General features: G+C 40.3%; 1 protein-coding gene and 2 pseudogenes across 3 annotated transcripts; 1 reads left to right on the top strand and 2 right to left on the bottom strand.

The window, feature by feature from the left end:
- Positions 1–1,042: 1,042 nt before the first annotated feature.
- On the bottom strand, positions 1,043–82,935 carry rspo2 (R-spondin 2). Of its 3 annotated transcripts, XM_086039055.1 has the most exons (6): positions 82,494–82,935; positions 81,912–82,244; positions 48,915–49,103; positions 38,526–38,669; positions 38,103–38,291; positions 1,043–2,695 (listed from the first exon to the last, which is right to left on the bottom strand). In XM_086039055.1, exons 2-6 carry the CDS (start codon positions 82,009–82,011, stop codon positions 2,580–2,582), a joined length of 738 nt encoding a protein of 245 aa, XP_085895181.1. In that variant the 5' UTR covers positions 82,012–82,244; positions 82,494–82,935; the 3' UTR covers positions 1,043–2,579. The 3 variants fall into 3 exon arrangements, with proteins under 3 accessions (XP_085895181.1, XP_085895184.1, XP_085895182.1); XM_086039058.1 differs by lacking the exons at positions 81,912–82,244; positions 82,494–82,935 and adding an exon at positions 70,483–70,614; XM_086039056.1 differs by lacking the exons at positions 81,912–82,244; positions 82,494–82,935 and adding an exon at positions 70,308–70,471.
- Positions 61,605–62,311, top strand: LOC147144091 (general transcription factor II-I repeat domain-containing protein 2A-like; annotated as a pseudogene).
- LOC147144089 (uncharacterized) lies at positions 82,146–102,758 on the bottom strand (annotated as a pseudogene).
- Positions 102,759–104,409: the final 1,651 nt, after the last annotated feature.

The following is a 104,409-nucleotide window of genomic DNA, read 5'->3' as shown; positions in this document are numbered from 1 at the left end:
TACTTTGCTAATGGTGAAAAAGAGCCATTTACAGTTAGGCACACAAGTTTAAAGTGGAGACAAAAATGTCATTTTCCATTTCGGATTTCACATTTATTATTCCTTACAAAGTATACCTCTATTTCCAGACACTGGATTTATTTTGAACAATTGACATAATTAAAATCATAATAATAATAATAATAATAACAATCGTTTTTGGACATTACCAGTATTGATTTTCCTCCCAGTAGACACTTCGGCAGTCCTTCACTGCAGACATTTTCACTCGGGTCTTGTGTGTGGGTCTCACTGCCTTCAGTTTTGCATTCGGAATGTGAAAAGGGTGCTCTATTGGATTGAGATCAGACCACTGATTGGCCATTGAAGAATACTATTTCCTAGTTCAAATATTTTGCCTTAAAAAGACTTAAGTTGCTTTCAGAGAATATGTAGGGCCATTAACTGGCAGCACTGCGATGCACCATCCTATCAATACTGCAGAATTTGACTGAATGCAAACACTATGGCCCTTGAAATTCATTAGTGGTTTGCACCTTGCTTCTGTATTAAATTCATGAAAGTGTCTCTTGGTTCAAGGGAAATTCTAACAATCATACACATTCTCCAGAGTATTCTTGGCTTCTGTTAATGTTGGGAATTTCTCAATGGTAAATACTGCACTATTAAACAGTGTAAATTTAAAGGTTTCATATGAAACATTCCGTTTTTTATTAGTTGGGTCTCGCCATCAAAATAAACAACAAAGTAAATATTTTGTTATATCCGTATACTGTATATGAAAAAGTCTGCGAGCAAGCTATTCTGCATTTATGCGGAACGGTTACTCAGATTAAAATTTGCTGTTGACCAGTGTAAACCTTTATTCAGTGCAATATGTAGCCCATGAAGATGTGATAAATGATTCTACTTGAAAATGTAAAACACGATTGTGTAATACTGAGTGTTAACAATACCGTTACACTATTTCGACCAAATTGTCCATATCCAATTCTTTGGCTTTACTGCTGCACTGGTGTTTACGATATGATGTGATGGATTCCATAAATGTTTTTGAAATCATATGATAGTGAAAGTGAAGAGTGAAAGAGTTTCAGAGTGTAGGCACATATATTAGCGCTACAGACATTAACAATTTTCATACAGTCACATGAAATGTTGTTTAATAAAACACAATGTACACATATGCAGTCCTATGACCATACATTTGCTGGCGTCTAATTAATAAACTCAGAATATATCAAAGCAGAGTTGTATACGTCCTTTTTGCTTACTCTTTGAAACAGTGAAATCAGTAGATGTAGTTGAATGGATGGAATACAACACTAAGCAATGCATGACATTACAAAACAAGTTCTTGCAGATATGCGCATGATGTCAAACTCCCCAAAATATGAAAGCATATAAGAGTAACAGTATGAGGCAAAAAGAAATTGTCATTGAACAAAAAAAAGTACAAAACCGAATCAATAAATAAATCAAATATATACCTACCATATAAATGAAATAGCTATGTGATGGCTATGTTATTGTTTTTTAATCATTTTAATCTGCAGCGTGTTATTACAGCCTTTTATCCCTACATTTAGAATGGTGAACAAGTCAAGACTGAAAATACAGCAATAAGCCTTCATAATTCGATAAACTATGTACACGTGTGTCTCTGCCATGCGCGTCAAACAACTAAAGTTCTTAGTTTTCTTTCTTTCTTATGCACACTATACAGTTAGAGCATACAGCTGACTGAACGTAAACAGTTTGTGCTGAGAATAAAATACTTTGCAACTATGCATGGTAATTTAATATTACTCTCAAAAATGTACAGAACATAAAGGCCACACATGGGAACAGTCCATATCCATTCAGACAGAAAGGTGAGGGTAGCTTTGACATAAATATAGAAACAAACCAAAAAAAAAAACAGTCTCTTTCAGCTCAAGGTGCCATCTTCTTGGCCGTCAACCTCACTTTCCTCGGCCCAGTCTCGTACCTCTTTATCATCCTCCATCTTTTCCCGTGCTTCCTACTTTCCGCTCCTCTTTCAGGGCTGTTTAATGAACCCCCTTACCTCCGCCCCCCACTGAATAATACATCTTGGCAAATCTCTCCCTACCTTTCTCTTACACCTCCCCCTATTTGGCTTGCTCGCCTTTCCAGTCTCTGGTTGCCCCCTCCGTCTTCAATCACCCTAGACAGTTAATGACATTGTTATTGAGGGGAAATGTGTTTCAGTAATGTCAACTGTAAATGTCCACAAGGCAAGGCATGGGGTGGAACTGTGTCAAGTGAGTCGACTACTGAACAGTGCAGCCGAGAGGAAGTAGCAAGAGGCAGGTGTGTCAAGTATGTTTTTAGTGTGTTGGTACTCAAATTGTATAGTAGACAAACATTTTGCAGTGACGGATTTAGGAATCATGGCGATGTTCTGGTAGGTGAGGGGGTGGGAGGGATGTTATTGGAGGTCTGAGACGCAGGCGAGGTTGACGGTGTTTTTGTGATGTTTTGTCAGTCAGAGCATGGTTGCAGCTAGCAGCGTTGCGTAGGTTCTTTGTTTAACGGTGAGTCCATCTTCTCAGTCCTCACTGGCTGGCGCGTGCAGAGGCCAAGTGGTCGCTGTGCTGGTTCTGGGCCCAAAATCGCAGCCTCTGCTTGCCCTTCTTCTTTGCTTCTTTGGATCGATGCTTCCCTGAGCCTCCTGAGAAAAAACAAAAAGAGGAGAAAGTGTTATCCCATCAATCAGCTCTAATCTCTATTTTTGATGGTCATAAACTGCCATGAAGGTTGTGGGGCTTCAATGTGAAAGGTGAAGTTGCACACCCTGTTGACTGCACGGGCTGCAGGTAGCATGTTTTTTTCAGATATAGTCAGTTTTATCGTGATCAGACATATCGTACAATCAATGAGTTGAAGCAATTAGCTGCAAAACCTTGTTCATTGCATTACCTTTGTGTTGCCTTCTGGCAAAAGAGAGAAAAAAAAAAAGAAGAAAAAAAAACTCCAAGCAACATTTTCACGACTTGTTCTTATCAAGCAGGCAGTACGTCCAGCAGGACAAGCCAATTTATGGACGTGACTTTGTCCGATCATCTGCCAAGGTTCACAGCGCCTGCCTTTTCAAAGAGTTTCCATGGACTCTTTTGTCAAGTTTTCTCTTCACTGCGACCTGATACCACATACACTTGAAACATGAAACATGAAACGAGTCAGTCGTATATGTTGGAAGCTCCAATATTCGGGTCTGAACATGAGGTTTGAACTATGCGTTCACCCCAACACTTTCCAGTGCCAATGGAACAGAGAGGGGAGAGAAGTGCAGAAAGTCAAATCTTCCCAACTTCGTCCCTCAGCCCGAGGTTAATCTGTCCCAGGTTTCCCCGCTGGGACAAGCCATGCTGGAAACTGACACGCTGCTTTCATGGAAGCATGTGTGGTGAAGGTTTTGCACCCTCAACTCTCTGTGACAGGGAAAACGCTGGCTACTAAACCGCAAGGCAACAATCCGGCTGCCAAGGCCACAAATAAGATAACGAGGTGTATGTGTGTGTGCGCGAGAGATTTATGGAAGACAGAGTGAGTGTGAGGGAATTTAAGGTAAAAGAAAATCTAATGGGGGGGGGGACTTGGATGATGAGACCAAAACTGGTTCTGATGTCGAAAACAGTACACTCCACGCTTATGGTTCATGTGGGAGTCGGGTGGGGTGCGGGAGAGATGCTTTTGAAAAATAAATACGTTTTTGGAATGCTTTCAATAGCTTCTGGCTCTCATTATTGCACTTGTTCAACTCTTTCTCACGAAAAAATAGGTAAGTGTGTGTAAAATGGCATTATCTCTAATTGCCTTCTCATATGTGCTTACATTTGGCCTTTAAAGCACCCCAAGAACACACCCTGTGCCCATTCCTGGAGTAAAATTTGCACTTGTTTAAGCTGACACGCATGAGAAGGCGAGATATTGCTCTGCTAATAGGCTCTCTCGATGAATAATACAGATGCATGCAAACATCAAACCATCTCAGAGCTATTTCCTGCAATTAATCTCAATTGGTTATTTTGAACCGCATTGCCAATTTAAGCCATGGCCATAAAGCTTCTCACACACAGCTTAGCCTGTGAGAACAACTTTCACATCACTTCCATCGAAATTGTACGCCCTGACACGGAAGAATGTGAGCGGAAAACTTTGTACACTTGCTTAACTGATGCCACTTTAGATTTTTAGCATGGCTTACAGCACCAGAATGTTTGTTAAAGCAAACCTGGACCTGAAAGACATTTGGCTTAGGGCAGAGTTTTCCTAGCCTTTTAAACAGGCAATTTTCATTCAAAACAGCGTTGCTAGGTGCCTGATAAACACTTTCAGCGAATCAACCCAACGTAAATTATATTTGACAGCTATAAAGAAAGTGGTGTACCATTAAACTCCTGTAACACGGAAAGCTCGATTCCTTGGACACAAGGTTATATTGAAGCATTTACAGCAACTGTTTGAAATGTAAATAAAGATGAAAGCTAAAAAATACTTCTCGTGTTCGGGTTGGGAACTTTGACAATGAAGCGTTACATGTTTATACTGTTTAATATCCACATCAAGCTTCTGCCTTCCAGACATGTGCAAATCATTTCATGCATTTTCATGCTCGTTTTGTAAACACTATTGCTTCTACAGTTTGCTCTTGTGTTTTAAATTCTTTATATTTCTCATCCATGAGAGTGTCTTCCTTCTTAGCAAACTGGCAGTGCAGAACTTTTACGAGGAATTTAAAAAATCGGATTCCTATATGAGGACGTTGTGGAAGCGAATGTACTCTATGTGCTCATCTCTGATGTTTCCCAGTCATCACGTTTAACCTTACCACCATTCAGTTCATCAGGTCAGACTATATCATCATTATAATTGTGCTATATTTATTGATCCAAACTCTGCAAAGTGACTGACTCGTTACACCAGCATTGCCATTTTAGGCTGCATGTTAAACTCAAACTTCTCAGTGTTGGCAGCTAGAGGGCAACCAATCCCCACACACGACTCATCCTCCAGATTCTGAGACAATCAGAGATGACCCATCATACATCTCCAAGAACCTTGTTTACTTTTTCCTCAAGGCACCATGCATCCTGTACCATTCCATCATCTTATGTTTAAGTAACTACTTAAGATGATTACCAAGGTTCACAGAAGAGGCTCTTTCATTTTCCTGGAAACAAAATTATTAACTGAAGTCGATCATTCCGTTCAAAACTTGGAACATAATCATAAATCTTGTGGAATTTAAAGAAGATTTTATCTTGGGAGGCACAGAAAGTTTAAAACCATTTGCCATCTTCATTTTTACATTGTCGGTGGAACATAAAGGATTGAATGAAAGGAGAATGGCTTTTATCAGAATATGATGATCCCTCACATGTTATTTATTTCCGTTCTGGCTGCATTTACACACCACAGCAGAAGCATAACTCACCAATGTTTAGTTTCCCTTTACAGATACAATCTTTTTCTGCCAGCTTGACATTTGTATTTGAGCTGGAAATGAATGTAAATCAAACAAATAAACAAAAAAAAAAAAAAACTCAAGTACAAATCAAAATGTTTTGTATTCAAAATCAGAAGCAGAGCTTGCGGTGGGACGGTTGTTTATTGCTGTCAGAAACGACCTTTCGTGGAATTCTTTTATGTTCATGTGCCTTGGTCTGTGCGTGTTTGAAACAAACACATGCCTGTAATTCCTTTTATCCCACTGAGTGTAAGCTCCTATGTCAACTACATGAACTTCAGAAATACTTTGGCAAAATATACAGCTTTTTACTGCCCCTTCCGAGAATCTCGGCAATAATCAAGATAAATGTATGGGGGAGAAAAAATCCAAGAACAAGTTATCATCTATCACACACATCATAATGTTGGTCAATGGCGCTGTTTATTAATATACAACAAGGATAGAAAAGAAACAAAAATTAAATGTAGCTATTGTTTCCCACCTAAGAAAAAAAAACTATGGAGGAGGATCTGTAAACAAGTGCTTAGCAAGGACAAAACCTCTCACTGACATTTGCATTGCATTTGCACATTTGTACAGACGTTAGTAGGAAATGAGGACAGTTGCAATTTTGCTGAGAAAATGTCCAGATTTATGTTTATTGACATTGAACCGATTTAGTTTAAGGCACAGAATTAGCTGAACTTATTCTCTTGCGCTGTGGGTTTTGGAGTTGCAGAATTTAGCTTGAATATTGATTAAAGCTACAGTGTGTAGCTTTTGTCGCCTCCTAGATTGGAAATCTGCATTACGACAAAAGAGTCGATGCTTTGCTATGATGTGATTCTATACCATTATTAGTCTGTGTCAAAGGACAGCCGAAGGGGGAAAAAAGATGAATTCTTTGATTACTGCCTGATTATTTTCCAGAAACACTAAATAATATGTTTAATTAGCTTTTTTCAAATGGGAAATATAGAAGCGGCGCTCTGCCATTGCTAGATAAAAAGCATCTTATCATGTGCGTCATTTCCGGCACTAAGGCAGAGGGCGGCTATCTTGCATTTGTCTCTGTTACTGACAACTGTTATTTTTTCGCTGAAAAACTGTGTATTACAGTGCATTTTTTATGAGAGGATCCCTGCATGGAGTAATGAGAGCCTGGAAGAGAGTGAACTTCACTGGCTGCATCAAAAGTTATATTATCCCAGAATCGTAAATCGTGAATTACTGAAGTTTACATTCCACAGTGATTTTTTTTTTTTTCTTGATAAACTTTGCTTTCATTACATTGTTCATAGTTGTGATAATATGATACAGATTAGTCTTTGAGAAGCAATCAGAGATATACCTTACGAGAAAATTTATACTTTCATTCTTACAGATGTAATGTGCAAAAGAGCTTCTCCCAGACTTATTGGTACAACCGTATGCCACACATTGTGGCCGCAGAGACAAAAAAAATAACATGAAAACGCCACAGAGAAAATCAATGTATTGCATGATGTGCGGTGGGGTAGACATCTATAAGCTACTGCTTCTCCCTACTCCTTGTTGGCTCTCATTACCACGTACTGAATATTGTATGCAAATGTATTGTCTAGAATGTACTATGTCCAAATAAACTAATTGAGACTAATGTATCAATCAATCAATCACATTTTATTTATATAGCACTTTTCATACATAAATGCAACTCAAAGTGCTTTAAAACATTCAAAGCAAAACATAGAATTATCTTCAATCAAAAGAAAAGATAAATTATTTAAAAGTTGTTGAAAGCCAAACTAAAAAGGTGTGTCTTGAGCTTCCTCTTAAAAATATCAACAGTCTCTGCAGACCTGACATCCTCTGGCAGGCTATTCCAAAGGTGAGGACCAAAATGGCTGAATGCAGCCTCGCCATGCATTTTGGTCCTCACCCTTGGAATAAATAAAAGGCCGGCGCCAGAGGACCTCAGGATCCGCGAGGGCTGGTATGATAAAAGCAAATCAGATAAATAAGATGGCCCAAGACCATTAACACATTTATAAACTAATAAAAGTACTTTAAAATCGATCCTGAAACACACAGGGAGCCAATGCAGCAATTTCAAAACTGGCGTAATGTGCTCCCGCCCTCTGGTTCTCGTCAGCACCCGAGCGGCTGAATTCTGCAGTAGTTGCAGTGGTGAAATGCTCTTTTTCGGGAGGCCAGAGAGCAGGGCATTACAGTAATCTAAACGACAGGAAATAAAGGCATGCATCAGCACTTCCGTGTTAGCCTGAGAGAGAAACGGGCGGACTCTGGCGATATTCTTAAGGTGATAAAAACCAATCTTGGTTACATTTTTAATATGAGGAATAAAACTGAGCTCAGAGTCAAATGTATTCAAGTTAGGCAAGCTTAAAAAATTGCAACGCAAGATGGCCGCCAGTGGCTTCACTTCCCGCTCCGGCGAGTAAGGCTTCATTAGCAATCCAGGTTACTAAATACCTCCGTGGCACTAGTGCAGGAATGTCATCGGTCCAAAAGAAATGTAAAAGATAAAATGCAGCAAGATGTATGAGGAGCCATACAAAGCCACACACACACACACACACACACACTCCCACGCACCCCGCCACACACCCACGCATATACATATATATATTAGGGCTGACAAACGATTAACATTTTTAATCGAGTTAATCACAGCTTAAAAAATATTTGATCGTAATTAATCGCAATATCTCCAAAATATGCCATATTTTTCTGTAAATTGTTGTTGGAATGGAAACATAACAGACACAAGACGGATATATACATTCAAAATACTGTTCATATGTAATGTATTTTTGAAACAACAAATCATCATGAAGGCGGCACGGTGGTCGACTGGTTAGCACGTCCGCCTCACAGTTCAGAGGTCGTGGGTTCGATCCCGGCTCCGGCCTCCCTGTGTGGAGTTTGCATGTTCTCCCCGTGCCTGCGTGGGTTTTCTCCGGGCACTCCGGTTTCCTCCCACATTCCAAAAACATGCATGGTAAGTTGATTGGATACTCTAAATTGTCCCTAGGTGTGATTGTGAGTGCGGATGTTTGTCTCTGTGTGCCCTGCGATTGGCTGGCAACCAGTTCAGGGTGTCCCCCGCCTACTGCCCAAAGACAGCTGGGATAGGCTCCAGCACGCCCCGCGACCCTTGTGAGGAGAAGCGGTACAGATAATGGATGGATGGATGAAATCATCATGAAATGAAAATTAAAATTTTTAAATTAAAATTATTAACATTCTTTCTGTAGTAGGCAGTATTTTTATTCTCTACAAAAACAAAAACGCAAAAGTGCCTCAGAACAGTGACAGAAATATTTCAAATGTCTGCAAACAAATCGTGTGTGTAAGTGTGTGTAATGTACACATTTATATGTGGCCCTTGTAATATTCTTAGAGTGTATGTTTTCCGAGTGGTCCCTGAAGTGCACAGGAACGTTATTGCCTCATATGTTATGCTGTGCTATGCTGTAGGTGGTATCAGCAATTCATGTGTTCTTCCTTTAAAATGACTTTATTAATACAAAACAAGACAGCCCTCTTCTCTACTCATCCCCAGTCGCTGATGCAAACAAATGTATTCACATTTCTGAGATTTAAAAGCTGTTCTCTTTTTTCCAAATGCTTCTTTATATTCTTAGAGTATATATTTTCCGAGTGGGCACTGAAGTGCACACGAATGTGACTGGCTCATGAGTCTTATGCTGTGTTCTACTATGAGAGTGAGACGCAGTACAGTTGTCAGCACGTTGTGTGTTCCTCCTTTAAACTGACTTTATAAACACAAAAAAAAGACAGCCCTCTTCTCTTCTCATCCTCAGTCGCTGAGGCAAACCAATTTATTCACATATCTGAGATTTGAAGATGCCCTCTTCTTTCGAAATGCGTCTTCATATTCCCGCGGGCGAGACGCGCCCGCTCTGCTGCTCACTGCATTTCAAAGTGGGATTATGCATCGGCGGTCGTTATGCGCATGCGTTAAATCAATTACAAAATGTAATTACCGCCCGTTAACGCGGTAAATTTGACAGCACTAATATAAACAAAAAAAAAAGTTATACTCTGCAGATTTAACATGGGGATGTTTCAAGTCTTGTCAGATGTCGCATGTTGTGTTGTGTACACGAAAGAAAAAAAAACGTCTGGAATACGTTTACAGTATTGTGATTTCCAGTTCTTAAATTTTCCAATGAATTGTCATGAGAAGATGTTGCTGGAAGTTACCCTGCAACTGATATGTGAGCAAATAGAAAAGCACTGGCACAGGCCAAATGATTTCATCCACTAACAGCGCTGGCAGTGCCGCATGAATCAAAGGCCTAATCTTACCTCCATTGCTTGTGGTTTGAGAGAAATCGATGACCTAACTCAAGAAGGCATTAAGACATACGGTAAATGGGATCCTATTCTGGTCGGGGGGGGCGAGGGAAACAAAAAACATCCCCTCTGTTACCCTAGTGCACCTCTCGGTGCAGGCTGCTAATTAATATCCTTCACAGCACAAAGGGAGGGGTTGATATGCTGTTAATCAACAAATTTGAAGTAGTGGACTGAGGGAAGGTAAATTCATATTCAGCGGCTCATCTCTCCCTCATAAGCAGGCCGTAGAGCAGGCCATCATTTGTGAGGGGAAAAAGAGAACTACTGGCGCCAGTGAGATTTGATTTCAGTGGCAGGAATTGGATTATCAACCATTAAGGGCCTCCTCACACATACATTTATAACGCTGTGAAGGGAAAAGGAGACTTAGCCAGGCAGTGTTTTCTTGACTTACACTTCTTGTGGCTGTCTGGAAAAAGGTAACATATTCTATACACTGATGCATCTACAAACTGCTGCTAACATTTCAACTGATTTATAGCTGGTACTCGGCCCGATGACATCAGGTGAGCAAAAGTTCAATAGGATGCAATCCAAAGCTTGGCGCAATGGCTAAAATAAGGTTCAAAGTTTTGCTTCATTTCAGAGTTGGATATTATTTCCAGATAAAAACATGCCAAAAATGCAGAAAAGTGCAATATTTTAGAAATGCTCAGGCAAACAAACGCTGGGAAAAAGAAATGAGCCTCACGACAGGGAGAACAATCATTTACAAGAACGCTCATCTTGCCAACCAACTGACAAGTGGTTCTCTGCACAGTGTCACTAAGCTCTAACAAGGTTACTGCGTGTCGCACTCTTTCATTCACTCTTACACTTTGTGCTTCTCTCCCCCCTCCCATGATCTGCTTCCTATCACAGTGCTGCTGGGATAAAATGATTTAAAACATACACATTCCAATTCAAAAAGCTAATGTTGGGATTAGTTTGGTCATTATTTCCTCATCTAAAACCTGGTGCAGGATATGCAGAGGGATTAATGCGTGTTAGTTCACCCATTCACTCTTTGATGCTCTTTCTTACTGACAATAAGTTAAAGTGAAAACCGACTTGGAGATTAACATCTCTAAGCGGAAAAGTCCCAGCTAAACATGCATGAACGACAAGGTGATTAATATGGCCAATAGTCAGTACAGACAGCATGTTTTTTCCTCTCTGAGAGGGTCTATCATAGCAGCAAGAATCAGCCGCAAATGGTCCACTAGGGCCAAAGAACAGAGGATGACCCTGCACATTAAAGTATCCATCAGTCTGCTCAAAGTTTAATGTGACACTTCACTGTATTTCAAAAACTCTTAATTGATCCCTTGTTCTGTTTAGGTTACCACTTCTGGCTCCAGTATTTAAAGGTGGATTCATAAGTCTGATTTTGTTCTGAGACTCTGAAGGTTCTCTTCTATGCCTTCACTTGCATACTTCTACTGTCCTTAACAGACTCACTGGAAACATTGCTTCCAACTGGACAAGGAAAGCTGTAATTCAGTGATTTGTTTGAGCGGATCATTTATCTTGGGAAACACTGGGACATGCTTCCTCATCCTCCCCAGTTGCACTTTGGAATAGGGCTAAACAATTATGGAAAATAATGTAATTGCGATTTCTTTTTGGGAAATTGTGATTGTGGTTTGATTTGCGATTTTTTTTCAAGGTCCTGTTCTAATGTATTTTTCAAGAATTAAAGCAGCACTGGGCTAGAAATCGACCTTAATAAAAAAAAATTCACAACTCTTTTGATGAAACGTTGACTAATAGTACAGTAGTTGAATGGGACTTCATGCCCTGAGGAGGTCTGTATCATTTTTACTGGCACAAAGCAACTTTGAGGAGGATGGGATCAACCCTGGCACACAAAAAAATACAAATGTCCTGAATTGCTTTATGGCATACTCACTTCCTCCTTTCGCTATAAGGACTGCTCAGGATTTCACGAGACTACGCGCTGGCACGTATGGGAAATGTGGTTGATTTTTGTCAAAACGCTACGGCTTTTGTCCACATGGCGCCGCCACAAAAACTGACATATGACACATCCATCCATCCATTATCGATACCGCTTATCCTCACAAGGGTTGCGGGGGCGTGCTGGAGCCTATCCCAGCTGTCTTGGGGCAGTAGGCGGGGGACACCCTGAATTGGTTACCAGCCAATTGCAGGGCACACAGAGACAAGCACACACACACGCAATCACACCTAGGGGCAATTTTAGAGAGTCCAATCAACTTACCATGCATGTTTTTGGAATGTGGTGGGAAACCGGAGTACCCGGAGAAAACCTACGCAGGCACGGGGAGAACATGCAAACTCCACACAGGGAGGCCGGAGCCAGGATCGAAACCATGACCTCTGAACTGTGAGGCTAAATTCAGTTGGGATAATATAAACAGTTCTGTAGGTATACTGAATATTTTTCTGGACATTCACAGTATGCAAGTAAATTTAATTTAATCACATTATTTATGGTACAGAGCATTTTGACTATATTTCCTTGGCCTTGTTTCAAAGTGATACAGTTTGCTTCAGTTTGGTAAAGAGGTTTATTGTGTTTACATTGCAAAGGGTCACAAATTAAATAATATGAACCGTCCAACCTTGCAGTATCTCATTTTGGTGGTGAAAGTGGCAGTGGTACACGGAAGCCCACACTTGTTAAGTAACTAGGGATTCAGTATCATCACTATGGATATTTAAGTCTGTGAGGAGCCTAAAGTCGAACCAGTGACGCTGCCCCTAAATCCAATACAATCAGTTCACATTACTGACAATAAATGGCTAGCTCAACACTGTTCACTAGATGTCACCCACAATGGAAATGAAATTCTTACTGCTTTGAATGTTCTCTGTACGTAACTTCTGGTGCAAACATTTGTCTTGTCATGTAATTCCTCTCCTGAGATCACTTGTTGAAGCCGGTCCCACTCTGGGAATATGTGCCACAAAATGACAAAACTTGATGGTTCAAGTTTTGTATGACATTTAGTGGCATATTCTCTTATCATAAGACATCAGGAGGATTTGACTGAAGCACTCCCTCTGTATCACACTATTGCAGGCTAAATAATAATCATTTACTCATCAATTGGTGGACTTGGCCTCACCAAGAACTGTCACCTTATAGTGGTGGAGGGGTTTGTGGCTCCCAAAGATTCAAAGAGCTAAGATTTCTGGGGCTGTATGCTTTTATAGTAGGGTCACTAATGGTAAAAAGGTCCTAGGTGAGGGACCAGGCAAACCACAGCTCAAAACCCCTTGTGAAGAAATACAATTAATGTATATCATTTTTCCTCGCACGGCCCCTCTGGAGCCAGGCCCGAATGTGGGACTCGATGGCGAGTGCCTAGTGGCCGGACCTGAACCCATGGGGCCCGGCCAGGCACAGCCCGAAGAGGCAAGGTGGGTCCCCCACCTGTGGGAGGGTCCAAGAGAGTTGGGTGCAAAGAGAGCTGGTGGTGGCCGGAAGCAGGGACCTTGTTGGTCAGAATCCAGGCTACAGAAGTTGGCTCTGGGGACGTGGAACGTCACCTCTCTGGCAGAGAATTAGCTTGAGCTGGTGTGTGAGGTTGAGTAGCTCCGACTAGACGGTCAGACTCGCCTCCACACATAACCTGGGCGCTGGTACCAGTCCTCTTGGGAGGGGTTGGACATGCTTCCACTCTGGAGTTGCCCACGAAGAGAGGCGCCGAGCAGGCGTGGGCATAATTATTGCCCCCCGCCTTGGTTCGTGTACATTGGGATTCACCCTGATGGATGGATCCTAACTTTTGTTCTGCAGATCAGAGTACCCACCCTTCTTGGAATTTATTTGAGGGGGTGCTGGCGAGCGCTCCCACTGGGGACTCTATCGTTTTGCTGGGGGACTTCAGTGCTCATGTGGGCAAAGACAGTGAGACCTGGAAGCGTGTATAGAAGGGGGGGGGGGGCATTTTGGCATGGTTTGGTATGCTTTTATTGTCACAGTTGTCTTAAACATTTTTTAAGTAATCTGCAGGAAGCAAATTATAATGACACTAGGCTCATCAATTGGCCTGCCCTTTGATATCCAATACATTGACCTCAAACTCAAAACACAATTCACAGACCATATTAAAAGAATTTCAGTGTCGATTGTGTGTGTGTGTGTGTGTGTGTGTGTGTGTGTGTGCGTGTGTGTGTGTGTGTGGAGAGGGCGGGCCCTTCGGGAGGGTTATGGATGAAGGCCCAGAATTTGGTGCTCCGCCCCTGGTCATGGGACGCATTTTTAACATCCTGCATTAAAAACGTTGTCTGTTTTACTCACATGGTCTCAACAACAACAAACAAATGACAGAGCTGGTTGATTAATATGATGAATGTCTATGTCTTTCATCAAATCAGTTGAAAGTTGAAAAAGAAAAGTATATTGACTTCAGCTGCACCATGTGCTGTCACCCATCATAATTCTTAGTGAGTTGGGGGAAGTTAACAAGGGCCCCAGGACCAGATGGTTTCTTTCCAACCGATGCATGGTTTATTGGTTTAAAACTACTCTCTGCAAGATTTACACTACATTAAAAAATACACCTGTTTTGACATAAAATAATAATACAAATAATTATGAAAAAATTAATTCCACAGCAGCGTAGCAGTACTACTACACAGTAACTTTCCATCCATCTAATACTAAGGGCAAAAAGTGGGGTACTACATCCAGGACTGGTCACTAGTCAGTCACACATATTGAGCATTTAGAGCAGTGGTTCCCAACCGGCGGAGCCCCACAGATGAAAGAAAAAAAAAGTACAGTACTTCTGGTTTATTTATTATCCAAGGCTGAAAAATATTTTATTTTGAAAAGTGACTGGATTCTCTCCGTTACATCCATCTATGACTGACTCTTAACGCATGTCAAGTCATATATACACATACACACGCGCACACATACACACCCACGCACACTCACACCAACGCCCAGAACCCTGCTCCGGATGGTAACTAGTTACAGGGCCGGTAACAGTTACAGGGTACAGACTTGTATGAACCTGTCCGTGGCAGAAAAAAGGTTTGGGACCACTTATTTAGAGTCTTCAATTCACCGAGCAGGAATGTGTGGAAGGAAACCAGAGTAGCTGGAGATGGCTACTGAGGATTGGAAGAACATACACAGACCAACTGCCACCTTAGGAAGTCCAAACTGGACTGGACTGAACTCCATGAAGCACAATTTTCTGTACGAGTAACCTTTTTGCCTATATTAAAATTAACTAGTTTCAGAAAGTATTTACAAAATGTAGAATGATTCAAATGTAAGTCAAATCAAACTGTTTCTAATGCAAGAAGTAGAAAATGTAGAAGAGTTCCATCCCTTGACAATAATATATTGAGGCGCTAATCAGAGCTGGGCATTTTACAAAAAATTGAGCGGCCGCTGTCCGTCACACGCCTTTTTTTATGTGCGGGGGGTGGCGGGGGGGACTGCAAACCTCAATAGTATCCCTCCACCACCACCCCCGACCCCAGTTGGCTGATAATTGAACAGAAAGAGTGACACACAGTGACTCTATGCGCCATGGATGCCTGTTCACAGCCTGGTGCCTAACTCAAATCTGTCCCCCAAGCAATAACAACTCACTATTGTTCCTCGCAGCACTCACCGCGAAAAAAAAAAAGACTATAGACGGACGACAGATGAAAGACATTAAAAACATGGGCTTCCGACTATGCTTAGTCCGTCTATTTTGAGATATTTCCCGTCATTCGTCAACCGTCAGCAAAACGGGCGTCCGTCATGTGCGGATAGACGGACCGGTCCGTCACAAAGACGGTATGCCCAGCTCTGGTGCTAATTCAAGGCAGAAATAATGACCTTCAATATTTGCTCTTTTTCTCTCTCCCCTGCGTACATTGACTGGTAAGTGCATGAAGCACCTTTCCGATTTTGCGCTTTGAAGTAATAATTTTTTATAAGCTAACGAGCAGTGATTTCACACAGCCAATTGTGCCATGAGGGTAAGCAGCCAGGCAGTGAAGAGCCATTAACGACAGGCCCGCTCAGCCTGATGCGACTGGAAACCACAGGACTCCCGAGACGAGCGGAGCCCCCTCTGTGGTTTACTATCTCCCGACTGACTCATCGACACATCTGGACTTAAGTACATGTGGCTCTCATGCTGCACGGGCACTTGGGTAAATGAGGGATAATTAGGCTTAGTTGGCTTTAATGAATGGCTTAATGTTGTGTTTCATTTCAGATGAGAAAAAATATAAAGCTCGGCATTTATCAAAGGGAGGGCCATGGTGATGCTACTGAAGGAGCGTTGCTCTTGTGGGCGGAACATTTTGTAATTGTTGTATGGATGAGGTCAAGGCAAAGTGAGCTGAAGATAGCAGCAGCACACGAGGGAGTGGTTACAATGTGACCACACATTTAAAGATTGGGAACACACTGGGACACACGGTAGCAAATTGATCATTCGTTCTGTAAAGTTACTACAGATGTGAACTCTGTCACCACTCAAGGACACAGTGAAAGCTGTAGCACTCACTTTGCAATCAAATAAACATACTGAGCAACCCACACTTTTATTTCCATACATACACTGACTCCTCCGACTTAATGATGTAATTATATTTGTACTTAGAAAAAGGATAGCAATTAATCCTTGTTTCCAATTACATTAATCATATTCAACGGGTAGAAGTTCACAATGAATTGCGTTAACCAGGGGTAGTTTGTCAATAGAGGGTGCTGGAGGATCGCACTCCTGCCCAGCTGAGTCACCTTGAAAGGGAAAGAAAACTTGAATGATGAAAAATGTTTGCAGTTTTCCCTCGCTACTTCGCAGTTCGGTAATTGAGGTTTCACTCGATTGCGGGTTTCGTTTGTAAACTAAACGTCATCTAATGCAGATTTACCTCACTATTTTGTGTGTTTTCTTGCTTTGTCTTCCGTCTAACTAGTCAAGAAAAGCCTTTTTTTTGGGCGGGGGGATTTGTTTTAACACCAAGACCATAAACATTAGAGGCACATTCGGAAATCCACTCTAACGCCCGTGCACTACTCTGAGAGTGTGTGTGTTCAGAGAGGCAGAACACTCCCCTCTCATTAATTTCCAAACACAGCCTATGTTCTAAACCAATCAGCAGCTTGTGCTCGAACTGTTTCCATCTGGATTGCCTGACACACTGGCGCACCGTGTCGGCAATTGGAGCGCCTAGCGTACAGCGTGCACCGCCGTTCCATTTTTGGTGCACTTAATAACTGAACGGCACAATTTGAACAATGTTCTGATTTTCCGAATGGTTCTCAGGAGCTCGTCGCTCCCAAAATACCTGTTCCCTCATCATGGGTGCATTTGGAAGTATCAACGTATCGTTTACTCTAGGGCTGTCAATTTAGCGCGTTATTCTCGGCGTTAATCCAACCCCCTTTTGACGCCGTCAATTTTTTGAATCGTGTGATTAAGGTTACCATAGCAACCAGCGGCTGCATTGATAAAGGCTGCTGGTCACCATGATCTATATATGTATATTTTAAAAAAAAGCTTTAGAGTAGAGGAGGCGTTACGTCTGCTTCAAAATATTGACGATGAGGATGAATTTCTCATCTTACACATGCACGGCTGAGGCCCCCTACCCCGCGGTGATAGTCGCGACGTACGCATTGGTAATGTAATGCTTAAAAGTTGTTCTTCCTTATCTTTGGAGGCTGTGGTATGGCGGGTTACAATAGGTTTGACTTTATGTATTTTTGCTGGCGTCTTCCTTGCTAAAGAGAACCGACACGGCAGGACAGGGTTTTGTTGAGTCTTGTGAGTCAGACGTCTCACCCTAATTCACCTCTCTCTCTCGTTTCTTTTTAGCGCCGTGCCAAACCAAATCTAAAAGGAAAAAATACTTAAGCACAATATATATAAAGAAATACATACACACAAAACAATATTGCAGCATTTTAGAAAAATAATAAATACAAAATAATATGCCGTTTGCTCCGAAGCAGCTGTATTTTTTAACAGCAGGAACCATGCAGCGTGATCGAGAGCCGCACGGGACACTCTCAGTGGTACACCATCTGTTTCCCGTTCATTTATCTGACACAATTTACGTTAAAATATACCCACAACCGAATTTTAATAAACAAAATACCTTTATAAGACACTCGAGCAGCAAGTAATAATCTTTTTCGTCGATGAAGTCATTGCCAGAGTGCAATAAAAAGTGACGTGAGTATGAATGACTGCTCTAGTATAGTTCTAAATCCAAGCTGCGCTTGAACAAGTCACTCTCAAGATAAAATAAACATATCTGTCAGAACAACACTAATGTAAATGATTGTGTGTGTGTGGGTATGTGCATGGGCGGACGCGTGTGCGTATGGTACGTGCGTGTGTGTGCGCATGTAGGTGTGTGTGCTTGAAAGGGCTGAGGGGTTGTTTGTGTGAGTTGAATCCAATGCTTGTTTTTTCAATTGAAGAGAGAGGTCAACCCAAACATTTTTTTTTAAGAATATGTTCTATGCAGGCCCCCTAGTTGAAACAAGGTATTCTGATTGATATTGTGTTTGTGGAATAAGAGTCAAGCAGCAAAATCTAGCTATCTCAGCTATCTAGCCATTTTATCGCTTTTGTCAACTGAAAATGACATCACAGATGCTCTGAGGGCTCAAATAACGACCAATCATAGCTCAGTTTAAGAAAACAGGTGAGCTGTGATTCGTTGTTACCTGAACAACTGTGATGTTATTTTCAGTCGACAGACGTGACAAAATGGCCTGCCCCAGTGATGGCTAAAAACAGGTGCATTAACTATTTTTCCACAAATGCAATAATTATCAGAATGCCTTGTTTCAACTAGTGGGCCTGCATAAAACATATTCATGAAAAAAATATGTTTGGGTTGACTTCAATACTTTAAAGTGAAGTGACTTTAATAAAGTGTTTGCGTAAGAAAATCAATCCTCTTATTCATGTTAAGGGTATTATAATTCAAGAAAATAGTCGGACAGAAAAATCAAGGGATTTTTTTTAATGATAAATAAAATATGCGATTAACTATGAAAAAATGCGATTAACTACGATTAAATATTTTAATCGCTTGACAGCACTAGTTTACTCATAACTATACGATCCGAGTGTGCTGCTTCACTGAGACTGTTCGGAAACTCATAACATTGTTCAAATGTATATGTATTCTTTTGTATTATGAGAAAACGATATGTTGAATGAACCAATGAAATCCTCCACACAAACCGAGGCCTCGTTTGTCATCGGTCGCGTGATTTTTCTGGGACCTGATACACACTGCGAATCCGGGCTTCATTTCATTTCATTTGGCACGCCCACTTTTGCTCAAGACATGCTCCGAAGCCCCACTTAATTTAGCCCATCACTTGTTCACATGCCAAACCAGTAGACCACTTTCTGAATTAGTCATGTGGTACGTTGTTTCGGAAAGATTCTAACGTCATCGATTACGTCATCAAACCATGCTTTAAACCACACTTAACCTTGATTTTTGCTAATTACTCGGCATACACTTCAAAGTCTCGACACAGACCCTAGCATCACTTCTCTCGCCTCGTTTTTGCCTTGTAATGTATGTATCATGTAAGTAGTGTTTTTGATCGCCAGTGATATTTTCGGTTAGTGTTATACGCGTTTTGGGTTTCCTTGTTCTTGGCAACAATACATTTCTGTTTATATCCTTCCTTGTCTTTTGCAAGCACTTTTTGTTTATCTCGTTTATTCTGGTTTATTGTGACCAGCGTTCTGAGTTGTACTTTATCGGTATTTGCACTTTTTGTAAAAATAAACTCTTTGTCAATTCTTATCCGAGCCTGTGATTATAGAATCCAATTCTTCCTGGAGTACTCCAGATCTCTGACAACAGTAACAGCACCGACTTATCGCCACGAAAATGATGAAGCCTTCCTAATCACCACTGAAGTGAATAATACCTTCAGCTGCTTAATATAACAGTCCTTGTAACAGTAAATCAATTTACTTTACAGCAAAAGTGACACAGACATGAAACAGTGGTCATAGATGTTAACACTATACAAAGAATTTTTCCTTCATGCCAAAGTGTTGCTCATTCATGAGCGCGCACACATTGGTTCTCTAATTCCACCTGGACTGCATCCCCCTGGTTTCCATGGGCCTTGTAACAGAATAAAGCACAATATCAGAGGAAATTGTCTAGCAGGATTCATGCTAATTTCTGCACAAGGCCTTTCATCCCTCCTTTTCTTTTTCAGGAGGAAATCCCTCACATGTTTGGACATGGAGCGCAACTGTCCCAAAACAGGACCAGACCCTAACGAGAGGGGAGCCAAACTAAGTCAGGCAGGCTTAGGGACTAAAACAGAGACGTGGGCCATCAGGATCACACAGAGACCCCTCAGCAATAGCTGGTGATGAGAGAATACATGCAGTCTGATTCTTTTTGTTTATTCTGATTGTTGTCCTAACTCTTGGAGGCTCTGTTCAGTCTCCTTTGGTGATCCTACACATATTGTTTGATAAAAATAGCTCAATAGTTCCCAGAGTTTTGGGAAGAAAGGGGAGCGTGTGTTTGATGTATTAGCGGAGCTGCTGCTGCAAAGGGTAAAAGGAAAAGCCCATCCAGGAAGGATCTGATCCTCTTTAAGGCCTGCGCTGCATCAAACACTTGTCAAGCACCAGGCAGATGGACAGCTGAGTGGCTACGACAGATCGGATCACAGGAACCGGCCAACAAGAATCACTGCTGCTCAGCTCATCTATCCAGACACGGCTCTCAAAACTCTTGTCAATAATCCCCCTTGCGTCGCACTCAAACACAACCAGAGGGCTTTGGGCCATATGGCAGACATTTTCTTGTTGGTTTTAGATGTGTATGATTACAGTGCAATTTCAACGGTCATTTCAAGGTCTCACCTCACTGAGGTTTGCGTATGCCAGAGTTACAGCACAGGAAGGCGAAAGGAATCAAATCAAAGAGAGACCCAAGCTCGCACTAATCCAAGAGAGATGTCCAAGGTCTATTGGGATCACGGACCTGAACCTTGCCACCCAGCAAGAAATTATATTTATGTTTTAAAGAGAACTGATGTGGTACCCTGGCAGAGTGTGGCTGCTTGACAATAACCACGCAATTATGTCTTGGATTGTGCTTATCATTCAGTTCTGCAGTCCTCCCACCTTTATGGACCACCAGTGTTAATGATAATAATGCCCAAACATTTCTTCTAAGCTTCATCGAAAACAAATGGCAGTATGCAAGGGCCACTGGTATTTTTCACCTTGAATCTATTTAACAAGCCAAAACCAATCCATCACCTTAGGTAGGCGGCCATTATACTGTATATTGTTTTGACATACAGTACAGCGCATGATTGTGGTTGTTTATCTAGTTCAGTGTATACCCCACCTACTGTCCGATGACAGCTGGGATAGACTCCAGCATGACCGCGACCCTCCCTTTACATTTGTAGGGAAACACCACTATGGTTTCTAGTTCTACAATACATTTGTTTAAGTCCCTATACAGCTGAATGTAAAATGCTTAAGCACTAACATTTTAGTTTACCATATTAATTTACTGTCTCATCGTTGTTTTGCATGTAAGAGTTGTACAGTACACTGTGACTAAATGGCACTTCAAAAATATGGGCCCCTTGGCATTATTTTGTTAGGGCCCCCAAATAACCTGGTCTGGGGAGAAAATAATAGTACAGTCAACAGCGACACAGAAAGCACACACCCCGAAAATCTGCAAATGAATCACGTCAGCCAGGATGAGGCGCTTATAAGGTCAAAAGTATATTATTGTATAGGCTATTAGGCTATATTAAAAATTTTGATTTAATTTACTACACATTTTATATTTACAGCTTTGTATATCTGTGTTCTATTTTGTGTGCTCTACATATTGATAGCTCTCAAAACATTTTTTAATTACGGTAAATCAATTTAGCTTTGCCATAGGGATTATATTTATGGTGTTTGTTAAAATCACTTACGGTATTTTCCGGACTATAAATCACATTTTTTCATAGTTTGGTCGGGAGTGCGACTTATATGTGAAATTATTAACACATTATATTGTATCTCTTTTCTTTTCAACGTCAGCAAACAATACACCAAAAACAACCACACAAGGGCGTTTTAAGGCTGCATATAAACCTGCATTACATATTGACTTTACAATAGGCAGAATAACATGTATAGTGTAAATCATTTCACAACTTATTGTAACCCACATAAAGAAACATAAAGATACATCCTAAAAGCTATTAAAATGCATGAATAGTTTCAACGGTTAAAATCTAACATTTTGATAAATAAGTAATTAAAATAGTATGATGAAGACAATTTGACTGTCTACCAATAGACATCAACACAAAATAGTGTACTGTTGCTTTAAGACACTGGCTGGGGTCTTGCATCACGTACGGAGCTGAGAGCGGGGAAGAGAACAAAGAGATCATTACGACTAGGGCTGTTCGATTTTGCCTAACAAGAAAATCCCGATTATTTCCTCTCAAACCCAATTTTACGATTACGATTACGATGTCTTTGTAAAATAGGAAGAATGAAAAATGAAGTATTTAGAATGTCTTTTCTTTCATCTTAATTTTACTTTCTTTGAACTCAAAATGCCAGTCAATTTAACTTAATACACAGAGCAATTGGGATTAACAGCATTTTACTTACACAATAGATTTCACATCTGTTCTTAATCAAACCAATAATGAAAGTGCATATACCATCTGAAACGAAATCATCAACATGAAAGAAGGTAGACAGTCAATTCTGTAAACCAAACAGTCTGTCAGCAAGTCATTTTGCCAACCAGCTAGTGACTAGCCTTTCACCTTTCTCCCTGGTCTTACTTTAACATAAATCAATGATTAGTTTAAAACTGTCACTCAATAATACAATGCACTGTCAAGCTTAAGTACAGATGCATAGTCATGACCAGAGGTCCGTTGTAGAGGAGAAAAAAAGTGACAACTTTCAGACGTTGAGTTACTTGCTCACGGGTTGTATTGTACATGCGGGGCACACACTACACTACAGATCTATATTTGCCCGATTTATTAACTAAACGCTCACTTGCCTGAGCAAATAGCAGAATCGCCGGTAGCACTGGTGTTGTTGTAGTTTTTCCGGACTGCTCGCTCGTGGGAGGCAGTGGAAATGCAGAGGAAACTACGGTGGCTTAGATAAACCAAAAATAAAAAAATCGAACGTGCCGATTTGAACATTTTTAACATCGTTTTATCCCGAAAATTCGGTTTCGATTCAAAATCGCTTAATCAAGCAGCCCAAATTACCGCCGAATACATGAATACTTTTGGAGACTTGGAAACATTCTACATGGTCGGGGATAAATAAAAGACTTATTTAATCGATCTACAACCGTTTTGGTGAGTTTAAAGTTATCTTACCGTAACTTTCTTGTATGCAACATGTGTTGAATGTTGGCTAAATGTTACCATCGTAGCTCGGTGGAAATGATGTGTATTTAGAGCACAATTAAATTCCTCCAAAAATACGACTTATACTCCAGTGCGGCTTATATATGTTTTTTTTTCTTCTTTATTATGCAGTTTATGGCTGGTGCAACTTGTACTCCGGAGCGACTTATAGTCCGGAAAATACGGTACATAGAATAAAAAGCAGACATCCATCCCATCCATCATCTATACCACTTGTCCTCACAAGGGTCGCTAGCGTGCTGGAGCCTATTCCAGCTGTCATCAGGCAGCAGGCAGGGGACACCCCGAACTGGTTGCCAGCCAATCGCAGGGCACACAGAGACAAACACACACACACGCAATCACACCTAGGGACGATTTAGAGTGTCCAATCAACTTACCATGCATGTTTTTGGAATGTGGGAGGAAACCGGAGTACCCGGAGAAAACCCAAGCAGGCACGGGGAGAACATGTAAACTCCACACAGGAAGGCCAGGGCCGGATCGAACCCACGACCTCTGAACTGTGAGGCGGACGTGCTAACCAGTCGACCACCGTGCCACCAAAAAGCAAACATTTACTTGAAAATGCAAAATTTGAATTAAAAGAAGCAGAGAGAAAATAAATCAGATTCTGTCTGCCTCTTTTAACAGGAAATATTTACTTGCCACATTAAAATAACTTTATACTTCCATTATAATTCTTACATATAAAAGTTTTTACCATGAACCGTTACCGCAAAGGGATTCAAATTATACCATGATATGGATTTCAGGCCATATCGCTCAGCCCAACAGTCTCCATTTGAACCAAAAAATATGAAAAACTATTTACATACGATCTTACATTTATGTGCAGTGAACATGCAATTAGTGTCAAAGTCAAAACATTTTGGATTTAAAAATACATATTTTTACAAACAGTAGGCCTATTACACATAATTATACATTTATATATTTATGACAGCAAGCAGTAGTTCTTTCTTTATTGAACCAGTTTAAAAAAAAACTTGAAAAACGGCTGTGTCTCTCACGCCGCCTCTTTGGTGTCTTTACATTATTAAAGTTAGCTTTTAATGTTTTGATAGTGTAATGTAATTTTCGGTCATATTTGTAAATGTTACTGTACATAGTGACTATTGCGCCGAAGCTGTTATGTCATGCCATGTTGTCATTGTCATGTATCAATATTTGAAGGTAGCAATAGAGCTTTATTTAAAGCAGTTGCTCTCAAATAACCAAAATCTATGACTGCAACTTGTATATGTGGAGAGGTTGACCATAGGCCAAGCAAGAGGCTAGATGATTTGTCTAATCCTTTTAGCAAATAAATAAATAAATAAATAAATAAATATCCTCTCATTTTTGTTTTATTTTTACATTGGCCTTGGCAGTCTTTGGACCCTCTGAGTTCATCTCTGATTCTTAGTGTAAAAGTCACCCTTTTGTGGTCACTTGCACCAAAAAAGGCAAGATTCCTCCAAGTCTAGTTTATCAACTCCAACAACCTCGTGGATGCAGGTTGGCCCCCTTATGTTTTGTCATCAGAAAACCAGCAAAAGTCACTCTTTTAAGCTTAAATTGCTAATGTGTGACATAAGGTGATGTCACTAAAGTGAGTGTTCAGCTTTACTGTGATGATGGGAGTGCAGGGCTCTGTTGCATGCTCTCTACTTACCACCATAAAGGGTCTACTTTTAGTTGCCTCCTGTATTTGTTACTTTGTAGTTGACCCAACATGCGCACCCTCACAAAGAGAGAAAATCACAAAGATGTGACAACCAAAGAGAGCAGGTCTGTACTTGTCACTTTATTGTATCTCAAAGTCTCCATCCTGGCTCATTGCTCACGGACAAGATTGGGTCGGAAGCCAAAGTCTCGCTCTGAATCACTAGATGTAATTAAAAGCTGTAATGTCTCTATAAAACTGATGGCCAGATATAGAGATAGACAGGGAAGGAGGGTGGAAAGAGGAGAACTGCGAATGAGCTTCTGGTGGCGGAGTCTGAGTTGCTGCAACTGTGCACCAGATGTTTTCGGGCACCCTTGTTCAGATTTCCTTCTTTTCTCCTCAAGTCAGATCACTGGAAGCAGACAGCATGCAGAGCTGCTCTCAACTATGTGCGCCACATCCTCCTCTATGACATGCATGTTTGTTCCCCCAGCAGCCTCGCTGAGTGAAATCTAACAAGCAAGCCAGTGTAATTCCTGGCTGAGACAGGAAAGGAGTGGAAACAAGACCAAGAAAAAGGGCTGCTAATGTGGTGACTTACTCTGCCTGTGAGGTCGATTTTATTGTTTCTTAGTGACTTTTACTTGTTTCTCACAGTCTGTTTGAGAATGTATGCATATGGTTCCTCATCTACACGGTGTGGGATATGATGAAAGCTTTGTGGCAGACTGGAGAATTGTCAGCAGCACCGCAGTGGAGGTCTGGCAGCCTGGCGAGCTTGGGTTATCTAAATATGAGGTGAAAAACCCTGACACTGGGCCTACTTAAAACAAGGGTTAGATCGATATACAGTCGGGTGACAAATTAGAGCAAGCAGCCAGAACATATTTGGCATTGATTCTACAAGTTTCTGGAACTCCACGGGAGCAATACAAAACCATTGTTCCGAAGATATTTCCTTATTTGGTGGTGGAGAGTACTGTCTCCAAAGTTGATCCAAAGTGTCCCAATTAAATTGAGTTCAAATGGTTTCAATTGGCCATTAAACCATTAAGTGGTCCATGTTCTATTTCAAACCACCTACGTTTGTTTCTGCACTCATTTATTCACATTTTATCCTTTGTTACCCGTCAGTTTCAGTTTTTGGATGTGACTTTCAATTTTTTGGAAGTCTCTTGTAACTGCAATATTTTACTATCAAGCCATTATATAAATCGGTCTGCATTATGTTGTATGAGCAACAGCTGCAACTACACACATACTGTATTAACCAAACATGTTTCATAATAAAATCATTTATGTGTGCATCATCATCTTCAATTTGTACATTAAGAAATATTTCAACATTTTCAGCATTATTTTATATGACAAGTAAACATTTTTATAACACTACTTATCACTCTCACTTTTTCTTTTTTTGGTCATCATTAAAGCAATGAGGACAACGGTCAAAAAAATGTTCAAACGAGCACCCTGGTAAATAGTAAATAACTTATTGTGGCATTTTGTTTGTCTTATCTTGGTGTCTATAGAAATGATTAACATAAGCATTTGCTGGCCCGCTCTGTCATTAAATCCCATCAACTTGTTGATGGATGCTTTCAAACTTTTTTTTTTTTGCCAAAGCTACTCTAAATAATAACAGATGGCTGAACTCCTCTAGTAACTTCACAACATTAAATTCGAATTAAGAATCTTCATTGTTATTGTAATTCATCTTTATTGCAGAGTACAACAGATATTGAGCTGCATTGTGGATTGTAGAATATGTTCACTGTAAAAAGTGGCAGATAACTGTATTTCAAAATAATAATTTTAGCTTCCAGGTCTCCTAGAACATATGATGAGGAGGGCGGGATACGCCGGGCAGGCTTGAGTTTGACGTTACGTTGACGTGTAACGGGTGTATAAAGAGTTTAAACTGCCCATCAAGTGCAATACTCTCCAAGGTCCGCTTCACAGCCTTAAACATGTCATGGGTAATATCAGCCCATATACTGCTCAGCAGGGGGAAATAGCTCCCATTTGCAATGCATGGGATTATGGGAAACATTTTACTTGTTCAGTGTATTTCTTGATGTCTTCTTCTCTCAGGTTTGCTGCTACTTTGTTTGCATAGTACACAGGGGTGTTGAAGGCACCTGTCCCATATACGCTCACTGACTGCTAAGCGGCTGTATGTGTCCCTACTACATTACTCGGCCGAATATTGACATTATCTCATATTAATTGGTGGGAAAAAAGGATTAGTGCCAGCTGAGTTTGTTTCTTCATGTGTGAGGAGTATTTCCACATGCTGATGGGACTTGTTGCAGTTAGAGCGCTGATCACAAATAATACAGTCTTCGTAGTAATGGGCCATAAGTTGTAGATTTTCAGGGGTACTTGATGCTCCACACGTGCAGTGTGTTGTTTGGGAACCTGGTCAACTCAATTTTCACAGTCTCCTAAGCATTCCGTTATGAGCACGTATTATGATTAAATTGCCTGTATTGAATTTATTAAAAAGTAAATGCAAAAACACACACTCCTTCAAAGTAGGCTGTAGATGAGCAGGCACACGTCACTGGCAATAATATCTGGATTCACGACGCAAGATAATTTCGCAATAAGTGTGCCGTATTTTCAATTTGGATTTCTCGGGAAATCTCATGGCTCATGGAAACTCCATGATCCGCCCACCTTCTATCCCTCCTCCACCAGATATTTGAAAGACCTCCACATTTATGGCTCACGCCTATGGTATGAAGATGGGTGCTCCAGACAGTAAAAAGCCACCAAGATCATGGGGTGTTTACAGTTTATATTACATTTCTGGTGACAGTTGATGCCAAAATGAGAGCAGCCTAGTATTTGTATACTGTGGGTATGACAGCAGGGGCACTTAGTAGAAAGTTAATAAGAGATGCTACATGACAACAAAGGGGCTCACCTCTACCAACTTAAAAATAGGAACAGGACGGTCACAGTTTTGAGTCGTGCTGTGGGAAAAATAGTTTGTAACTAGTTGGATGGATTCATCCTAATTACTGCTGAGGTACCTGAGAGCAAGGCACTAAAATTACATTATTTGTATGAAGTATAAGGACGTGTTTGTTGATTCTCTTTTGACCTGAGGTCTTCATCTCTACAACCAGTTTTAATATAGATTTAATCCAACTGACCGATCTTGTAAGCTTGCAAGGTGTGATAGTGATAAAAACGGCAATGAGTCACATTGGGATGGCCTGTAACCAGATCCAAACTGACCTGACAAGACAGGATACTTTTGAGGCCTTTTAACTAGCTCCTGTCTGCTAATATGGAGCGGTCTTATTAAAAGAAGATTAAACCATGGCTCCCCCAGTCACAACAGGCCACAATGTGAGCCACACATAATCACTGTGACAGAGAAAAAGCCAATTAGTGCTCCCTTGCTGTCTTGGGAAAGCACTTCTCCTTTGGCTCCCGCTGGCAGGGAGAACTGATCCAGATTGTCCGTGATATTAGCCTGGCTAGAGATAACCCTTAATCACCACCCATCATTCCATTGTCACAGAAATCAGAGCAGGACTCGTTATTCATGTACTAACCCTCGCATGTCTCAACATTCTGTAAGGTAGATCAAAGGATCATTGATTTGAACAAGGTAAGTACAGACAGTGGTGTTAATCTTTGAACAGTGGCCACAGTGCTTGCTCTAATCCAGACATATTTCTGATTTATGGACTAACTGCGCCATCACCTCTTTTACTGAGATAAGACAAACAGGCTCAATTTGACTCTCAAGACTAGTGTAGACGAGGATGAGCTAGTGCATACCATCGGTTGTAGAGACTTGCTGACAAGTTGTCTTCTCAACTTTACAATTCCAAAATGTTGTTTAAAGCGCGATGTTGACTAGTTGCTAATGTGTTTTTGTGGTGCAGCTCTGTTAATATAGTGCCATGCTTTTATTTTGAAAGATTGTCTTATGGGCAAGTTGCTAGGATCGTCGTCTGTTATAATGGGAGTCCGTTTCAAGAACATCCACCTCCAACATCCCCAGACACACGGCTGTGGTGTCCTTGAACAAGACATCGATAACCTGAACTGCTCCTAGCCTTTAAGTAACCCCATGTGTTTCACTGTGTGCCACTAACAGTTTGTGTGAAATATTATTGCTAGTGTTGTTCCGATGCCATTTTTTGGCCCCGATAATTCTAAATAACTGCATACTCACTTGGATGTAAAACCATTGCTATCATGGCTTGGTCGGACTTAAAAACCTTTGTGAAACAGGAAAAAAGACTAATACAGAGTTAATCCAGTAGAACCATATTGCCTACCTGGTATGGGTGACAATAAGTGGATAAACTCTTCTGAAACCTGAGCGTTTTGGCTCCCAAAGGCCAAAATAGTGCAATAATCATGTAATTTACATGTATAACAGTAGTGCAACAGGAAGTAAAATTTAATTAAAATAAGAAATAATATATATGAGGTATCTTTGAGAGAGATTGTGTCATTAAGGCATATCCGACGTAAGAACATCATACAAAAGCTATAGGACATTATTTCAACATGTAAAGCTCTGTCAAGGCTGATGTTACCTCCTCTGTTGCCAGAATTTGTTGAAATAAAAGTTTGTTTGGAGTATTAGTGACCCATCGCAACAACTTCCGCTTCCAAATCCACTTTCAAAACCAAAAACCAGCAGTAGAAAAATCCAACAAGTTGAACTCCAAAATCCAAAATTGAGCAGGGTTTGTTGTTGAGTTCCATTTCCCTTGTTCATGCTTGCTGCCGCCGCCGCAAACTCTTGTTTTATCAGGTTTGACGTATTGAACCTGGCCACTTTAGTTCCACCTCTTGCAACCTTTGCACCGCAAATTTTGCACTTAGCTGTTGTACTCGCTGGAGTTTCTCTGTTGAAGTAGTTCCATATCGCCGACATTATCTCCTGTACCCCCAAGTTTTTTTTTCTCTCAACATGAAAAAGCAGCCCCGCCATTGGTTAAGAGCGTCCGCTCTGGGCCAATAGCGACGGCTAATACTGAACAGTCACCACACACCAGTGCCGTGATTGAGCAAGATACAAGGCATTGCATTCAATGTAAATTGAGCAGGGTTTGTTGTTGCGGTCAATTCCCCTTGTTCCCCTGCCCCCGCTCAACATTAAAAAGCAGCCCCACCATTGGTTAATCGCGTCTGCTCTGGACCAATAGCGACGGCTAGTAGTGAACAGTCACCACACACCAGTGTCGTGAGGGAGCAAGATACAAGGCGCTGCATTCAACGTTCTTTACTAGTACAGCGTCGGGAAATGGTAGCGCTTGACAGTTAATAAGAATTATTGCAGAGCATACTGTACTCCTGTGATTTTGTTTTCCAATTATAATATTGCACTACTTTTTTTTTTATTTTTTATGACGTCATTAGTGGATGTCAACTTTCAACTTTCATCACATTAGTGTTGGCCTCAAAAATCTGAATGCATGCAACCCCTAGTTCATACACATAGCTTGCCGGATACTAAAACGGTTTTATGTTTTCAGCAGAGTGGATTTGGGCCAACCTCTGTAAAATGAAAAAAATCAGGAGCAGATATTTTGAAGCAGATGGTTCACAGACAATAATGACCCGGGGGGGGGGCACCACACTGTATATTAGCCGCAGACCCAGACTAGCTTCAGACAGACCCGGGCATGGATCCCTCCAGTCAAACAAATGCTCACAGGGTCTGGATCTGGATTTACATTAACCTTTGTGCCAGACTAGCACCAAGACAAAAGTAAATAAACAACTGCCCCTTTTCTGACATATCCAATGGGCTTCAACATGGTCAAATATGTTTTTCTATGTTGCCCTCTGGAGGAGTGATGAGGTAGTAAACAAAATCTTGCAGCCTATACAGTCTTCTAAATGGCAACAGTAGGATACATGGGAAAAGTGTGGCCAAAAGAATGAGATGATCCTGATGACAATAGAAGTAGTGATCATGTTTGTTAACACATGCATGGTATGACAGAGAGCATTTGCGGTGACAGCATCTTGGAGCTCAAATGACAGACGGTTGGATATGGGGCCTCCTTTGAGGCTCACAGCAAGAAGACTGTCTTTGGTTGCACATATGAGAACTCAAATCCCTCTCAAGAGCCTGATGCTCAAGTACAGGTATCAAATCCATTGGCCAAATCGAATCATATCGTCCATCTTTTGCATCCACCTTTTTTATATGACTCTGTTAGAGCACTGTGAGGTACATCCTGCCTCAACTGGAATCGGCTTCAGGGTGTCTGTGCTTAAGTACATTTATGTTTCTTGTTAAGAATAAGCACTTGCGATTTCTTTCTATAGGGGCGGTGTCATATCATACCACCCATAACTATACTGGTATAATTGTTCACATGATACAAAAATGCTGCAATACCTAAAAAATACCTAAATACCTAAAAAAAGGACCTCTGGATTTGTGTAGATTTTTGGCTACAAAAGGAGGGACTTACAACAAGCTATATTATTTGATTTAACACATGCGAGAAAATAATAAATCGAAAGGGTGTAACTACAAAGATGTTTCATCACTTAAAATGTACAGGTATTCAAAATTACCCCATGAACTATACGTAAAAGGATACGACAGCATATTTAGCTTCTGCTGACAAGCAGCCAGAGACCATTCAAATAAATACTACAGCTGTACAGCATGTAAACTGTAATTACTGCTAAATGCCTTGTGATAAAATTTTGAGCCTCATTCCTAGTTTCAAAACTGTTCAAAGGCAAAATCTAATGCTGATCACACGAAACACATGAACAAAATCAGAACATAAGAGATTATTTCAAACAGATTTTTTTTTCCCCACAGCTTCCTAAAAGGTCCCTTGCATCATAATCCATTGTTACAGTCTTATGCATAACATACAGTATATTCAAATGAGCCTCTGAAACAATTTAAGGCGACATCTATGCAGTTTGTCATTTCCATGCGATAGCTTTTGAAAGGCAAAAGCGTTAGAAATGAGTGGACTTGTATTTGGCGCCGGTGTGACGTGGAATAGTTGCTCATTATTCCAGTATGTGCCAAATTCGTGATTATTACACACACACTCAACTCGGGAAAAACTGACGGCAACAACGCACAGCATCTAAAACTTTCCAGTAGTTGCCAATCAGATGAATTGAGGAATATTCTGCTTCAATTTATTTTCGGAGTAACTCCTAAGCATTTCGGAAGCAATTTGACACATTTCCTGGAGGATGGCCTCGTCAACGCAATCATTAACACGCTACACATACACTTCTGGGTTTTAAGCAACATATATATACGCATTCACACACACACATTGATTAATCCCCTCTGGCGGCCGCGAGGTGTACCAGTATTAAAAAAAAGAAAGAAAAAAAAGTCAGAGTAAAATGTACTTTGTAAATTGAGAACCAGCCAGGGAACAAGGCTTCTTTCACGCTGCTCAGTCCCCCTCTGAGTGCACACCGGGTGGCTGCAAGGTCGCCGCATGTCAGAATGGAGATGGAAAAACCAAAATCAAACAAAAAAATCTTTGAAAAGATAGGCTGCAAAATGCCTGCGATGCCGCGGCCATTGTGACGATTAGCGGTCTGATAAAGGATGGATGGATGGATGGATGGAAGAAGCAAATCCTCGGGTGCAGAAGCACGAGTATGCTGCGATGCACTGTACTTTACAAAGTGTATTTGTAGCATGTGTGAAAGCTTACGTTGACATCTTCCACGAAATTGCATGAAATGTGCCAACCACAGCACAATTCTGATTGGCTGAAGTCTAACGGAGTCAGGAAAATGAAGAGACGGTGGCCACAAGACACCCACATATCAGAACTAACCAATCTGAGGAAAGCTATTTTACATGTCAATTTAAGGAGAACATAGACCCAATCGGAGCAAATCTTATTTAGCAGTTATTTCTGACCAATGAAAATAGCTTGGGAAAAGGGCATCCTCATTCCTAACCCAAATTATCTTTATACCTGATAAAAGGATATCAAGGATTATTTTTAAAATAAAATAAAGAGAGGGAGAGAAAGAGAGAGAGACCTGTAATACGTTCTTAGCAACAGGTGCTTTCAGCAATGTAGGAATGATCTGTTTTTTATTAACACTGTCAGAGAAGTACTCATTTTAACAATGTTTTTATGGTTGTGGTCGAGGGTTGTGCAAATAGGAAAAGGATTTGCAATTCATTGCGTTGTGTTTTTATTTACGTTTTACTCAGCGTCCCAACTTCAGTGGATTTGGGGTTACTAGTTGTGTAGGCTACGTCACACTAACAGTGAATGAGTCAGAATGTTATTTTCTAATAGTTGTCACTCACTTTTTGCTGGTGAGACTTTAAACGACCCCCCACGATAGGTGAATTTTGACTTTTGAATTTGACTTTATATTATTATCATTATTATTATTATTATTGATTTACCGCTCTATTCAACTATTACAAACCCCTTCACATGGTTCCCACCCTTCTAAACACTTTTATCACGTAATATATTTAACTTTTAGTATGCCAAAGAAGACAAAGAAGAACAACGATAGTCATGGGAACTACCACAAGTGGAATATGCTACCACAACAAGGATTTACTATTATAAATTAACCCACCGTGATTGTACCTTTTGGCTACAATGCAATGCGGGATTCTGATTAAAGTAAGCAATTTTAAATGGAATGTAAAAAATTAAATGCAGTTATTAAGCGGATGTTTCGTCGCCCTCGTGCTACGGCAGGCAGAATGTGCTCTGCTCACATTAATTTCTAAGCACAGCCTATAATCAGCAGGTCGGGCTTCAACTTTTTACTTTCCTTGTACTGTCTGACGCACTGGGCTCCAGTACTGTGTTTTTTTGGGGGACTCTGAATGACCGAATGGCACATTTGAACAACGTTTTAAGTTTCCGAACGGACTCCGTGAAGCAGTATTTACGAATGCACAGACGTTGAGGGAACTGGGATTTTGGGAGCGATGAGCTCTAATGTTCATGGTCTTGGTTTTTGTAAAACAAATTTCCCTTCAAAAAAGACAAAAAATAGATATAGTTTGACTGGTCCGATTAGAAGGAAGAAAAGTAGCCAGAAAAGTCACACAAAAAGTGAGGTGACGTTATGGCCACAATTTGAAAACCATGTGATAGAATGAAGTCACATTAATCGAAAAGTGAAGTAGTGAGGGAATACTGTATACCGATTGCCTTATTTAGCCACTGTAGCATCTTATTAGCGTAAAATAAGATTCTACATGGCCTGTAATAAGGCACAATACATATACTGCTAAACACAAATATCAGATGTTAACTTCATTTTGGAGTCAGGATCATGTTACATATGCTCTGTTTGAATTTAACTTTACAGTATATGCTAAGGAATGGTTGAAAAATATATTTCTTAACTGTTAACGCCTATTGTAATGTAATAAAATGACAATTTGAACTTCACGTGTTCAATCGGATGACAGTGGTTGCTACGAAATTTCTGCAGGCAATTCCTTCATGGCATTAATATGCAAGAGGGTCATGATAACTGTTCACACCTTTACCTTCCCACAGTGCAAAACACATACTACTGGAGCAGCTATTAACGAAGCCTGTAGACATTTCACAATACCTCACAAGCTATATCAAGAGTAGAATGCCAGCCGAAATTTAGGATTCTTAATTTTTCAAGAGATGGTCTCAAAAAATGTGTTACTTGTGAGCTTGAAAAATAGGAATTTAATCAGGAAAACAAATCTCTTTTGTTTTAATTATCGTAAATCACTGACAACAATCATTTAAAAATAAGTGATTAAACACAATTGTGAACTAGTAATTGCAAGGAAATTTACTCATTCTGAATTATTTCACTTTGACTCAAGCGGAACAAAAATTGGTGTGGTGAGATTCGATTGAAAAACATATGTAATTAATTAGAGGCTTGATAATGAATCAAATTTAATCTAACACAATAATTTGGTAAAATAGGCAATATTTTTCAATTCAGATACGCTTTGGAGGATATATAGATATTCATGAACAAAACTGAGTCAAAACGTTTTGTTTTCCATCAATCTTCAAAACAAAGTGCAATTATAGGAAAGGCATTGTATCTTGAGCTGGCAATGTTTACAAAGCTCTTAATTTAAACTGGCAGGATTCAAGATTTTAAATGATTTTTGTAAACACTTAGCCTCCCCCCCTAAAAAAAAATCAGTGTTGTAATATAGGCCATAAAAGTGAGATAAACATTTTATTGTGATTTAATAACAACGAACCCATCGGCCTCACAATACCTCCAAGTTTATTTGGTCTCCTTTTTCAGTCCTTCGCTGAGACTAATTGGCCTTTCTCCTATTAAAACTTGCACTAATGCTATCTGTGGTTGCTTATTAACGTGCATAGCATAAGTGCTTCAGTGATAATGTTTTTTGTTACACTATTTGCCCACAGCCATTCTCTTTTCTGTTATTTTATTTATTATTATTATTTATACATTATTTGTCTGTAGTTAATAAAAAAAATACCGTATATGTGCCAGCCCTATCATACAATTTTATTTATTCTTTGTTTAACCAGGTGAGGCAATTAATACACATTTCTCACTTGCAATGCTGACCTTAAGGCAACTTGGTGTTCACTGGCTTGCCCAAGAAGACTTCTACAGCGGACAGTCAGAGCCATTATTTGAACCAGTGACGCTTTGCTCACTGGGCAACCCGTTCTACCACCTAAGCCACATAAATGTTATGTGACATGACTCAAAGGTTATGGCAAGCAGATCAAACTTACACTGTACATATTTTGAGTTTTTTTCCAACTAAAGCCTCAATAGCTGGTCTATATTGTCGTACAGGTAAAAGGTTACAATCATTGATACTATATATTCCTTAAATAAGTATAAGCCAGTTGGTGGGAGCACAATACATTGCCAGACTTCAAAAGATTACTTAAATGCAGCTTGACAGTTGTATGAAAACAACATATGGTTGATACCATCACATATTTTATACATCCTCCACACAAAGGATGAACCCCCTTCTTTAGGGCAGAGTGAAGAATCAAGACACTGTTATTGTGGCAACACCAGCTGAGAACAGCTAATGAATCCCAGCAGTGTTAGCGATGTATGCTGTTTACACTGACCTGCAATTTACATGGAACACATCAGACACGGTTTACACCGCTCTTAACATTTGCTGTAAAAACAAGTTGCCTCTTGACATTATCTGCACTTCAGTTTCCATGCTTGTGTCTAGTTTCTCAGAGGGATTAGGTCATTCCAGACATAAGGAAAAGAATATGATCGGCCGCATCGTTCCTGTATGCCGCGACTAAGCTTGAAAACAGAGATCCATCAATAATGTTGAGTGTAATTCAGCTGCTTAGAAATGCATGCTCGGGTGATCAGATAAGCATTCCCATAAGTGATATACACTTACCTCTGCTGCTTTGTTTTAATTCCTCTCTCTGTTTAATCCACAAAATCCATATGGGGTTATATAATCCTGCGCTTAACAAACACAGTTGTGTATAGCGTCTAGAGAATTACGCTGATAAAAATGTTCATTTTTAGATTATTTTCCACATTTGACTGCTATAAATCCCTCTTATAGATTCCAAAGCTTATATTTCAAGTAGGTCTGGAGATGACTGGAGAGTTGTTGTTTTTTTTAATCTGCTCAAACTGGCTGCAACATGTCACCCATCACCTGCTTTTCAGGCCTCTCATGCGATGTGACAAAAGCAGTATGTCTCATGCAAAGCGATTATTTTTGATGACCAAGTCAATGTCTTTTGGTCTTTTTTAACTATTCTTCCCATTCAGCTTCAGCAGCCTACATTTTCTACATTGTATTTGTTTAAAGGAAAGAGTGTTAAGTTTCATTGGTTTTTGTCAAGTGGGGATTTTCACAGGCAGTTAAGCAGTAGGGAATTAATAACACATGCCAGGGTCTGAAATGTACAATACCTCTACTAAAGCATGTCACAAGATTAGGAACTGCTGTGATGTACATACAGTGACACTTTTACACACAGCTTTAAACCCAGACAACAGAGATGTTCCTCAGTCAGGAGAGATTTACAGTAAGCACGTTAGTGGGGAAAAAGTAGTTGTGTGAGGGATGACCACAGCGAGCTTGCAGCTTGTTTCTAGGAACTGATTGAATATAGTTCTGCAATTCAGACTTTACACTAATATTTCATCAGCACCTTTAAGTCAGAGATAATTCACCACAGTAACCATGCATACAAAAGAAGATTCTAATCTAAGATAGTAGTAAAGTCTCTTGAAAAGGTCAAGTAGGCAAGGCAAAAGGCATTGGGAGGCATGTGGGGGTTGGGGGAGAATTTCCCTGACAAACAGGACAGGCTCTAAGAAATGTGCGGTGGAATCACAGTTTCCAGCAGCAAGAGCAGAAGCAGCTCCTGTATCATTGAAATATGAGAAACCAACAGATTTTATTGAGGTTTATTAACTCTTTCAACACTTCACTTCATCATGCTTACATTCAATGTGCAGGAGTACTGCCCTCTATCTGTTAGGCATTTTGGTTTCGTTACTTGACAGCCTAAATGATATCTGCCACTGTAATTGCCTGTTTATTTGGTGAAATAAAGATTTTGTATTTGGTTATCCTAATGCAACGTTTACAAGGGTGTACATTAGGGTTTAGTACATGTATTTTTAAAAGCACTGTAAACTGAAGCCATCACACCAAATAGTGTGTTGAGCCATTAAAAAGGACTACCACAGATTTGACTTCTCATTTCATGACTTGACACGCATACTGTGTGCACCACAAATATCTCTCAAACTGACGGGAGGAAACAGAGGTCACCATTGAGGTAACCTGCAGATCGTCCTTAGGAAAGGAGGTGGGGGGAAAATATACCTCAGAGAGAAAACTGCCTTGAAGCCCACAATGGAAAATAACTGATATTTCATGCATGGAAACACCACAGAAAGCCCCAATAGCACAGGCGTAGAAAAAACAATGTGGTGTGTCTAGGTTACATGAGACAGGTGGAACTGTGAGCGGGTGGACAAGGTCTGTGTCTGGGATTGGAAGTCATGTTTTTTTTAATGTTTGTTTTTTAATATATTTGCAGTGTAAACTTTTAATCATTCAACTGATTTAGGAGGCTATGCAACTCACTTCAACATTGTTGTCTAATCCCTACCTTTTCTGCAGTGTCTCATGGCCATTTTGCACCTCCGGGACTCGGCAATGGTGGGACACGGTATTGTGTCCTTGGGTGGTTTCTTTACAATGTGCCGCGTCCGGGTCTCCAGACCCCACCTATAGCCGCAGGTTTTGTTTCTTCTGGTGCAAGCTCCCCATTCGCTCCACTGCCCGACCTCGCAGCCATCTGTAGACATACACAGTGATGTGCACAGAAACCACAGCAGAATGTCACTTAGAAGCAATACACAGACCCCAGATCAAGCTTTAGCACTGGGTGAGGGAGTGTTACTTTGGATGACAAACGCTTCTTGTTTGCAGTCTCCTTTTTTTTTAGTGTTTAGGGAGAAAAATTAAATAACCTACAGTATTTAAAACTTCTATGTGAACATGTGCATGTTTTTCATACTTGTGTTGTTACCTCCACACTCCATGGTGTCCTCCAGTGGGGCAAAGCCCTCGGGGCATTTGTCAAAGCATCGCCCTTTGTGTAGGTAAAAACCTGACTTGCATTTGGTGCAGAAATCTTTACTGAAGCAAGACTCACAGTTGTCTATCCTGCACCCTGGAGAGAGAAGGAGAGACATCAGGGTCCAGCTGATCGGTCCTCTCATCTGGAGTTGATTGAGAGCTTTGGGGTTTGAGGAGTGGAGTTCATGAAAGGATTACACAGTCTATGCCTCAGAAAAAGCTGCCAGTGCCCTGTGAATCATTTCCCACAAACGCACAGTGAATCTTGAGCTATTTTTCTTCTTTTGAAAGAGCAACCAAATGGTTTAGAGATAAGCAGAAACCCCGATGATGTCCTGCATGTCCTAATGACCTGCAGTTCATCAGCAGATTGCAACAGCATCTAACTGACATAAAGATCATGTATCCACTAAGTAGTTCGGTACAGATTAGAACAGTATAGTTCAGATCGCCACAGTACAATTCAGAACTGTAAACGTTCATCTGTTTTACATATCCCCATAGGTAAAGTGAACCAGATTGTGATAGATTATTCTAAATAGTGCAACATCAAACCAACAAAATTGTGTAAACTACCAATTAATTTAGTAAAGAAAGTGGTACATAGCACTGCAAACAAAGGCCAACAGTCAGCTTTGTCTAGATAAACACAAATTTGAATTCTTCTCTTTCAATTCCTGGTGTTGGATGTACAGTAAGTGTGTGTGTATATATATATATATATATATATATAAGAGCATGTCTCTCTCATATATATATATATATATATATATATATATATATATATATATATATATATATATATATATATGAGAGAGAGAGTTTGCTTTTTTTTTGTGAGTGTGGTGTGCAGGTCATGTGGCAAAGAAGATGATTGCACGACAGTGCTTGGTGCTTTCAATATCTGGAAACAAAAAACACAAGCAGCTTTGAGTTGCTGTCCTGTCATAACTCACTACAAGCTTTAATGGTGTGTAGTGTTCTTGGTATTTCATTCATGTCACAGAAATTATGTCAACCAGTCAGTGAGCTGCAATTGTTTAACGCCACCCTTAAGGCATTTCAAACAAACAATTTATTTCCATCTTTTGACACTGGTAAGCAAAAATTTTGTGCACCATACCAAATTGATTCTACAGTACCTGTAATGCTTGTAGAATCAAGGCTTATAGTTTGATACAGCCATCATTCGACTTCCATTTCGTCTAGAGATTTCTCAGGTACATTACCAGGTCTGGTCCTTGTGTCTTGTACTTTCTAAGTCAGTGCAACTGGGCATTAACTTTTAAACATTGTTACTGAGATTTTCCATATACTGTATGAAAGCGGAAGATGCAGACATTTGCACATGTATGTGTGACCCTTACAGGGCCCAGGAAAAGGAAGGCTCTCACAATCACACCCCTTAATTACACCATCTCCAGCTAACCATCAGGCCTCCTCCTCGACATTCCTCTAAAACGAGGGGGTCCCTCCCGCATTACTTTGAACCCTAAAGTATGGTCTCAGCCCACTCACTCTGGTCTCACGCTTTCCAGAGCAGTCTAAACAAACCATGGACACACACATGCGGAAACACACAAAGCAATCAAACATGGTTTGACAATTGATTTGTGTGACAAAGTTTCATAACATACTGAAAAAGTATTTGGTTATTTCATGTTTCCATAATGTTTTGTTGTTATTAAAATTATTTCAAAGAATTCCACATATACAGTGACTTTTTTTAATCCAATGCTATCCAATTGCTAAAACAGATCCAGATTTGAGTAGAAATGTGTGAATGTAAAAGGAGGTAGGAATACCTCTCTCCTTTTCTGCTACTCATCACTCCCACCTAAATAAAGCTACGCCGGGCAGGTTTAATACAAACAGAGCAACATTCAGGGACTATATGGGACGCAAATAAATCACAAAGCAATTAGAAAGCACAACACTGTCTTTTACCCTTCACACTTCCCAGGCCTGTCATCACCAGGGAGACTTTCAGCTCCCTAAAACAAAAAAAGAGGAATAATAATAAGGGAGAGAACATCTGGCAGTACTCTCCAGCACTCACAGCTTGTTGTGCAATCCTCAGGTATCGACAGTCAATAAAAGCTGGAGGCTTTACTGAACAAGATTAAACAAAAACAACAACTGCATTTTAGCAATGTAAAACAAAAATGCTTGGACAGTTTGTTTTCTAAATAAAAGATAAATGAGATAGATGAGGTGGACGGCATATCCATGAGCCTCCCTGGGAGTTACAATGCAAAGAAGGAAGAGCATGAGGGTCACAGGTCATCAGAGAATGGAATGAGTAGGGAAGAGATCATTATGACAGACAACTATCCCTCCGTCCAGTTATCAGGAAAAAGGCTATCGAGGACAGAGTAGGCTATCTATGGCACTGGAAAATCTCCCACATTGACCACCGGCGAGTCTGCCGGTCGTGTCAGTGGATTGTTCAGCAGCTCCACAAACAGATACAGGGGAGCGGGTTCATTCTCCCAGTGGGATTAACCTCTGGACCACCTTTAAAGGCTTCATCTAGGTGCCTCTGGGAAACTAATGAGAAATAATGAGGTCATCAGATCTCACTGATGGTCCGGTGTTCCTAGGACTTAAACATATTATCATCATTATCTTCCAGCCGGGCTCTGCCTGTGAATTACAACATTAAGGCAGGAAGATGTTGGCACTGTGAGAGGAAATTCAAAAGCTGCCCAGGCAATTTGATTATTGCGATGTCGTTGGTGCTACATGACTTTTGAATTCAGATGCATTTTAACTTGAGACATGAGTCATCAAGAGTCCCCTGTCACACAGCGGTACATGCTTGGCAGAAGCTTGAGTCTGAGGAGGAAGTGTACCAAGTGTACCAAGGACACGCAAAACCTCATGTCAGCTTCAGTCAAACTTTGTTCCTCTGCAGGTCAACAGCGTCAAGTGTAATCATGCCGTTTATTATAAGAGTATGCACTGCTTAGAGAAAGGGTGCTAAAATATCCTGGAAAAGACTGATTACTCTTCTGAGTTCCAGACCGGGTCTTTTATATACAGTATCTGAGCAGGATATGGTTTGTCACACCACTCATCTCAGACTCCTCCTGAAAGCCAACCAGACTTGATATTGCATAGCAGGAGTGTCCATTTCCTAAAAGATCTGGCAATGTGAAAAGGAAAACAAGCCCTATTTTTTCCATTCTTTGTATCCAAGCTGAGGAGAACAGCTCTGACCTACTCTCTAGGCCTGGGGTTTGGCTGACATGGAAGCTTTGGCTTGCTCACTGCCACTCAGCCATGACATGCAGAGCTCTGGATGGCAAGAGTTCACGGCAAAGGCCAGAGCTGCCATGTTCCTTCCAACTCTTCCCATGCTGTTTTTTTCCACATGGGTGCACCTCTGCATGCCAATGTCAAACTAGGTGAAGCAAAGACGGTGTTCTTGTCAATCACAATGTCCTAGAGAAGGAATGACGACAGCAGACGTTTTAGTGGCTCTACTTGTGCACGCAAACAAATCGTCCAATATATACCACGATCTCCTTCATTATCTTCACAGACTGCTGCAGCGCACGCACACACGAGCATGTCTGAGGTTCAGACAGTGGTCAAACACGGCATTTGTATGGTCACACAACAGCATGCATTTTCAATGTTTTAAAATGTCTGGCTATTGGCTATTATGTCCTGGGAGCAGGGCTTGGTTTGTTGGGATCATTATATTATCTGCCAAATCTGAAAATGTGGTTAGTAAAGCTGTGATGGTTAAATGTCCCTTGGTAAAGTAAAGAAGCCAAAAGCAACTGGTCGCTTTGATGGTCAGGCAATGCAATGTAAATAGCCGCAAACGTCTGAATTCGACTGCAAAAGAGAGGAATGATAATGGTTCAGAAGCATAGAGAGAAAATGCCATTGCTACCAATGTCAAAAATCCATCTTTTACACCTGAATTCATTTCACTCATGCCCCATGGCTGACAGCTAAGACCTGGGAGGGACAGTAACCTAAAATTAACATTTTTCAAATCTAAAATGCACTGATAAATACCCCCAAAAGAAACACCTATTCCTGTGTTGGAATCACATATGTTCACAAAAAGACCTGTTTTATTTAAACTGTCTCCAAGATGTTGGTGACACTATGTTCTGACAGGTTGGATGCTCGATGGCTGGATCTCAAGAAAGACAGTGAGAGGTATGGCGTGGCACAGTTCATTTTCACAGAAAACACAATTTTACTTCAACAATGCTTCCAAGATGTTGACAATCCTATGCCCTGATCAGGCTGGATACTGGTTGGCTGTGAATATCTGAGGTTTTTGTGTGGTTACTGAACACTACAGAGGGGTACGAGCAACTATGTTTGAGGCCAGCCTATATGTGCATGTGAATAGCAGCAGGGGGAGGGGGCTTTCTGGAAATTGCACTCATTATAAGCCTCTCAACGCATTGTCAAATGTAAAAAAAAAAAAAATAAAATAAATAAGGTTTTGGATATTGTTGACTTTCCATCAGCAGAAGAGCTTGTTTGCAATGGCAAAATATACTTTGGCTTGGGAATATACACTATATAAAACTGAGGTATTATGAAATGTGACACAAATTTGGATGCACCATATGACTATTGCTACAAATTTACACATTTCCTGTGGATTGTGGATTGACACCCACAAACATTGGTGTGTGGCTGCCACTGAGTGGATAATACTAGTATCACCGATAAATTTATCCCCACACTGCTAAAAGACACTTGTGCAAAGCAAGGACCCATAATAAATAGAGTAGACGCAGAGCTGTATATGAGGAATCAAAATTAATTTACTAGGAGCATGTATTGGGCCTCTTGGAATGCAAACCAAACTGGTTTGGGTTCAGCTTTTTCAAATAAGTGTTTTACAAATAGTCATGCGCTTTTCATCTATCCTACTAAGTCTTGGAAAGCTCAATACAAACACATACATGACATTTGGGCAACTGGTAGAATACAGTCACTGTTGACATTATTGTTATTTCTCCTCATCGTAACCAGGGCACCAAACAGCTTAACAAAAAAAGTATCTTACCATCTACTGTGTTTGTGATTGTGACCCGAGTCCACAGTAGCAGACAAGACTAGATTCAGACGGCCAGAATAAGTTTAGCAGCAGAACAATATGTCAGCACCCTCAATGTTGTCATAAATTACAGTTTAACAACCATGGCATTAACTTGACTTTGTTCAGCATTGTGAAATGTAAGATAAGATAAGATAAGAATGCCTTTATTGATCCCACAGTGGGGAAATTTTTCAATTGAGATGTGTTTTTTAAGTCAAAAACATTTCAATACATTTAACACAAGAAGCAGTTCCATCATGTCATTGAACAACATGTGTTATTTGCACACTGTCCCTTGGAAGTCTTGCCTACCTGCTGTAATATTCACTGAGCCAACAGCAAAATATACAAAATCTATTTACTGTATGAAGTACAGATGATAAGCATGGGGAACTAAGAAATTAGATCAGATCGACCTAAAGCCATGATCACATTAAACTTGGTCTCACTCAATCCACGCTGGGGACCGATTAAAAAGGTTATCGTTTTCAGGCTCCTAAACGCCACCTCCGTGTGGACCTAATGCCCAAACTGTAAATAACTTGGGCGGATTCAATGAAATGCGGTTTTGTGTGGATGGAGCCTAAATACAACCAAAGTGACAAAGACAACGAGGAACACCTGGACAAGACACAAGTGGCTGGGGGAGCTGACTGGAGGTCAACAGGGAACAAAACTAATTAGCAGCACAAGATGTGAACCACAAGAACTCAAATAAGTTTGAAGTTTCTTCTTTTCCAGACAATTTTTACCTGCTCCAACACACCTGGGACACCATCCTTCAACAGTGGCAGGTGGTGGAGCGCAGTTTTGATCTGGTCCGGAAGCCTTACTGTGAAGGTTTTCCCAACCCGATTATCTGTTTTTAGACCCGTCACATGGTATGAAAGCTCTGACAAAGGCTGAAGTGACAGCTGAAACTGTCAGCAAGATAAGAGAATTCTCTTCACTGGAAACATTTTTGCCTGGCTAAAAAAGAAACTTCAAGCCGGTTTTAAAGAAGACAAGAAGAACGTCATAGCGCTATCACCAAAAAAAAAAAAAGACATACTATAAGACAAAAGTAAATACAAGCAACAAAAATACAGATCATGTAAGGGGTAAGAACATTAGTGTGTTTAATTATATACAGTAAGCATTGGAACCGTAAGGCCAAATACTTTTTTTTCCCCCCAGTAGACTGAAAACATTTAGGTTTGACATAAAAAAATAGATATATGAGAATGACATTTCAGGTACATGCTTACACCTTGATTTCATACACAACTTGGAAGCTGGCATGCTTTTCTAGCAAAACTCTTACAACATCAAGTCTATGACTCATTCATCTTTTGCGAGGCTTTTCCAGGCTTGTCACCGCATCCTCATTCAGACTTGTGGTTTATTTTCTGAGTTCAGTCTTCTCTTTTGCAGGTAAAATGTCTGTTCTATAAGGTTGAAGTCCGGAGGTTTACTTGGAAGACTGAAATATTCCACTTCTTTCTCCTTCTGAACTTTTTTGTTGTTTTGGAAGTGTGTTTTGGGTCACATCATGCCGAATGATGAGTGACCTTCTGAGTTCACTTTACGGCAGCCATTATGTGATCTACTGTATCATCAATGATGATTACTGAGCATGTCTCAGGAGAAGCATTTCCATATACTATTACAGCCACTGTTTTAGAGATGAACTTGTATATTTGGGATCAGAAGCAAATCCTTTTTTTCCCCTCTCCAAAAGCCTTTGGGAAAGTTTGATCTTTGTCTTACCCCTCCATAAAATGCTCTAACAGATTTTTGAAGCTTGTATGACAGCGTTTGACGAATTCTAGCTTGACTTTCGTATTCTCCTTGTTAATTAGTGGTGTGCATTTTCTGGTATTGCCTCGGTAGTTTTATTTATATACTGAGTGACATGTTTTGGGGACTGAGAGAGCTGTTGGACAGGAGTTTAAAAATGTCTGCAATTTCATACCTTCACATGCACATGTTCTGACTCCTTGCCCTTTAAGGTGAACAAATAAAAACTAAGCATCATTGTACTTACAATGTATTTTGTTTGTCCAACAGGCACAAACCTAGAGGGAGGTCCTACTGCAACATGAACTGGTGGTTATGCTGCTAATATTCTGTGAACATATGTGTGATTTACTGCAATTTGCTGTATGTTGCCGGAAAAATCCAAATTGCAATCATTTTACGTTAGTTCAAGAAGTCTTCTCCAAAGACTTGATTGTGACATTCTCTCCTGCCCTTTGAAGATTATTGTTTATGTAATGACACTGACTTGTTTTTTTTTTTTAAGTCAGCATAGTTTGGTGAAAACATTGACGCAGCTTCCAATGGTTCCTACATGTTCATATTATTGTGCCTAAAGATTTTGGCACCATCCACTTGAGCTTCATTTTAGTATGTCTGCCAGGAGTTTGGCTCAGAGAAACATGACTTCAAGTTCCTCTCTGTTTTCATAAGAAACACTCAGCCAACACCTCCTGCCCCATGTAAACCCATAAAGGATCTCTCTCATTCTCTTGCTCAATCTCTCTCTCCCTCCCATTTTCTCTTTCTAACGTTAAAATAGTTATTAGAACAGGGTGCTATATGAGGAGGTGAGGGAGACATTCCATTAATTGACTTTGGAATCTGTGATTGGCTGGTGACCAGTCCATAGTGTACGCTGCCTCTTGCCCAATGTCAACTGGAACAAGCTCGAGCACACTCGCAACGCAAAGTGAGAATAAAGCGCCCAGATGGATGGATTCACTTTCGAGTTCAAGTTTAACAGGAATTATTAACATTTCCAATGCCATCTGTTATTGTTACGGTTTTACAGAAATAAAATACAACATGTGGAAGGGTTTGAAATTTTGCATGAAGTATAGCTTTCAAGAAACACAGAAATGATTACATTAACCATATTTACAGTATAGTTAATGTTCAAGTAAAATAACGGTTATATTATACAGTACTCATACATGTATCATATGTTGCTTTGTAACTGGAAAAAAAAACAGAAGGAGTTTAACTTTGTTAAATTAATAGTCACACAGATTACTCATATTTAAACTATTATTAATCTTGAACGTTATTGCTTTATCAAACTGTAGTCAAAATACACTTGATGGTGTGGAATCTGGAAAATTCATCTGTAACTGGCTTGATGTTCAAAGTCCAAAATTACTATGACTGCCAATAAATAAGACAGTCTGGTGAAAGTTTAGAATCCGCAAGCTTGCAAAAAAATTGCCAAGAGACATTAGTGTCATGCCTTAATGGTAATATGCGCATCATCTTTGTAGCTCAAACTGAATTTAATAACATGGTTAAAACTGCTTCTTCTCACTCTTTATGGATCAATATGAGAAAATATTGTGCAATTATGAAAGTCATTGTACACTAAACACACACACACACATATATATATATATATATATGTATATATATATATATATATATATATATATATATATATATATATATATATATATATATATATATATATATATATATATATATATATATATATATATATATAAATAAATCCTTACAAGTAGAGGTGGGAGATATATATCGTTATCGATATCATCGTCAATCTTGCTTTCACAATGTGTAATTTTACATTGTCATGTATTAATACTGCCTCGAAAAGCGAGTCAGCCAACGGCCGCAAAGTATGAGGAGATGCAGAAAAATCTGTGTGCATTGATGGCACAGGAGGAGGAAGTGATAATCATTCGCCGAATCAGCGGGCCGGACCCGGTCACGTGACTCTGTCCGCACTGCAGCCGAGCTGTTTCCTCCTCATTTCATGGAGGAGTGTCGAGCGGGGATTCAGAGCGAGGCGCGAGTCCACGTCGTCCGTAGTCTGTAAATGGTTTGGAGTTGACAAGACTGACGTCGGTTGAAATAACGTTTTTGGATGTGCCAAAACGGAACCGTGAAGAGCAATTCTGTTGCACCACGAGCCATATGGATTACGAGGAAAACTTGGCGACCGCGCAAGCACGCTAAACAAAAGCTTAAACACGCACACGCACTCAGAAAACAGTCGCCGAGTTGAACCAACAAATATAAACGCATGCACGCACTCACGCACACACACACACACACAGTCAAACATGACAGCCTGGATGTTCGGTTAACATTCAGTTTGCATGCTTTTATCACGCATCATTCATAACTAGCCTGTACTCCCGAGACATGTTGCACAAACTACGACGGTTTATTAGTGTGACGCCAGCATGCACCCAAACATGAATAAAGTCACAAGTCTACATTTCACAGCGATGAATGAGTGGGAAAATGCACTTTTCTGTAAATTTTTGTTTTCTTATTCAACTTTATTCTGAATATATTGGCCAATGTATGAGAATGGTTTTTGTCATGATGTCTTTTTTTCTCTCGCTGGGTGACACTTCGTCACACATCAAATAAATTTGTTCTCATTCTGATTGCTGCAGTTAACACCTTTTTCTCACTCTGATTGCTCTAGTAGTTGGCAGTGGTACACCAGAACTTACTGGAGCTCAACATGTCATATCATTATGGAATAACAGCAGAGACATTTAAATGACATACATATTCCCAAAAATCAATGTAAATCTATACATAATTTGTTGTTTTTTGTTGTTAAATATTGTCGTAGAATATCATTATGTTTTGCAGAAGCTGTACTTAGCAATTTAAATTAGATGTTGTTCACAAACGCTGCCTATCCACAATTGGTCTGTGAATCAAGTGCAGATTTAAAATATTTTTTGTAGAATATCGTCAAATTATCGTTATCGAGTTTTTAAAAAAAATATCCCATATCGACCACCCCTACTTATAAGGGTCGCGGGCGTGCTTGGGCCCATCCCAGCTGACTTCGGGCAGTAGGAGGGTGACACCCTGAACTGGTTGCCAGCCAATCACAGGGCACACAGAGACAAACAGTCACAGTCACAATCACACCTAGGAGCAATTTAGAGTGTCCAATTAACCTACCATGCATGTTTTTTGGAGTGTGGGAGGAAACCGGAGTACCCGGAGAAAACCCACACAGGCACGGGGACAATATGCAAACTCCACACAGGATGGTTGCAGCAGGATTCGAACCCACAACCTCTGCACTGGACGTTCTAACCAGTCGGCCACTGTGCCGCCTATATACAGTGTGTGTGTGTATATACACACTTTTTCTGGGAGTGTATGAGGAAACTGGGGTGGTGTGGGGAAAAGAGGTGTTAAACTGCAGAGTAGACATGCAGGACAAAAAAAATGGACAGTATCACTTACTGGAACACATATTGAGTTCGGGGCTGCGCATGCCGTAGTAACCAGTTGGACAGTCATGAAGACATTCGCCATACTGTCTCATCCTTTCTCTCCGGAGAAACAGGAAAAGTTTGGGCTGGCAGTTTACACAGCCGTTGTCTCTGGAGCACACTGAGCAGCCTTTACAGATGGGGTACGCTCCATAGCTAGCTGCAGGACATAAAGGAGAGGCAATTCAGCAAAGGAGGGGAAACAAATTTAGGACCTTAAATCCAACAAACTCAGATGTGTTCAGATGCTTCCGTAGCTATAATTGAAAAACAGTAATGTTCTCTGGTCCAACTCTTTAGATAGGTTTCATTTGCTTCCTGTTTTTCTTTTTTTACTTAGTAAAAATAACTAAACAAACCAAACCTTCGCAAGAAACTCAGAGTGCTTGCTTTTCTTCCCATCTTTGTTCTTACTGTGTACTTATGTGATGACTGCATTCACATCTAGGGTTGCCAACTCCCGTAAAAATAAATAAGGGACACCTCATCGGCAGGGACGGCCGACCTATCTGCCTTCAACTAGGGATGGGCAGATCGATACCAAAATATTGATATTCCGATCCAGAATGCTCAATTTTACTCAAACTAAAGTATTGATATCTGCAATTAATTCACATATACTGTTTAATATATTTATTAATCCATAATTTAGAATGTTGTATTGTCATCCATTCAGCATTTTTGCTATGTGTTGCCAAGGGCAAAGAGCTTTCTGCATTGGCAGAAATGGACTGCTGGCTCTGGTCCCACCCACCAGAATTTTGTAAACGTATTTGATTGGATGAAGAACGATCATGGTTAAGGCCCACAACTCATAGGCACTGCATGGAGTCCACGCCACTGTTGACAAGATGACATGGAAGTGATAACAAAATAGTTTGGAGTAGTTTGGTTCAACTGATGATGTGTACGCTCCCACTGGTGTGAGCGCAGCGGCAGCACATGTGGTTTTGTTTGCAGCTTTGTATAAAAAAAATTAAAAGTCACTTCCGGTATCAATATCAGATAGGTATCGCGATATTTGGTCCAGTATTACTTGGTATTGGATTGAATCCAGAATCACTGGTATTGCCCATACCTACCTTCAACCTTCATGGCGTGATTTATTTTTTTGTTGTTTTTTGTGGGTGAAACAATTTTTAACTATTCAAACCCGAGTTGAATAAGATGCGCATTTTTGAACGATATGAATACATTAGAAAGTTATTATCCAGAAATGTACTTCTACAATCCAACAAAATTCCATCCATCCATTATCTGTACCGCTTCTCCTCACAAGGGTCGCGGGGCGTGCTGGAGCCTATCCCAGCTGTCTTTGGGCAGTAGGCGGGGGACACCCTGAACTGGTTGCCAGCCAATCGCAGGGCACACAGAGACAAACATCCGCACTCACAATCACACCTAGGGGCAATTTAGAGTATCCAATCAACTTACCATGCATGTTTTTGGAATGTGGGAGGAAACCGGAGTGCCCGGAGAAAACCCACGCAGGCACGGGGAGAACATGCAAACTCCACACAGGGAGGCCGGAGCCGGGATCGAACCCACGACCTCTGAACTGTGAGGCGGACGTGCTAACCAGTCGACCACCGTGCCGCCTCCAACAAAATTAATTTCTCAAAATAAATATATCTCAAACAGAAGCCTTTCCTGCTTAACTCAAGACCATTCATCCTGTAACTTATGAACAGCTCAATGCCACATTATGTGGAGCCTATTTTTCCATTTATATTTCCTCTGAGATCTTGCTGCAGTGAGCAGCGGTTTGTCTTTGACAACTGCAGAGTAAAACGCTGAGCAAGACATGTCATAGTTGAGGCTCACAATGAGCTCACCTTTAATCAGTTCAGCAGAACATTTCTAAAAGAGAAAAATAATAAACCTTTTTTACTGTTTTTCTACTATATTTATAATTAAACTGTAGTATATCAACTTTATAATTAAAGTGTAGTATATCGGCTGCCTGTACAGTAAAAATTATGCATATAAGTTTGAACTTGTAATTTATGTAAGGTTGTGTGTGTGCGCGTGTGGGTGTGTGTGCATGTGTGTGTATTCTTTAGCTAATATTCATCAATGTCAATCAGTCAATCAATTACCTGTCTGTTTAATATACTCAATAATTTTTACTTGTTTATTCCACCTCAAAATTATTGTTTGTTTGCACAATGCTGACATTCATTGCACATTCCCATATTGACCTTGATCAGAGGGTTAAAAAAATATATTTGTTACATGCCGTATCGAGCTCTGGCGTTACCTGGTGGATAACAAATTTGTCTAGGGTTCCCCTAGTTTTGTTGAACCTTCCGTATGTCTCCACCACTGAAAGCATGTTTGTTTGAGGTCAGTCAATCCACCATGGACTATGGATAAAGTACGCAAGCAAACAGTGTAGTGCACTTGATAGATATGTTCTCACACTTTTTCGACCCATGTGTTTTCTGCTTTCGAGTCCTTTGTATTTTTGCAATCAATTCTGCGGAGGAGTAGTGCTTCTGTCGGTCGTATTGCTGCTCGAAGGTGTGTCACTTTGTCATTCACGCTGCTTTGTTTGTCTTCCGCCATCTAGTTTGGCAAGCGACATTACCTCAACACCAATAAGATAAGCGGATTCGGTATCGTCATACTCGTGTTTGAATATGCTGTCACCTCATCGGTCATAGAGCAGAGAAGGTCCTATGAACTTTACCGTAAGTTGTCATATAAAGGCAACTGTTGTTCATTAATTCCATTGACATTTTGCGGACTATATTTGGCTCTCATGATATTACGGGACAATGTGCGTCCTTTTACAACTCAATACGGGACGCGTACTTATATTTCTAAATACGGGACGATTTCGTTTTTTTTCAAGGGGCGGTTGGCAACCCTATTCACATCTGGCTAAACAAACCTCCAATCCATTTTCTATGCCACTTGTCCTCTTTGGACTCACGAGTGAGATGGCGCCTATCCTAGCAAAATTTGGATGACATCAGTGGTACATTCTGAACTAGTTGCCAGACAATCACAGGTCACTCGGAACAATCAAACAACCACTCAGACATAAGACACTGAACATGCACAACTATTAGCCTTCAGTAAACCAAACATGCATAACAATATGGGAGAAATCACACAAGCCCAAGATTCTAACCCAGAACCCCTTGAGTGTGAGGCAGACGTGCTAACCAGTATATGCTGCCAAAGCAAACAAACCGCAACTATAAAAAGAAAAATAACTAGAGTCTGATCAAAACTGAAGCATGCTAGTGTGAAACCATTTTGTGTTTTCCCAATAACCTTTACCATTTGCAAAGACCTAAGTATTGTATTTTTCTTTAAATTGCTTATATTTCAGTGCTACATAAACCTAAAGTGACCAATGAGTGATGAAAGGGATGGGAAGTGTCTGATACAATAACATCATCTTGTATATTCAAATGTGGTTGGCCAGAGTACAAGAATTGAAGAAAAAAAACATGCAGAAGCTGGATTCAAAGCAAGCGTCCAATTCAGGAATTTGTCACTCGTGCAAACCTTGTTTCCCCTTCTAAATGTTGATTAGTTCTGAATGTGATGTGAATGTGATAATTGTGGTCAGAGCTGGCGTCCACAACGATTCAGTTAAGAAAGTAGTCGAAAACCCAAAAAGCCACAGTGACTTTTCTCAGCTCAAGTTGCTGGTGGAAGACAACGAATCCAATATTAAGGAAGCCGTTTTCCACAATATGTGACTTTCTGTGTAATGTCCTTACATTGCATTCACCGGAAAAAGTCCTTGGGCAAATCCAGTCTCTTCAAATATGGGAAATGTCAGTTGATCCTCGCCAAGTCTTAAATATCCCAAGCAGTGACCACACAACAGTGCCGATCCAACTCGGAGCCCTACCACAATGCTTAATAAAACACTACACACACAAAAAAGTGAACAAACCTTAAAAGACAGAGCAGAGCATTCCTGCTTTATTGGTCACGGGTCATCATATTAGATTTCGCTAGACAGATTGAACCCGATGAACATGAGCGCTAATATGGCCCAGTTCAATCTTTGGTTTATAATCATGTGAAAGCCAGTCAATTGATGCTGCAATGGTCTCAATATCTAAAAAAATATTTACTTTTTTTTTTGTGTATGCAAGGAGAGTCTTTTATGGGGTATGTTTATTGCATATACCCTACACAGAATTTCCTTCATCTAAAGTTGATAAAACTAATATTAAGTGTCGCTAAAGTGCTCATCAGAAATGAGACCTAGGAAATCAGCGTAATTCAAAGTTCAATGTTAAATTTGCCAACCTGATTTTGAACTGCACAAATCAATCAGAGCCAATTCACCAGAAAAAAAGACTGTAGTTAGTCATCTGTTCAAAACGTTAAACATCATTGTCCGATGTTGTCTACTTTTTTCAAAAGTAGTGACAGTGTGCATGTGCTCATATGCGATATAACGCTAATGAAGGAGGTGTGGTCTAATGTGGTACATGATTCGAAGGAGAGTTCAGGTACCAAATGGAGATACTTGCTAAACTGTGTTTTAAAATATGTTCATGTTCATTGGTCGTTTAGCTACAACACTTTCAACATCTGTAATTTAATGAGGATATCAAAGTCATGATGTGGAAACTTCTTGGAATACCAAGAATGAGAACTGATCTATTTTATGGCTCCATTATGGCTCCATTATTGGATTTCATCATGTTGCGCAGGTGTATTGTAATGTTGTGGCTAGTGAGTCTTTTCAGCTGTTTTATTACATTTTCTGCTGCTGTCTTACACTTTGACACATTTCGTCATTCTCAATCTGCAGCAATAACATTGAATTTATATGACTGCATGTTAAAAAATAGTGCGCTGACTGAAAAGGAAAGACATCTTGGCAAAAGTAATGAACTGTGTGGCTGGAAAGTGAATTATCTGGCTTCTTTTGGGCTGGCTCAAACCTATAAATATTGCCTGTGTGCTATCAATAGAATCATTAAAATAATAGAAAAAAAATTCTCTGATGCTGTGGTCATTTTAGATCACTGGATGGTCAAACACAAAGGACATTAATCTCAGCAGAATATAACTTTTTCAGATGGCCCAGTTTCAGCCTTTATTTTGAGAAAACAGCAGCAGGTCACATAGCCTTGTACTGCTGTGAGAATTTGAATTGTACAATATAATATGTTTGATACTGTGCAGCAGATCCCGCATCCTGGATTGAGGGTGTAACTGGGGCAAAAAAGGAAAAGAATGGTTGGATAGAGTGGAGACAACCTTTAATACTGATCTTGGAGATTAGCTTGTATTTTTCTGTGGAAAGGTTTTGAGGTTCAGGCCACAGGTATGTCAGAAAGCAGGCCATATTTCACTGTGTCTGGAGCTGCACTGTCCCTGCGTACAATACCAGCTAGTGCACACAAATCCACCGGCAGGTTTCAGCAATTGTTCAATACAAACCACTTGTGGATCTAATGTCTGAGATGGAAATACCAAACTGAAACTTAAATTGAGCGGTAATCTAATAACTGTAGAAAAGACCTCTTTAGAAGAATTTCTGAACATTTGTGAGTGTCAACAAAGACGAGATGGGAGATGAGAAACTCAAACAAGCAGCTGATGGATGCATCGAGCATGACTGACCTAAATTGGCAGGAATATATCCTTAAACGTGTAGTGCACCGGGTCCTAACCGTGTTCTAACAAGTGGATGTGGTCTTTTATTGTTTCTTTTGGTACAGTACATACATTGAAGTGCATCTTTTCAAATGTCTTTGGCATTTTGACGCATCTCTGTGTCTTGCCTACATCATTTTATGCCATAGATCTTTTTTGTTTGTTTTATTTTTGTTTTCCTCTGTCATTCATGTTGAAACATAAGTGACTTAGATCTACAGAAGATGTAAGAAAAGTGTTTTTGGGGAGATTATGTAGTTGAGGTCTGCCATATTGAATATGTTCATGTTCTGGATATAGGCCCACACGCCATTTGAAGAGCCACTCCCTGTTCGATCAAGTGGATCGTTTTTGGTTTCAGCCACAGAATACATATGATGTGAAGCAAAACAAGTCCACATTTCCCACTTCTAACATTCAAAGTGAAAATTCCACTGAGCCTTAAGCGTTGTATTTATGAAAGACAGGGTCCATGCAATCATGGCAAACACACATCAGGGCAAACATCAGTGAAGAACCCCCTAGTGAAGATTTCTTAGTGTGACAGGCCTGCAAGGCAAAATAACTTGTATGTAAGGCCACTGGTCTTCAGGGACCACATTAAAAAGTTTTCAAATATCCTCGGTCTCATTCGTCAACAATCTGTTGTGACAGCTAGATTATGAATTAATGTGGTGTTCTTCACAGAGATTGTATTTGACGTTGGATTTACAAAGGAAAATCTATTGAATGTGCACAATAATTTTGAAAAGAACAGGTCAGCATGTTTAGTCTTATTTGCCTTCTTTTGACAAATTGACAAAACACACACACACACAAATGAAAGCCAGTAGCCAAACTAGCTGTTATTGAAGCTGATTTCAATGAAATACAGTCCCCTCCAAAAGAATTATAAAAGAAATTATTTTATTTGTGTGATACTATTCAGGTTTAACACCGACAGATGAATATGCAAGTAGAGATCAACATTTCTGCTTTATTTCCAGGTATTTCCATCTGGATCTGATATAACACTTAGAATAGAAGCATTATTTGGAACAAAACACCACATTTTTAGGTGGGCAATGGTGAATAATAAAAGCCTTTTACCACATGACATCATCAAACTATTCCATTCTTCTTTTGTCTTTCTTATTCCAGGCTTTCAGTTGTTGGTTGTTTGGGGTATGGTCATGTTTACTTCTGCCTCTAGAGGTTGTTGCTGATGTCATATAAACCTGTTGTTTGTTAAATGGTGTCAGTTAATAACTGTCGTTTTTATTGGATTTCCCATTTGATGTCAGGTTATTTAGTACACCAGTGGTTTGTTTCTTCTTCAGGCAGTTCCAAATGGTTGTACTGGCTATGGCCATTTTTTGTGCAGTGGCTTTGATTTTCCAGCTTTTCTCAGTTTCACAATTGCTTGTTTTTCCACCCTTAGACAACTTTGATTTTTATGTCAGGTACATCTAGTTACCAGAGGTGGGCATTCTGTCTGACCGACGGACCAGTCCGTTTGTGGTAGATGCCTGTTTTGCTGACGTTAGATGGTACAGTAGACGGGAAACTTAAAAAAAAAAAAAAAATGATTAACTAACCATAGACGGAAGTGGATTTTGTCCGTCTGTGTAATCATAACTAACCTACTCAAGTCCAAACGGACCTCACTATCCATTATTGACAGATGGTAGTTTTGCTGAAGAGAGACGGAAACAGACGGACCCTGACTGCAGTGACGGTATATGGACAGCAGGTGGCGGTATGCACCAAAGAGAGTATCATCAGTTTCTCAGGATGACAAAGTACAGAAGTAAGTTGATTTGAATACGAATACAGTTTTACAGAGAAGTTCTTGTGAGTTAAGTTTTACATTTATATTCTTATTTTTGGAAAGAGTGGGGTTAGGAGGTTGTGAAACGGTATTTTGCCGCCCACCACACTCCATTTCAGAAGGTGGAGTAATGCACCAACAGTTGTTTGCGAACCGCTAAAAGACGTAGAAGAAGTAGAAGAAGATAAAGACAACCAGTATTGTACCTTTGGCAACAATGTGACATGGGATTCTGGTTAAGGTAAGCAAAACTTTCAAGTAAGTGTAGAGCTGTTTGAGCAGCAAGCGAACACATTATGATGTATGGAGTGCACTTCATTGACCATTTTAATCAAATCGGTTCAGGTAATGGATGGATGTAGGGATGGATGGATTTTTCATCTGTGGGACGTTTTTTTTTTTCTGGATTGAAGATAGACGGACTGGCAGGCCTTTGATGTTTACTGACGAATGCGCAGTTAAAATAACATGACGGACTGACCGATAGGCGGTTACTGTTTTTTTTGGCTTGAAAAATGGATGGATGGATGGATGACGGACGGGTACCGAGGCAGCTGACGGATGACGAACAACGGCAAACTTTAGGAAAATGCCCACCTCTGCTGGTTACACTATGACAATAAAAGTTATCTTAAAAGGGAAAACCTAAATCTGTTTCTGAGTGTCAACATTCAGTGCTAATTATTGTTGGATGATCAATGTCCTTTGTAATAAGACAAAATAACAGCTAAAATGAAATCCGTCTCATTTTAGGACCCTGGAAACTCACTGCAGCCGGACTCAATACATCCCCTTTTAGGACCCCTTAGCCGTCGCCCTCCGCTGCCGCTGAACCCGCACCCCAACCCCTTGCTGAGTCATGTTAGAGGCAATACATAGACGGAGAAAAATACTGCCACCTCTGCTAAGTCTGCCTTTTTTTTTTTTTTTGCGTTTCCCGTCTACTGTTTATCGCCTCCAAAATGGGCGTCCTTCATAGGCGGACAGGCGGACCGGTCCGTCGGTTAGACGGAATGCCCAGCTCCGAATATTACCATACATTGGGAGTGAGCCGGGGAATGTGGCTTCGTTCACACTGATCAGTCCCACTCTGAGTGCTCGGTGGGTGGCTGTGATTTCTTCGGGCATCACTATCCAGGTGGCAAAGTTTTTCTCCAGGGGAACTGACTTCTGCGGACGGCCCGGTACAACCCGGAGGAACATTTTCCCACCTTTATAGTGCTCAGTTGTACTAATTTTCTTTGGAATTTCATCTCCCTGGTGATTCTGTGCGACCTTGCAGAGGGCACTGACCAATGTGTGTGTATGTTTGACTTGATGTGTCACTTAAAACCTGGAAATGTATTTGTCGTTTGTGTGAAAGCTAACCTTGACGAAGCCATCTTCCAGGAAATGTGCCAAACACAGCACAATTCTGGCCCACTGAACTCTAACGGAGCCAACAAAATGAAGAGATGGTGGCCACAAGACGCCCACATATCGGGAACTAATCAATCAGAGAAAAGCTGTTTTCCATATCAAATTAAGGCGAAAACAGACCCAATTGGACGCTGGACTTTTAACTCTTCGTATGAGCATGGATTACATTAGACTTAATGTATCAGTGGTTCTCTCCAATTCCTAAATTCACTTGAGCGGTGGCACATCTGAAAGGTTGCATTTACTTCAAACGAGAGTTGAAAAAAAATATATTGGAGCACTTGTAAGTCAAAGTATCACTGTACTTACCTGCACTTATTAACAGAAAACCTGTTTTGGTTTTTGAATGTTAATTTTTGACTTCTAGAGTGTGCAGGAAAATGAGTGGGTGTCAACCAGGTAAATTTGGTTTGAAAATCCTCATTCCTTTTCAAAGTGGTGAAACCTGAAGCCGTCAGTGAAAATGATTCAATAAGTACATTAATGCACTTCATGATTCAGTTTATTTTTTCTCATTTTATGACAGGTGTGTTTACATTATGGTCAACTACATACACGCATTTCAGCCAGCTTTAAAATAGTTATTTTTTAGGTGTCCTTCTGTTAGTCAATTGAGGTTAGGATTAAGATGTTAGTTTGAAAATCTGGTAATTCATTTATGTGTCATTGTTGGGCCCACAAATGTAACATAATGGCATGCTTGAACCACTGCACTCTACAAGCAATAAATGGCTTCCAGGTTTGCTCTGAATGCTACTAAAGGGCAATTAAGTATGCAGTGAAAACCTGACGAAACCCCAACTCCTTACCAGGTGCATTTTATTCAGTGCTGTGAAGCAGGATTTAACTGGGTTAAGGACTGCCGAGGCGGCACGGTGGTCGACTGGTTAGCACGTCCGCCTCACAGTTCAGAGGTCGTGGGTTCGATCCTGGCTCCGGGCTCCCTGTGTGGAGTTTTCATGTTCTCCGGTTTCATCCCACATTCCAAAAACATGCATGGTAAGTTGATTGGACTCTCTAAATTGTGAGGATAAGCGGTATCGATAATGGATGGATGGAAGGACTGCCGAACTTCAATACAATTCAATACGAATATCTTTCTTCAAGTTACCTACTTTTACCCATGAATGATCAAGTCACAGACTGAGCAATGCAATCAAATGCAACTTAACTGTTCAGTCGCATCGTGCAATTTGCGTGGTAATACTTACTATTAATTATCGACCGTCCTCAAATAGTTTGACTGTGATTCTACATGTCAAATCATAAGTGATCACTGTCAGGTTCTACGATGCCTCATACAGCACAGCTGTTTACGGAAAAAAAATGCAAAGTTCAATCAAACAATATTTTACAAATTGGCACACTAGGTGGATGAAAGAAAGGGAGAGTTCATCAAATTATGATTTCCATATGTTCTCAAGTTTTACATGCTGGCAAAATGCGATGTAAGTGAAACCAGTAAGTACTTGCATCTTCTTTTTCTCATTTCTCACCTCCATCCATCCATCCATTATCTGTACCGCTTCTCCTCACAAGGGTCGCGGGGCGTGCTGGAGCCTATCCCAGCTGTCTTTGGGCAGTAGGCGGGGGACACCCTGAACTGGTTGCCAGCCAATCGCAGGGCACACAGAGACAAACAGCCGCACTCACAATCACACCTAGGGGCAATTTAGAGTATCCAATCAACTTACCATGCATGTTTTTGGAATGTGGGAGAAAACCCACGCAGGCACGGGGAGAACATGCAAACTCCACACAGGGAGGCTGGAGCCGGGATCGAACCCTCGACCTCTGAACTGTGAGGCGGACGTGCTAACCAGTCGACCACCGTGCCGCCTCATTTCTCACCTGCTGACTTCAATTTTTCAGTGTTTTTATGTGGAAGGGGATAGTTGCTTTAAAATACTACACTGTTACATTATAACGTCCTTTTATTACCTTTACCTCAGTTGAAGCTTCAAAAGAGTGTGCTCACTTTGATATTTTTGTCCACAGTGCTTTTTTGCCGCTCATCCTCGCTCGGATTGCGGCTGTCTTTGGGTGACAATAGTAGCAGGTCAAAGATTGATGTTCTCTGTAGAAGGCATTATATACACGACAGACATAGAAGCTTTCTTGAAGTCAATTTTTGTTAGTCCAACTCCCTTGTTAGCCATAAATGGTGGTATAAATTCATTGGTGCTCCAGTTAAGTGCATAATGAGAGAGTTTGACCAAGACATCACCCCACCCAGCCACCACTGAAGATGGACTGAACCCATCTTCAAAGCAGACCAACATCACGCCAAGTTGTGAAAAGATGCAGAAAAAGTAATTGAACTGACAACTGCCACTAAAAAAATTACACTTGGCTAAAAAAAACAACAAAAAAAACAGTTATAGGAGTGAGGCATGTCTGATGAAGGCACATTGTTTTTTCAATATAGCAGAAATATGTTGTAATCTTTTCCAGCTGGAAATAGTCAGGTTCTATGCTCTAAGGCTTTTTTCCCTGTTTACTTTTAACTGATCATATTGTAAGCACATGTTTATAATTTCGGACTGCTATGCTGCTCACAGCAATTTAGCAGGAAAAAACTGAGAAAACACATTTGGTGTGAGAATTATTAGCCAGGCCAATAGAGTCCTGTTATCCACTGAGTGAGGTTTGAGAAAGAACAGACAGTCAGGGTCAAAACAGGCACTCAACTGCAAACCGTGGGCTGAATTAAAATTTCGAGAGCATGTTATAACACAGGGGTGGGCAAACTACGGCCCGTTTGCCTTTTTCATCCGGCGCGCCAACGATTGGTAAAGATTGCTCAAATCGAATATCATAATTGTGACAACATTCATTTGACCTGTAATGCCCGGTGGCGCACCACCAGGTGGCACATTAGGCGCAGTCATACGTTGACTTGGGCTGATCCCTGTTATTAATGTGCTTCTGTTCGGCACCCATCAGCAGCAATGAGTGGGAAAAAGAAAAGAAAAATCGACAGTGAGTGCCGATTGTTTAATAAGGAATGGACAGCTAAATACTTGTTTACTGAAGTCCGGTCAAAGGCTGTCTTATTTGTCAAGAAACCGTTGCGTTTTTTAAGGAATACAACATCAGCCGCCACTTTTCTACCAAGCATGCTAATTATGCTAACAACCAGTCAATGCCAGAAAAAAACGCTACTGCACAGAGACTGGCTGCTAAATTGCAGGCTCAGCAAAACACCTTTGTGCGACAAGCTGCCATCCAGGAATCAAACACGAAGTTATTTACTGGCATTGAAATTAGCAAAGACCAGTAAGCCTTTCTCCGAAGGAGACTTTCTCAGCATGGTGGAGACAGCAGCTACTTTGTGTCCTGAGAGCAAGAACAAATTTGAAAAAGTAATCTGATGTAGATGTAGGTTGGTGTGTATACACATGTGTATATACACATGTTACTGCGTATATCTACATAGGTTTGATTCTAAATGTTTGCCGTCAATGTTATACATTAATGGCCACATTACGCCGCCGCCCCTGTGTGACCTATATCTTTGCTACTGTAACAATGAAAATTTCCCCACTGTGGGATCAATAAAGGCATTCTTATTCTTATTCTTATTCTTATTGATCGCACAGGACAGTGACTCGCCGCATTGAGCTAATTAACGAAGATTTAGCACGCAAGCTAAACAAATGAGCGGAGTCATTTACATTCTATTCTTTGGCACTGGACAAAAGTAATGACATAAAGGACACTGATCAGCTTTTAATTTTTATCAGAGGGATTGATGACAAGTTTGAGATAACGGAGGAGTTTTTGGCCATGGAATCCCTGAGGGGGACAACGAGGGGAGAGGATTTGTATAACAGCGTGTCGGCGGCTATGGAAAGGCACAAGCTACCTTGGAGAATGCTCATCAATGTTACCACAGATGGATCGCCAAATCTGACTGGAAAAAACGTTGGATTGCTCAAAAGAATCCAGGACCGGGTGAAAGAGGACAACCCTGAGCAGGAAGTAATTTTCTTACAGTGCAAAATCCACCAGGAAGCCCTGTGTAAATCTGTACTGCAGTTTGACCACATAGTGAAGCCAGTTGTAAAACTCGTAAATTTTATTCGAGGGGACTTCAGCATCGTCCGTTTATTAAGTTCCTTGAAGAAACTGACGCCGATCACCAGGACTTGCTTTACCACTCTAATGTCCGCTGGTTAAGTTTGGGGAAAGTGTGTCAACGAGTGTGGGAGCTCAAACAAGAGATTTTCTCATTTTTGGAGCTACTTGAGAAAGCTGACGATTTTCCTGAGCTGAGTGACACAGATTGGCTTTGTGATTTTGCCTTTGCTGTGGACATACTGACATACATGAACGAGCTGAACATGAAGCTACAAGGGAAAGACCAGTTTGTGCATGATATGTACACAAACATCAGAGCCTACAAAACCAAGCTCGCCTTATTCTCAAAGCAAATGGCGAACAAGTCATTCACTCATTTACCCACACTGGCGACACTGAAAGAGGCCCCTTGACACACGAAAAAGCACAGGAAATTACCGGATGACCTGCATGAAGAATTCTGCCGTCGGTTCCTTGATTTGGGAAAAATTGGCAAGTCACTTCAGCTGGTTTCATGTCCTTTCACACAAGAGCCTGAAACCGTGCCAGCAGAGTTGCAGTTGGAAGTGATTGATCTCCAATGTGACACTGTCATGAAGGAGAAGTTCAACTCAGTTAAACTAGATGAGTTTGATGCTTCATTAAGTGTAGCTAAATTCTCAAACACCCAGAAGATGGCACAGAGGATGCTGGTGTTGTCTGGCTCTACGTATGTGTGTGAACAGACTTTTAGTGTGACGAACACCAACAAAGCACCCCACAGATCCCAGTTGAGTGATGAACACCTTGGATCTGTTCTGAGAATTGCCACAACAAAACTGACACCGGACTTTGATGCACTGGCAAAAAGAGGTGATCAACAACATGGTTCCCACTAAAAGTTAATGTAAGTAATAACACTGCAATGCCTTTTTTTATGTTTATGTTTCATATGTATCCATCTGGTGCTGACCCGGCCCGCGTGTCAAATTTTTCAAATCAATGTGGCAAAAAGTTTGCCCACCCCTGTTATGACAGAAGCTCAAGGGAAATTGGTTGGTTTTATTCATCAGATTGTTAGATGCAGGTGTTCAAATTTGGCTGGATGCAGAAGACCCATGGGGAGTGTAGTGATTCACTCAGCTCACTTTAGTGGAAGGGAGCTAAAATGTAAATTCCACCAAAAATGTTTTAAAAGGTGAATCACATTTCAATATTTGAGACAATGCTCTGATAACAAAAGTATAATCATGATGAAAATCCTCACATCAAGCAAAGTGTACTTCCAAAATGTCACATTGGAGGGTCCATTCTTTTTTTGTTGTTTGCGTTTTATCACTGGCAACTCATGCAATTTGTTCCTTCAATTGAAAAGCAAACTACCTGTAAATGCCATTAGCCCAAAATGCCTTCTTTTGCATTCATCTTTTGTTTTACGACATCTTCCTGTCAAGAGGCACATGCCATCAGACGGCATGTGCTTTTCATCCTTGCAATCGTGATATCCACAACATATATTGTGTTTGGACAGAGCAGGTGTAGGAGCACTTTATGAGACTAAAGAATTAAAGCACAGTAGGAGTTATCTGATGACTTACGATGGCAGACTGTCTCTCTCTGGGTAGAAGCAAACATGTGGTTTGCTTCTTGCCAACTCTTCCATTCTTTTGCCCATACATCTTTATTCAATCTTTCTTATAGAAAAGAAAACAGATGTTACAGTGATTTGCCCCAGTTGAAACCTCACAAGACATATAAATCAGCTATTGAGTCAATACAAAAAACACATTTTCGTCAATAAAGATGATACATTTCAAACATAAGCTATTGCTGTATGAAATTTTAGATTATGACTCAATGTGGAGATGTGTCCAAAACACCTTCAGGCCAGTCCAGAGCCCATGAAAGTTACATTTGCAAGTTATTAGTTCAGCTGTGCAGTAGGTGTTTGCAAAATAAACTCAATTTGTCAGGAAATTACATTTGATAAGGAACTTCATTTATCTGACACAGCAAAGATTAAGGGGCTGATTTACTAATACAGTATCCCACATAGGGGTTGTTAAATTGCATGTTCACACACTCGAACATATTTAAAACTTTAACTTTAACATTTCAAAACTGCTCTGGTAAAGGTCAGCATCAATTGCCACAATGACCTAAATGCAAAGAGGCTTTGTCATCCTGTAGGTGATATGGCATACTTCCTTCTTGGGACTGACTCCAAGACGGGTCTAATATCATTCAAAAGCTCCAAAATTCCATTGTTGAATACAGCAAATGCAAATTTTTGTTTCTGGCATTTCATAAATGCTTACACAAGCATAAAATATCGGTTCATCCCATCGTCTCTCATTTTGCCTATGCCTGATGGTTACGCACAGCAGTGCCATTTGCATCTGCCTTTCAGGAGTGGTATAGTAAGATGCAAAATTCATCAGTGCAATTCGTCTTAGGTTTGATGTACCACATTGTGCATACTAAAACTAGTATATTTGCATTTACTCCTCGCAGAATGCGCAAAATGCACTACATGGGAAATTTGCACATTTGGCAGACGTAATCTTGGGTGTGCCCGGTTAGTAGATCAGCTTCCATTTGTTCTCATGAGAAATCAAGTTTACATCCATTTTTGCATGTTTAAACTTTAAGTAAATCAGGCCATTCGTTTTTATATGTAGGTGATGGTGCTTTAGGATATGGACAAAAAAACAGCAACCTATATTTTGGACTAACGAATTGGGAATGAGCTTTCCACAAGATTTTGGACCTGGAAACTTCTAACCCATTCGCACCAATTTAACTTTTGTGATATATGATGACACAGGTATTGGATTAGGAGGCCTCTCTTTCAATATGTTCCAAAGTTGTTTAATTATTTTTACAAGCTTGTAATCCTTAAAAAGCGTGAAGAAACTGCATCCCAGGAAATACAGGTGAGTGATCTGCCTTGGCTTTAACAAATAAAACTCTAGTCTTGTTCGGAACACAATATCGGTGGCTAATGAAAGGAAGCAGGGGAAGTTGGAGTTTTAAATATTACATCCAGAATGCTCATTGAAATCTGCTCAAGCTGTGAGAGAAACGTGTTTCCCTTCACAGGAGAGAGAAGAAATAGGTGGGTAGAGTGGCTCTGATTAGGCCACATGTTGGTAATTCACAACACATAAAACTCACACCTAATTTTCACACCTGTAGCTCAACTTGCTCTAATAATAAGAGTCTAGTAATAGTCTAATAGTCTAGTAATTCACTCACTCACTCACTCACTCACTCACTCACTCACTCACTCACTCACACAGTTGAATGTGTCTTTTCTGTGGCTTTGCTTCAATGTCGGACAACAATAAGTAAATCTCAGGAGAGGATCAGTAAATTGATTAGCATGCTCTGAATATTTGCACTCCATGTAGCCTTGCTGTCTTTCTCACCCGAAGTGCTGATCGCACTGTCTGTACCATTTGTCATAACGTTGACAAAACTTAGCACCACTTCCAACTCTCGCATCTGAGAACCAAAAGGTGTTGGATGTGAATCTTCCCTACATGCCAAAAAGTGTAGGCTCCAGATGGGAGATATATGTCTTTTGACCAGGTGACTCTCAAAATAAGATTGTGAATCATAAAAAAAGAAAAGGGTGGGGTGGGGGTTTTGTACGGGGCGAATTCTATCGGAGTATCTTAAGTGTGCTATTGTTTCTTCCTTATTGTCAGTGCCAGGAGAAGTAGCCAAATCCATTGAACAATAAATCGTTTCATGGATCATTGTATCATTGGATGGGAAGAAAAGTGTTTTAAACAAATATCTCTATACAAAAGTAACTGGATAGTTGAAGCAGCAACAACAACTGTAAAGGCTGGTGTTCACCAAAACATGACATGATACAGTCAAGTTTGCTATTGATCGTAATCTAATTATGTTATGTCACTGTTTTTTAAGATGTTTCCATGGTAACAACTAAACTAAAACAATAAATTATTTCATGGTGTAAACTCATTATAAGCCGTTTACTGGTTTTTTTTTGTGTGTGTGACTGTTTGCGTACTTTAATTATTTTGACTGGTTTATGTTCAATTGTTATGTCTTATTCTTATGTTGTTGTTTTTTTCCTGATCTGTTCTAACTGTGTTGTTTTTTGAGTGTAAAGTGTTGAATGCAAATAAAAACAAAACAACACCCTAAACATAACATTCATCACACATTCTTGTTGGCCACAACCATCTTCTTTCACACAGCTGGCAACAAGGCCCAACATGATGACTTCTACAAACTTCTACCTCATTGACCTTTTAACAAGATACACCCAAACACCCCTCCTCTCCCACCAAGGCCAGGAGGGAGATCTGAGGTGATCACCAAGGGTCAAAAGTGGAGCGCACCACAGGGGGACAGATGGCAAAGTCTTGGTCTCTGTTTCACACATGGTGCTTGCAACAAAAAGAAACTAACATCAAAACCTTAGTTATCCCACCCAAAAGCAGGGATGACTCTAATATCTAATATACAAGGTCCTTCATTTAAGTGTACCACCCACCCCACCAATTCGCCCCCAAGATTAAGGACAGAAGTCCAAACTCTTTGATGTGTCCAGGGTGAAATAATTCACTAAGAGGTGGCCATTAAAAAAAAAAAATCCTGATTATTTTGATATAGATTGAATCACGATTATTCAAACGATTATTCATTGGTAGATAGATCAATAATTATTCAACAACTAAAATTCAACTACTCAAAATAAACTTACCATGATACCCTCATGCCTATTCATCCCTGCATATATATATATATATATATATATATATATATATATATGTATGTATGTATGCATATATAAGACAAAAAGAATAGAGAGCTCGAGAATAAAGTGTTCAACATGCAGGGATGAGTAGGCATGAGGGTATGATGGTAGGTTTATTTATGTGTGTGAGTGTATGTGTGTGTGTGTGTGTGTGTGGGGGGGGGGGGGGGGCTGCACGAATAGCCGGTAATTCGGACGTTCATATTAAAAATGCGGCAAATCAAAAAGCTAATCATTATTTGCGGACTCAAAAATCAGATGTGATGTCACTGAAAACGTCAGTTACAGACTTAAACGATGTGGGAACGCCAGTTGACACATCTTAAAAGTAAAAGTGTATGGAGTCTGTACACATGAAATCATAGCTGATGTTGTTTTGACAATGCTATGAATCTTTCATGGCAGCCCGCAAATGTTCTCCAGTTATTTGACATGAAGCAAACCCAAATGCGCGTGTTGATCTCTGGGGCTTTTTTTTTCCCGGTTGTTAGTCGCCAAACTACGCAAGACTTTTTTAAATGATACAGGGGTAGGAAACGTACATTTCACACAGGCGTCTGTTGGCGTAGATATCTATACATAGAGCCTTCACTTAGAGTGGCTGCCGTGTTGAACAAGGAATCCTGCAATGGTCTCTATGTTCAAGCCACATTTATAAAATGACACATGTGGCTTGTAACATAGCTACATGTCTTCATGTTTGTGACGACACAATCCCTGTCAAAATTGCTAAAGAATTCAATGAGTTGAATGAACTTGGAGCCAAACACACCCAAGGTGGCAGCTTTTTGTACATCATCAACCAGCTAAGGCTAATGTCTATAGTCTCCGCAGCTAGCAACCTTTAGCATGCAGGTTAGTCATCCAGCATTCAGGATGTTTGCCACGAGGACTACGCCAAAGCCTCTAAGATCAGGGGATTGGGGACCTTAAGTACTTTTACTCAAGTATCACTTCTAAGTATTTCTTTCAAGACTGGCCATACAAAGTTGCAATGGAAACGGATGACTTAAACTACACATGAACATCTCCCTTAAGACTTGTGATAAACAGATGAATTGTATCCACACATCAAGCAAGTGCCTGGTGCTTAGTCATCTGGCTTCACTGTTATTTCATTACCGCAAAACTGCTCCTTAATGGCTGGCACTACCCGGGCATTGTACCAGCAAATGAATTGGGTTGGAACTCCAAGCACAGGCCTTAGGACCATGTGTGTGTGTATATTTCATCTGTGCCATGTGGGAATAGACTCTTAGGATGAACGCCATGAGGCAGGAGTGTCCAAAAACGTCCAAATGTATCACATCAAGCAAAATGAAAACAATGATGTGCAAAGTTAATTTCCTCTCAGGAAAGTGCTGTGATTCTGGGTGTATAAATGTAAAGAGCTGCCATAATAAATAATTCACTTTAAGCTTCATAAGGTGTGTGCAGACACAATATGTTCTTGTGAGAATGTCATTTCAAATAATGTAGAATTTAAGCAATATATGTTATCTGGAAATTAGCACATTTTGCAGCAAGATGTTGCAACAGAATGCACAACATTGTACAATGATGAAGACATACTAAACTGAAAATGTTAATAAAATGATATATCATTTAGGTTCAGATTAGAATGTTTGGGTTAGGCCTGTTTATGAGAGAGTGGGTGTATGATGTTTTAAAACACACAAAAAACATGCTACACTGCTGTTAATTTCAGTTTAAGAGTTTAAAATGTTGCATGGAAGAGTTCATTTTATCTCTATTTTCCATACACAGCGTAATACCAGTTTGAAGGGCTGTCCAAATTTGTTCTCCGGTGGCTTAGCCTTTCAGTTGGTATTTTTGCAGATGGGCGCAACCTGTTACAGCATGTTTTAATTGATTGATTGGCGTTTTGCGCCATTGTAGCCGTGAATACCGGCAACTTGATTGGCTGCTAATCGAAGCTGCTATGCTCATTTCTTTTAAATGCAGCAAGTGAGAGGCACAATGGTCCTTGACATGGCCGAAGAAGAAACTGATTTGCTCAAAGTCTGGCAGCACGTCGAGATGCGCAAAATAGTTTATAAGGAACTGCAAACAGGCTTCCAGAGGTGGATGATATTAAATTGGCTAGGGAGATCACAGATCTGTGGGTAGGGGGGATTTTAAAAATATAATAAAGTTGATAACGGGAAATATATACAACATGCAGGATATGGGGCTCTCGAGGACCAGAGTTAGTGACCCCTGATTCAGAGGGTTCAATGCATGCTGCTGAATGAAATACGATGTCATCCAATACAACCCTGCGGAGCTCAGAATCCGTCTGGCTGCATCCTGATTATGTTCACCAAACTCACATTAGACTTACAATGCCCCCAAACTTAGACGGGGTTAAAAGCAGGTGTACGAATTGCAGGAAGATGAACCCAATTCACAAATAGCCGATCAAGATGTGCTAGTCTTCACATTCAAGTGCAGTTGCGTCTATGAAAATAGAGGCCTTCATGTCTGTCTTGCATGAGGTGACTCAATGCATTTCTTACAAATCTCTAACAGAATCAGATACAAACTGTGTCCCTCTTGTGCCTTCAGACCACAGTTGATTATTCTCACATCATCAAGACAGTCCTCACTACTCATGCATATGGATGCATGCACGCACTAGCTAACCAGCCCCATATTGTCAGCTGCACTTCACTCCTGTCCACTACCACAACAAAGCAGTACCCAGTTAGAAAGTAATTAGCCAGTAAACATGTAAACGACACAACCCCTCTCTGAAGATAGCCAAACCGTGTAACTCATGTTGCTAACAGCTGTTTACTTAACCAGGACTGCTGCTTGTGCTAGCTGGCCCCAGTCCAAATAAAATGACATACAGTTAAGAAGTCATGTAGCCAAGTGTATATGGTGGAGTTTCAGTGTTGATAGACTTATTTTCTGTTCAACAATTGTCTACAGCATAAGCCATTTTTATTTAAAGGGACACTTGGGTGAGCTTAACATTGGCACTTATATGATAGGTTTGCATGTAAAAATGACATCAGTACTAAAGTGCCCCCCCCCCCCCCAAAAGACTCTGTAATGATTTACGGTCATTGTTTGTGATTGGATTTACGACGAATTTCCCCGCCCCTTTTTGGGGCGTGGCTTATGTTACGTTTTCGACCTCAGCTGGCATGTCACGGGAGGGAGCCAAGCGTGGTAATATTGCTCGCTTTGTCAGTTCTGTTGTCTAAAACGGCGACCGATCGCCACCAAAATGCAAATGCACATTGCTGCTCTTATCCACTTCAACCTGTGAAAGTACAAAAGTGTTCTGCACAATAGTTTGGATTTATTGACATAAAACGTGATCTCATCATGATCACCTCCACAAAATCCAAAATACCTTGGCGATTGCTCCTCCACTTTCACAAGCTGAAGCGGACAAGAGCATGAATGCGCACACGAACCCCGACCGGTTATATTATGTAGCGATGCTAAACTGGTGGCAATTCTCAGGAGGGAGACGGCAGCTTGCAGCAGCAGCAGGCAGATTGGAGGTTTACGCCCCCCTCTTCCCACCCCGGCTAAAGGTAATAGCGGCTAATAGCAACAACTAGCTTCAGGTCGTTAAAACAAAAGGTGTTAGCACAACAACATTAGCTCCTTACTTTGCGTCCAGCCTGCGTCAATCTTCATTTCGCGGGATTGCCTCCCAAGCAGTTGCCAATACACCGCTTGCAGACGCCAGAGAGTGAACAACATCGAACAAGCGTCAATGTTCAGCGAACAATAAGTTCTAGCGGGGCTGACTCCACAACCGAGTGTGGCTGCATTGGAACGTACCTTTTCGACTGTTTACGTCCCAAATTGGACGGCCTGTTATCAGTCGAAAAACTGGGGCCATTCCTCATCCAAATAAATGTGCACGTCTCATTTCCACTTCAGTCTCTATAAATATCCTGACTGGTGTTTAATGCCTCACCCGCCCTAACCGTGATCAGCAAAGAAGCAGTGTTTGTTGTTTTTTTTTAATTAAAGAAGCAGTGGTCCCAGCCTATGTAGCTCTGCTCACTTTCACATTTCCTCATTCTCATATAAATCAGCCATGGAGAGGTTAATCCTTTTGATATGTTGAAGTGGGCATTAGTAGAGAATTTATTGATAAAATAGAAAATGACAACTATTTTCATTTTCCTGGTCAAAAAATGTATAAAATGAACTTGTTAGTGAAAACATGGCCATCCCGGCCCCACCGTCTCTTTAAGGGTGACAAGCCCTTAACATTTGTCAAAGTTTACGTTTTTTTTCTAAAATCCAAAATCAGAATATGTTGTCTCTACACAATTCCGTTTCAGTAAGTCATGTTACATGCTTACACATATGCTTATGTCCACAACTAGACAGTGTATACATTGGCTGTACTGTATTCACAAAGACAACAACAATGACAACATGCATTTAATGCAAGTACAGTGGTTGAAATTAATCCATCCAACCATCCATTATCCAAACTACTTATCCTCAAAATTTTAAAAGCATTTTTTTAGTGCCATCCTTGGGTGTTGAGGCAGTGTGCTGTCTTCAAAGCTTTTTTTTTTTTTCCCCACTTGTGGATCTCATCTGGAAGGATTGGCTAGTGTCAGATACTGAGGCTGTTTGAATGGAAAGTCAATGCTGAACAAAAAACAAAGGTGAGGAGATCAAAACATGAGAAGACACGTGGACATGATGTATCACTTTGGTGCTCATTAAGTCATCCTATCTCCTTGTTTCCTTTAGTTTACCGTGCAGCTGTTGATTATTTCAATTGTGCACTTCAACTACTGCACTACTACTCAAATTTGTGTGAGTCGTTTTATTTGGGCCATTATCCAGGGCTATATAAACAGCCGTTGATATACAGATGTATCTAATATTTTATACCTTAAAATAACGTTGGTTTGAGCCGAGTTTCTGGCTACCTAAAAATCTTTTCACCCAACTCCACTCGCCCATTTTATGTTCACCAGATGGTTGTGATCTTTGCTTGCTGTTTGGTTTCCAGCTGACAGCGAGTTCATTGGCACTTTTTTCTTTTGTTTTTACTACTAACAGACATCCAAAACAATAGAACCAAGTAAGTGACAATCTTGCTAGTTTGAGGGACAACTCTCATGACATGTTGTCAGTCATCTGATCTCCTGCTAATAGAAAGTACTTTCCGAGAGGCAGTCAGCTGCTTTTGGCTTCCAAAGTGAAGCTGAACTCATAGCTGTGATTATGAGGAAATCTGGTACGGGAGAAAAAGGATAATATTATGCACCATATAATATATCCACTATATCTGAAAGCCAGTTTCAAAGCAGAGTTGTAAAAACAAAGCATTCACAGGCAAGGTGCTCTTGCAGAAAAGAATACACTTTACTCCTTCTCATTACATTATTGATCCAACAACCTTGGTGGGTGCCTCTTCAAACCAGGAGCGTCAAACTCATTTTGTCTCAAGCAAAATTTTTATTGGGGTTTCCCGCAAATGTCCGTTGTGGACTGTGATACCATATACATATATTTTCGACTCATGATATTGAATGTGCACATCAAATTGATTGCTAAATATTCTTTTAAGTCAATGAAAATAGCTTGTCCAACTGTTGCTTCAAATTATTTTAAAATGGGGTTTGATAACATAAAGAATGCTTATAATAGTTCACCTCTCATCTTATTAAAAGTGAAGACAATTTAAAATTTTGCTTCCCATTTCTCACAAAAAGCATGTAGTAGACATACATGATTTGCTGTAGTGTGCCACATAAAATGATGCGGTGCTACAGATCTGGTCCATAGGCCTTGAGTTTGATACTGGTCTGTGCATTAAACAGACTGACGCATGTCTCATCAATTGACTCTCCCACTGATACGGCCTTTGTATAATAACTTATGTTTCCAATGTGCCTTTTATTATGACCACTTAAAGCTACAGCAAATGACCCTCCAAGACCTCTTTACATCTGACAAGCACGCTACGTTTCCCCTTTCTGTTACCCGCCCACCCCCACTTACTCTCTGAGAGACAATGAGCTCAGCATCAAGGCCCAGTAATGACTCCCAGCCTTAGTCCTGATTAGAAACATGCCGGGTGCTTCTGCACTCCGCAGGCAGCCATGAGGCCCCCTCACAACACAAGGCACAAGAGCTTTGAGAACAGAGCTCAAATAAATGTGTAAACCTCTTCCACCATTTCATTCATTATTGCTCCTGTAGCAACTAGTCCAACACTAATCCCGCAGATAAGCTTTCAACTGGCCCAAAGGTGTCCTGTTACCAACATTAACTTTAAACTATGTCTTAATCATGACATAGACTCAAGATAGGCTGCTTGCAGTCCCTGACTGGAGCATCCTGGTGAGTGTGAATTATAATAATAACAATCATTATTATTATTATATGTATTATTATTATTATTATTTACATTTACCAGCATTTAGAGTAGTTAAGGCTCATACCACTAGAAAGCCACACAGATATAAACTTATTGTATCACTTAATTCTATACACATCAGACAGCAAGTGGGCAGCTGCGGGGGTTAATGCGCCCTTACCTTTCTTAATAGCCATATTTGCGTCACAAAATTACAGGCAAGCTCTGCAGTGGGATGCTTTATTGCATCTGACCAACTAACTTCCTCTCAATAACAAAAGCATTGCATGCTGAGCTGTATTTTGATGTGGTGTGTCAGTATAATTAGAGGTCCCATAAAGGCAAGGAGATGGGGGCGAAAGGGAGTCATGTCCATCTGTCAAGTGTTAGGGAGGTGGGCACAGGGTTTAGCAACCAGACTTGTTCACAGTTTTAGGGCAGAAGCTACTCAACTGATATTATTATTCTTGCACATAGTGCCAAAGTGAATGTGTGCGTGTGTGTACGTGCACATGTTGATGCAATGTCTCAAGGGGCCTCATGAAGTGTAGAATTACCATGCCTCACAGATCAATAAGAAATGGGTAGTTATCTGCATGCACACGGGCGAACACAATATACGTACAATGATATGAATAACAACAGCGAATAGCATGCACTGCATTTTCTAGAAACATTAGACACTAAAGTTACAAGTTACAAATGCTGGCCCCCAGAATGAATCAAAGTGACATGGTAATTCAATACAGCGTTTCACGGATTGCTACTCACAAATTCACCTACAGTAATGACGATTTTTTTTTTTCTTTTGTCTGTGGAACCTGTCCTCGGCTGTTCGCTGAAAACTAATCTATTCGTTTCAATGGTTTGACGCACTTTCAATAATACTTTAAGATGCCACAAGAGGGCACCAAAGTAGTAATCGTGTCAAGGAAGTGTGTTGAAGTGATACATCTGACTAATACACTAACTTCTTTGTTTTTTGGTGAGGATCTTAGTTTTAGCCCAGATTGCTGAAGGAAGTTATGGAGAGTATTGGCCACATGTGCTTGTACAGTACATGTACTAGTATGGCAGTTGTTAGAAATCAACTAGTGGGATGGAGTGACCACAGCAACGCACTCTTTTTCTCTGATGAAATCCAGTAGATTCCTTCTGCAAGGGCTAGTGGGCAGGAAATGCTGAGATCTCAAACTTTAAAAGGAGACCAAAAGTAAAGCTTATAACTATTTTCTTCTACCTCCTGACAGCACATTTAGTTTGACAAAGTGTAAATTTGGAAGGCAAACTGAGAACAGGAAGTATTTCAGATCATGCTAGTTTTTTTCTGAAAATTATCAAATGTCGAATCCTCTTTAATCCTGTTTTTTCACCTACAGAAAGCAACGGCTGTAGGTTAATTTTGCAAATGTAAATCATTAGGCATGATTGCTGATGTGTGTTGTCAGACAAATTAGTTTGTTAAATTTGTGTGTGCGTGTGTGTGTGTCGGGGGGGGGGATCAGCGTGCCCATATTAGGAAGTGCTGACTTAGCAATGATCAATTTAAGGAGGAGGAGGAATACGCGAGTGACAGAGAAAAGTTAATAGCTCAGCAGGAACTTGGATAGTTTATTCATGCTGTTACTTGTAAATATGTCCACCAAAATAACACTAAATCACTCAGCCTATTCCTCTCCACATGTCTGAAATCACATAACAGTTGCGCTCGAATAGAACATTTTCAAATTTGAGTTGATTTACCGCAGGGCAGAGGTCCTCTTGCCGCACCGTGCCGCCCAAAAATGCTCCACTGGTCCCCGACTCCCCGCCCCCACCACATACACAATAGATGGGTTTGATGACGGCCCGCTGTGCCTTGCAAAATGCAGTGTGAAAATGGCTTTACGCTGTTTGGATAAAGATTTTGTGTTATCCATTGCTCTTGCTCATGCTCACTATATTATGTGGATTATTGAAAACCTATGAATAATTTAACCTTCAATTAACCTTACATGCATGTTTTTGGGAATGTGAAATGGACTACACAGAGAACACTACGCACTGAGATGTTCCAATGCAGATTTTAACCAGGTGCACCTGACGGTGAGCCAAATGTGCATTATATTCCACACAATACACAGTAGAGAACCAATCAATAAAACTTTATATCTAACATGAACACGCCAACTACCCTTTTTTCCCGCCCTCTCCAAAATTGGAACACATATCTCCTGACTCTGAGGAAGACAAGCTATCCACTACTCAACCTGGGGTATAGCCGGAGGATATCGTATACTCATAATGTAGTCAACTTAACTATATTATATGCCCATATATGGTTGTTCCTTCCTGGAGTTGTCAGGCAACTATTAGTGAACTCATAATTAGCAATATTTTTTTCTACCTTGCATCAGAGCCAGACCACAGCTGCATCTATTTTTTTCCAGTAGAACAAAACTGTTACCTTAACACACAGTTATCTTGGCCTGAAAACAAATGTATTTATGTTATTAGTTTGGTCCAGGTGTGTATTTAGTAAACAGCAAACTGGTGGAAATTGGACTATTTAAACAATTCCCATGATCAGATTAATTGGGGGAAAACACAATGGTAGCCTATTGTATCCGCACCATTACCTTTGCACAGCTCGTCCCTGAATTCTTTTAGAGTTGTGTATTAGTAATGTGAGAGGAAAGTAGTCTGGAAGTGCCTTTCACTCCAAGCCCGAGGGCTTTGGGCAGCTCTCCTACCTGTGAAACACTTGTATGAGTCATTTTTTCAAAAATACGCCTTTTGTGTTGTTGTTTTATGTGTTAGTAATGATCCACGCATTAGAAATTTTATGGCCCAATAAACTTGAGACATTGGAACCAAATTGGCTGGTCATACTTAGTAGCTTTATGAGGAAACATATTGAGGTGTAATTGCCTCAAGGGAGCATGCACTCGAGGGAGCAAGTACACGGTAGGTGAGATTGAAGCAAATCTTCCTTGCATTCAATAGGGACACTGAACTTCTTGTCTGCAGTTACAGAGTTTCCAATAGCCACGTTAATATGCGGGCCACATAAGCATTTGCATAATACGTTCATTTTATTTCAGATTTCCGAAAAATCTGGTTTTACACTGTGGTAAAATGTCACTTAAAACAAAAACATCTGTTTGGCACTAAACTTAGCCAGCATATGGAGTCCCGTCATGATAATGATTGAGAGTGGAGGAGAAGATCCTCTTGTGTACCTCCTCAACCCTCCCAAAAAAGGAAAGAAAGACAACTTCCATGTACTGTTTTCTATATAAACTCACTGGACATAATATTAAATACGCCTGAACAATCCAATGAAATCCAAAACAACCACTATACAAATATATACTGTAGACAAAAATGATAACACAAAAATACTAATATTTTCCTATTTCGATTGACGTGAGTAAACATTACTTCAACAATTGTTTAATATGCTGGTTGTACTTTGCAGTAGTGTAGAACTACACTGCATCATAAGTAAAGGTGTTTCTAATATGCTTATTTGGTTAACTACAAACACTGGAAAAATATGTTGCAGTGGACTATAGATCCACTTCAAAAAATATCTGCATTCAGATTATTTTATTTTGTGCAACCACTTGACAAAATAAAATTGAATAAATTCAACCAGCATTTTTTTCAGTGTAAGAGAGAACAAGCCCCTCCATATGATGCAACATACTTTGTAGTTGCGTACACAAAGTACAATGACTACAGTATATTAGACATTATTTGGTTAAAACCTCTATGATAGTGCAGAGAATCTTCACAAAGGCAAGTAAAGGCTTTATACAGCTGTCACATTGAATTTTATTAGGTGGCGTGTACCTACTGTTATGGCCAGTAAGGCCTTCTTACTTGTATGTGGGGCAACTGCCAAAGATACAAATATCAATCCTCCAGCTTCTTCTCTTATATGAATATGTTTCTTGTCCATTTAATTTGGTTAGACATAATTTTATTCATGGGAAAATTGGCACAATGGATCATTTTTGAAAAAACATGGCCTTAAAGAACTCTGTCACTCTCTCTCATAGATAGTTCATGCCACTGCATAGTTTTGCCTCTGCCGGGACTTTCGGCAGTGTAGTATGGCATGTGCACACTGAGGAGCCTTTCACCAGTTTCATCTGATACGCTGTGACTCCAAGCGGGAGCTGATGCTACAGACAAGGTCGACAAGCGCGGGTTAGTAGGTCAAACAAGGAGCTAGTCTTTTGACAGAGTTCGGAGGCAGGGTCAGACTAATGTAATTTATCAATACAGCACAAAAGTGATTCATTGTCCGTCATATCGACTGTGATAATCCACAAGATAGGCCGTGGTCATCATTGCCTAATGTGTGAGGAGTTGTCAGGAGAAGGTGAATAGGGTGCTTGTCAGACAGAGTGTGCATTATTGTTCTGGGCTTGATATACTGATTCGAGCACCAAGAACAGGCACCTGCAAGATGACCTTATATTTGTCAGCTGTTCCGCAACTGCTTCCTTCTCTTGCACAAACACACACACACACACACACACACATTTGGATTAATGGAGGGGCCTGAGAAAAAAAAAGACAAGAGTTGTGTTGCTGGCGCTCGAGTTCAGGTCAAGACTCTGCTCTCTGTAATCCCTCTCAGGTGATGCTGTTCACATTCAGCTCGTTTCAGCTGATCTGCTTAAATATGCCTTCCTCGCCCCGTAAAACTCCCCCACCCTTTTCTCACCAGCAAGGATGATGAGAGTGAGGGAGGGCTGCTGCTTTTCCTCACCCATCAAAACCTCAGCTCATTTTTCAGCCTTTCTGCAAAGCCATCAATGTGTCAGTTAGTTGGTGCCACACAAGAATAAAGTCAACAAAGCTTGACAGTTTTATGGAAAGAAGAAGGTCAGGATGCAGGGCTCACATCACCTGGATTAGACGAGCATCATGTGAGAGAGCAGTGTCAAAAGACATGCCATCTGAAAGGCTGCCCTCCCTTTTTCCAAAGGCTACAGTGGCAATGTGGGTTATAAAGCAGCCACTTGGAGCATTCCCTCGCTCATCAACATATTATATTGCACAGAAGTGCTGGGTTCCAACATTAACACTGCCAACCACAAACTGGGGATTTTGTGTAAGCTTTCAGCACACATAGGCCTGGTTTTCTGGGCCAGGATGGAGAAGAACCGTCTGAGATTTTATATTGGACTTGCGTACAGTATGTCTACAACTACTTCTTCTGTGCGCTTAAATGGGCATAACTTCAAACTGAAACATTCAGGGGTAAAACACTCAAGTTTTTCAAGTTGGAATGGTTTCCAACTCGAATGCTTGTCTAATGTCTGCCCTTATTATTCTTTGTTGAAATAAGGGCATAATCAGCTTCACGTCATCGCTATTTTCTGTGGATCTTGGCATCAAAACACTTCCCGCAATCCTTGTACCGACTGTCATCAGTGGTACAGTATGTTGTGCTTTTCTGACTTCGCTCACTACACCCTGCTAGGCCACAGTTGTTCCATCTAAACACTTTCATCCTTTAAAACATCTGGAGATGCAGTTCAGCAACACATCACCGTGCATTGACCATAAAATGATTGCAAATGAGCTGCAAACGTTTGGGTATTCAAATTCCGGGCTGCAGGTTTGAAGGGGTTAACAGTATCACGTGGCAACTTTTCACCACTCTGGCTGCTAGTACATATTCATTACCTGTTTAAACATCTGGGCATCTGTGTTTCTCCTGGCAGTTCTACTCAAGTGTGATTTTATGTAGTCAGCAGGTGGCATCATTAACCAGCGGATGGACATAACAACTGTTGTCTTGTCGATAACCCTTTTTGTAAGGGGCAGAATAAGGTACAGTGTCATCTACATGACAAAAAAAATCATAAAACAAAAAATTTAATGACACTGAATACAAGATGCAATCTACTGTTGTGCCCGTTGAGCCCATCCCAGCTACTTTGGGCAAGAGGCGGGGTGCACCCTGAACTGGCCGCCAGCCGATCCAAGAGCAGATATAGACAAACAACCATTCAAATTCATATTATGGACAATTTTGATTCTTCAGTTAACCTCAGCTAAGGTAGTTGATTAGTTAGTTGATTGTCCATTGTATACTATTATCATACCTGTCAACCCCCGGGCTGTGCTGAATCTTATAAAAGTTGTAATTTGTCCGTACATTTGTTTAATCTTACATAGTAGGGGTGTAACGGTACGCTAAATCACATTTTGAGATTTTAAAAAAAATGTTATACAGCTTATACAATTTGAAATGAATTAAAAATCGCATAAAATACAGGGAAAACGTACAAGTTGACAGGTATGCTATTATACTGTTTTCTTTTCTTATAAATTGTATATTAGTTGCATGTTTTGAATTTTAAAAAAATGAATTTTAAAAAAATGTGAATCTATGCATGTTTTGGGAATTTTGGGGGAAAAATTGAATACCCACGCAGAGAACATGCAAACTCCACACAGGAAGACCAGAACCCGGATTTGAACCCCCAAGCTCTGTACAGTGAGGCAGATGTGCTAACCAGCAGGTAAATTTGTGTTAATGACTGTGCTTAAGATCTCGATGGCCAAAAATAGAACCCCTTTATATCGGTTTTGAAAAATGTATGACATTTTTGTCAGAGTGTTGATTAATCTCTAATACACCGACTCCTCCACTACAAAGTGAAATGATACATTATAAATACAGTATATCAATCATAACATGTCAGCTGGGATACACTGTGGTTGTCTGATAGCCATAATCATAAAAGTCACATTTTTTGCTGCCATTCTTAATCGATTTTTCTAGTCTACCTTAAGAGATGTCTGGTTATTGTATATAACATAACCAAACAGAACGTTGTGTCATGCAGCATGAAAGCTCCAAACATTTTTAATCAAAAATAGCACAATCACAGTCTCGACTATTTAATTTAAAGCATTCTCCTTGAAATCCGAGCAAGATTGCTCAGTACAGTATACCCCTTACAGCTCACTTGGTTATGTTGATACATGCATGCATCACATCAGTGGCAAAACATTTTCATGCGTGTTCCAAAAGGCACGAGTGTTGTTATTGTTACATATAAAACAGTTGTGCTCGGGAGGAACAGTGTGGCCAAATTGAGTTTCAAGCGTGTCTGGGACTCAACACTGCTGAACGATTTGGATAGCTCCTGGTACATGCCAGACAGGCTGTGTATAAACCTGTCAAAAGAACGTGGAGGACTACAAATATACTAGAGAATTTTTTGATTGAACGATCTCTTATGATAAGCAAAAACAGCAGGCAAAGACCAAACGTTTGGGTTGACTTTCTCAAAGGGCGCTTGTGCCCCATTCGACCAAGACACCTCCAAGGGATTACTTTGATAAGTCACAATAGTTTTTCAAACTGGAGACAGTTCATTTACTTTGAAGTCTTTTTAAAGTTAACCTGTGCCCCCCCAAGTCCAGTGCATCGCCCCTCACAGTCTCACACCTTCTCACACACGCCCGCACACGCCAGCTCCGTAAGCGGGAGAAAAGTGACAATGATTCTAACGGCCCATGTCTGACAGGGGGCGACAATGTAGTATTTTCAGGCAGGGGGATCCCAAAGTTATTTTTTTTCAGAGAGCCCCAAATTTTTGGCGGCACTCCTACGCAAGTAGCAAGTGAAGCAATGGTGTGTTGCCAGCCAACATATTTAGGATGTTTGAACAGGACAAAAACACAAACATAACTCCTAGACGCTATCTAACAGAGTCATTCAAGACAGAAGAACAGAGGAACACAAACAGAAGGGTGAAAAAAACGTGTGTGTGCCAGTACCCCGCAGTGCTTCTCTGATTATTTGCAGATGGACAGTGGAGGGCTTTCAGAGTGTGGAGGTTCCCCCTGGCACGCAGTGCATATGATTAAATCTGTGATTGCCATACAATTTACAAGAACCAGCCCCCTCCCCTGCCTTTGAATGAGTTCTCGAGAACATTAACACACAGCAGGAACTGTACCAGTTGTCCAAAAGTTGACTTTAAAAAAAAAAAAGAAAAAACAGCCAGAGCCAACACCCATTGGGCGCCCGAAGGATCCGATGAGTTATGTCACAAGTCTAAAGAGGACTTGGCTGGGGCCAACTCTCCTAATCCCACTGTCTCCTCGTTCATTGAGGGTATAGAGCAGTGTTTACAAAGAGGCTGATCCCCTCCTCAACTTCGCCTCCGCTGAGCGATTGTTATGCGGGTTTCCTACCAACTGTTCAAAGTGGTTATGAGATCAATTAAAACCAGCTTAGGGGGCTTGACTGGAGATGTGCAATTCATATGTCGGGGTAAAGGGATTTGTATCCATTCATTAAATAGCTCTCACCATAAGAGCCGCCTCTCGCCAAGGAGATGTGACGCTATGGAGCGATGCGCATCAGGAACGTTTTGGACAGAATCACTTTTAGTCCTCAATAATAGGACATGCACCTTTAGCTTGCCTTTTATTTTATTGTGTGTTTTATACTTTTAACGCAATTAGAATAGTTACACTAATAATGTTTTCAAACTGCACGTGGCCGGCGTATTTGCGCACATTTTACGCATACCGGCAGCGGAAAAACTCGACAACGACACCTTTATAAGATTATCTCATGCTGTCGGAAGACTAAATGTTTGACATTCTCTTACTTTCCGTTTGTTGTAAGATTATGGAATGGTACTCGATGTCGTCTATGCCAAAACGCACCTGAGCGTTGTCAGAACCAGAAATTCTAAATCAATTGCGTGTTTACTTGTTGTGACGCCATTGTAAAAGGCGCCTGTAAAATACAGTATAGCACTGTGAAAATTAAGATTTAACAGCATATGCGTTGTTGACCAGTAGTCACTATCTCGATGGTGCAGTATGAAGCGGTAACTTTTACCTCTTTTGTTTCTCCTCCAGCGTTGTGACGGCGCCTGACAGTTGCTGTACTCCATACAGTTCAATACTATCAGGGCAAATGAGAAGAGTCGAAACTGCATCTGGACGGCTATTAAGTTGTCCGGACCCCGATTAAAAAAAAAAAGGGGGGGGGGGGTGCCAAGCGGGCTTGCGATGAAGACTTTGACTCTGTAAATGTTCTCCTCGAGTTCCTTTTAGTCGAGCTGCAAATTTGTCAAACATCAGACGAGATGCGACATAGCAGGTCGCCAATTGGGATCATTTTATGGCGCGAGATGATCCTCCGCTGAGTATCAGTGTCCTCGTCGGTGCGCTGTGGAGATAATCACCAATGAGATTAGTGTGATTAAAGTGTGACGAAATCAACACCTAAGCAACAATGACGCGCGAGGTGATAGAATTTGGATTAAAAGTCACCAGAAGAATAAGTGGTTTGTGTGGTAATTTGTTGAAACGATGACAAGTAGACCAACAGAAATAAAACGCCCCTTTCAGGACCGTCGCGCAGTCGTGCGTAAAAGTGAACAAAACGCTCGGCGACATAAACTTGCAGTCAAATTACCTTGCATCGGACGAAGTGTTACTTCGTTCCGGTTCCGTTTTAGGTTCCCCTTGAGTGCAAGTGCAGCTTGGGAACACGCAGCATCACTCCTTGTGTGACAAAACTTGGGTTTCCAAGAAGAGAACAGAGGTCCAACAGAGACGCGTTGCAGCGTGCATAAAGTGAATGAGAGGAAGAATTTTCCCCCTTTCAATAAAACTCTTAGATTCCGTTCACCTGGGTTTCTTCAACGTTTGTCACGTAGAGCAATGGACACCAAACCACGCGTGGTTGTACTTGGACGGATAGAGAGCCGCAAATGCGTGGCATGTGCGTTTCCGCGCGCTGCTGAGGTTGAGCGGTGACTGACTCCAGATTGGTCCTGATGCTTCTGCCTCCTTCCTCATATAGAGCCGTGCTGATGTCACGCGTGGAGATTTCCAGTTTTTGTGCTTCTTCTTATTTATGATGCTGAAGATGACATGTCGTATATTCGCTCCCCTCCAGCCACCCCCACCCTCTTGTCTTGCACGCTCACGACTGGGTGCGAGGTTGCTTCTGGGTGCTAGTGGGCGTAAAAGAGCTTTTTGAGCCTGTTGATATGTAAAACAGCTTAAGGGCAAAAAGTATATTAACACACACACACACATATATATATATATATATATATATATATATATATATATATATATATATATATATATATATATATATATATATATATATATATATATATATATATATATATATATATAATAAAATCGTTTTGGAGGCTGTCTAGATTTGGCATCGTGACTGCGGGAGCAATTTACATTTTTCCTGTACAATCGCCCATATCCCAAAGAAGATCCCACTTCCTCAATGCGAAGTTCTAGCCAATTCTTTCCATAGAAGTTTAGCCGGATCAAAAATGTAATAATGACATACGTTTCAGACTAAAATTTGCTCCACTGTTAATTAGAAGTTGGAGGTAAAAAAAAAAAAAAAAAAAAAAGGATGTGCCTAATGTGCGTAATAAGATGAGTCTGCCAGTCTCGCCACGTCGTTTTATTGCATGCCAAGGACTAAATCCGCCACCCGTCCCCGAAATTAATGTAAATCGTTATAGAGGCTCAAGTAGTTGTGGCTCGTGCATAAATCATTGAGTAATTTAAGGGTTTTCTTCAGTTCAAGCATTTAAGGCTGACCCGTGTGACCTCATAAATGGGTACAATCTCAGGCGTTGAGTTCTCCTTCAGTCAGACCCACCTTGCCGAGGGAACGACACGATGCTGGCTGGCTCTCATCCGCTTTCCAATGACATTCAAACTCTGGCAACTTGTCAACTTTGAAGCTCTTTCAAGGAAAATTTGTGACTCACGAGTAGTGTGTTGCACTCGTGTAATGGAAGGTAATAAAAAAAGAACCTTTCAGTTTACATGGTCTCAAATGCGTAGATGGGAAACAATCAGGCCATAATGTTTTAGCAAACCCAGCAATTACAGAAGTCTGGAAAGCTGATGGGGCCACAGGTAAAGAATGCTTTACCCGATTCAGCCACTAGGTGTGGCACTTAATCTTTCATGTATTTCAAGGAATGAAAAGCGTTTTCAGTACCCGCACGTCATCACTCCATATATCCATGACAAACAAACATAATTCGTCAGGGGAGGTTGCATGACACCACATACTGAGGGGTAAATAGAAAAGAAATGAAATTTGACTACATTTGCACGTAAAACAACAAGAAAAACAGTGAATTGAAATTTCTCTCCTAAGGCAATAAAACATGAGTAGGTTTCTATTTCTTCACTGCAGGGACTAATGAAAATAACTTGAAACCCTCTAACACTATATTAAAATAAGAACCATATAGATGTTTCCTTGCCAAAACCTATAGTGACCTTTGTCCTATCTTTATTTACTTATTCAGAGAGCACTGATGGACATTGTGGTTAGGAGGCATGCTATAGCTGCAGGCAGGGCGATTAGTTTGGTTCCTCACTAAAATAACATCTGAGAGTGCTTTGTTAAGGTGAATGTGATAATTTATGCCTTAGGCACATTTTATTTTCATGATGTGTCACTGAGACGGGGATGGCAAACCAATCACTTTAGTCTCCTTTTCCCTTCTTTGCTCTGCAACCTCCCTCCCTCTCCTTGCAGTGTACAGATAAATCGAGATGACGTCAGCATTTGGAAGATCTGGCTCCAAGCCCTCAATGCCATAATAGCAATGAGGTAAGCTGCTGTATACTTTCATCAGATATAACAGAATGAATGTGTGGTTTTTTTGTAAGAGTTGTCAGTAAATCTATATGCCAATCGTAACAATTGATGTATGCATGTTTGAAGTTTTGTCTGATACTGTATTGAAAACCCGGTTTAAACACAACGTTTGCAAAAAGGGGGGTTGTCTTAAACAACCTTCCCAGCAAACTCAGGCATATACAGTGGATATTAAAGGTCTACACACCCCTGTGCAAACGCCAGGTTTTTGCAATATAATAAAAGGAGACCAAGATAAATAATTTCCAAACTTTTTTCACCATTAATGACACCTACAACCCGTACAACTCAATTTAAAGAAACATGAAATATTTTAGAGAGGGTAAGTCAAAACAAACAACTAAGTACTAGCGTGCACACCCTTAATTGAGACCAATCACAGTCAAACCCACTATTCAGACAAATTGCTTTCATGATAAAAAACAAAACAGTCAGCAAGCAAGAAATTGCAGGTGATTGCACAACAAACTGTAAGGAAAACAGGCCGGTGCTGGAGGACTGCATCTTCATTCTCTGTGGATGCTGACTCAGCATATAATCAAACAGTAGTGAATGACATTAAGCTGTGCAGTAGAACTTCCCTCTTTGGGAGGTTGAATGCCTCAATTTCTCTTGGAGCTGCCAAGCGCAGTTTATTGCAAAAGTTTTAAGAGAATATACATGTAATAATTTTATCATATTAACACAGCTGCTGAAAATTCATCTGTGCTATACGCATTCAGTGTACTGGTGATCCCCCCAACTCCCCCCAAATGGTGTCGGTTTCTTCTCAAAGAAAAGCCAAAACCTTTCAGGCCTTGGCTAAGTAAATACTTTTTTGGGGGCCGGGGGCATCTCAACAACCAAACAGACTATTTATTATTTCCAGATTTTTTATGTAGTCATACAGCAGGTGTAATTGACATCAAATTCTCATTGAGTGCTTAAACACAAAGCATGGGGAAGCACAGTAAAGGCAGGAATGTGAAAGAATTGCCTGTTTAAGGGAAATTGCGATAAAGATAGAGAGAGTGAGTAGCAGAAGACTGAGTTATGAGAAGGTCAGATGTAGGGAAAAGCGGGGGTGGTGGAGGCGACATTAAAAAGATTGTGACCGTCTGGCTAATGGTTCTTTATGACTCCCTCATGTCCTCAAATGGTCAGAATGACTGGCAGAGATTGTGACCGCTGGTAACTGTACATCACTTCTGTGTGCCCCTTCAGCTGACGTCCAACTCAAGGGGACTGCCACCGACGGTAAAAGTACCACTTAAACACCATAAAACCAATAGACTAAACAGCCATTCGTCATTGGAGCTCACACATACAACGTGCATCAAACACAGGACTTTTAACTGGCCCACTCAATGACTCAATGTATGCACGTTAAATCCTCATCAGGTATTACTGTTGCAAGAACGCTTAATCGCTCAAGCCTCAACTGCAGAATGAAATAAGACAGTCACTGGTGAAGCAGCTTTGTTGATTTAATCAAATTGGTGATTTGAAACAAGTGTAGAAGCGAAAGACAGAGGGAGACGAGGGGGCATGTGAGTGCAGCACAATGATTAGGAAACATTTATCTTTGAGCAACTAAAGGTTTCCTGACCTGGCAACTTGGTGTCTGGAAGAAAACAAATCATCAAATTAGACCATTTGGAGATCAAACCCATGTTTTGGTTGTTGATCGTGGGAAATGTGAATAGTAACAAATGTGCAAGCAGTTAAGCTCTGACATTTTCCTTGTGTGTGTAATGTGTGTGTTCTGTTGGTAAGCTCTGGGTGGCTGTGGGCTGACAGGGACCTTGAGCAGCTGGCCCAGATGGCAGGCAGTAAATGTTTTCTATACAGTGTGTAAGTGATTTGTTACCTTAAGGACATGCGGATATAATGGAGTGCTGTTTGTTGTTTGCAGACTGTATTATCTAATTATAAAATCTCAGTAATGAAGGGGCATTTATCTGCTAGTTAATACACACATATATATATATATATATATATATATATATATATATATATATTTATACACATATACATATACGTATACTTACTACGTTCACACCAATTCCCTTTGGAGCGTTTCTGGTGGCGCGTTTGTATTGGAGTCAATGTAGTTCGCACGGGCGGGCACAGTTGCGTGCGGGGTGGTGCGAATGATGCGTTTAGGGCGGTGGGACGAAGCGAAGCGCCGAAAATCCGCCCCATTCGTCGCGTATTAAAAAAACTTTTTTGCCATTTCGTCTCACGGCAGCCAATCAGGATCGGGCATACTACATCACACACAGCCAAACAGCGTCCTGTTCACTCTGCGGCTTTTTTTTTCCTTGAACTTTACCAAGACAGCAATATTGTAAGCATTAGCATAGTGTGTGAAAAATGCCGTCGTCATCTAGTACTAAGCGAAGCCCCTCCCCTCTCCGCTGTACGCGAATGAATGGCTACTTTTAAGCAGCATGGAGAAGTGAAAGCAGACAGAGCCAAAGATATTAGTAATTAGTGAAGCAATCGGCATATACATAGCAACATCTATGCACCCATATGCTTTAGGAGCTGGGCTTTAAACGTTTATTAAACATGCTGGAGCCCCGTTACACTGTTCCATCCCGGGCGCATAATAGCAAGACCGTGGTCCCTGTCATATACAATCGCTCAAGAGCCGTGGTGAAGCATGAGCTATCCTCTGCTGCTCTTATAATGAAGTTAAAGTTACTAGTTGGTAGAGCTGGGCACTTGACCCTTTTTTGCCCGTTTGGCCGCAACCCTCTACCCTTGACCAGGGTACCCTTTCAGCCTCAACCCCCCGCTCTTATTCGTAAAAATGATCACCCTTCGCCTATATATATATATATATATATATATATATATATATATATATATATATATGTGTGTGTGTTGTCTGTTTATATGCAAGACGGGGTAAGGGGTGCTCTGATTGTGACTCAATGTGGAGGAGGTAAATTGAGCACATCAAAAGCCGAAGAGTTAAAAGTTAACATTCAAGATGTCTGTTGAGAACACGACCTTGATGCCGTCAGCTAAAGCAACAACCCATCATTCTACTTTGACAGACATGCCTGTTTTCAGTGTTGGAGCTATGTGAAGTAACAAGTCACATCTCAAGTTCAGAGTGTGTGCATGATTATGATATTCGGGCTAGTTGTAGTACTTGGACCAGTCTACATACCACTAGAAATCACAAGGTCAACATCAAAAACACACTTAAATGGGATGACTGGACCCCGAGCCACCCATTTGCAACAAGTCCTAAGTGCAGAGGACTCTGGACATTGAGTCATGATCACCAAAAGCCAATATGAGAGTCCACCTTCTTTACATTTCTGAGTTTAGTCACTGTGTTCCGGTGTCAAGCAGTACAAATAATGGATGGATGGATGGATTCTACCTTGTCATTAGGCCTTTGAAGAGCAACTGAGGGAGGAAAGCATCAGTACTGTTGAACTTGCTCTTACTATAGCTTATTTCCTGCAAAGAGAGCTTTTGTTGATGGTTCATCAGCATTCTTCAGCCTTCTTCTTCCGAACTGATCGTTTGAGAGTCTTAGAACAGATTTCACGTTGACTTATAGCCATTTGAACAGTTAGGCAATGGACAGTAACCTTTACCGGCAGGGTAGGAGCAAAGCAAAAAATCTAGTGTTTCATAAAGCATGTGTACTTTGCGTTGCAGTTTACCTTATTATTTTTGCAATAGATCCACTTTCTCAATGTTCTTGATAGCCAATATTTAAATTTAAAATGAGTATGTATTGGTCTTCTGCATCACCTTGATCTCAAATACATCCTCCTGTAAACATAACACAGTGGCTTCACAATTCCAACTCACATCAACTGCCGGCATATCTAGATAATTCTATGTCATTGTGTGGACTGAGCTATGGTTTACTGATTACAGAGAATGTGGAACAACAACAGCATGGAGACATGGACCAAACATGGCAAGTTAGTCAGACTTGGGCAAGTCTAAAGTAAGTTTCAAGTCATAACCTTCAAGTCTCAAGCAAGTCCCAGGTCATGGTTGTCTTGGGCAAATCAAGTCAAGTCCATTCCTGTGATAAGTCAAGTTAAATCACAAATTACCGGCAATGCCATCTTCATAAAGAGAGCAGAGCAGTAAGGTCAAATAATGACCTTTTTGGGCAAATTTGTATTTAATGCACTCAAATTCAACATCACTTTATAAGACCCAGGCAACCATTCACACTCACATTCACACCACAACAGAGCGGGAACTGATCCTATGCTACCTGCACCGAAGTCCGGAAAATGTACCACTACACCATCAGTAACCCTTTGCCCATCGTCTATTTTATAATGTGCATTTATCCATGATCTATAATAGTATATTCATTTACAATCTATAATTATATCATGTTGTATATTTGTCCATAATTTACATCAATACCATACTGTACATTTGTCCATAGTTATATCTACTGTCTGTCTGTCCATAGTGTATATACTCCAATACACCGGTCAATAGTCCTTGTACTAATAGTATTGTTGATATTAGTTGTTTACCATTACACACTGTTCAACCTGTGCACTTTACTATACAGATTTTATATGAACTATACTGCAAGATAATTGTTGTTTTTTACATGCTGGTTAAACACACATAATTTACTTACATTTATCTTGTACATGTACTGTATATATGTATACATGTGTCCAACGTCATGACAAAGTGAATCCAATCAAATGTATTCACAGTCACTTTATGAATTAATATTCAGACATGTGAAGCCAGCATAGTATAGGCTAGAGCTGAAAATACAGTATGTTGCTTTAAAAAAAAAAAAACAGATGTCAAACAGGAATGGAAGCTGTCATTCATGCTCAATCCTGAGATGTAAGTATTTCATGACATCTCTCGGGTACCACTTTTTTATGTTTCTACTCACTTGTTATACATTAAACGGCCCCTCATCTACAGCATTTGTAATCTGTGTCATTCTCTTCCGACCGTTTGATATGTGACACGTCAAACTCCCCCAAAAATGTTTGATTTGGGGTAAAAAAAAGAGTTGTTAGAGATATTTACCAAAACATCCAAACATGCCTCTGGTTCTTTCTCAGGTGTCAAATTTGTCTCCAAGCATGCTACTGCTGATCTCGAATGATATTATGTATGTTTAGAAAAAAATGTGATTTCAAAAGTATTGTTTGTTTAGCTATATCCCACGTACATACAACGCTGTTATGGGTTGTTGTGCTGGCAAAAAGGTGGACCCAAGTGCAGTGCAAGTTCAGAATGTACTCAAAACAAAATGTACTTATTTTTGCAAAAACAAAAAAAAAAGGAAAACAATGCACTTTGGAATCATCAAGAAGCCTCAACAACAAGATTCAAAGTACCAAACAAACCAGGAATGGACTCAAAAATCGAAACATGGCAGGTCCTGACAGAAGCACCAACAGAAGTAGCAATGAACTAAATACAAATTGACAAGACAACAAGGAACACCTGGACAAGAAACAGGTGACTCAGGGAGCTGATTGTTAGACATAAGAGACGAGGTTGATGAGCACAGGTGGAAACACAAAACCTAATAAGTAAGACATGCGCCACAAGAAGACATGACATGAAACAAAATACAAATCTTAACAAACACCAAGATCATGACACAATGCTATGAAGAAGAAGACAACATAAACATATTTTTTCAAGAATATGTTCAATACAGGCTCACTAGTTGAAAAAAGGCATTCTGATAAATATTACATTTGTAAGATAAGAGTTAATTCACTCGTTTTTAGCCATCTCTGGGGGCGTCCATTTTGTCACTTCTGTTGACTGAAAATGACATCACAGTTGCTCAGGGCTCAGCCAAGGACCAATTCACAGTTCACCTGTTTTCGGAAACCGTGTCATGATTGGTTGTTATCTGAATCCTGACAAGCTGTGATATAATTTTCAGTCCACAGAAGTGACAAAATGGCCGCCCCTTGAGATGGCTATAAACAGGTGGATTTTGCTGCTGAACTCATATTCCACAAACGCAATATTAATCAGAATGCCGTGTTTCAACTAGTGGGCCTGCTGGGAACAAATTCTCGAAAAAAATATCTTTGGGTTGACTTCCTCTTTAAGTAACTGTTTTAATGTCTTATTTCCATATAAACCTACAAAAAAAATGTTACCTGGCATGGGCCAAGACTTTGATACAGCCAAACATGAATGTGTCACATTGGAAGGAGTGAGACACAAAGGTGGCTGGCATATTATAATGCAGCTGGCTTCCCTTGTGGCTTTCCAAACAGCTAGACTCCTTCACTAACCACATCTAGATCCCCCCACACACATTTCCTGTCCCCTTTCCTTCTCACTGACCCCCAGCACCCTAACACGCCTACCACATTTCATATAAGGGCCCCAATAAATATCCCAAATCCAACTGCACACTGCCCACAATTACTGCAGTAATCATATCGCTCGTCTAAAAACAAAGCCCTTAACTTTTAAACTGCTGTGAAAAAAAAGACCCACAAATATTACACACACAAACACATCATTATACAGTATATTGCCTATGTGTTCGTCCAAAATGATAAGGGTTACATATCCTATAATGAAACAGTTCCCCCCACTAATGGTCTTGTACTGGTTCATTAATCACATCTGGTGAAAGTACGTTCTCATGAATCAGGCCAGTGAGGTAGAGATGGGCGATGCCAGTGAATTTGAATCCTACCCAATACCAAGTAATACTGGACCAAGTATTCCGATATAATGATTGCATATCATAAACTATTGCATCACAGTGTCACAAGCCAGCATTTAGTCACCCGTGACTCGTATAGGCTTGATTACTCCCTATAAATTGTGCCCAATAATCACCTGCCCACAGTCATCCCAGGCTTTTCACCAAACAGCAGTCATGAAAGGCAAGAAGTTGTCAGAAGATTCAGAAAGAAAGTTCTAGAGGAGCGTAGAGATGGACAAAGCTATGCAGCCATTGCAGGTTCACTCAATGTGCCAAAAAAGTACAGTTGCAGTACTGGTCCAAAAATGGATGTGCCATGGTACCACTGTGAACCTTGGAAGAACAGGACGTCCCTCCAAGATCACAGCAAAAGGCAAGAAGAAACTGCTCAGGGAAGCGAGAGCAAAACCCTACGTAACTCTTCAAGACTTGAAGAAGTCTCGGCAGGTTGCTGGGAGTAATGTACACAAGTCTACAATATCACACACGTTACACAAGGAAGGTCTCTATGGCCGTGTTGCAATGAAGAAGCCATACCCGAAGAAACAACATCTCAAGGCTTGTTTGCATTTTGCTACTACACAACTGAAAAACAGTCCAGCAATGTGGGAAAGAGTGATGTGATCAGATGAAATGAAAATGGAACTTTTTGGCCTGAACACCAGGAAGTATGTTTGGTGCAAAACCAACACAGTTGATGATCCGGCTGATGAGCTTGTCCGTGTACAAAGGACTATGGATAGTGTTAAATGCTTTGACATCCTGGGGAAGAACCTCTTCAAGTCTGCAAAAATCCTGAACCTTAGGAGGACGTTCACCTTTCAACAGGATAATGATCCAAAACATACAGCTCGAGTGACACGAGAATGGCTCAGGACGAAGAAAGTGAAGGTTCTAGACTGTCCAAGTCAAAGCCTGGGTCTTAACCCAATAGAAAACTTGTGGCAGGATCTGAAGATTGCTGTCCACAGTAGATCACCAAGGAACTTGGCTCAGGTAGAGCGGTAATTCCATAGAGTGGGCGAAATTGTCCAAACAACATTGCACAAAACTCATTGCTGGCTATCCAAAGTTATTGGAAGCTGTTTTTGATGCCAAAGGAGCTGCAACCAAGTACTGAATATTATTTTATGACTTGGTGTGAATACTTTTGCAACAATGAAATACAGACTTTTGCAATCTATCTATAATAAAAAGTGCTTATGAACAAAAACAGTGATGGATGGTTGAAACACAATTTTCCTTTGTTCTGTGCCGAGAAATATAGTGTTACTCATGGGTATGAATACTTTTGCAACCCACTGTGTGCATATATATATATATATATATATATATATATATATATATATATATATATATATATATGTATAAAGTAATTGCAACTATCGATATTTTAGCTTGAAGATCGATACTTAAAATTTAGCACTCTGGATCGGAATATCGATACTTTGGTATTGATCCGCCCATCCCTACAGTGAAGACGTTGGACTACCCAGAACAGTGTACCTGCTCTCACACAGCGTCCCTCCAACCATAAAGTTGACACCCATAGACTTCCGTGCACACTCTCTTTAGATTTATTTATATTAGTCACTATTTTGATTTCACTACCGCTCAGCAAAATAGTGACTACAGATGGGACAGTGCCACTGATTTCTAAATATTAAGTTGGAAAATTCAACACCAGAAGTACAGTAGATGGGGGCATTCAGTTATGTCAACGTATGGCTGTATGGACACAAACAAAACACCTTAGCACTTAGTAATGCAATAGTTTGGTAAGTTAAGTACAGGGAGTTCTCAATTCACGAACAAGTTCTGTTCCTGCACTAGCAATGTAACATGAATTTCCGTGTATGTCGGATTTCACCGTTAAAGTCGAAATTTACGTCAAAATACTTTGTATGAAAAAAATAAAATAATAAATAAAAAGCATAAGATGCTGTACTTAGCATTACTGCTGAGAAGTGGATGGAGATAGAGGTGAGGAGGGCGAAAAAGGCAAAAATACTGCCGGCGCGCAGACATGATCGAGACACTCTGCGTATTGCTCAACCGCAAGAAATGCTGGTCTTTGTAGTACAGGAAGTGCCTGTATGCGGAATTGCCTTGTTTGGTGAAAGTAACAAGTGGAAATGACGTCCATTTGAATCATGACGCCGTGTGCCACGGTACACAGTGGGTTGTTCAAATGCCGGAGCAACTCTGTCCGCTCAATCATGTAAACGGGATATTCCGAATGTTTCAGGAATCTGAATTTTGACTTTAACCCGAATATTGACTGCATGTAAACGTAGTCACTATGGTGCTGTGGACAAATTGGAGGAGGAGGGACGGGCGTCGTAAAGTCGAAACGTCGTAGGTTGCATACATCGTAATTTGAGGACTGCCTGTACACAAAAAATATACCTTGTAGGATTGTGATGGCCATCATCTACTGTGCCCACAGCAGCCCCATTTGGCTGCAATGTAGGCCTCTGTGGGATGTGGCCCAGTTTTTCTCTGTATGCAAGTCCTGGTAAGTTTTCTCAAGGTCTACCATGGTACCATGAACGACTGCGGGGGAAATGGGTTGCTGAGTCGCGGAGGCTACAAAGGCGCACTATGGGTCGGCCGGTGGTCCACTACCACGGATGGAAGTACATTTCCTCCCGGCCCGTCACATTCTGGTGTGGGGTCACTCACATTTCTTACATTCTGATCAACGTTTGATATGTTTTTCACATACTGATAAGGCTCTCTATGGAGAATAAGTGAATGCCGGGCAGCTTTGGAAAACGTTTGTGGCCTCAGAAGACTCAGATACTCCGATTAAATTCCCATGCCAGGCACGGCTTTATACCCCGCCCAGACTGTGAATGGCAGACTGGAGTAGAACCAAGTTTTGCTATGCTAGTGTCATGTTTTGTTGTGTTTTACTACGGCCGACTAGGTTTCCTGTGACACCGTGACTGCCATGACACAGTTATTGATAATAAAAAAATGTGGCCAGGCATTCACAGCAATCATGGCCTGTCATATTTGACCATTCACCCACGTTGTCTCATTTCCATCCCATTTTGTCAATGGTGGCCTAAATTCTGATTGCCGCGATTGCCGGGAACCTAGTGTAATTGTAGCATTAGTAGCCCAAAGGCCAAATACAGACAGAGGTTAGAGCAAGACTGAGCAATACAGTATGGCTAACATAAGATGCCCTCAAAACATGTGGAAACTGATGTATGACAACAAAATAGCTACAGTGGATCATTATTGGGGACTTAACAAGAACGGAAAATGTGCCAGCTGTGAAATGACTCAGATTTAGGTTGTGATGTGCAACACATGTTTGACTATTACAAAATGACACTATTAACACCATGGAGACTGGAGATGTTTTGTTACATGTCAAGGTCACTCTTTTTTTCTACAGTCTCAGATGCTGCCATTGTAAACACAACGTGTTTGACACTCATCAAATTAGAGTCATATGCCCAATAAACAGATGTCACATTGTAACATTTTGAATGTTCGAAACCAACTTCCTATTGTAATTTCTTCTCCTCTACCGTATATGAGGTGCCCTGAGGACTAAGTCCTCTGTGCTTTCACCTCTCTTGGACCTGCAGAGATGCATCTGTCACTCACAGCATAGCATAACAAACACAGACACACACACAACACAATTTTAAATGTTCCCTTTTTAGGGAAATGCATGTATCTTATATTTATTGTAATTCTTTACTGGGCTACAGAATATTACGTCTGATTGATTCTGTTCACCTAAATTTGTTTAACATCCACCATGACAAATCTTATTAAAATGACCCATCAAAATCAGTGACAATCAATGACAACTCATTTATAATGATTATATTGCATTTCGTTGAACTATCAACTCATTTATATTATTACTACATTTGATTAATATCTATCGCTGACTCTGATTCAAGCCACAGAATTAAATGATTGCTGTGCAGTGGTTCTGGCTGTTTTGTTTGGCAATTTAGTAAAGTGGGGGCACATGTCAGTCAAGTCCAGGTCAAATGCGATGATCAAAACAAACACGATCTGGTTTCCTCACTGGGGAGTCCAAGCTCACCCCTAACCTCTCTACATGTGTGCTCTAAAACGTTAAGACTCGAACACAGAATGCCCGAAAGTGCCCTAGGCCTTGGCCTGTACAAAAACATATTCCTTTAATCTAATTTATAAGAAGTCTGGCAATGTTTTACTCCCAGGAAGAAGTGTGTGTATTAGTGCTGGGTTGCTTTATGTCATTGTTTTAGACGAAGTTGTACGAACGGTCCCTGTTAGACTTCGACCTCACAGAAAAAAAAACGAAAGCAATGGAAGGAAAAGCCTAAGACTTAAAAAGAGCAACTTGTTAGAGGGAGCAGGGAACGGTTAAGAAACTACACTATTGACATCTATGTGCCCTTAAGCCAAGCAGACAGCCTCCATTACTGGTTTTATTTTACAAAACCATGATCCTCTTCCTTAGGGGAGATGAGATGATTTTCATTTCGACCCCTTAAACACTCCCGAGCTTTTGACTTCAGGCAAGGGGACTCCAGTGAGTCTCAATGCCAACCTCACACATAGAAAAAAGGGTCAGACATTGGGATCTAATTCTGTTAAAAGAGAGAAGTACTTGGAGCATCCATATCTGAAAATAATCCCCCCTCAGCACGCCTGGCCTGAAATTAATGCATTGATAAACACTAACATATGATATTGTTTGGAGTACTTCAAGCCATTTGGAGCGACCTCACTTTTAGCTTGGGTTACAATTGATTTTTCAGGGAAACTGAAATGATCCTGTGGTCTTTTTCTAATGATTCAGATGTGAGGTGGAAAGATCTTCGGAGTTACTTCCAAATACACGCGACAATCTCTCAAACTGCTTGTGATGTTTTTTGGGGACAAATAATAACTAGGTCTGAAGCATTTCCTTGAAGAGTAAAATGTTCAAAGGGACAACAAGTGTGCTTTGAGGTCACAGTAAGATCTTGTCATTGATATAATTGGTGTAAACTAATGTTAGATTTCAAACATGGATGCAAAGCCCAATTTGAAACACATGGTGGTAACTGAAAAGTCTAGACAAAGGTTGTTTGTGGGTGTAGTATTTTACTGGACAAAATTACTTCACATGAACTTCTGGTCTACAATATCTCAAGCTACAGGCAAAAGCTGGCTAAACATCTTTCAAACCATCAAAGTCAAAACAGCTGTAAAAATACCCACATTAAAACAGTCATCAAATTCAATAGTATTGGTTTGAGCGCAGGAGGCTTTGGATGCTGGATGTCCTGAAAACACGATGCTCTCTCTATTGTAATATTATTTCATCTTAATTTCCCTCTTGGGATTAATATATTTTTGTCTCTCTCTCCATCTATCCATCCGTCCATTTATCTGTCTCATCCATCATCTAGCCGTCTAAACTATCCATCCATCCATCCATCCATCCATCCATCCATCCATCCATCCATCCATCTATCCATCCATCCATCTATCCATCCACTGTAGCTGTGCACTTTCCAAACCAATGCACGCTTAAACTCTCTAAAATGATTTCCGATATGCTTTTGTTTTGCATACCTTAAATAAAACTGTGTTTGGTAGTATATTAAAAAATAAAAAAAATGTGAAAAGAAAATAAATTGTAAATTCACTTTCTCTTCCAGTGTTTACCACTAACATTGAGGCCCTCAACAAGCAAATGGATAAAAAAATAAGTGTGCCAGAAAGAACTAGGACTCCTAATCAATTCCATACAAGAACTAAGACTCCTAATCAATTCCGTACAATCTGCAGCTTAAAGATTTTGAACGTCCCTGATCATGTTTCATAGTTCAACCTTGACTATAACAATCAATGAATTGCAAGAATCATGTTCAAGTCAGGAGAAATATTCTTCAACTGCAATACTGTTTGCTGTTCTAGTGCTTTTTATGAATTTAAATTAAAATTAAAATTAAAATTTATAAGCATTAATCGCAAACGACTTCCAATTTGCCGTTTTTCTTCTGAAGCAAATTTTTCCTTTAGCAAACAGTGGATGTTAAATTTCTGTATTTTTCGGACTATAAGTCGCGGGTTTTTTCATAGTTTGGCCAGGGGTGCGACTTATGCTCTAGAGTGACTTATGTGTGAAATTATTAACACAGTATTACTGTCATGCTTGTTATTGCTGACTTATATTGTTGATGTTTTGTCTCCCTCTCCAGGCGCTTTAACGTAATTGACTCTGTCCCCAATATTTCTAACTTGTCTTCTTATTGGCAGATTTAATCACGGCACCTCCGGTTCAGAGTTCACGTAGTCTGCTAAGCGATATGTTAGCTTGTAAAATGGCTGTAAACACGTCAATTTAGAGGTGGGCGATATATATCGTTATCGATATCATCGTCAATCTTGCTTTCACGATGTGGAATTTTACATTATCGAGTATTAATACTGCCTCTGACTCGAGTCAGTCGACGGCTGCAAAGTATGAGGAAATGCTGAAAAATTTCAGGAAGACTTTTTAAAGTTACTGTATTTTTTCATTATAAAAAGAGTTTTAATATAGTTAGCAATAATTGTAACTGTTATTGTATGTATTTTTTTATCACAAAAAGTGTATACATGTACTTTAATGACAACTTGTGTTTAACTTGAATACTTAGGTGTGTCATGCGCTATTGCTGCTGAGTGTTTAAAGATTTCATTGTCTTAATAATTTACATAACCAAGAGACCTTTATTGTTAGTGTATATTTTATTCTGGTGTAATTTCTTAGAATATCACCCGAATGGTTCGCTATTACTTTTTTTTTTTTTTTAAATTACCATTTACTTGTCATCTTTTTAAAAAAAACATATTTAAAAAAACTTTTCACTCCCTGTTTGTTCCTGGGAAAATCACCAAAGTATAGATTTTAACTGTCACATACATTGTTCTTACACAATCCAACCGTTCAATTGGGCATTTTTTTCTGCCTTTCATTCAAGTGTGTTGGTCAAGAGTTTAACAAAGTCAAATCTGCACTATTTTTGTAGCCTGATGCTGATTTCATCATGATGAACTGCCAAACCCATTTTTGTGAAAAGGGAACATCAAAGGAGACAACTGAGAGGAAGATAATAAACTTCCTCTAATATTTTTTACAGGAGATAGAACTGTCAGGTACAATGCACACACATCAGTAACCATACGCAAATCACTATTCAGATTGTCCTGAATTACTGTGTTTTATGAAGGCAAAAATAACTTGCTTCCTTACAGAAAGTTGTTTTAACTTTTTTTCATTCCACTTTGATTACCGGTATTTGAAACCTGATAGATGAGGAGAAAAACAATACAGCGGGTGAGATGGCACCTCTGTCCATCCAACATGTCCTGCAGTGGATGACAGGCCAATCCCACATCCCCATCCTCCCTGCACAGAAAAGACATTTCAGCATTATATGCAAGTTCGACCACAACTGCTCAGATCGGGTTGGTGCTCACACAATTTGCTACCCGACTGTGAGTGCTGTGACCTTTCCAGTACAGCATCTTAGCACTTTTACCGACTTCAGAAAAATTCTGAGTAAAGCCATACGTTATGGTGGGGGATTTCATAGAGTGTAACATATCTTTGCTTGTTCTACAGTAAACTTGCTGCTTGGTTGTAGAAAAAAACAGCAGTTCGTTCACATGTTCATACCTGAATGTTATTGTTGGTTTGCCAGAAAATGCAAGACTTGCATGTACAGGTCACGACTATGGGAATCAGAATGTTCAAAAGGGTTAACTGTTCTCTGAGGTTGTAGCAGGGTGTCATCCTCCAGTGGACACCGTATTTCAGGAACCACAATGGCACTGTTAGTGTCTTCCCTTTGCACTAAGGCACTCTCCCAGTCAATCTCTGGATCTTGGAGTTCCTACGTTAGTTAAAAGTTAAAGTCCCTATGGTGTGTGACAAAAAAAAAATGTAAAAAACGGATGTACTGACTCTCTAAATGAAATTCTACCATATCACCATTCTGTCTGTAGCTCTTTTAGATTTGCCTAAGTTACAAAATTTATAACTCGATTAAATTAGACTTTAAAAAAATGCATCTCTTAAGTGAAAGCAACTTAAGTATGCTGTTTTGTAATCTCCCACCTAAATATTCATTTATTTTAAATATGACCTTTTTGTCTTAACATGTAGTTTACACTCCAATCGTGTACTTCAAGCCTCTCTCCTTCATCGAGATCCTGAAAGTGTATCATACACCACAGCTGATCAGGACTGAGACATCCCTCAGTCCGCAGTGGATGATTGTTCCATTCTCTGAGAAAAGACTCAAGGTCTGCATTAAGTCGAGGCACAAAGATGAAGTGCACGCTCAAAAGGTGAACCACATCAGAGATGTCCAGTTGTCCATCTTCTTCCAGAGAGTGAACAACATCATAGTATTTGCTCGTGATTGTTACCCAGACATCTCTCCAAAGTCGCTCTATTCTGCAATAAAGGTTTAATTCGGTTTATAAACTGAAAATTGAAAAACAATACATTACACCGAACAATTATGCTGCTACAACAGTCTTATCAGCAACGTAAAAAAAAAAAAAACTCTGGTTGTGAACGCTCTTTCCAGAGATAGCTTGCTCTCCCTGTTCCTCTTGTGGAAAACATGAAATGTGCGATGTCTAGATTCTCAACACCCTGATCTGCTCTTACCCTATAAGAAAAAAAAAACAATTGTCAAAGATCATTTTTAACTTAAAGGGACGGTTTTCACTAACAAGTTCATTTTATAAATTTTTTGATCAGGAAAATGAAAAGAGTTGTCATTTTCTATTTTATCAATAAATTTGGGAGAAATTAGGAAATAAGTGACTTCATGAACAACGCCCCTTGTTAATGAGCAGAATGGCCGCGCCCCCTACCGTTCTATCCTTGTTCGGCCGTAGTCACGGGATGAACCGATTCCAAAATCACCATTGGAAATCATTGTACTTTCATTGCTTATAACGTCCAAAAACGGTGATCAATTGGCACCAAAATTTATGTGGACATCTCTACTAATGCCCACTTCAACATATCAAAAGGATTAACCTCTCCGTGGCTGATTTATATGAGAATGAGGAAATGTGGAAGTGAGCAGAGCTACATAGGCTGGCATCAGCGCACACTGCTTCGTTCGCTGTTCGATGAGGGCTTTTGTCACTCTCAAGCCGCTTCACTCGGGCAGAAGGGGGCTGCAAGCAAAAAGCAGAGACACCACGCACGACTGCTTGCGAGGCGACATGAAAACGCAGGCTCATGATCACCTCCACACGCTGGGCGGACAGTAAGGAGCTAATGTTGTTGTGATAACGCCTTTTGTTTTAACGGCCTGAAGCTAGTTGTTGCTAAACTTCCGCCATTCCTCCAATCTGCCTGCTGCTGCTGCAAGCCGCATCTCTCTCCCTCCTGAGACACGAGTTTAGCGTCGCTAAATGTCAGAAATATAACCAATCGGGGTTCGTGTGCGCATTCATGCTCTTGTCCGCTTCAGCTTGTGAAAGTGGAGGAGCAATCGCCACAGTATTTTTGTTTTTGTGGAGGTGATCATGATGAGATCACGTTTTATGTCAATAAATCCAATCTATTGTGCAGAACACATTTATACTTTCACAGGTCGAAGTAGACAAGAGTAGTAATGTGCATTTGCATCTTGGTGGCGATCGGACACCGTTTTAGACAGAACTGTCAAAGCGAGGATTATCACCACGCATGCCCTCCTCGCGTGATGTAGACCGCTGAGACCGAAAAGATAACATAAGCTGCACCCCTTTTTGGGGCGTGGAAATTTGTCGTAAACCTAATCACAAAAAGGACCCTAAATCACTACAGAGTCTTTTGAGGTGAGCATTTTAGTATTAATGTCATTTTTACATGCAAACCTATTATATAAGTGCCAATGTTAAGTTCACCCAAGTGTCCCTTTAATAACACATCTTGCTGAACGGATCTACTTTCAAGTTATTACAAAATTAATCAGTAATTGCTTTGTGACAATGTATATTACCGTGAAGCCATGATGCTGGATTGTGCTCGGGAAGAACGAGAAAGCATTTGATGATCTGTTGTTTGTCGCATCATGCAAGTACAAGATCTGCAATGTATGACAATAAATTGTACATAAACTTTAAGGTTGTGGAGGAAACTTAAATAACAAGCGTTGGAGCACTCAGTGTTTACTTAATAATGACTAATGGGAGAGTCTGAAATGTTCATCAATCCATTTTCTGTACCACTTATTCTCACTAGGGGTGAGTGAAACAACAACAAAATCTAATTTCTTTGTGACATTCCACTAGTGCATCTACAAAGCTATCTAATTATCGTGCAGAGTTTCTACAGTTAAAGGCAAGTTAAAGTAAAGACTTTTCAAATTCCATTTGAAATTAAATTTAAGACAAATTTCTCAATGTCCCACGTTGTTCTAAGTTGCTACAAGTTCATAAAGTAAAGGTTGTGCATTTGCCTTAAAAAGTCATAACTAAAATCACATCAGTGTTTTGTTGGTAACCCTAACAGCTTCCAAGGTTGCACGATATTACAGGTCATTCTGAAAATTATGTTATTAAAATGTTCATTTATTTTGAGATTTGAGGCCATTTACAATAAATATCCTACTTATCCTTACTTACGTGTTAACATAAAACTTCTGAAAGATTAATTTAAGACATTTTAATGGCATAAAAAGCCTTGTTTTTAAATTCAATACATTTTAAGACTTTTTAAGAATCCACAGTAACCCTGTCTTCAGAGTTCAAAATTTCCCACAAATCTCTGAAATATTCAAGTACCCGCAGCCACATATGAACTACAAACCAATATTTGTCCTTTCAATGAGCAGGGAAAATATTAAGCATTACTCTTTTCATATTCTTGTGTGAATTGGAAATCAACATTTCTAATCTGTTTAAATCACCCAAAAAATTTAAGCAAGTATAATCACTTATATCTATGTAAACTACATTCCCATGCAGCATTACCCACCTTTTGTGCACTTTAAAAACATTCAGCAAAACGATCAAACTCTCAACATGTCCTTCATAATATTACCTTCCTTGAGTAGCCATCAACTCCACCAAATATCACAATATTATACCTGGGGAAAAAGGATAGGGGGTTACATAAAGTGGAATAATTGTAGTGATTTGCAATAACAATTTATTTTACATTACCTTATGAGTTTATGATTTGTGTCAATGTGGACCAAGGAGAGAGGGCCACGCACAGTATAACTTCTTCGCATAACGCATCCGAGCTCTGCTATCCGCGTGAAGATGCCTGCAGCATCAACACGGTGCATGGACGCCATCATTCTACACCACTGTACACGTATGCCCATTGAAACTAAACGACTTTGAACCATTCTATAGCCAGCATTTGGCATCTGATGTTTAACAAATGAGATTATGTTGTCAAGCTCTTCACTGTGCTGTATTGTCCACTTACAGCCAAGCCAAATTCTTGCATCCTCCTGAAAATTGCTCTTGAGACACCAAGGCCTTTAGCACTGCAGGAAACTGGAAGATGTGTGTCCAACAAATACGGTAGTTTTTCCCTCTCCACAACAATTTTGGGATGACCAGGCCCAGATCCAACTTCTGTCTGTTGTTCAACTGTAGGCATAGAGGTTTCTCTGATTTCTCTTTCAACAACAAAATAGAGATCTCTCAAGGCTTCTGTGATCTCTGATAAATCTCCATCTGTCCAGAGAATGAGTCAAACAGAATAAGCGCATGATGACTCAGGAACTCAAAACAATCCAAATTCAACGGCTGCTGATTTAAGGCTGACTGCAGTTTGTACAGAAGTCTCTCCAACATCTGCTGCATCAGCTGGTCCTGTGAAAATGACAAGGATCTCATTAACTATTTACAAATGTACAGTATAATATAACAATTAATACATTTTGGAATGTTAAAAGTACCATTATGATACCCCATATAAAAGCCAAGTGCAATTCAATAATATTAAAGTGGAAGTCAACCAAAAACATTTCTTTGCAAGAATATGTTCTGTGTAGTTCCACTAGTCTAAACACGGCATTCTGGCTCCCCTGTTCTCTGAAACTGATTGGTCGTTCGGTGAGCACTAAGCAACTGTAATGTCATTTTCAGTCGAGTGGAAAAATGGTCGCCCCCGGAGATGTACAAAAACCGGTGGATTTCACTGCTGAACTCGTATTCCACAGACGCAATATTAATCATAATGCCGTGTTTAGACAAGTGTTTAGACACATTAGCACGTGTTTTATATTTGTGTAAATGACAACTATTTGAACAGTATTCGATGAAAGTAAAACCTAATTAGAAAAGCAGCTCTTGCTTCTAATTCACAACAATTATGCCAATTGGCAGTGGCTGGTTAGCTGACATCGCAGTAGCTGAAATTAATTGGTAAATGCATATTCTCTATTAAGCATGAGCAAGCTATTACAAAAACATTGTCATTACATCATTAACATATATGAAACAACTGTGTATTTAGTGATTTTAAATACTTACATGTGGATGTGGTGTGACATTTCTCAGTCGCTGCTCAGTTGACATAATTGAACCAGACTAAATGCTAGCTCGGACAGCCAGCAACAAACAAAAAAATTAAGCTGCAGGTGTCTCAAGGGACAATAACCTTAAACCAAACAAAGATACTTGGAAAAAATATATACTTTTGAATTATTACCACAACAATAAGAACAGTAAAGTGTGTTAGAACCAGAAGAACATCGTCTGTTTTGAGTTTGAGGCTTCCCTGAATCGTACTTACCCCTGTAAGATGCGATTGGATAATAAACAGCCAATCAGAAATAGCCCTACTGTCCGACCCCTGATTGGTTAAGAATTGTGGCACTATTATAACGCCCGAATCGCAAGCGTGAATCAGCGTATTGTATGCTTAGTAGAGAGAATCAAGCGTAAAAAAACTATCTTGTGCGTGCGTGTGGACGGTTTTGTACACACGAA

The sequence above is a fragment of the Filicampus tigris genome, chromosome 8, assembly GCF_054856515.1.
Source record: "Filicampus tigris isolate MCC_2025a chromosome 8, RoL_Ftig_1.0, whole genome shotgun sequence".
NCBI lineage: Eukaryota > Metazoa > Chordata > Actinopteri > Syngnathiformes > Syngnathidae > Filicampus > Filicampus tigris.
This window is presented reverse-complemented; position numbering and strand designations above follow the sequence as displayed.

Bases quoted from the DNA above. Each gene is read 5' to 3' on its own strand.
- rspo2 (XM_086039055.1), bottom strand. From the start codon at position 82,011: ATGCAGTTTCGACTCTTCTCATTTGCCCTGATAGTATTGAACTGTATG. The intron at 49,104-81,911 runs GTAAAAGTTACC...TATGTCCTGCAG, and splicing joins CTGGAGGAGAAACAAAAGAG to CTAGCTATGGAGCGTACCCC. The intron at 2,696-38,102 runs GTAGGGATTAGA...GTTTTTTCTCAG, and splicing joins CATGAGACACTGCAGAAAAG to GAGGCTCAGGGAAGCATCGA.